The sequence below is a fragment of the Podarcis liolepis genome (genome assembly GCF_965112155.1).
Source record: "Podarcis liolepis genome assembly, chromosome: 5".
In the NCBI taxonomy this organism is placed as follows: domain Eukaryota; kingdom Metazoa; phylum Chordata; class Lepidosauria; order Squamata; family Lacertidae; genus Podarcis; species Podarcis liolepis.
In genome coordinates, this window is record NC_139556.1 from 99915397 (window position 1) to 100025814 (window position 110418).

The 110418-nt window shown below is 46.2% G+C and overlaps 3 protein-coding genes and 1 long non-coding RNA gene across 6 annotated transcripts; 2 read left to right on the forward strand and 2 right to left on the reverse strand.

Annotated features, from left to right (window-relative positions):
- Nucleotides 1–6065: 6065 nt before the first annotated feature.
- Nucleotides 6066–96177, reverse strand: PSMD1 (proteasome 26S subunit, non-ATPase 1). 3 transcript variants are annotated; one of them, XR_014526366.1, is made up of 25 exons: nucleotides 95690–96177; nucleotides 92680–92723; nucleotides 91424–91497; nucleotides 91006–91175; nucleotides 90077–90282; nucleotides 88976–89119; nucleotides 87398–87624; nucleotides 86199–86262; nucleotides 83623–83751; nucleotides 81707–81795; nucleotides 80624–80702; nucleotides 79446–79619; nucleotides 78647–78758; nucleotides 78291–78487; nucleotides 77111–77206; nucleotides 76458–76522; nucleotides 40132–40246; nucleotides 36896–37012; nucleotides 23712–23814; nucleotides 19079–19248; nucleotides 14595–14687; nucleotides 11999–12091; nucleotides 9315–9461; nucleotides 7682–8196; nucleotides 6066–7430 (listed from the first exon to the last, which is right to left on the reverse strand). XR_014526366.1 is itself a non-coding variant. In XM_083504006.1 (25 exons), exons 1-24 carry the CDS (start codon nucleotides 95703–95705, stop codon nucleotides 8050–8052), a joined length of 2871 nt encoding a protein of 956 aa, XP_083360132.1. In that variant the 5' UTR covers nucleotides 95706–96177; the 3' UTR covers nucleotides 6066–6289; nucleotides 8041–8049. The 3 variants fall into 3 exon arrangements, 1 of the variants encoding a protein (XP_083360132.1); XM_083504006.1 differs by having other exon boundaries at nucleotides 6066–6289; nucleotides 8041–8196; XR_014526367.1 differs by lacking the exons at nucleotides 6066–7430; nucleotides 7682–8196; nucleotides 9315–9461; nucleotides 11999–12091; nucleotides 14595–14687 and adding an exon at nucleotides 18204–18636 and having other exon boundaries at nucleotides 18882–19248; nucleotides 95690–95875.
- HTR2B (5-hydroxytryptamine receptor 2B) lies at nucleotides 44272–58663 on the forward strand. The gene is made up of 4 exons (XM_083504385.1): nucleotides 44272–45428; nucleotides 46179–46814; nucleotides 53210–53410; nucleotides 56929–58663. Exons 2-4 carry the CDS (start codon nucleotides 46517–46519, stop codon nucleotides 57816–57818), a joined length of 1389 nt encoding a protein of 462 aa, XP_083360511.1. The 5' UTR covers nucleotides 44272–45428; nucleotides 46179–46516; the 3' UTR covers nucleotides 57819–58663.
- LOC310707560 lies at nucleotides 87641–88611 on the forward strand. Its single transcript, XR_014526580.1, has 2 exons — nucleotides 87641–88012; nucleotides 88372–88611. It is a non-coding gene; the product is annotated as an uncharacterized lncRNA (long non-coding RNA).
- A 2096-nt stretch (nucleotides 96178–98273) lies between the features above and the next one.
- On the reverse strand, nucleotides 98274–109659 carry LOC310707950 (uncharacterized protein C2orf72). Its single transcript, XM_083505518.1, has 4 exons — nucleotides 108957–109659; nucleotides 104268–104384; nucleotides 100684–102914; nucleotides 98274–100613 (listed from the first exon to the last, which is right to left on the reverse strand). Exons 1-3 carry the CDS (start codon nucleotides 109573–109575, stop codon nucleotides 102823–102825), a joined length of 828 nt encoding a protein of 275 aa, XP_083361644.1. The 5' UTR covers nucleotides 109576–109659; the 3' UTR covers nucleotides 98274–100613; nucleotides 100684–102822.
- Nucleotides 109660–110418: the final 759 nt, after the last annotated feature.

Here is a 110418-nt window from a genome sequence, read left to right on the forward strand (position 1 = left end):
ATTTTATAAAGACACAACACACACAAATAGACAAAGACAAAAACATGCATAATTTCAAAAATCTTACTTTCATAAACTTGTTCTTTGACTTCCCCCCACCCCCCTTCAAGCATCCCAATTTCCATAATTATGTCAGCAAGTTATTGTTTCTCCTCTTCAGCATCTTAATATATTCTTATAAAAAATTTAGATTCTTTCCTAAATTGGACTCAGGTTCCCTTCCATCGATTTCCCAGTTTATATTAGATAAGATACGTATTAATTAAACCGAAAAGTCATGAGTGTTGTTAAAATTCTATTTTTCCCCCCTCTCCCATCCCCGGTTTGCGTCCCTTCCCAAATACATGTCCATAATAACAGTTCTTAGCCTGGGTTCCTCACGTCCGAGGCCTTCAAATCTCTTTCAGTCCCTCTCCGCCGGTCTTGTTGGTAGTCTTTTATGTTGGTCCGTAAATCTCGAAGGAGTTCTGTCTCTTTCAAACCAAATCTTCTTTCCACAAGAGAGCTTAAAAACCATTGCTGCAAAAGATCCACAAACCCTTCATCTTTAAAATGGAGGGCCCAAGCCAGCTTCAGATTTCTGAAGGGCTGTCACATGGAAGAAGGAGCAATCTCGTTCATATGTGGTGGGATTGTAAAGTAATTTTAAAAATTTGGGAAATGATACACAACGAATTGAAGAAAATGTTCCATTTAACATTTGTTTAAAAGCCCGAGGCATTTTTGTTGGGGATTGTAGGGAAAGACCTGCCAAAAAAGCTGAAAAACATCTTCATGTATGTGACAATGGCTGCGAGAGTTCTGGTAGCACAAGGCTGGAAGACTGAAGAAACCCCAACTAAAGAATCAGGGCAAGAAAAATTGATGGATTATGCAGAACTGGTAAAATTGACATACAAGCTATGGGACAAGGATAACGGTGACTTTAAAGACGAATGGGAACCCTTTACAAAGTATCTGAAGAGGCAACAAAGCAAACTGGACTCCTTGGCAGGTTTTGAATAAACATTCACAAACTTTTTATTGATAATAATCAGCTAAATAGTTTGAGGATCTATACAACTTTGTAACATGCAGAAAACAGCATTTTTAGAGAAATCAAAGACTGGAACTGAGGGAAGTCGGGGGTGGGGGTGGGAGGGTTCTGTGGGGGGGGGAGGAAAAATGGGCGGGGGACAAGGATGATATGTTTTTAGATAATATGTCTTGTTATAATTTTGAATAAAAAAAAACACAACAAAAACACAACAAAACCCCCCAACAATCTCGTTTTGTGCTACTCCAGAGGCTAGGACCCACGAATCTTCATTAAGCGGAGAATTAATGGCCAAGGAAATTGGCCAGGCTATAAAAGGTTTTGAGGATTAGCCTTCTGGTTAGGGGTTCAAGTGGTCAGAGATCTGGAATCTGTAAGCGCAGAAGGAGGACCAGTTTTGCAACCTTCGCCTTTTCTCAGCGTTGGGGGGGGGGGGAGTGCCTGCTTTTCCACCAGTATTTTTTTAGGAAGATTCAGCGCTCCCTCCAAACAGGCGCCGAGTCTTGCCAAGAAGCCTGGTGCCCGAGAACAGTCAGGTTTGTTTTGCTGAAATGTAACTTCATCGACAATAAATCAAAAAGTTGGAAAAACATTTAGCAAAGGAAAACTGGGCGGCAGCAGTTTTGGGGGGGGGGGAACGATTGCCAGTGCCCTAAAGCAAAGAGCAGGCGGTTATCCGAGCAGCAAGATGGATGGGGAGGCCCCCGGGCAGAATGGAAGAAAAAGTTTTTTGCCGTTCTGGCGAAAAGGTGGTTATTGGAAGAAGGCCTGGGTCACAAAACGCCAGTGAGATGGTGAACCTGTCTGGGCTAGGCCACTTCAGGTTGCAGGAGGTGTTTCACACAATTCAGTTCATCCCCATTCTTATTTTTAAAGATCCCTGCACATAGAAAAGTAGCTCAACAACATGAAGGCTAGATAGAAACCTTCTCCCTTATTTTTAATTTTTTTGAACAGAGGCCCACCTGGCCTCAACCAGGTGGTGTGCATTTAATGTAATTTTTTTTAAATAAGATGTTTATTAAAAATTTTCAAAATATTTCAAAAGAAAAATAGAAAAAAGAAAAATACAAAATAAAAATAATTAAAAACAACCCAGTCTTTCCATTACTTATTTTTCATTAGCTTGTTTTCCGGACCTCCTCACGCCTCCCTTTTTTGTATTCCAATTCAGTTTGTTGGTTCAGCAAATCCTTCCCCTCTTTGTTTATCCTAATCTTTAAAATATTGTACCATTAAATCTTTACCTATTCGTAATCCATTTTTCATATTCCCTTATAGTATTGCAGCTAAAAACCACTTAGTTTCTATCCAACATCATTCTAACATTCATTAATTTTACAATATTTCTGTAAATAGTCTTTAAATTTCTTCCAATCTTCTTCCACCGACTCTTCTCCCTGGTCTCGGATTCTGCCAGCATTTAATGTAATTTTAATCTGCTTTAGTATTTTAACTTCTATGTGTTTTAAATTATTGCTGTATTTTTCTTGATTTACCTTTCTGTAAACTGCTGGGGTCTTTTTAACAAAAAACAATCAAGCAGCGTTTACATTTTATGAAATGAAAAGAAATAATTTACGTGAAGCTTCTTGATCTCGTAAGCCAGTGTGGCCTAGTGGTTAGAGGAAGGGTAGCCAACGAAGCACACTCCGAATTTGCTGTTAGCCTCCAGCTTCTAGGTTATTAAGAGCAGGACGTGCGAGTCCCGAGTTCAAATTCTCCCTCAGCAGCAAAATTCACTGGATGTCCTGGGGCCAAACCACTATTTCTCAGCCTAACCTACTTTCCTGGGGTGCTTGGAATGAAGGGCAGGATACAAACCAAGAAGGGAAGAATTATTAATGGGTTGCGTGGCAAAGAGCCCCAGAGTTACATATTTCCCAGATCCTGGAATTACACTAATTGAGGGTTTAAATTAACTCGTTTTTGTGCAAGAGCACCCTTTCAGGAAAGGCTTTACTCAGAAGAGCCTTCAAAATAAAAACTAGTATAATAATAATAATAATAATAATAATAATAATAATAATAATAATTTTTATTTATACCCCGCCCTCCCCAGCCAAGGCCGGGCTCAGAGCGGCTTACAAGCAATAATAAAAACAAGTTAAATGATTACAAAATTAAAAATACAACATTAAAATATTGAAACATTAAAATATTAAAATGTAGCCTCATCGCAGGAGGAGAAGGAAAAGAAAAAAGAAAGAGGGGGAGGGAATCAAATTGGCTCCAAGCCAAAGGCCAGGCGGAACAACTCTGTCTTACAGGCCCTGTGGAAAGAAATCAGATCCTGCAGGGCCCTGGTCTCATGAGGCAGAGCGTTCCACCAGGCTGGGGCCATCACTGAGAAGGCCCTGGCTCTGGTTGAAGCCAATCTAATTTCCTTAGGGCCCGGGACCTCTAGGGTGTTGCTATTTATGGACCTTGAGGCTCTCCGTGGGGCATACCAGGAGAGGCGGTCCCGTAGGTACGAAGGTCCTAGGCCGTGTAGGGCTTTAAAGGTCAAAACCAGCACCTTAAATCTGACCCTGTACTCCACCAGGAGCCAGTGCAGCTTGAAAAGCACTGGGTGAATATGCTTCCATGGCAGAGACCCCGTGAGGAGCCTCGCTGCAGCATTCTGCACCCGCTGGAGTTTCTGGGACAGCTTCAAGGGCAGCCCCGCGTAGAGTGAATTACAGTAGTCAAGCCTGGAGATGACCGTCGCATGGATCACTGTGGCCAGGTCGGGGCGGGAAAGGTAGTACGTATATGAAAGGTAATGTAGTATGCGATAACCAAACTTTGCACCCTGGTGCTGGATCAGGCACAATAATAGTGCAATTCTACATGTGTCTATGCAGAAATGAGGCCCATTGAGTTCAATGGGGATTACTCTTGAGTAGGTACAGGACTGCTCCTTTCATCTCGCCTTCAAGTCAGTGAGTTATCTCAGACTGGCAAGCTCTCCTGTTCAGTGTTAACGGTTGCCAGAGTGAACTGTGAGGCAGGACTGAGACGAGTTCAAATCTCACCTCGGCCACAAAACATTCAAGGCAACTAAAGCTTCCTGCAAACCTTGTGACGGGGCAAGGGAGATAATTTTGGTTTAGATTACATGGCAGTGAAGGATTACGAGAAAACCTCACTGAGAAGTTGAGATGCTCCAACAGGAACACTGAATATTAGTTTTCCAAGTAGAGCTCCTGCGCCTTGGAACAGCTGCACAACAGGCAAAAATCCAACAGGTGAAGCAATCTCTTGCCCCACTTCATGCAGGAAATGTGCTGGGTTTCTGTCTGTGTTTAAAGGCCCAGGGATCCCCCTGGATATTCTCAGTAATTTCCTCTCTCAGGGAGTGGCCTTCTTTACCTCCCTGCAGCATCGCTTGCAAAAGTTCACCACTGTCTCGCTGCTTCCCCAGAAAGCCACCTCTAATCAACACCTCTCATGTCCCAATGACACACACCCTCGGGAGAGGGGAAAGGGAGCAGGAAGGGGTTTCCCCCTTCAAATATTCATGCCATTTCCATTACACGTTGGAAGTAACGATAACGCACTGAAAACCTCGTCCCTTTATCTGGAATCTCCTGGAAAACAAGACACGGAAAAGAAAACCCAGCTCCATCTCTGCTGTCAACTTCAGACCATGACTCTATTTTTTAGGCATCTCTAGGGTTGCTGTTGCTGGGACAACGGGACATTCCAGGAGACAACCGCAGTCTGAAGGGAAAGATGTGAAGAACTCTCTACAAAGCAGAATGACCACATCTGGAGAGCAAACCTATTCCAAGAAGATAAGAGGGGGAAAGAATGCAGTTTATCCTTCCTCCACCACCCAGACACCCTCTACATGCGGGCGGCAGTTTTCACACAGGATTCTCTTAATGCTGCCAAGACATCACTGTTATTAAAATGGCAGTTGCACACAGCAGCTTTATAGCACTGCATGACCCAGTTGTGCCCTTCCTATGGCTTGGATTCTCCTTGTTTATTTTTTAATTAATTGCATTTATATGCCATCTTTTCCTTCAGGGAGCTCAAGGTGGTGGACAGGGTTCTTCTCCCCACTCTTCCTTTAATCCCCACAACCACCCTGTGAGGTAGGCTAGGATGAGAAGCAGTGACTGGTCTCCAGTGTCACCCAGCGAACTTCCTGGCTGAGTGGGGATTTGAACCACAGAGTACCAGGTCCCAGTGTGGTACTCTAACCATTACGACACACCGGCTCTTACTAGCTGGTCCAATATAAGGCCCTTTCCAATGCTAAAGGCCTCTGAGCAGCTGCCCAAGATGAAGATATTTCACCAAAGGGCTTCCTGGAGACACACATATACCTGTTAGAATTCCTGCTCCATGATTGCAGTCATGGGATTTTTGTCTATCACATTACGGTGTATGTTTTGACTCCACAGAGTGGGAAGTGACGGAGACAGGATGTTTGTGTTCCTGTGTTCCGTGAAGTGGGACTGTTGTCCTTTGTTCTTTTTCTCTTTGCTGTCTGATGCTGGAGAGAGAGGGAGCCATGTGGCAGTGCTCCGTGTGTGTTGATATGTAAATAAAGTAGATTAGCCAAAATGCTGAGTTGCTGAGGTCTGTCACACAAGGTGCGCAAACTCTGCGGATCCCTAAGTGTGCTGAATGATCGACCAGGAGGGAGGGAACATGTCAGTCGGGCATGTGTCTCTGCCAGGGTCCTACTCAAGTGTAGGCTGAACTCCTGACAATACCATGTGCTTGAGCATTTACCCCGAGACCTCAGGCTGCATGGGCTGCCTTTCCACAGCCCAGACCCAGAGGACATCGGGTATGAAAGTATGTTTGAGGGAGTGTGTCAGAACCCAGCAAAGGATGTTGCAGCAGCCAAAGTTACCCAGGGCAGGACGGAGAGTCTGTATCAACACATTGACAAAATGTATTCTTCAAGGCCAAATGTTTTCCCGGTGTAAAAAACACTATGGGGGTACAAAGGCAGGTGAGGCTGTGAAACTCATCTCACATCTTCCTGAAGTTGCAGGCGAGGAATAACGAAGAACAAAGCCACCGCTTGGGTTTTTTATTTTATTTATTTTGAAAACTGGTTTCTCGTGAAAGAGTACACTAAAGAGAGCATAGGTTTTTCCTTTTGTCACCCATAAAATGTGGACTGCCTGCTGCCGGTCAGCACAGAAGCGACAGAGCATGCACTGAGCTGCAGGCTGCAGCAAGAGCCGCCTCCGGGCCGTTTCCTCAATTTCAGACGTAATGCGCACCAAGCTTCCTTTAAGGGCCCTAGGAGGGGGAGAAAAATAAAGGACAGGGGAGACAAAAAAAGAAAAGAAAAGAAAAGAAAAAGGCAAGGAGTTAGTGGCAACCACAGCTCTACCACCACACGGTGCCTTCCTCCGATTCTGGGCCCAGCCTCGCTCAGCTGCAGAGGCGAAACGGTGGTGGTCTCAGCCACTCTTCACGGCTATTCTCTGAAATGTTTTACTGGGCAACCTATCCCAGCCGCCCCCCAAGCTGGCGCCCTAAATGTTTTTGGACTGCAGTCCAGAACACCTGGGAGGCGCCAGAGGTTGAGGAAGGCCCAAGGAGCCGGCCGGCCCAAGGAGCTTTCTGGAGCAAGCATCTTCTAAGCAACCCATTCCGGTTCTTCAGATTAGCTTGCAACGCATGCACATCATTTCAGCGGTTCAGGAAAAACAACACTTCCAGAACATGGCTTGCTTTTTAGGAGGGGAAGACGAACCGTCCGATTTCTTCAGCCACGAACTTGCCTGCCATGTCATCATTTGTGATTAAGGTGCTGTGACCAGCTGGAGATGTGGCAAACGGGCTTCTAACTCCCCTGCTCCAAAGACTGCAGCTGATTAACAGCCGGCTCTACAAGGTGAGGCTTGGGTTTTAGCAGGCCCAGTCAAAGCAGAAATCGAAGCTGACCCTCTGAGCCATCCAGCCTGGCAAGAGCCCTTAACACCAGTCCAGGAATCCAGAGCTGACGTCCAGGACCTGCCACGCTGCAGAAGAGGCACAGCCCTGGCCAAGGCACAAGGCTGCCTGTGGGAATGAAACGGCACAGGGAACGATGGAGCCGAATGGTACAGGCAGAGCCGAGAATTCTGCACTCTGCCCAGCCTGGTTCGGTTCTCAGCAGCTACTGAATTATTTGCCAGTTTTGTGTGCAGTTCTCTGCGCAGAAACCAGTTCAATCTACAGTCATACCTCGGGTTGCGAACGTGATCCATGTGGGAGGCTCGTTCGCAACCCGCAGCGATGCATCTGCACATGAAGCGATTCGGCGCTTCTGCGCAAAGCACAATTAATGCTTCTGTGCCGAAACCTGGAAGTAACCTGTCCCGGTACCTCCGGGGTCGGTGCAGTCCGTAACCCAAAAACCCACAACCCGCAGCATTCGCAACCCGAGGTATGACTGTACAGTGGTGCCTCTTGTTGCGAACGCGACCTGTTCCAGAGGCCCATTCGCAACCTGAAAAGAACGCAAACCGCATATGCGCATCTGCGCACACGTGGGTTGCGATTCATCGCTTCTGCACATGACGTCATTTTGCGCGTCTCCGCATGTGGCGAAACTCGAAAGTAACCCATTCCAGTACTTCCGGGTTGCCACGGGGCGCAACCTGAAAACGCTGAACCTGAAGCAAACGTAACATGAGGTATGACTGTACTGGATTTTAGAAAGCTAGTGAATGTCGCACTGCTCCTGTTGTTTTGAGAGCAGGTTCCGAGTGAATAAGAGCAAAGCCTGACTTTCCTCAACATGGGACTAACCGCGGTGCTTGTTGCCACATAATGTTGGGGCCGGCCCTGCCATTGGGCGACTCTGTCAACTGGCTTCTTGATGGCTATTGATCCTGAATGACAGTAATGGAGCTTCCACATCCAAAGGCAGCATACCTCTGAATATCAGAATATGGCAAGGCCCATCGTCCCCTGCACACGTGATTTCCTCAGGGGCACCTGGGAGGGGCGCTGTCCTGGGTTAGGTTCAGCCCAGGCAGGGACGTCTCCCTCTTACGTACCCCCATGTCTTAGTCATCAATGTATTCAAAAGGCTCCGGCGCCTCCGGTTCCTGCTCCTCTTCCTCAATCTTCGGCCCATGCGCAGCCACGGGCTCCACCAGCTCCTCTGTGTCCTCGCTGGTGTCTCTCAAGACAATGATGCCCCCAATGGAAAGCTGGAGAAAGAGGAGCACCAAGTGAGTTCAAGGTTCCCCGAGGCTGCTGGGTCAGGGGCCAGAGAGTCAGGGTCATGCGGAAGCTGCATCACAAGCCAGCCAATCCAGAGCAGGGGGAGGGGGCAAGAGCTGGCCCCACCCCCTTGTTTAATTGCAGCTGCAGCTAAATTGAGCCGCCTGACAATCACTGCCCCCATTCTGGCACCCTGCCCAGCAAAGGGACATCTGCATGACACAGGAGGGGACAAAGAAGCCCAGCCTCTCCAAGGTAATCCTGACTGGAAACGACCCTCTGGCCCTCACCTAGCAGAGAGAGGAGAATCTACCAGGAAGGTCTCTTGCACAAGCCATAATGCAATGAAGAGGAGACAGAGGTGGCCTAAGGCAGTGCTTCTCAAACATTAAAGCACCACACTTTCAGAATTTAATTTATTATTATTATTACCACCCTACCCATCTGGCTGGGTTTCCCCAGCCACTCTGGACGGCTTACAGCATATATAAAAAATTGTAAAACATCACACATTAAAAATTTCGATACAGGGCTGCCTGCAGATGTCTCCTAAAAGTCAGTTAGTTGTTTCATTTCCTTGGCAGCTTGTGCCACACCATTTTTAAATTTTTTTGCCTGGCACCTAAAAGTGTATAATGAAGGCATCAGGCACACCTCCCTGGGGAGCACATTCCACAAACGAGGAGCCACTGCAGAAAAGGCCCTGTTCTCGTGTTGCCACCCTCTGGACCTCTTGTGGAGGAGGCACATGAAGAAGGGCCTCTCATGATGACCGCAGGGTCTGGGGAGAGCAGGCATTGATAGCCCTCTCCTTCATGAACCTGACTATTCTTGTTTCAAAGCCTTCTAGTGAAGGGTCCTATAGTTAAATATGATTTAACCTGCTCAAAGCCAATGACATGGTGAGTGGGAGGAATCTGTCGCCTTCCCCCTCCCCCAGATGCTGCTGGACTACAAATCCCACCGTCCCCCTGCCCAGGAGCCATGCTGGGTGGGGCTAATGGGTTGTCAAGTCCAATAACACTCAGCAAGTGCCACAGCCCCCCCACCCCCTGCTTTATGGTGTGAAGAGGGTCGTCAGTGGAGAGATACGCGCTGGACTCACGGTCTTGAAAGGCTGGTATCGGCAGCTTTCTGGCATGGTGAGGACCTTGAGCTGGGCGGGCATCACCCGGGCCGGATTGTCAAGGAGCTGGAAGGACGGCTCAGGCTCTTTTTTCTTCTCCTTCTCATCCTTCTTCTCGGTTTCGTCCTGTTTGGGGACGGGAGGAAGGAGGCGTTAAAACACACACACAGCCAAATACATACGAGAGGACAGGACTTGGAGCCACAGCAGAACCTGCCCATCGTCCAGCCTTCGTACCAGCACAGACGTGCCCCACGTCAATGAATAATAAAGCAAGACGAAGCCAAAATCCAGGCACGCCAGGCAGCCTTAATGGGTTGGCTGCAAATTTTAAAAAGAAGCAGAACTTTATCCTGTCCCGTCCGAAGCTCAACGATGGGTGTTTTTCTGAGCCATAAAGCTGTCTCCAAAGATGGCAGCAGGGAGAAATCGGCCGGGATTGATAGCTCTCTGGAGGCTACTTCAGGCACACTTTGCTCCCCTCGTGGGCTGACGGAAGGAAGGCTTTCCTTCAGCCTTGTTAAAATGCCTCTGGGCCTGTGTCATGTTTTCCCCCCTTACAGGTACGGCCGCATGTTTGGACAACACAGGAAGAGGGCTTTCAGTTCCCAGGGAGTTGGGAAGAAAAGTTGCCCGGACAATAGAAGACACCCCAGAGCCAAAAGGACACAAAGATGAAGGCGGCCGGAGCGGAAGACAGAGGAGAGTGGCAAGAGCCAGACAGGCTTCAGCTTCAGTTTCTTGACTCGGCTATGAACTCAATGGGTGGTCTTGGGGAAACCACTGTCCCCCTCGCTCAGCAATGTGGGGGTACTAATGAAGAATGTCCTGTCCTTCAGATGGAAGGATAGCTGCACATGAAAGCTCCTTCAAGTGGTCTATCAGCCTCCCTGGATGTTCAGGACTACAACTGGAGGGTGATGGCCGCACTTGCGGGGAATGATGGGAGTTGTAGTCCAAAACAACTAGGGAGGGCTGCAGTACATAAATGCCCAAACCAACTTCTCCAGTGCCTGCTTCCATTTTTTAGTTCTCCCCGCTGCTCCTACTGCCTCCTTGACTGCTGGGCCTTCACCTCTGGACCCAGTTCAGGCCACCTCCACCCCCCAAAAGCAAAAGACAAACCAGGGTGGGAGGGAACACAGCCTGCTGCTCACCCACCCTGGGCAGAAGAACAGGGAGGGACAGCAAGGAGCAGTGGGGCCAGGGGTTTCTGCTGGCGTGTGGGTCAGTCTCTCAACACTGGCCCTGCACCAACCAGAAAGAGAAAGGGGGTGGGAGGAAGAAACATGGGAGCACCACCCCAAGGCAGCTTCTGAGCAAATGACTCGAGCAAGTGATCCAGGCCACAGGCTACAAAGGAAGGTGGAGACCCCAGGAGGCTCCTGGGGTGGTGGCAACTGCAAGATTCTTCTCTGATCCCAAACATTAAAGGTAAAGGTCAAGGGACCCCTGACCATTAGGTCCAGTCATGACCGACTCTGGGGTTGCGGCGCTCATCTCACTTTATTGGCCAAGGGAGCCGGCATACAGCTTCCGGGTCATGTGGCCAGCAGGACTAAGCCGCTTCTGGCGAACCAGAGCAGCGCACAGAAACGCCGTTTACCTTCCCGCCGGAGCGGTACCTATTTATCTACTTGCACTTTGACGAGCTTTCGAACTGCTAGGTTGGCAGGAGCAGGGACTGAGCGACGGGAGCTCACCGCCGACCTTCTGATCAGCAAGTCCTAGGCTCTGTGGTTTAACCCACAGTGCCACCCGCATCCCCTATCCCAAACATTAGGAGCAATAAAAAGGGAGCCTCCTCTGGCAACATCTCAGCCTCTTTGGGAGAAATGAGTGCCCCGGGACAATCCAACAATCCACTGAAAAATGGGAATATTTGATGTAGCTCAGCACGCAGTTTTGCATTTCCCCATGTCTGTTCTCCTCTCCTGAAGAACTCACTCCAAGTTAGCTTGGCCAGACTGGAAGCAAGGCTGCCCTCCTCAGAAGCAGCCTCCTCATCCACTTCCGAAACTGGTCGGCTTGGATAAGACTGCCTCTGTCCTGCTTGCTGCAATCACGTCTTTGCCCCTCTTCGGCCTGCCTCCCGTTCCTTTGGGGCTTTCTCTGGGGCCCAACTGAAGGCCAGAGAGTGAGATGAGCAAATAAGGGCCAGGCAGAGGGAGCAGGGTCCCTCCCTGCCCCACGGCCCATAGCCAGGCCTCTGTCTCCCTCTCCATGCTTGACCAGCTCCAGACACCACAGTCTCTGCAAGCCAGAGAGCTTCCTGAAGGTTCGGCAAAACATGGTGGTTTCTCCAAATAAACTTGTTCAATTCAGGTACCACCGTGAGGTAACTGCAAACGCCACTTAACTATGGGATGAAACCACATTGACTGAATTCATTCAGGGTTTGCTAGATTTAGGGTTTAGCTAAGATCTTACTAGTGCTTTGCAGCACAGGGATGTTAGACTAAGGTCATTGCTTCTCTCTCTTCCAACTGCAGTGTCAATTTAATGTTGCCTCCCTATTGGATCCTTACTGACGCCTTAGGAACCCACTGACAGAGGAGAGTTTGACCACCATGAAGTGGCTCCAGAGGCCATGCTTCCTAGATCAATGCCCCAGAACAGCATTCCTGGACGATGATTCGGAGGATGGGAGATTATAGACTCACCACTTCCATTTTCTCCTCTTCCTTCTTCTCTTTCTCCTTCTCTTTCTCCTTCTTCTTGGCCTTTGCCGTGATGGACAGCACAGCGGTAGAAACCTGAGCGTGAGGACAACAAAAGGCTTTCAGGAGAACAAGCCAATAATGGTGCTCTGAGGGTCAGGCGCAGATATGGCAGGGGGGCAGGAGGCCCCAACTGGAGTGGGGGGAGAGTGTGTGTGTGTGTGTGTGTGTAGAGAGGGGTGGAAGAAGGAGGGTCAGCTGTATGGCCCACGAAGCCCCCAAGATTAGAGGGCCCCAAAGTTGGAGGCCCAGCTCACTCTTGCTTCTCAAAAGGTTTGTTTTCAGAGGCTGAGCATGCAGGAGCTCTTAATCTCCTGAGGAGCCTTCCAATAATAATAATAATAATAATAATAATAATAATAATAATAATAATAATAATAATAAATTTTATTTATATCCCGCCCTCCCCAGCCGAAGCCGGGCTCAGGGCGGCTAACAACACTAAAATAGTGCAACATTATAAAAACATCAAAGAATTAATTAAAATCAAAATTGATGGCAACCATAAACTAAAGTATTGTAAAGATTGCCAAAGGAGGGAGTCAGGCTGCGCCCTGACCAAAGGCCTGGTGGAACAGCTCTGTCTTGCAGGCCCTGCGGAAAGATGTCAAGTCCTGGAGGGCCCTTGTCTCTTGTGACAGAGCGTTCCACCAGGTTGGAGCCGCAGCCAAAAAAGCCTTGGCTCTAGTTGAGGCCAGCCTACCCTCTCTGAGGCCTGGGACCTTCAAGATGTTTTTATTTGAAGACCGTAAGTTCCTCTGTGGGGCATACCAGGAGAGGCGGTCCCGTAGATACGAGGGTCCTAGGCCGTATAGGGCTTTGAAGGTTAAAACCAGCACCTTAAACCTGATCCTGTACTCCACCGGGAGCCAGTGCAGCTGGTATAGCACCGGATGAATGTGATCCCGCAGCGAAGACCCCGTAAGGAGTCTCGCTGCGGCATTCTGCACCCGCTGGAGTTTCTGGGTCAGTCTCAAGGGCAGCCCCACGTAGAGCGAGTTACAATAATCCAGTCTGGAGGTGACCGTCGCGTGGATCACAGTGGCTAGGTCAGGGCGAGAGAGGTAAGGAGCCAACTGCTTAGCTTGGCGGAGATGAAAAAATGCCGCCTTTGTTATAGCTGCAATCTGCGCCTCCATGGAGAGGGAGGTATCGAAGATTACACCCAAACTCTTAACGGACGGTGCTGGCACTAATTGCACCCCCGCAAGAGATGGGAGTTGCCCCCTCAATCCCATATCGTCCCGTCCCAGCCAGAGGACCTCTGTCTTCGAAGGATTTAACTTCAACCGGCTCCCACGTAACTATCCAGCCACAGCTTCCAAGCATCTGATCAGTGTGTCTGGGGCCGAGTCAGGATGGCCATCCATCAGCAGATAGAGTTGGGTGTCATCAGCATACTGATGGCAGCCCAGCCCAAAACTCCGGACAAGCTGGGCGAAGGGGCGCATAAAGATGTTAAAAAGCATCGGGGAGAGTATCGCACCCTGGGGCACTCCACACACCAAGGAGTGGCGGGATGACAGTTCCCCCCCAAGCGCCACCCTCTGTCCCCGACCAGAGAGAAATGAGCGCAGCCATTGAAGGACTGTGCCCTGGATCCCCACGTCGGCAAGGCGGTGGTCCAGGAGTTCGTGATCGACCATGTTGAAGGCTGCTGACAGGTCTAGAAGAATCAGCAGCCCCGACCCGCCTCGATCCAGCTGCCTGCGGAGATCATCTGTTAGGGCGACCAGAGCCGTCTCGGTCCCATGACCAGCGCGGAAGCCAGACTGGAATGGATCCAGAGCCGATGTTTCATCCAGAAACCTACCAAGCTGTTCAGCAACCGCTCTCTCAATCACCTTACCCAGGAATGGAAGATTCGAAACTGGGCGGTAATTGGATAGATCTAAGGGATCTTATGATGTTTTCTTTAAGAGCGGACGCACCACTGCCTCCTTCAGTTCCCCTGGGAATGTCCCGGTGCCAAGGGACAGATTGATGATATCCCCCAGGATAGAGTCCCTGGAGCAGGGAGAGCCTCCCAGTTGGCCTCATACCCTTTCTGAGCACGCAGAGGCAGCATCCTTTGAGGGCTGCTTTTGGGGTTAATTCACACATTACATTTTGACAGATCCGTGTACACTCATTAATACTAATAGTGTACATCTGAAAATGCTGGGCCTTTAGTGGAAGCTAGCGCAAGAGGGCTTTCCCCAAGAACACTGGGGGAGGAGAGGGAAGGCCATCCTACTATAATCCACCTATAATCTATGACCAATAAAAACATATGTTTGAAATGAGGGAGGGAAGCACCAGGGATTCAGGACTGCCCCCTGCTCCCCGCCAGGCCCACCGTTTCAGGGCAAACTTAAGGTTTTCTACCACACATTGTGTGAAATAGCGCAGAGGGGCAATTTCGACTTTGATCTCAGGGGCAGAGAAGCCTCGAGACACATGAAGGGGTCCCAATGTAGCAGCAGCAGGGGCAACTGTTTGTTCTGTCTGCGCAAAAAGCCAAGCAACCCACATGGACACAGGAGGGCCGTTCACCCACCTTTTCTTTCTCCTTCTCTTTCGGCACCTCCAGCGGGGCTGGGTAGGCAAACGTGGAGGGCTTGACGTTGGATCTGTACTGCACTTTTGGCATCTGCAGAAGGAAGAGAGAGAGAGAGCGTTTGGAGGGCAAAGTTGGACAGGCATGGCGGAAGGCCGGAGAGCAAAGCGTAGCCTCGTGCGGTGCCCTCGTTGGGAGACGCACACAAGCCAGGTGAAGCACAAATGCTGCCTCTGCCACTCGCCGGAAGCTTCTGAGCCATCAGGGGACTGAAACATCATTATTCTATTACGAGGCAATTTAGTCCCGGTGAGGCAGTTGTGCCCTCGCTGGCTCCCACACGGTACAGAGCACTGTTTGTGCTCTTGCTTTCTCTCCCGGCTTTTCACATTTCGGCCATGACTGGAAAAGGGATGTTGAAGGCAGGGCCGGGCAAACAGAAAGTGTGGGGGAAGTAATAGTGCCACTGTATTCTGCTCTGGTCAGACCTCACCTGGAGTACTGTGTCCGGTTCTAGGCACCACAATTCAAGAAGGACACTGACAAACTGGAACGTGTCCAGAGGAGGGCAACCAAAATGGTCAAAGGCCTGGAAACGATGCCTTATGAGGAACGGCTAAGGGAGCTGGGCATGTTTAGCCTGGAGATGAGGAGGTTAAGGGGTGATATGATAGCCATGTTCAAATATATAAAAGGATGTCACATAGAGGAGGGAGAAAGGTTGTTTTCTGCTGCTCCAGAGAAGCGGACACGGAGCAATGGATCCAAACTACAAGAAAGAAGATTCCACCTAAACATTAGGAAGAACTTCCTGACAGTAAGAGCTGTTTGACAGTGGAATTTGCTGCCAAGGAGTGTGGTGGAGTCTCCTTCTTTGGAGGTCTTTAAGCAGAGGCTGGACAACCATATGTCAGGAGTGCTCTGATGGTGTTTCCTGCTTGGCAGGGGGTTGGACTCGATGGCCCTTGTGCTCTCTTCCAACTCTATGATTCTATGATTCTATGGTTTGGTGGCAGGTTCAGAACTCATCATCTTGAGAATCTCACATTCACACATGCCCCAAGTTTCTAGCCCTTATGAGGCTAGAGGAAAGACGGAAGGAGCATCTTGCAAAGGCTGCAGTGAAATAAAAAGGTCAGGGAGGATGGGGGGAGTGAAAAGACACACTCTTTATTCGACATAAGTCTTCTGAGGGATTTCACATGCAATTTCCTTCCCTGCTGTGACGCCTGTCCAAATCCTACAAACTTCATTGTGTGGATCCTGAATTAGGATCAAGCACAAGTACCTAAAGTAACACCGGCTTTGGTAAGTGTGGCCACTGGCTGCTGACTTTCATGGCCAAATTATAACCGAGAGCAGATGAGCCTGTTTGTGGACTGTACCACATGGGGCCTTTGTGATTGGGTCCCCTCCGCCCTCAAAGGGTCTTAACGCAACCATCTCTCACATAAGCTAGTCCCCTATGCGCAGGGACATTTTTTTTTTACATATCATGGAGAGTTCAATCTTGTACTTCACAGACTGAGACGAAACTGCAGAAATCGTTCAGCTCAAGGTGATCTTGCCGGATTTGCAGGGAAAAAGGGTAGCCTGAAGTATGCGAAATTCAGGCAGAGAGGTGGCATGTGCCCAGCCTGCAAAACACATTGCTGAATTCGGCTTGCTGTCGTTGCAGAATCCGAGTTACTTCTGAGACGGCATTTCCCTCAGGTTTGATTTCCCCAGGACACAACTGCTCTGAATCATGGCCATGGACACAGATGCAGTTGTGCAGACCCAAGAACAAGCAGCTTTGGGCAGCAAGCAGAGAGAAGTCGAGAAGAGGCTTCTCGTCTCACTGGGTATTTTCACATGGCAATTCTCTCTGCACCTCCCTCTTCGGGAAAGCTTGGAAAGCGCATACCCCACAGCCTGGCCTGCCTGGGAATGTCTACAGTCCTTCACACCACAGATTCAATGGACTTAGTTGGGGGAGAGGGCCTTAGGTCCATGGCAGAGCACCTGACTTGCTTGCAGGAGGTCATCAATTCAATCCCTGGGATTACTAGTTAAAAATTCTGGGAAACCTTCCATCAAGCGCCTTGAAGGGATGCTGGCAGTCAAAGTAGGCGATATTGGGTTTCACTCCCCAGCATCTCCTGATACAGGAAGCAAGGCTTGGGAATGGTCTCTCTTCCAGAGACTGCAGAAAGCCGCTGCCAGTCAGAGTAGACAATACTGGACTAGAAGGACCAATAGTCTAACTCAGTAAAAAACAGCTCCATACATTCACATGATAAAGTAATGCAATTGCTTTTCTGAGTCCTTCACCACCCTGGTGCCCTCCAGGGGTTTGGGACTAGAGCTCTTATTAGCACCACCCTGCGCGGCTGAGTTTAAAACATCTGGAAGGCAAGAAGCTGGAGAAGGATGAAGAAAAGCAACCTGAAATCCGTACTGTAAATATAATGTGTTCTCCTCCCACTGGCAGAAGCCCCCAGGTTCCGACCAGGCACTTCTTGCACATTCTGAAACTTCTACTTGCAGCCTAGAAATGTCTTTTAAAAAATTATTCTCAGGATGCTGAAGGTGAGGGAGCTGCAAGTACAAGGACTGCCCAGAGCCCTGGTTCTGCCTGTTAAAAGGATAAAAGCAAAGACTGCATTTTGAGGATGGCGTTAAGAGGGCTGTGCAAATCGGCCGCGGCAGCAGAGTCCGAAATAAAATCATCTCTACTTTCCAAGTTGGCAAGTCGTTTTTCCTAAGCCACCCCTGAGATAAAAGTCTCCAGCAGTGTTCAGGAAGTGGCAGAGGAGGAATGAGGCGGCTTCAGTTTGCTCTGCATTTTCCCTGCCCCCCCTTAACCAGAGGGACGCCAACTTCAAAACCTGCCCTCCACCCTGAATCTTAAGCTACCTACCACGACCCTGGCGATTTACAATCACTTTCCTTAACGTTGCCAGGAAACAGCTTCCTTCTTCTCCTGGCTGATGCAGATTCTCATCATGCTTTCCATAGCTGGGGGCACAATATGCTCTCAGAGGGGGAAGCTTGAAAGATTAACCTTTGAGAGCGCCGATGTGATGCTGTGCTCACTGCTGGCTCCCCTTTTCGCCCACAGGAATCAAACGGCGCCCGAACTTAACGAAAGGGAATATAATTGCATCCCACAAATCTATTTGAAAGGGTGATGCTGAAGAGGAGAGAGATCAGCAGTTCCGGCAGAAGGAGAAGCCGGAAACTGGGAATCTGAAGGCGGTTCCCCTGAAACTGTTAGAGGACCAAACCATCGCCTTGGTTTTGGGGACAGACTTGCGATGAGGTCAGACCACTGATCCACCTGGCCTAGGATAGGCTTCTCCAGGTAGCTGCTGCTCCCTAAAGTCCCAAGAGGGCATTTTCCCAGCCCTGCCACCCAGGGTCCCTTTCACAGGAGGCGCTGGGGACTGAACCAGGTTACCTTCTGCAGGCAAAACACCAGCTTGTCCGTTATAAGGGAGCTGCTATGCAAGGAGTAGGATTATTGGTCCTTCCAGGCTGGTGTTTCCTGCTCTGACTAGCAGTTCCTCTCCAGGGTCTCAGGCAAGAGGGGAAAAGGCTTTTCAAATCACCCATTAATTAATTCCCTTTTTAAAGGAGATGATAAAATATTAGATCCAAGACCTTTGGCTCTACAGGCCGGCATGTGTATTACGGTGCTCAGCTTGGAAATCATAATGCTCAACAGCTGAAAGCAGAAACCCCAGGGGCAAGACAAAGCCAAACCTATTTACACAGCCAACAACAACAACAATTTGTTATTTATACCCCGCCCATCTGGCAGGGTTTCCCCAGCCACCCTGGGCAGCTCCCAACAGAATATTAAAAACATGACAAAACACCAAACATTAAAAACTTCCCTAAACAGGGAATGTCTTCTAAAAGTCAGATATTTGTTTATTTCCTTTCCACAGGGCTGGTGCCACCACTGAGAAGGCCCTCCGCCTGGTTCCCTATAACCTCACTTCTTGTAGTGAGGGAACCACCAGAAGGCCCTCGGAGCTGGACCTCAGTGTCTGGGCTGAACAATAGGGGTGGAAATAAAAAAATTCCTTCCAGTAGCACCTTAAAGACCAACTAAGTTAGTTCTTGGTATGAGCTTTCGTGTGCATGCACACTTCTTCAGATACACACTTCTTCAGTGTGTATCTGAAGAAGTGTGCATGCACACGAAAGCTCATACCAAGAACTAACTTATAGTTGGTCTTTAAGGTGCTACTGGAAGGAATTTTTTTTATTTTGACTATGGCAGACCAACACGGCTACCTATCTGTAATAGGGGTGGAGACGCTCCTTCAGGAATACCGGGCAGAGGCCATTTAGGGCCTTATAGGTCAGCACCAAACTCTTCTATAACTCTTCTTCACTGGGTTCGGCAGGTAAGAGGCAACTCTGGAGCACGCAGAATGCCACCAGGCTATTCTGACCGACGCAACGCCATTTCGGCCCCCAGAAGGACGTACCTTGAGGTCCTTGTTAAGGCCGATGACGCAGGTCGGAGTGAAGGCCAGCGACAGGAAGTGAGAGAGAGGAAACCAGAACCAGAACTGGGTGAAGACCAGAACGCCGACCACCGAAGGCATGTGTGTGTGTCCAGTCCTCGACTGCAGAGAAATAGTCACGTTGTGGCCGCCTGGGGAGTTAGGACAAAAGAGACACGGGAGGTGAGGGTTGCTTGGATTTACAAAGGGCCCAGAAGAGCCACTGCAGTTCCACAAGGTTCAGGCGGATCTCTTCATCAATAAGTGACTTGCGATTAAATGGTATACCAAACATTGAAATAAAACAATGGGTAAAAGGAAATCAAACTGGGAGGAACAAGACACTAGAAAGAGTTCACCCTCCTCACTCCCACCCGTGTCAAGTCAACTGGGTATAAACCAGGCTTTCCCAATCTGGTGCCCAGCAGATGTTTTGGGCTACAATTCCGTGTCCCTGCAAGGTTGCTGAAGGCTGACGCAGGGCTAACAAGCCAACCGCTTTTTGTTCACCTACTTAGAACAATTCTTGCAAATCCTCATTCAGAGTGAGCGGTAGCCATCATTTGCCTGTTGTGGCTGGTCATTCTTAGAAACACTGGGATAACTCAGGGGGCAGAGCATGGGGCTGTTAAACTCAAGGTCGTGGGTTCGAGCCCCTCAAAGGATTCCTGCATTGCAGGGGGTTGGACTAGATGACCCCCGTGGTCCCTTCCAACTCTACAATTCTATGATCCCTCTCTAGGAACCGACCACAGTGAGCACTTGGAAAGCGGCTAAGAATGCAAAAGAAGCTCTGCAGGATCAAAGAATCCGTTGCTCTAGCTTAGTGACGGGCTTTGCAAGCAGTGGTCAGCCAGATGTTTCTCGGAACTTAAGAATAACATGTCTCCTTTATTATTTCCCCTCCAACACCAGGAATTCTGAGGTAACTTGCTTGGAATACAGAGATTTGACTCAGCTGTCATGAAGGTATGTGGCAGAATGTCTGATATACTAGTCAGAGGTATAATCCAGATATGTAGGCTTTGCTGATTTCATCTTTGTATTGTTGCTAATTAATTTATAAACTGTACACCACTTAAGAGACTTTTTCTAAGAGGTTTATATTTTTTTTCTAAATGAAAATAATAAATACAAATAAATGAGTATCTCTCTGCTCCATTCTCTCTCCTTCTCCCTTATTTCCACTTGCCTGGAAGCAAAATTACTTCTCCATCCTTTCCCCCCCATCCAGAAACCTCCGATCTTCCTGTGCCTAATAACTAAACTAGGAAGAAGGGGAAAGTCTGCAAGAGATTACATTCCCCCTCTCGACCAGAAGCAGCTTCAGATTCTACTTCCTTCTTCCTACGGGTTATAAATCTCAGCAGCAGAATTAATCCTGCCAGATAACCAAACCCCTTAATTTCATCCTTGCAAAGCAGAGATCAGAGAGCTCATCAGGTTGATGCAAGGCAGAAGCTCCCAGCCAAAGCCAAAGAGAAAGGTTAGGCCCACAGAGGGAGTGGGAAGGTGTTAATCGGATTTTCAGGGCTTCCAACCAGTTAGGCAGATGGGAGCTGAAGAAGGCCACCGGCATATTTATTGCTGCTGATGAGGCAGAGGGCAGTGGGACTAATCTATTTAAGATGCAATCAAACTTCAAGCCCTTTTACATTGGGGGGGGGGGAGAGACTATGGAGGTCCTCCCAAGCCATCAGACCTGTAGCAGACCTGCCTGGGAGTGCAGTTGCAAGGCTGGTAATGGTCCAGATTTGGCCAGAAAGTAAACACCACAACCAGAGCGACCGGAAAGTTCTGAATTTGTAAGGTGTATTCTGAAAAGGGTGCAGTATAGTTGAGTTCTGCAGGATCACTCTGGATTGCTTAAGTTGGGAAGGGGCTCCCTGCTAATGAGTAGTGAGATCTCTCTTCCTCTCTCTCTCTCTCTCTCTCTCTCTCACACACACACACACACACACACACACACACACACAGAGTTGCTTCAGGCTGTGTCCACGGGCCAAGCACACCCTGCTGAAACCCATCATGACTTCGGTTTAAACAACTTTGGAATTTTATTTTTCAACATTTAGCCTCTTGACTTCGCCTGCCTAAAATCTTGTCGTTTCTGGAGAAGGTGACCTCAGCCCTCAAGCATTGCATTCACACTCTCACGGTTTCTGTTCTCTTTGCATGACACCCAAACGTTCTCTTGGCTCCCTGTCCTCAGGGCCTGTCTGGGAGCAGGAAAGCTATGCAATCTTGCTCTGCTGCTCATCTCAGAAGCATCACCAGGGGTTGAAGGGACAAGGGTTGACACAGGGCTTAGAAGCAATTCAGAAAACAGGATTGCTAGGAATTCTTCCAACTCAAGATCAATTTGTGCCGAGCTGGTAAAGAGTGATTTTTCTGTAGCCACATTCTGCCACTTTCAAAGCCAATTTTTCAGCATATTATTAAACTTGTGAAGAATGTGGGGTTGAACTACTTGTTCACATAACTCGTACAGCACTCTGCTCAGAAGCAGGAAACTGGTTTATTTGCTGTCTTTCCTTTGCTCTGCACATTCATTCTCAACTCTGGACAATTTTGAAAATGAAACAAAACTGCCACCCTGCATTTTCCTCCCCATGACTGGTTCACACACTGGTAGCATCCCAACTTATCCTTTCTGGCTTGCCCACCTTTCTCACCTTTAACCAAGGCTTAGCTGCCAAAATCGTGCTGGCTGGGACTGATGGGAATTGCAGTTCAAAACATTTGGAGGGCAGAAGCTTGGAGAAGGCTGAGTTACAGCCAGAGAGATTTATAGATGCCTTTCTCCCAGAAAGATCTGGAGTTCTGGAGATCAAGTCACATGGAACTCTGTGGCCTGGGAATGCTCTACGGCAGCTGAGAAATAAGGTCCCCAACCCCCGAGATGTCATCACTCCATCCCTCAAACAGAGAACCACGTCTTCCCATCAGCAGGCAGCTGTAAATCTTCTGTGACAATGTAGGGACAACCTGAGATATGCATTTCTGAGAAGAAAGGTCAGCCCTGTTTGTCCAGACAACCAACAACCCGAGGCAGGTCCAATTTCAGGACGTGTCAGCCAAGTGATTCACGCAAGCAATAAAATCCAAAAGACAGAATCTCATTTGGCTCTTCGTGTTGCTGATGTGCTATTGGTGCTTTAACAACTCGGGGGACTAATGAGTTGCTTACGAATGCGATGAAGACATCCAAAGCAGGGTGGACAGCGACTGCAGACTGGGTGCAGGAGCTTAATGCAAGATAGAAACCGAGGAGCCTTAAGGACTGCTGCTGCCCCTTGCAGATGCATTTGACCGCTCAAAGCTGCCATGAATTCTGTGGGGAGGCCTCAGGCAAGCCAGCATCTCTCAGCTTCTGCAAAATGAGGGTGAACATCGTCTGGGGTGGCCACCAACCAGGGCAGCTTTAAAAGGAGCTTGGACCAATCCATGCAAGGTATGGCCATCCACAGCTACCAGCCACAAAGACTATGCCCTGGTCCCCCAGTCGGAAGCAGCATGGCTCTGAGCACCAGTTGCTGGGGAGTGCGCTGTTGCACTCAGGTCCTGCCTGTGGGCTTCCCAGAGGGATGTAGTTCAGGGGTCTGCAACCTTTAAGACAAAAAGAGCCACTTGGACCCGTTTCCGAAGAAAAAACAACAACTGGGAGCCGCAAAACCATTGCGACATTTAAAACAAATATATCTCCGGAGCCACGATCTGACAGCGGGCAGGAAAGTGACGTCAGGACGGTGCGTGACTAACGCACGCACTGCCCCCATGTGATGTCACAGCCAGTACAGCGCCCGCCACAGTGAGGAGTGTCGGGGCGCACAATGCGCCTCCTCCCCTCGCTAGTATCCGCCCCGGAGCCGCAGGAAAGATGTAAAAGAGCCACATGCGGCTCCGGAGCCGCGGGTTGCAGACCCCTGATCTAGTTGGTCACTGTGAGAACAGGAAGCTGCAATAGAGGCTCCTTTGGTGTGATCCAGAAGGATATTATCTTGCTTTTCAACAGTGCCCCCCTTTGGGTCTGATCCAGCTACAGGACTCAGCCTCTACCTTGCAGGGCTGTTGTAACGATTACTGAGATAATACACATGAAGCACAATCCACGCTTCGCAAATTCTAAATATTAGGTATTAACAAATCTGCCAGCTTTTAGTCTCCACGCCAGGAGCATCCCTATGCACATCAAAGGTCAGGATCCTTAAAAGAAACAAAAAGCTGTCCTGTGAAACCTGGAAATGACACACGTCCATAATGCTCACAGATGCTTCAAGACAGAGTCTTGACTATCCAAGGACACAATGCCTCACTTTGCTTTGCTACGGAACACAAGATGGGCAATCTGTAAAGCCCTGTGCATACTGATAGGACTATACAAATAGACCCATTACCATAATTTCATAATCATTCAAAGTACTTAAAGGAAAACAAGGACGGCGGCAAGGTACACATTCTGTGGGGGAAGTGGAGAGATCAGCGTGGCTAGGGAAAACCTTACACTGGGCTTCGTGCAAGTCTGCATGTTCCAACCGATTTGTTCAGCAAATTGAACAATAAAATGAAAAGGAATTGACTGAACCCAACACCTCCTTGCAGCAGCAGAAATCACCTGCGTCCAATATGCCCTGAGCCAGGATTGCTCCAAACTTGGCCATCACATCGTCGTGTTTATCGTTGATGACTTTGGAATAGAGCTGCCTGAACTGGCTGACCTGCAAGAGAGAAGAGAAGGGCAAGGTTTGAAACACAACTGTAAAACAAAACTGCAGAAGGGAAACCCATCAAGGTGCAGGGAATTCCAAACACAATTCTGTGATCCTTTAGACAAATTGGTTTATTCATTCACCGTTCCATTTATATCCCACCTTTCCTCCAATGAGCTCAAAGTGGCATACATACTTTTCCCTCACTCCATTTCATCCTCACAACAAGCCTGCGAGGGAGGTGAGGCTCAGAGAGGCAGTGACTGGCACCCAGTGGGCTTTCTTGGCTGAGTGGGGATCTGAACCCTGGTGTCCCAGGTCCTCATCTAGGTCTGACACTCCAAGAAGAGGAGTTTGGATTTGATATCCCACTTTATCACTAGCCCAAGGCGTCTCAAAGCGGCTCACATTCTCCTTTCCCTTCCTCCCCCACAACAAACATTCTGTGAGGTGAGTGGGGCTGAGAGACTTCAGAGAAGTGTGACTGGCCCAAGGTCACCCAGCAGCTGCACGTGGAGGAGCGGAGACGCGAACCCGGTTCCCCAGATTACGTGACTACTGCTCTTAACCACTACACCACACTGGTTCTCCAAGCACTAGATCACACTTATCTAGGAAGACTATGTTCAAAAGACACCTGCCATTCTCCTTGCCCTTTAGTAGCAAACTGAATCCTGGGTTTAACCACCTGACCAAGTGCTAATCTGAACCGGATGGCATGAATCAGTAGCAACAACAACAACAACAATAATAATGGCGTAATATCTTCCTAGGCTGCAGGGGCTGTCATTCCTCTCTTGCCTTCCATAAGAAGGAAAATCCTAGCGCTGGAGTCAACAAAGCCAGCCTGTACATTTCTGGACAAGGGCAGAAAGAATGTTCCAAAGGCAGGATGCAATTCCTCCCCGTTACTCAATTTTCTCTAATAAATCAAACCAAATTATGGAAGCCGCTAATATGATTCCTTCCTAAGCCAATTCCTCCGCATGCTTAGAATTGCTTTAGAGTAATGAATGGAGCGGCGTTTCCGTAAAAGCCCACGACGAAAGAAAACAAGGAAACTGCTTTACGTGCATTCGGCATTTATTTCCCTGGATGGGTTTGAAGTCTCTTAACAAATTCCGGTTGGTGGGGGGCGAACTGACTAAAAGACTAACGAGGACTTTAAGTGCTCCCCTCTCCTCCCCCCATGGGCATTTACACAGGGCTTAGCTCCACAAGCTTCCCCGTCTCAGAGAACAAGGGCAGGGACAAGAAGGAATTCACCCCAGAGTTTTCTGCAAAGAGGATACCTTCCTGGGCCTGTGTCACTCTGATTACCGTATTTTTCGCTCTATAAGACGCACCAGACCACAAGACGCACCTAGTTTTTGGAGGAGGAAAACAAGAAAAAAAAATAATTCTGAATCTCAGAAGCCAGAACAGCAAGCGGGATCGCTGCGCAGCGAAAGCAGCAATCCCTCTTGCTGTTCTGGCTTCTGGGATAGCTGCGCAGCCTGCATTCCTTCCATAAGAGGCACACACATTTCCCCTTACTTTTTAGGAGGGAAAAAGTGAGTCTTATAGAGCAAAAAATATGGTAATTGGGCTTTTGTGCCCTCTTAGTTATTCTGAGCTGCTGAGAGTGCCCCTGTTTTCTATTGCTTTGTGTTACTTTATAGTGCTTTCCAGATCTCCTTTAGGAAGGAGTCGGATGTAGTCTGAAATAAATCAAGTACAAAAGAAACAGGGCACCTGTATCATGTCCTGGAGGCAGGGAGGTGGAGTGGCTTGACGCAGAAGCACAGGCTAGCCATCTGCACTCCTGGCACTTCTCTGGGGCTCAACTGCTCCCTCCCACTGTAACTTTGCCTATATAAATTGCCCATCAAGGTCCCATGACAAACATTGGTGTCTGATAGGCAGGTATTTAACAACTATAGGCCTGAGGGTCCCACCCTTGGAGAAGCCAACGCCATTTTTAGAAGGCATCTGCAACACTGACTGTCACTGGCAACAGCAGTGGTGCAGCAATAAAACTGATAGCACATTTGCCAAGCTAAGCAGGGTCCAGTATGGTTTCAAATTGGATGGGGGACGGCGTGTTGAGATTCCTGCATTGCAGGGGACTAGATGGCCCAAGGGGTCCCTTTCCAACTGTACAGTTCTATGATTCTATATGAATCACAAGTAAATTTATCTAAAGTTATCTCTCCCCATTCTTAAAGAAATCAGCCCTGAGTGCTCACTGGAAGGACAGATCCTGAAGATGAGGCTCCAATACTTTGGCCACCTCATGAGAAGAGAAGACTCCCTGGAAAAGACCCTGAAGTTGGGAAAGATGGAGGGCACAAGGAGAAGGGGATGACAGAGGACGAGATGGCTGGACAGAGTTCTCAAAGCTACCAGCATGAGTTTGACCAAACTGCAGGAGGCAGGGGAAGACAGGAGTGCCTGGCGTGCTCTGGTCCAGGGGGTCACGAAGAGTCGGACACGACTAAACGACTAAACAACAACAACATCTCTCCCACCACCACATCTTCTTCTTCTTCTTCTATCACTCGCAGCCGAGTAAGATTGTCTTCCATAAACACGGTTTTAACAATGAGTCCGTAAGTGACTGTGGACGCCAATTGTGGATCCACATGTCCTTCCACAGTGTGGACATTGGTTTCCGGGTGAGAGTTCATCACAGTGTGGATTTGCCAAGCGTGCCTTCCTCTTAGCACGTTTCTCCCACCATATACCACACACACATGACAACTTTTTTTGTGGTTTAAAATTTACACAGTTCCAATTCCTCCTGGGATAGCTCAGTCAGCAGAGCACAAGACTCTTGATCTCAGAGGTGTGGGTTCGAGCTCCATATTGAGCAAAAGATTCCTTCGTTGAGGGGTTGGACTAGATGACCGGTGTGGTCCCTTCCAACTCCATGATTCTTTTTTCCATTCCTTCCCGGCGGCTCAGAATGGGCAAACGGTTCATTTTTAAAAAGACACACATAGTAAGACCACCACACCAGTGAAATTAAAGTTACCCTCCTGCACACATGCCAGCTTAATCCAGATGTTGAATGCCAGCCCAACAAGGGAAAGTTTTACAGCTCTTCCCAACAACTGATGTTCTCAGGGTGCCAAATTCTTCCCCTGGTACAAGATTCTGCTTATGAGGGAGGGAACACATAAAAGCCTAAAATATTCCAGCAGAGCAGGGGATGTTGTGCTTGAGCTTCTTTCAACACTTTGTGCTGGGGGGGGTGGGGGGTCAGCGGAGAGAGACAGAAACCAAAAGGCATTGCAGCACGTGGAAGACAGATTAAAACCAGGTTGCTTTTTGCCCAGGGTGCTGCCTCTTCATTCCTGTGGCTTCCAGAACATGTGGGCTCATGTTGTTTATAAGACCTTGACAGTTGCTATAAACTCTGAAAATTAAAAAAAAAGATAGAGAAAAAAGTTGCTAGCCACATGGGCCATGATCTAGAATCCACACCGTAATCAAATCTTCAGAGAAACAGATCACGGCCGGAGCTGGGAGACATTCCGCAGATCTACTAATGTTCACACTGGCGTCTGTAGTCTGACAGCAAAGGCTCTGCATACGATGGGAGGGCTGGCTGGACCCCTGCGACACGGCACTTGGGTATGGAAGCTATTCAGCGCCACCAGCGATGCTCTAGGATGCAGTCCAGGGACTGGCAAGCCACATCCGACTGGGAGGTGATTGATGACAATGCCAGAGTCGGTTCTGAGAGCTTAAGCATGCCGGTCATCTGAACACAGAAGAATCACGCACCACAGAGGAACCCATATCTCCCACCCCCTTTTTGTTGCCCAAGTCCCTGATCTAAAGGGCCTACCAGAACAGCCACTCACACAGAGATGCAGCAGGCAACCCCCTCTCAGGTGTTAGGCAGTTCTGCTTGCTTTCCTGCACCCAATCACATTCACTGCGCACGTGTGTCAGATTTCTACCTCTGTACCTGCAAGGGGAGACTGACTGAAAAGGGGAATGGCTAGAGCTGTGATGAATCATACATATACCCAGCAAGCAGCCTGTTTGGAGGCCTTGGGATTCATCATCGCAGCGTTTATTCAATTTCTTGCTGCATGCAAACATCACCGTGGCACACAATTGGGGAATTACTGACCTGAGTAAACTAGAGGCACGACTCATTTTTAACAATGAGGGCCCTACTAAATGTTCCACAGGATTACATTGATTTGTGCTTTTGCATTTCTGGGTGTATGTGCATTTTAAGTGAGAAATTCATAGAGTATGATGTGGGCCTGATGCTGTCTAGATGTCCCTGGACTACAAATTCCATCATCCCTGACCAATGGCCACACTGGCTCGGGCTGATGGGAAGTGGAGTCTAACCATTATCCTGAGGCCCCCAGGTTCCCCACCACTATCCTAACCCTCTCCACAGAAAGAGGCTTTTCCTACATTAAAAATGGCCTGCCTGATTTCGGCCTGGAAATCAAACCAAAAAAGAGGGAGAGAGGGGAATTTTTGCAAACTACCTTCGGCTGCTATACATGTTGCAAGTTCTACAAAGAACAAAAGCCAAAAAGGTGTGTGGCGGAAACTCAAAGATGGTACTTTGGTGGCCTGTTGACATGTAAAGCAGCCAGAGACTGCAAAAGAACCTTTGCTGTTGTCTCTGCATTCTTTGGCATATTTCAGACCCAGCCTATTGATAGAATTGCTCCAGCAAACAGTTGTGCAGCCCCTGAAGGAAACTCCACATTAAACCCACAAATTCCAGGGGCGCACAGAAAACCCACAGAATACTGGACGCAGAATGTACCTTCCCAAAAAACTCAGGCTTCACATTTAACACTCCCCCCCATCAGCATGTTTCAAGTCCTCATGGGACAGCACAAGATGTGCTTGGAAACTTATGGGGCAATGTCTGCTAAGACTCCGCAGAAGCCAGAGGTGGCTTGGGCAAAACTCCTCCCCCTTCCCCTTTGACTAATAAAGCAAGACATATGCAAAATAGTAAAAACTGGAGAATAAATTCTGCCAAGTGAAATGATTTATACCTGTTGCAGAACCCAGTGTCTCCTGGTGCTGAATTTCAAGTGCAGAATTTCAACTCCCTGCCACGCCAAGGGCATAATGCACACAGCCGTGTTCATAAAGCCTACATTTGCTAGCTTGTGAATCCTACAGTATAACCCTGGATGGGGTGGGTGCCCAAAGAGAAAAATCTAATTGATTTAGTATCCCCTCTTCCTCTAATTAACAACAGGGATTGCAGCCCACCGGGATGGTGGCTTGCAGACTGAAGTTCTCAGCCCCCCCGAAATGAATGGGGGGTGCACAAGAGCACTTCCCTTCACAGCAAGACTACCTCCAAATCCCTCCTTCCATCCACATCTATTCTAGACACCCTACCATTGTGGTTAACTGTCAGCTCTTTAGGTCTGCCAGGCCAGAAGACCAGAACTGGGAAGGCTGTGCCACACGGCGATATTTTTAGAGCAAGGTACGAAACCTGTCTGTGGTTTGAGTGGCCTCCACCCTCTCGACAGAACTCCATGGCTCTTTGAAGTTTTACGGCCTTAGAAAAAGGCCTGCTGGGGTACATTTGGGTGGCGTCCAGGGCAACGGTGGAAGACAGGCAGCAATTCACTCCACTTCATTTGCGGCAGGCCATTCACCATCTCAAATGGCTGACGAAAGCCAGAACAGCTCAGCTCCTGCGTTTTAAAAAGGCTACCAACTGTGGTGTTAAAGCAAACCGCCAGGGCTATCTTGTTCACGGCACTGCAGAGCAAATGCCACAATCTCTTCCTCTAGAGTCCACCAGGCGCAAGGATGATCTACAGCAAGCCTTCAAGTCACCTGGCTTGAGAGCAGTACATGTGAAAAGGATCTAGGAGTCTTGGTTGACCACAAACTTGACATGAGCCAACAGTGTGACGCGGCAGCTAAAAAAGCCAAAGCAATTCTGGGCTGCATCAATAGAAGTATAGCATCTAGATCAAGGGAAGTAATAGTGCCACTGTATTCTGCTCTGGTCAGACCTCACCTGGAGTACTGTGTCCAGTTCTGGGCACCACAGTTCAAGAAGGACACTGACAAACTGGAACGTGTCCAGAGGAGGGCAACCAAAATGGCCAAAGGCCTGGAAACGATGCCTTATGAGGAACGGCTAAGGGAGCTGGGCATGTTTAGCCTGGAGAAGAGGAGGTTAAGGGGTGATATGATAGCCATGTTCAAATATATAAAAGGATGTCACATAGAGGAGGGAGAAAGGTTGTTTTCTGCTGCTCCAGAGAAGCGGACACGGAGCAATGGATCCAAACTGCAGGAAAGAAGATTCCACCTAAACATTAGGAAGAACTTCCTGACAGTAAGAGCTGTTTGACAGTGGAATTTGCTGCCAAGGAGTGTGGTGGAGTCTCCTACTTTGGAGGTCTTTAAGCAGAGGCTTGACAACCATATGTCAGGAGTGCTCTGATGGTGTTTCCTGCTTGGCAGGGGGTTGGACTCGATGGCCCTTGTGGTCTCTTCCAACTCTATGATTCTAGGATTCTAAGTCAAAAGGAATTCCACTAGCCAGGCTTTACTGCTGAGGGGTCAAAATTAAACAGGCTGGTTGAGACCTGAACAGCAGCCCACTCAACGCCTTAGAGAAAGTAACCAAGCTAATTGCAAACTGTCCAATCCCAGAAAACCCTTCAAAAATCAAAATTGTGTTCTGTTCTGTGGCACTACCTATAAGTACGCACTGACATATTAAAAGCAGGGTCCTACTGAACACACATAAACCAGCGTTGCTTATGTCAAAATCCCAAGCCGGTTTTGTGCCGCAAACCCTGGTTTTATGCCTCCGCAACACAGACATACTTGGGAGAGAGGGCCTAACGAACACCTGAAGCCCAGTGTTGTCCTATCTCCTCCCAACTGCTGGTGAAGTTCTGAGCTGGCTTTGTGGTACAAACTCCGGGAGCCCTCATGTCTGAAAGCACAGGAGGCCGCAACCTTGTTGAAGCTAAGCAGGTCTAGTTCTGGTCAGTGCCTAGATGTGTGGACGGCCTGGGAACCCTTGGCTTCTGGGATGTAAGGAAGGTGAGATATAAATGCAGAAAATAAATACCCTCCTGGTTGACCACTGCTGCTTTAGGTAAAGGTACCCCTGACAGTTAAGTCCAGTTGCGAATGACTCTGGGGTTGCAGCGCTCATCTCACTCTACAGGCCAAGGGAGCTGGCATTTGTACGCTTCCGCAGATAGTTTTTCCGGGTCATGTGGCCAGCATGACTCAGCCGCTTCTGGCGAAGCCAGAGCAGAGCATGGAAATGCCATTTACCTTCCCGCCAGAGCGGTACCTATTTATCTACTTGCACTGCATGCTTTTGAACTGCTAGGTTGGCAGGAGCTGGGACCGAACAACGGGAGCTCACCCTGTCATGGGGCCTTGAACCGCCAACCTTCCGATCGCCAAGCCCAAGGCTCAGTGGTTTACACCACAGCGCCACCCGTGTCCCCCACTACTGCTTTAAGCTACCACAATAAGCAGCTGCAAGGGAGAAACCAGGGCACTATTTTCCCCAACACCACCAGCCATCGTGGGGATTGGCTCCAGGCCCGGTTGAGATGCACTGCAGGTCAAAGGAGGTCTTCCCAGGTGCTGCCTGAAAATGTCTTTAAAAGCCCCTGCTCTTGCTGGACTGACACATGGTGGAGCGTCCATCAGCGCCACTTTTCAAAAGGAAGCTCATAAGAGGAAGCCAGAGGATGTGATCAATAGCTGCCCACTGAATCTGCCGCTCAGGTTATACTCAGCTAACTTGCAGTGGAGCCAGCGATGAAATACAGCCCCAGAAGGCTGCTCCCCAAACACGGCAGCTCAGTTTATAGCTCCAACTGTCAGGACGGCTCATTCTCGACAGCTTATAGCGGCTCCTGGAAATGAAGCACTTTTGCCATTCCATTGTGCAACTGACAGGCTTTATGGACGATGTGATGTTGCTCAGAAGCATCGGCTCCTGCATTTTCTGCATTCCGGCTGCCGAAGTCCGCGTCAATCCCTTTGGCGAGGAACGCTGTGCTACCTGCCACAGGAGCGCAGGGATTCCAGGGAATGTCTGAGGGTGCATCAGCCAGACTTGCTTGCCCTCCCCATTGCCCTGAGTGAAGCGAGGGCAAGCCCCCCAACACCAGCCAACGCAACAGCAACCGCCAACACTGTGGCCACTCACTGCAGGGAAGGTTAATAACAAACTTATAGCCTGCCCTTTTATTAAAAGTAATCAAAGTGGTACACAACAAAACCATGAAAGCACAGTATAGTAATACCACCAGCATGTCCTATCAGTGTAAGGATTTTGGCTTGCACAATGGAAGTGCCCCCCCCAATGCCTGATTGCCCCTTAAATCTGTTTTTGGGGTTCCCCCAAACCCCTGAAGCAGATTTGGGGAAGGGTGCAGGGTGTGGGGGCCAGGAGAGGAAAGTTTAATTGAGCAAGCATTGATCCTTATGCTGACAGGACACACTCGTTGGATACCACAGAATATTGGATATATTACTAATATAATATGATCAGTAAAATGGAAATGCAACTAAAAACTTGAAAACAAAACAAAAACACAAGCCTGGCAGCTGCAAGAGTCGGTTATGTTCTACATTAAAATTAGCAAGAATACGACTTGGCTAGTTTCTCACAAAGAAACCCCCCCTTGAAGTAAAGGTGTGTTCTGTTTCTGGTAGATGCCACATGAAGAGGGAGCTGGGTCAATTCCAACTGGGAGGGCAATGCAGGGGTCATGTTCACTTGCTGAGTCTCCTGAGATGGCGCTGAGAGCAAGGGCTTCTGGCACTGATCTCAATTCCCAGGCAGCCCTACATGGGAGCAGGTAACTGGTCCCCTGAAGGCTAGAACCAGCGCCATGAAAGGGGCTCCAAAGCAAAAAAGAAGCCAAAGGAACAGCAGTTGTGGGAAGCCAGGCAGAGAGTGTTTGCTTGAGCTCTGCATACTATAAAAGCTTTGTGTTATCTCTTACATCTTGGGGTCCAGGTAGGTTTGCCCAGGCCAATTCACAGTGAGCTTCATGCACGTGTAGGGACCTGGAGCCAGGTCTCCCCAGTTCAGATCCAACACCCAATCCACTTCATCATAATGGCTCTCAACTTACACAGCCAATTGCAAAATAATGTGACTTGTGTGGCTAGATGCAGGTCTTTTAGTAATGCTATGCAGAGCAAAAGCAGCTTGGGTTTGAACCCCCCACGGCAGGCTGCATTTACCGCAGTGCCACAACCCTACCCCCCACAACATTTAATCGGGGCCGGCCCACCCATGAGGCAAAGCGTGGCAACTGCCTCAGGCGGCAGAATCCACTGGACCAGCAGATCTTGCTGTTGATTTGCTTCCTCCCTTGTTCCCGATCATAGATGTGGATCCTCTCTTACCCTTTCTTCCCTGGCGGGCAGGGGGGAGCCATTTTGGGGTCCGCCTCAAGTGCTGAAATGTCTTGGGCTGGCCCTGCATTTAATTGTGTTTTTCCACCACCCCAAGGGAAAATTCATCATTCCTATTTTATGGATGGGGGACTGGTGCCAAGAATGTCTGGATCTGCCAGGGCTCAGAAATGAGTCCAGCTTCACAGGTCTTCCACGTCCAAGTCCAACATTATGCTCCACTGCACTAAGACTAACTCTCCACTCGATCTAGTTCATCTTTTGAAAATCAAAGATGCTAATTGCTCCCATGTCTTCCGAGCTGTACAGATACCTGCTTTGGATCAACCAATACCCACCCTCTTTCCTTCTTCTGTGGCAAGCCAGTAAGACAACAGCATCCAGCAGGAGGGCTTATTATCCTGCAGTTGACTCTACTTGCTCTCTAGTGTAATCCATGAGCTCATCCAGATCAGGTTCCACTTTCCCCATCCTCAGCTGTATTCATAGACGATTAGGTAAAGCATTCACACCCTACTCCACTGCTGAAAAGGATCCCAAAGCGGCTTGCATAAAACCATTAGCAAACAAGACAGGCCTTGCTCTTCCGAGCTGATCATATTCAGTGAGCTTTCTTCACCTGATAAGAACTCTGCATTGCTTTACAAACCAAGTGCCAGAAAGCGATAGTGCCTCATGAGCCTCTCCTTTTGTTCAGAAATAGATAGGAATGATGCACACTGTGTTTGGCTGTGGTGCCCATTGATATGGTCGACCAAGGATAATAATTTTTCCTGGTTCTTTGTACAGGTTGGCTTAAAAATCCAAAAATATTTTCAACGAGGCTTCACCCCTATTGCATCCAGTAAAACAAGTGGCAGGGCCAATCCTGCGGGTAAGCTTAAGGAACAAACACCAATATTGTCTGTATGACATGTGCACTTTAAAATATTGCATACTGGTTTAGAGACTACACTGCACTTACAACTGCCTTGCTTTCAATCCTGACCGCACTTGTTCAGTGTTTTATTGGTCAATGAAATCTGAAGATGCTTTCTATCTCTGCCTAGGGTTTCAAAACGCAGCATTTTACTTAATCGAGAACATATGTTGCTCCAACTTCACAGGAACCAAGGAAAGCTGAAGCATTAAAATGTTATACCTGGTTCAGCTTTCTGAGAATCTCTTGCTCCCCTCTTTTTAAAAAAATTATCAAGTTTTTAGTCCTTAAGGGTTTTTGTGGCAGGCTCGACACAGTGCGGGCAATGTCCCAGGTGCCAGAAAAGATGCAGGATAAAACTGCCCATGTTCAGAGTGCAGAGCTTCAGCTCCTTGCCACTGCCCCTGCCCGGGAAAAATCTGTGGTGGGTCAGAATAATGTAAAATAGGCAAAATCATGTAACTCGTCTTGATTTAAATGATTTATACAGTTTACACATTTATTTTTTAAAAGTCTGGACTACAGACAGCCCTAGAATCATAGAATTGGAAGGGACCCGATGGATGATCTGGTCCAACCCCCAGCAGTGCAGGAATCCTGCCCACAGCTGCCCCTGGCTGGACTCAAACCACCAACCTTCTGGTTAACAGCCAGACGCACTACCCCAATGATCAAGGTAGCCTCAGCCTTTCCTGAACCACAGAAGCTCTTCGGCTATTCCCCCATATCTTAGCCCCAGTAATGATTACAAAGTACAGATCTCCAATGCCCAGCACCTTTCTTGCCCATCTTCTGTAGACTGCAGGAACTCTGGACAGGCAGCTTCTCCCTTCTGCGTCTTGCATATCACATAGCGCACCACTGGCACAATATGTGGGGAGCGCAGTAGCAGCAGGAAAGGGAGAGAGCTGTGCTCACGTTCAGTAGATGCCTCCCAATTTCCCAAGTCTAACATGCAAAGGAACAGGATGAGGCCTTTACATCGGATCTATTAACTAATGACATTACATGCATCAGAGAGTTGGAACAACCAGGTAGGAAGCTTGCCAAGGCCTCTTGCTTAGCACTTTTGTACAAACAGGGAGGCTTTTAGATGTGGATGTTCTCAGATGTCTTATGCTACAGGTGGGTTGTTTTAAACTGAATCCACCCCAACCTACACTGAGAAAGAATATTACTTTTTAAACTGCCGTTTCGAGAAGGCATTTTACTTTTTTACATTGCTGCAACAACTTAAATCCAGGACGCCTTTCCCAGAAAGCCAAACATGTCGTTTCCCAGGACAAGGTGCTATTTTTAAAGAAGAGAGTTACACTTCAAAAATTTGCACAACAATTTAGAATGGTGGCCTGTTCCAGGAAATCCAGTATGGCTAAGTTACAAAACCTTCGTACCAGACACAAGATATGCTCACACATGCTATTTATTAGTATGGACCATGGGCCCACGTACAGCCCTGCTATACAGAAGTGAAAGAAACCTCCAAATTCAGTAAAAAAATGCAGGGCAATATCCCAGAGAGCAGCGCTTCCAAGGAAGTTTGAGAAAGCGACGTCCTGAAAAATGAGTCACCAACACAATGCTCCGTCACGGCCTTCTCAGGCTGCGTGGTATGAACCAAAGCTCCATTTAGCCTGGGAAGGACTGTGGGCGGCCATCCCACGATCGAGACTGGGAGAGAAATGTGCTCCCGAGCCAAAATCAGAGGCCCAAGAGGCTGCCTGTTTGCCACTGGAGACTAGAAATGAACTTCAGCACATTCCTCTGCATGGAGGACCCACTAAGAAGTAAACATTCCTTGGATATGCTGATTGTCCCCATCAAATCAACGCAATTCGCACCCAAGGCCTCCAGAGCTCTGCTGTTTTCATAACTGGGCAATGGATCCACCCAGTTGGTCATCTACCTGTGCTGGGCCTGTGGCTTCGGTCTCTGAAGAGTTTTTACGCCCCTGTTTAGCTTTTCCTTGCACTGAAGGCCCAGCCATAAACCAGGGAAAGGTGTAAAATCAAACATGCTACTGAATGCAAACTGAAAGACCAATAACAGATAGGTAGCCGTGTTGGTCTGCCATAGTCAAAATAAAAAAATTCCTTCCAGTAGCACCTTAAAGACCAACTAAGTTAGTTCTTGGTATGAGCTTTCGTGTGCATGCACACTTCTTCAGATACACTGAAACAGAAGTTGCCAGATCCTTCTATATAGTGAGAAGGTGGGGAGGGGTATTACTCAGAAGGGTGGTGGGAATGGGAGATTGGCAGATAGCTGAGATGAGCCTGTTGACGACTCTTAACGACTGCAATAGGTCTTACAGGAAAAGGCAAGGGGTGAGAAGGTGAAAAATGGCTTAGTCATGTATAATGAAATTCCAGTAGGTGCTACTGGAAGGAATTTTTTTATTTTGAAAGACCAATAGTCCACTCAAACAGGCGGTAAAATGAAAACTGCTCCAAGTTTAAAACAGCGACCTCAGCGGTTTGCCTGGGGAAAGAGGAGCGTTTCTGTGAGGTTTCTGTCCCCTGGACAGCAACAACGGTAGCTCCTTGGAGATGGGACACTTTGATATAATGATACTCACGCCCAAGCATCTCTTGCAATTTACTGAACTCAAATATCATTACAAGAATGAAGTTTTGTTCCTTGAAGAATGCCACCTGCTAAAGCAACTGGTATTGCAGGGCTGCAGAAGCTTCTGTCTCCTTCAGCCAAGGGCTTTTCTCTCTTGCATACCTCCCTGGCTGAAGATCCATTACTCACCTTTGGGCAGAGGATCTCTGTCTGCTGGATCATGATAAGGGCAGACGCAATCAAAGCGCCTTGACGCACATAGTTCACAGGATCATTTGTCATCGGCTCGAGCAAATTAATTGCTTCCTATTCGGAGAAAAAAAGAAGAGCACACATAATATTAACTGTATTACTTTTTAAACACCAGGCTTTCATCAGGATTATCAGATTAGGATCTTCAAGAAGGCCACGGAATAGAGCTTTGCTTATTTTTATTGAGATTGATATATTTGCCCACCACACGGATAACAGGGCAAAGGGTGTGAAAACAGTGATTACTGTTTTCTAAAAAGCATTTCCTCAATTGAAGCTCAAAAACAGAAGGGAGATTTAACACTTTCCCTGAAGGAAATCTGTTTGTTAGAAGCTTAGGTGTGACAGGTAAGCAATTTATCTGATGCTATAAATGATGCCTATTTTAGGCAACGGGGAGTTTTGTTTTGTCTCGCCACTACCAGGCTTGATGAGCTCCTTGAACATCAATGCACTTTAGTTGACTCATTGATGTGCCTCAGGGCTCACACTGAGAAAATCCTATTCCCCAATCACACTTTCACCTCTCTCAAAGGACCCGTCTCTGAATTGGACCTCTAAAAACTTAAGAACCTGGGTTGTGGAAAAGCATGTGAGGAAAGGGAGGGAATATCTAAAATGTATGGAAATACTTTATAGGCCAAAACACATGGATGACTTCCTCAGTTATGGGGGTATCAGAATTGTGTACCTCCATGTGACTAAAAGCTGAAATGTGGTATTATGTAATTCAAACACACTCAGATTGTTAGAAAAATTGGGTATTTGCACATTCCCCCCCCAAAAAAAAAACACACCACCTCACAGAAACTTGGAATTTGGTGCAAACCTAGTTGAAGGCCTGGAAAAGTATTTTTTCTACATCTGATGATCAAAACCCAGGACATGTGCATCAGAGGGCAATACTCTTAGCACAGAATGGGCTGTAGGAACCTCAGCCTCTTACACACCTGAATCAGCACTGTGGGGATTCCCAGTAGCAGCTGACTATGCATACATTCCATGCCAAATTTACTCGCGAACCCACTTTAGAGCTGGAAAATGGATCTGATGACCCACTTAGAATCAGAGAGGTGGAAGAGACCTCAAAGGGCGTGCAGTCCACTGCCCCCCACCCGCCAGGCTGACACAGGAAATCCAACTACTATAGCATCCTTGATAGAATCAGATTTAAAAATCACCTGAAGAAGCCATGTCTTAAATAAAAGACAGGCTGACGAAGTACAGGTTTAGGGTACAAGGGGTTATTATTCTGAACTTTTTGTTTCTTTCACAGCACAAGCTTTCCAAAACCCTTTGCTCTAATTATATGGCCTTTTACAAGGCCGAGTTGTATTTTTGTGCATTTATTGGCCCAGGCCTAATCTGTGACACTGCGTGAGTTCATGCCTATTTATAGCGGATGCGTGAGGGAAGTGCCTCTTTGGCCTATCTAGAAGCTTAACTCCGTTTCCAATCTCCCCAGTTCTAAAATATTAACTTGGCCTTTAAAATAGGTTGATGCAGGCCCTGGAAGACACACTGATATAAACAGATGCTCAAGATCCTTTATTTTAGAAATAAACAATAAAAAAGTACAGAGCCGCAGCCAAGCAGGTTCTATTATCCTGCCCATTCAAATTGAGAAATAAAACAGACTCAGACTGTGAATACCAAACGGCTGACCATTTTTGTCCACTACAGGCAGATGCTCGCACTACAAAGAGGGGGTAAAACTGGGGCTTACTCCACCCTTCCTGCAACATAGGTGCTTAGTCCACATCACTGTCTGGTGGAGAGAGGAAGACCCAGATCTTTAAAAGGAAATGCCTCTTCAAGAGATGGGCCAAGGAGTCTGAACAAGGGGGCATAATGGATTTGTGGGTTGGAGAAGCGAAGTGAAATACCAGGGGCACTTCCCAGTCAAGAGAGTGAACTTGCTATTGTCAAAGAGCACTTACAGTTGCTCCTGCAGCTCTGGAGACCTATAAACACCAACCTAGCATTGAGGCAGCTATTCCCAGGTCCATCAACAACAGGGGACCATTCCATTCTCTCTCCACCAGTTTATGTACCTTCCCGTGCACATCGCATGAGACTACGCCTGCGTGAAAAGTGACTCTGCTCTTCCCTCTTCAGTTCTCTCCTGGTTCTGGGAGACAGTGGTGCAAGTGAGGGTGAGGAAGCCCCTGGCCCTTCACTTGCCTGGCCCGCCTCTTCCTCCGGCTCTGACGCTTGTCCTGCCTCCGATTCTTGCCTCCTGGCTGGTACAGGTCCCCACAGACCGCTGCCCCCCTCTCCCGAGTCAAGACTCCAGCCCCCCTTCGCCTGGTGCACACATGTCAGCGTGCTGCCAGTCGCTGACAGTAAATCAATTCCGGAAAGTTAATCCGGGTATATCAGGCTTCTGCAGAGCATGTGAGAGTGTGGCAAGGCGGAGGAGATCCTCAGAAGGTGAAGTAAAGCAGGAATATGAAAGGACAAAAAAGCACAGAGCAGAGTCCGTGAGCTGAATGTAGCAGATGCTCTGTTATATGGGAGCCTGCAAACAGGAAGGGGTAGCTTACACAGAGACAGGAAAAGCCAGTAATTGATCATGGTGGAAAGGCACAGAGAGATGAAGAGCTGGTCTGCAGGAGGCCTAACAGCAAAGCAGTGGCCCATGAAGGCCCTCGGTTCAAGTCCATTTGAGATTATTGGCCTGGGAATAGCTGCCTAGACACTCAACTGGTGTCTGTCAGGATCCAGAGTTGTAGAAGTGACTGTAAGTGTTACCTTTGACAATAAAGAGTTGCCTATCTGCTGTGTGCATTCCTTTGGCTGAGAAATGCCCCTGACACGTACTTAGGAAAACTCCAGAGAGCATGCACCTTTTTAGGAACCATTCCCTTTTATCTCCTAGGAAGGAAAAACTGGTCAGAAGGTGTCTGTATCACCTAAAAACAAAGATAGGATGTATTTTTCTTCAAAAATTATACATTAAATTGACTTTAAACCAGATGATAGATCCATTTTTCTATTTTGAAGTCTTATGCTGCAATCCTAACACAAGGAATCATGGTTACGTGCAGCACACTGTATGGTGGACTTAATGGGCAGCGTGGGCTTTCTGGAGTTCCTTCCAACCATGAATTCTTCAGGTATAGGTATCAGCCTTGATGGAAGAGGAAGGACAGCAAGCCTGTTGGCCTTACCTTGTTCCCAGTGCCAGCACAGCAGATTCCTAGGGCCATGGCTGCTCCGTAGCGGACATGTGGGTTGTAACTTTCTGACAACAAGGAAACTACACTTGGACACTGTTCAGGAGTCCTGAAGGAGGAAGAAAAGAGAAAAGCAAAGAGAGAAATTACATTCCACTGAAGTGTAAAGAGCACCACACCTTTAGAGCTGCAAAGTACGGAGCAAAGTCTTGCAACCAAAGGGAAAGGAAGCAACACTTATTTCTGCTAAACATAGCTTGGATTCTGCTGCCGCCTGCAAGAGGCAACTTTGACTAGTAATGTAAATAAGGAGGTGATGGGAACGGAGGTTCAGGGTGAAGGCAAGCTGTACCAGGCAATTCTTTCTAAAGCTAGAACAGGCCTGAGGACGATAAACTGCCTCACACATAAAGCTATTTGTCACTTTGTTCTCAAACAACAGCTCAAAGCTGGCATCAAACAAGCTGCTCTGAAGATAGGGAGTGACAAGGCTTTGAATAAATGAACCTAAACATTCACAGTAAAGGTTTTTAGGGCCCGGACACAAACTACATTTGCCTTTCGATTACTTCAGCAATTATTCGATCCAGTTCAACACACATAAAGAGATCAGAATTTATTATTTATTATAACTATTTGTAGACCACTTGTCATTAGAAACGTATTTCCGTGGTTTACAGCAGTAAAAAGAATATAATGTACAAAAACAAAATGCACACAGTACGGCATACACAGCAGCCCAAAAACTGAAAATTGTAATAGCTGAAGTCATGAGCCATCGAACACCAAAGCAAACAAGGTTTTCAGCAAGTGCCTAAACTGCAGCAGAATCCATGCTTTATACAGTATCTGGGAGTCGGCTATTCCAGTGTATGAGCAGCAGCACCCTAGAATCAGAATCTGCTTGCATTAAACACACACACACACACACACACACACACACCAGTCAGGTCCTTTAATGAATGGGAGTCTTCAAGTAAAACCTCTTACAGGAGGGGGGGAAATGGAATATAATTTGGCATTATGAAAACAAACAAAAGGAGAACAATTAAGGCTACTACAATGAAGAAACATTAAAATCAGGAACTCTGTAAGCCGCGCTGCTTTGCAAAGTATAACATCCCCTCAACCACACTTTCCCAGTACTGTACACTAGCCATGAAATCAGCCATGCTAAGGTGTCAAACGAAGATCATGGCCACTGGTCCCCTCACCTCCTGGCAAATAGAAGGGGAAGAAATGGAGGCAGTGAGAGATTTTACTTTCTTGGGCTCCATGATCACTGCAGATGGTGACAGCAGTCACAAAATTAAAAGACGCCTGCTCCTTGGGAGAAAAGCAATGACAAACCTAGACACCATATTAAAAAGCAGAGACATCACCTTGCCAACAAAGGTCCGTATAGTTAAAGCCATGGTTTTCCCAGTAGTGATGTATGGAAGTGAGAGCTGGACCATAAAGAAGGCCGATCGCCGAAGAATTGATGCTTTTGAATTCTGGTGCTGGAGGAGACTCTTGAGAGTCCCATGGACCGCAAGAAGATCAAACACATCCATTCTGAAGGAAATCAGCCCTGAGTGCTCACTGGAAGGACAGATCCTGAAGCTGAGGCTCCAATACTTTGGCCACCTCATGAGAAGAGAAGACTGCCTGGAAAAGACCCTGATGTTGGGAAAGATGGAGGGCACAAGGAGAAGGGGATGACAGAGGGCAAGATGGTTGGACAGTGTTCTTGAAGCTACCAGCATGAGTTTGACCAAACTGCGGGAGGCAGTGGAAGACAGGAGTGCCTGGCGTGCTCTGGTCCAGGGGGTCACGAAGAGTCGGACACGACTAAACAACAACAACAACAAGGTGTCAAAAGGGTTCTCAAAGGTCTTCTAGTTCAACCCCATGCGATGAAGAAGACTGGCTCTCCGACAGCATCCTTGAGAGGTGGCGACTTGACCTCTTTCTGAGGCAGCCTGATCCCTCCCATCAATTTCATCTACACTGATTTCCTTGAAATTTGAACCCACAGGTCTGGGCCCTACCTTCCTTTTGGAGCAAATTATTGATCCATCATTTAAATCCAAACCTGAAGATTGCCACTGTATTATTTCATAGAATCATGGAATCACAGAGCTGGCAGGGATCTTGAGGGTCATCTAGTCCGACCCCCTGTGATGTAGGAATATGCAGCTGTCCCATATGGCAACTGAACCTGCAACCTTGGCGTTATCAACACCAGGCTCTAACCAACAGAAGCAGTCTCTTCTCCAAACCAAAGGCTTTCCATTCTTTCCTTACAAGGATTTGAGTCTCCAGGGACCTTACCATTTTTGTCACTCTTCTTTATCAATAAATGTGCCCATTCCTCTTAAACCATAATTGCTCAGAAGTGGGAAACAGCAATTCGAGTCCTGCCCTTTATAAATGAACGTCCTTCCCCACCCTCTGAGCTAACCATAACCCTGCTTCATCATGAAACCGTTTGCGCATGACGTTTGTCGTTTTCCGGAGAATTATACTTTAATTCAAAGGAACACTTGTTCTTGGAAAGTTGAGTGAACATCCCCGTTCCAGAATGGAGTGATATTTCAAACACGTCCCGTGGGACTTCTCAAATCAAATCCTGTCACTTGCTACTCAGTCCCCCAGAACCCAGAGTCTTACAGCATTCAGCTAAGGCAACCTTTCTCCACCTGTGGGTCCCCAGATGTTGTTGAACTACAACTCCCATCACCCCTAGCTAGCAAGGCCAGAGCTCAGGGATGATGGGAGTTGTAGTCCAACAACATCTGGGGACCCACAGGTTGAGAACCGCTGAGCTAAGGCATTTATTATGGCATAAGCTTCTATGGACTCATTTGCCTTCTGAAAATATTGAAGGCACAAAGCTTTTCCTCTGTGAAAGAGTTAACACTTCGACAGGGGGCAGCAACAGCACATCCGCACGCATCACAGTGGCAAAAAGCCGACCCCAACATGTAAGAGGCAACCGCAGACTTTCAAGCACGGTGCAAACATTTAATTTTCACTCCAGCCAGAAATCTAGCCCCCTGCACACGCTAAAAATAGCTATTCTTCAGACGCACAGGACCGATAATGGAAATTTCCAAAACAAATGTACTTATTGAAAGCCACCTGCAGAATACCAAACTCCTCACAGGAGGAAGGGTGAATTTCCTGTTGCCACAATTAGAAATGGAGGGAGGCGAACCTATTTTGCAGTAGCCTCACGGCGTCTTAATGGCCGCTGTCTTAACAGGATCTTTACAAGGATGTCAGATGAAAAGGACAGCTTTAGCCCATAACACTCCAAATGTACAAAAGTAGTGTTATCTGTCAAGGACGCCATTATCGTTAAGTGTATCTGCTTCCAAGGCAGCTATTCTACATTCAGTGTAAGAGACCATCCGTTCCTCAGGGACCCTTTCTACCTTCCTTTTTGTTGTATGCTGATGAACTCCTGTGCACCTGACAATTCCTGGCTTTTAGAGAAATAACCGGCAGCAGGTGATGGGGAAGACCCTGGAGAGTCCCTGTCAGTCTGAGGAGTCGTATCTGAACTAGATGGGCAGATGGCACGGCTGGGAACGAGGTTCCTTTAAATGCTCCTGACGAGCAACCTGTCTGTGCCCCAGAGGATTCTGGAAGTATGTTCCAGGTGTAACTCAGACAAAAGTGGTTTTCTTAAACAAGAAATGGCTACACGCTACCATTTTCTAGGCCAAGCAACAGGCCGTATGCAAAACATCCCCAAACTGGTTACCTTCCTAAGTTTTGTACTATAACCCCCACCAGCCCCAGCCATCTGGAGGGCACCAGGCTGCAAGAAGGCTGTTCTATGTGATTTAGAAATGTCAGTTTGCTGGTTGTTGTTCAGGAAGCACTAGACTGAAGTAATGGGCAGCTCTTCAGAGACAAAATGGCACACCAAGAATGTAATCCCATCTGGAAGGCAGCTAAGTCAGTAACCAACCACCACATTTTGTTGCAGTGAGTTCCTTAAATTAAGCATTATGTGAAGGAGCATACTATTGCTTTAATCCATTACAATGTACTAGGTCCCTCCCCAATGTATTTCCATATGCACTGTGCCAAATACGCACGACTTGTAGAGTAGCTACCCCGAACCAAAGTTTTTGTGACTCACAAAATTACAGCAATAATTTGAGAATCTACTTGGTACTCCATTCTCTGGAGAAAAAAAATCCGCAACAACTGCACATGCACACCAAACTAAATCCTAGTTGGTTGAGCCAGAATGCTTGACATATTACCCACAACTTTATCTTTAATACACAACATCTGTTGGGAAACAAAGTTTTACACCTTCAAAAACACTGATTGGTTCACCTACTTCCAGGTAATGCACGTAAGATTCATTTGCAAGCAATAGTACACAGGAAAGCCATAAACTCACCCAAGATTTTAGGCACCTCCTGGCCTCAGTTCCCTATTCGTAAAATTGAAGCCCAACTGACAGGGCTGCTGGGAAGATTATTAAAGCACGGCCTGTGATCGACTTGTGCACTTGAAGCACTATGTAGATTACAGATAAATTGTCGCACAGTGTTGTTTCCCCTGTATTTATGAAAGACGTAAAAAGCTCCTACTACCAGGGAGCACCTTTTGAGTGCCGTGAGAAAGGGAACAGTGTATTTTTACATGCTCAAGTGAAAAGGACCGGCGTTGATTGGATCAACCCATTCAGAGTTGGGGATGAGAGTTGTGCGCTTCAGGTTTGGAAAGCTGGATGGTGGGGGGTGGGAGGAAATAACCTTGCGTGGCTCTTCTCCAGATGCAAAAGAAAAGAGGGAGGGGAGAGGATATCTGCTCATTTGTTGCTTTGCGTTTTAAGCACTTGGAGCTGGGTGCACTGGAATGAGTCAATCAACAGATGATAGCAGCAGAGCATACGCGTTCAGAGGCAGCCGCACAGAAGGCGAGAGGCAGAGAGGAAGGGCTGGTCAGTGCTCAAGGGACATATTAAGTATGTAAAAATTGCCAAAAGAAAACGGCAGCATGACAGAGGAGGGAGGGAGCCATTGACTCGAGCCATTCTCCTCCTCCTCTGGGCTTGACAAGAGAAAGAAATCAGCGGCGTAATCGCAAAGTGAACCCGACTGCGGTGGGAAATTCAATCGCAAGTGTGCGTGGCTGGCTTGGAAGAAAGCGATGCAATTAGAGGGAGACATTCGAAGCATCCAGTGTGCGGCAAATAAGGAACACACGTCCTCTGAAGAAACGGATCCAGCTCAAGGACTAGGGAAATTCCGCTAAAATCCAGGGAGTGGATAAATAAGGTAAGGCATCAGTCGTTTTAAAACTGTTAAAAGGCAAGAATGGTAATGTGCCCTTTGTATATCGAGAAACGCCATAGAAAAAAATTGAATGCAAATACAGAAATCCAAGGGGGCCACTTTTGTGTGCTTGTTTATTAGAGAGAAGGAATTGGTAAAAGTTCCTCTCAAAAGGGATTTAGAAGTCAAGTCTGTCTGGTCAAATAGTTCACGAACTGTAACTCTGGTAAGATTATTATTTGCTGTCTTCCCATTGAACAAGTAACCCCCCCTATAGTTCTAGCCTGCAATCACCTGCAATAAGTACCATTAACTCAATGCGAGTTTCTTCTGAGTAAAAATGAATAGGATTGCACTATTAGCTTAAAAATAAATAAATCCTAAATTGATTTTATCTGCCCTTCCACCTGATGAACAAGCGGGCAGGCACATAGTAAAGAAGCCTCCATCAGTTTACAAGCTGTAGTTTTCTAGGGAAATGGAATTTACGGAGAGAAAGAACTGGGAATTATTCTCATAGCTCAACTACTGAGAAGGGGAGCAAAGCTGTACCCAAACAGTATAAATAGTTATCTCCGGAGCTGTTTCCCCCCCAATTTCGAGTTTTTTGCAACATCGCAACCTTTAAAACTCAAAACTCGGATGGTATAAATTTTCAGCATATGCCACCTTGATACACCTCTAAGTTTGGTGTAACAATTCTAGCCCATCAACAAAAATAAAAACATGACATGTGTATGTTCTATTATGTAGGGCGAGCTCTTCAGCACAGGAGGTGAGGCACTGCGCAAGGACACAAGGATCTAATTCATTACCCAACTCTTCAACATTCATTTTTGAAGCTTTTCGCTTTAGGGAACAGTCTGACCATTGGGACCTATAATAAAGAGATGGATCCAAGCCAGCGTACTCATTTTTAAATACTCTTTGCGTGCATCCAAGGAAGGACCACGATATAAAATTGCACAAGAGAGAGAAGACCCTCATGTGGCAGCAGATGAGTAGTTTACGATGCTGGTCTTTCATCAGGACCGCACTGGGCCGGAGAGGAAGACCAAGCTCCTAGAAGTTACAGTATGTCCCAGTAACACATGCTCTCCGAACAAATCCTACCGGGTGCTGAAATGGCCTTGCCTGTGAACATGTCTGGATCCGGCAATGGATCTGCACAGCCAATCACAGCGGAGGGGACCATGTTGCGCTGGGCAGCTCTGCTCATTCTGATGGTCATCATCCCCACCATTGGGGGGAATATTCTCGTCATCCTGGCCGTATCCTTGGAGAAAAAGTTGCAATATGCCACCAACTACTTCCTCATGTCTCTGGCAGTGGCCGATTTGCTGGTTGGTTTGTTTGTGATGCCCATAGCCCTTCTTACCATCATGTTTGGTAAGTACTGGCCTCTGAAGTTATGTGTTCTCTCTCTCTCTCTCTCTATATATATATATATGTATGTATGCATGCATTTTAAAGCACTGACCAAATTAAGAGCTTTCTGGTGCCTTAAGCCCCTTTGCAAAATGCAGCAAATTACTCTACCTCTTTCATTCTTCCAGACCAATGCTCAGGGAAAATCAGAACTACTGAACACCACTCTGAAATAGCTTTTCTGCCAAGTGGGCAGCTATGTTATAACACACAGCAGCGATAGTGTCATAGTTTAAATGAAAATATACACAGTTCCTATAAAATTAGAATAAGTTTTTTTTAAAAAAAATTTTTTTACATAAACTAGAAACATTCACCATGATCGCCACCAATGGGCATCGTTCCATCCATTTCAAGAAAGCCCCTTTTCTGCCTCTGTACACAATGATTCATAACACAGACCATATGTGTGATATAAGATACTGACATCATTTAATCTCCAGCTTCAGTGAAATAAAAGTTCATTTGAGTGCAATCAGTTTGCCTTTTTTTGCTTTCTATAGTTAAGACAGACTAAGTCAGTATTCTAGTGATTTATGTGAAATTCATTTAAACAGTTCAATGGGGAATTTTCAGTAACGTCTTCCTTAACCTCATATTCTGCTAGATTTCCAAAAATATTTTTTTCTGCGTCTCCTAAAAACAAAATATGGATCTACAAATGAAAGTCGGGGAAATGTTCAGTGGAATGGTTCAAAGCCGGTTGAGATGAGGTTGTGAAACCATGATCATTCTTTGATGGTAGTTAGTCAGAATTCTCTGATATGCCACAGCTAAGGGGTGAAGTGGAAGGCCTTCGCCTCCTTGCCACGACATGGGATGTGGTCTGATTTCAACTCCTGGTCTTGGTGAATCAGCTCCCATGCAAGGTGTCTTCTTGTACATACTCTCGTGGTAGATAGGACTACTCAGTCACCTGCACAGCAGTTAAATCTCCTTAGTTCCAGTCCTCGTTTCACAGCCCATCACAAACAGAATTTGAAATTCTATTAGCAGCTTGGAATAATTGACAAGAGTCCATTTAACGCAGGGAACTGGTCGAATTATCTAATGTACAATTACAAGTGTGCATTGGTATGGTACCCACCCCACTCGTCCAGTGGAAATGCCCCTACATTCAATAGTCTTAACTGTACCCATGTACTACTGATTCGTAGCAAGAGTCAGCAGGAAGACTAGAATGCAATGCTACATCAGTAAACAGTGCCAGGGGACAGGATACAGAAAGCTCAAATTGCGGAAAGCATGTATTGTCTCATTAGTTCAATTTTCTCTCCACATACGCACAAAAAGGCCCTATGACAATTTGGCCTCTATGAATTATTATCCAGCAAAGAAAAGCGATAAAATCTACTGAGTGGATACAAAACCCACAAAACTATGGTTCAAAGGAAATGAACCAAGTGACATATTATGGCCGCAGTTTTCAAGCTGGAAATAAAAAATAAAGACAAAAACAGTCCTTATGCTTGGAAGGAAAAGCACGAATGTCCCTCCAGGTACAAGGAAGATAAAACCAAGATGGGTTAGTTGATTCTTACCCCATGTCCTTGTGGAGATCAACTGAATTTATAAATGTAGTGTTCAAATAACACTTTATACTGTTCAAAGCCCTTCACATATAATACCTTGTCATGATCCTTACAAATGACAAAGGCAGCCCAGTATTATTATCCCCTTATCAGTGGGGTGGGGTGGGGAGGTTCTGGGTGAAGTCGGTTAATGACTTCATGGCAGAAGGCAAGAATTAAATCGGGAACTTTTCTGTAACAGTCTCTTAAACTACTATACCACCCAAGGGAGTAATTGTGAGTGCAAATCATGAGGAGGAACCTTTGAAGAAGCAACGCAAATAAATCCTACATTAAATAGGAAGCTACTGCCGTATTTTCTACTGCTATCCAGCGCACTTAAATTACACTGGCTAAGGTCATAGCAAATACATCACTCAAACTAAATATGCACAGAGGCAGGACTAACTCAGACAAGCAAGTCTTGGCCCTGGAGTCATTATAAATCAAGGTTTCCCAGACTTGGGTCTCCAGCTGTTTTTGTACTACAATTCCCATCGTCCCTAGCTATCAGGACCAGTGGTCAGGGATGATGGGAACTTCCAGCTCCACCGCCTTCAAGACTGCTTTCTTCTAATCGAGATGCAAGCGTGATAACATTTTATTTTGTAGTGGTGATCCTTGAGAAGATGTGAGCATTCTGAGAGGTTCACTACGATCAGGTCTCTTGAGCTACAGAGATCTTCATAGCTTGCAGGATTTGCCACACTGCTGTGAAGCTGATCAACGTTAAATGTAAGCACTAAGAGTTAGAAGAAGTAAAAGAGCAAGTGATTAGCGACCAGCAAAAAACTGCAAAAGGATTACAAACTCTCTCCTCTCAAGTTTACTCAGGGCCAAACGACACAAGATGCCAGTCCTGCGAGTGGCTAACTTGGCCTTAAGCTTCCTAACAATTTTGCTTTTCTGCTCTCGTCTTCTTTTATTATTGAAATTTAATCTTCCATTAATCCTGAGTGAAAACTACTAAAACCGAAGTTTAAAAAATGCAAGGAATCTTAATTTAGAAGCCAACAAAAAGGAAGCTCATGTTGCAGGCTGCTTCAAAGGGAGGGAAGTTAGGGATCGTAATTAAATAGGTGTGGCGACATTATTTGCAGGCACTCTGAAAACACAACTGACCCTAAGCTGAATTCACACCCATAAGATGTCTACTTAGCCGCAAAAGTTGTGTATTTCTGCTTCCTCAGCAACTGCTAGAAGAGAAAATTCACACCAGAAGCAAAAAAAGGCCCTGGACTGGGTGGACTGAAGCAAGAACACAGCTGAGTCTCCTAGAAGGCTAGTAATCCCTTAAAAATCCATTAGCCAGATAACTGTTTAAACAGTGTCAGCTGTGGCCAAGTCGGCCAATAAGGCCCACCCCTCCCTGCTTTTAAGACTTCTGTGCTTCCACAACTGTACAGAATCTCAACACATCACACAAACACAATTCCTTTCATTTCTGACAGTTGATACGGAAGATCTAAGAGAGGAAATGTGCGTGCCTCTTGACTCTATTCACTCTTCTAAGCCAGTGGGCTTTAAGTGCATTCCAGGAAACTTTGGGGTTCTTTATAAACTTATCAAGAGTTCCTAAATGAGACTAGTAAATGGTAGGCAGGAGTCCTTGAAAGACAGTCTACCATCATTTCAATGAAGAGTGACAGTCCTTCTATCTGATTGGAAAATGTAGAATCATAGAATCATAGAGTTGGAAGAGACCACAAGGGCCATCGAGTCCAACCCCCTGCCAAGCAGGAAACACCATCAGAGCACTCCTGACATATGTAGGTGACGCAATTTGTAACGCACATGATCAACAAAGAGTATTCGGATTTGCAGGCTGACATCTATAGTGCCAAGGAGTTTGGCTTGCCTGGGCCAGAGAATAAGACATTCCCCTACTTAGCAGATGTCACTGGGGCAGTATAATCACTTAGCATTGATATAGTGCTTTAAAATGTTCAAAACCCATCATGTAAATTGTTGCAACCATCCTGTAAGGTAGATCAGTGTTAGCATATCACAAGGAGAGGTGCTGAAAGTAAAAGAATGCAGTTTGTCAAAGGCTGCCTACTGAATTCATGGCCAAGGTGAAATTTGCACCAGGGACTTCCCAGTTCACAGCTCAGAGGTTACACCGCTACCACTGCCTCCTGTAACTCCTCCTCTTCATTATTCTCATTTTACAGAGAGGAAAGAGTTAATATTACACATGGCCAAGAAGATCACTCAACAGCCATGATGTGATCTGGGCCGAAGGCAGTCCAATGCCTTATTCACTGGGCCACCAAACACGGAAACACCCACACTCAAATTGCAGCCAGCACTCTCAATACCAAGCATTTAAAGTCACTTTTCTTAAACACACAACACACGCACACCACCTCTCTCAAAACTGAGCACAAAAGGAAGAAAAAGCAGAAGTTTAGCGGGAGAAAAATCCACATTCTCTGATGTAAGAGGGCGAGAGAGGCTATTTTGCTACAGCGCAAAAATTCTCTCCCTGCAGGAATGAGAAGAAAGGAGGTAACGTCTAAGCAGCACAGCACAAAGGAGAGAAAACATTGAAATCATTCATTGGAAATCTAGCGAGCCAGGAGCCATCATCCTCTTCACATGTAAAGCGAACACCTGCACACAAAAAGGCCATACATTACTTGGTCTCAACAACATTAGTTCAAGGCGCAGGAAAACGCTTGCCTTGCGAGATAGAATCTCGGGATTTCAAGCACGCAAATTTAATTGGTTACTTGAAGCTTTTATTTCTTCTGGCACGACTGTGCTCTGGGAACGAGAGATTTTTTTAAAAAAAGCTAATAAAAACTCAAAGGAAATCTTTAAAAAGGTTTGCTCAACATTTCACGGTCTATTCAACAAGGCATCGGCTTTCTACTTCATTTTAAATGTTATCAATTCTCTTTTTAAACAAAACCCAAAAAAAAGCGCTGCAGGGTTTTTCCCTCTGCTATTACTATTAATACCCCACAAACCACAGAGCGGGCTTCTTTAAAAATAAGACTGCGGAGGGCTGGCTGCTGCAGGAAGAACCAGCTGCCACGTGGTTTGGACTCCACAGCATCCCACCATATTCCAATAAAGAAACAGCCATTTAACACAGGTGCAGAGCCACTCACACAATGCTCCCCACAATGTCGGGACTGTATGGTTTCTGTGTAGGAATTGGATGGCTTGTGCAGGGAAGCTATAGACACACCGGAAGCCTCCCCCAGGCTACCTGGGGAAAGGGGGAGGTGGGACAGGAGTTGTTGCTTATGGAGCTGAAATGAAAAGGCAGCCGGGAAGGTGGGGAGAATCGCATTCAGATCTGGTTTTGCTGTATTCTGCTTAACAAAGCCGTAGGCAGCTTAACTAGGTTTGACCCAGTAGTAGTTGATTCATTATCCTTGTCAACCTTAGTATCTGAAGGAGCGTCTCCATCCCCATCGTTCTCCCCGGACACTGAGGTCCAGCTCCGAGGGCCTTCTGGCGGTTCCCTCGCTGCGAGAAGCCAAGTGACAGGGAACCAGGCAGAGGGCCTTTTCGGTGGTGGCGCCTTCCCTGTGGAACGCCCTCCCACCAGATGTCAAAGAGAACAACAACTACCAGACTTTTAGAAGACATCTGAAGGCAGCCCTGTTCAGGGAAGCTTTTAATGTTTGATGTATTACTGTATTTTAATATTTGATTGGAAGCCACCCAGAGTGGCTGGAGAAGCCCAGCCAGATGGGCGGGGTATAAATAATAAATTATTACTATTACTATTATTATTATTAGTAGCAGTAGTAGTAGTAGTAGTAGTAAAGCTGAGAATCCTGGCAACTAGTGTTGGCCCCACAGATTAAGAAAAGAGGGCACACACAATCAGCAAGGTTCAAAATCTCAAGATTATGCCCAGAGTAAAAAAAAACAACACTTTATTTTTACCTTTGAACAGTTATGCCCCCCCAAATGTATTCGTTTTTATTGCAATTGATCCAAGAGATGTCATTACGCAATCCCCAAGAAGGACACAGCTAATTCATAGCAAGGGCCTCTACAAAGAAATCTGGCTTAGAAACCAAACCTTGCACCATTAAGTAAGGAACAGGAGCAGGCTACTACAGGAATAGTGATGCTGATGGATTTGAATATGACAAAATGAAAGGGGGACAATTTATTATTAGCAGGTGCACAGGGCTGAAGAAGCCCTATTTAGAAATCAGGATTCCGAATTATGAAAAGGAAAACCATGTGTTGCAACAAGATGCGGTATTTTCACCTGATTGCCGCCACCACAGCGAAGAAAAAGTCACCTAATTGTAAAGCAGCATATATACCAGAATTGTTGTGCCCCAAAAACAGAACACTACACCTCTAACGCTTAACAGATCACCAGTTGCTGCTGCCCTTTTTTGCTTAATTAGCCCACAATCCACTGATTTTTAGGCCACTACCTCAAAGGCATTGAAGATAGGGCAATTGCCCTGTTCAAGAAGCCTTGATTAATCAATAGATTAAATGTGCTTACATTTGCAATTGAGAAAGGGTTCTACAGAATAGATCCCACCCCACATCTACCGATGCAAACACTCATCTTAAAAGTAGCTCCTCCAGTGCAGGAGAGGTGGAAGAAGGCCTCTTCCGAGATATCACCTGCGGTTTTAAAAATTACTTGTACTAAAAATAACTTTTTTAAAACTCCTGCCTGATTAACTGGAGGGGGTTATAGTGTCGCGAATTCATTTACTGAATGTTGCACCCTCTTCAACAGGGTACACCCCCCCCAAAGAACAATCCTAACCCTTTTCTACTCTTTTTCAGAGATTGCATGGCCTCTTCCGCGGGAGCTGTGCCCTGTCTGGCTGTTTCTGGACGTCCTCTTTTCCACAGCCTCCATCATGCATCTGTGCGCCATCTCACTGGACCGCTACATTGCCATTAAAAAGCCAATCCAAGCGAGTCAGTACAACTCACGGGCCACAACACTCATCAAAATCACAGTGGTCTGGCTGATCTCAATAGGTATGTGGCAAGCATCAAAGGGAGAGTGTGCTTTTCATTTGCTAACGGCTGGTGTGAATGCATGGGTGCCAGAAAAGTGGCGCTGCGTGAATGGTGAGCAGCCTCCGATGAGGACATCAGCTAGCCTTGGTTCTCTTCCTCGAATGAAATCTCTAAAACTGAAGTGCAGCTGGGGTCTAAAGCAAAACAGGCATAATCATAGAGTTGGAAGAGAACCTGAGCATCATCTCATCCGACACCCTGCAAGGCAGGAATATGCAGCAATCCCTTATGGGGATCGAACCTGCAACCATGGCATTATCAGCACCATTCTCTAACCGAAAGCCGCATTCCCAGTGCCTGGCCAGAAATTTCATACTATCTACCTATCTCGAGGGTGAGTGTTCCTTCTGTACCAAAAGAAGGCTCAAAGCCCTAACACGCCATTCAGATAGCATCTCTGAACTCAAACTCTTATAAGTTAGGGATCAAAATACACAATACAGTGGTGCCCCGCAAGACGAATGCCTCGCAAGACGGAAAACCCGCTAGACGAAAGGGTTTTCCGTTTTGGAGGTGTTTCGCAAAACGAATTTCCTATGGGCTTGCTTCGCAAGACGACAATGCCTTGCGAGTTCATGCGGGTTTTTTTCCTCCCCCCCTTTTTCTAAGCCGCTAAGCCGCTTATCAGCTGATCCGATCAGCAGATAAGCCGCTAATAGCGCTAATCCGCCAATGGGCTTGCTTTGCAAGACGAAAAAACTGCTAGATGAAGAGAATCACAGAACGGATTCTTTTCGTCTTGCGAGGCACCACTGTACCTTACTGTCCAACAGAGCAAAGCGTGGAAATAAATAATAATAATAATAATAATAATAATAATAATAATAATAATAATAATAATAATTTGTATACTGCCTTGATCTGAAGATCACAGGGCAGTTCACGACATAAAAATAAGAACACAAAGTACATACAAAAAGAACCCAAACCAAGAATACCTCCCCTCCAACAAACACATTACCATTATTAGTTTGTTGGGAAATTGCTTAACACATTTCAGTTGCAAAAGTTGGATTAAAGGTAAAGGTAAAGGGACCCCTTAACATTAGGTCCAGTCGTGACCGACTCTGGGGTTGCGGCGCTCATCTCGCTTTATTGGCCGAGGGAGCCGGCGTACAGCTTCCGGGTCATGTGGCCAGCATGACTAAGCCGCTTCTGGCAAACCAGAGCAGCGCACAGAAGTGCCGTTTACCTTCCTGCCGGAGCGGTACCTATTTATCTACTTGCACTTTGACGTGCTTTCGAACTGCTAGGTTGGCAGGAGCAGGGACCGAGAAATGGGAGCTCACCCCGTCGCGGGGGTTTGAACCGCCGACCATCTGATTGGCAAGTCCTAGGCTCTGTGGTTTAACCCACAGCGCCACCAGCGTCCCACAAAAGTTGGATTGCTACAACAGAAATCACAATGCCCCAGGCATAGAGAAGCTTGAATTCAGTCACTACCACTAGCCCCAGTGAGGAGCAGTTCCTTGTGGGTGGGAAACTGACACCACCTCCAATTCTTTTGGATCTAAAAGAGAAGTGAACTAGCCGGGTCAAATGCCCACCGACAGACACACTAAACAAAAAAAGATAAGGACAGAGGAACAGGAGGGTGGGGTGCAATTGGGAACTTAACTGTTCAGAGGTAAAGGAAGAGAGGAAACTATGACTGTGTTGTCAAAAGTACGCAAAGCAGAAAATAATAAATGAGGTGCAAATGAATAGTTTATATTATGCTTCTCCGTGTATTCTGAACTCTCTGAAGGCACACAGCCTGTTGTTAATTTCTCGTTGGTTTGTACACAAAATGTCAACTCCAGATGTAAGACAAATGAGGAGCAGGGGGGAAGTGAATCAATGACTCCAAACTACTGGCAAGCAATGGCTCCAAAGCACAGGAAGCAGACATCCTAGATTAACCGTAAAACAAGTGATGCAAAATATGCCCAAAGGAGTGTTAAGAATAAGAATGATTTTAAAATCAGTTATGTTGCAAACAATTGAGAGGTGAAAAAAGACACCACCCACTTAATCAATGACTACACCCGTGGCGGTTTTTTTCAAAAAGCACCACTTCCTACATTAGTAAATTTAAGAGCTTCCCGCAATCAAAGGAAACAATAGGCAACTTTTGAAGTCAAAAAAAGGAAATGGCTAATGAGGCAAAACTATTTGAACATTACCTTTTAATGCCAGGTTTTAGCAGCATCAATCATATGCAGCACTTATCCCATGTCTTATTACTCATTAAATGTACTCAGTCTCTGAACCGCATCTTCTCAATAATTTAAGGGGAGCTTAAAAACCGATTAGCAGATGTCTAGCTATGGACTCTCCAAATTCAGAGGCAATAGGCTTCGTTGGGCTTCTTCAAGGCATCTAGATGCTCACTGCAGCAACCAAGATGTTGGACTGGATGGGGCCCACTGTCTATTGCTTTGGTTTGTTCTTGTTTTTATTATGTATTTTGTGTTTTTATCTTGCCTTTTTATGCTGTGAACCACCCTGAGATCCTCAGCTGAAGGGTGGCATATAAATTAAATAAGTAAACAATCCAGCAGGACTCTTTTCATTGCAATGCCTCTGCACTGCTATTAAACAAGAGAACAAAAGGAACTTAAGGATGCTTGTCATTTCTACAGCACATAAGACATGAAGTGATAGCCTAAGGTACAGCAAATCCCTAAACTTTATAAAGCCGTGGCGGCAGCACTAAAAAGTGAAAGCTTCATCGCTGACCCGATTACTTGAGTGCTGCAGGGCTGAAGGCACCAAGTTTTGCTTGGTAGCTAAGTCAGCTCTTAAGAAACCACAAATATGTTCAACAGCAGCCGTTGTTAGAAGGCAGGAAGATTCGCTAGGCCAGAGAACTCAAAGCATCCTGTGCTTGCAACTTGCAGAAGGTCAGGGAAGGAGAACGGAAAAATTAAAACCAATTGCCAGCATTTCCCATCCTTCCCGCCATCTTGAGACAATTGCTATCAGCTGCATGTAGCTCCCGTCCTCCCTCCTGTGGAAAGAAGGCTTGTGGGAAGTGGGTCACCACTGCAAACGCAACACGCGCTTTATGTCAAACACAAGTGATCCTAGAAAAATTTGCTCTATTTGTTGCCCAAGAAAGGAGATGGGGCACAAAACAGCCAGTGTTGCTCCAAACATGGGCTAGAAGGAGTCAAGAGGCAGAATTAATCTCATAGGAGTCACCTTCCTCAGCCTGATGCTTTCCTATTTTGAGGTACTATCTAGCTACTTGATCTGTTGTGCTTTGGAGACCTCTCCAGTTCAGCTGCTTTGAGGGCTTCTGTTCAATCAAGAGGCATATAAATGTTATTAAATAAAGAGGTTCTCTCTAACGGTGGGCTTGCAAAGCTCCTGTAATTTCATTTGCTCCAATGTTCGGAAGCCAGTCTCAGAACATGCTCCTTATTATGCACTGTGGTGCTTTCGGTTCCACTTCCAGGTTGAAGCTTACTAGATTTCTGCTTCCCCTACAGGCATTGCGATCCCGATCCCGATCCGCGGCATAGAAGAAGGCGTTGAAAACTTCCCAAACTTCACCTGTGTGCTGACACCGGAGCGTTTTGGAGACTTCATGCTCTACGGTTCGGTGGCTGCCTTCTTCGTCCCGCTGGCCATCATGGTGGTCACTTACTTCCTGACCATCAGAGTTTTGCGCAAGAAAGCCTACTTGATCAACAAACTGCCCCAGCGCTTTACCTGGAGCACGGTGTCCACGGTATTCCAGCGGGATATGACGCCCGGATCATCACCGGAAAAAGTGGCCATGTTGGACAACTCCAAGAAGGACAGGCCTTTGCCTAACGGGAATGAAGAACTGCTAATGCGCAGGATGTCTACAGTCGGGAAAAAGTCGGAACAGACTATTACCAATGAACAGCGGGCCTCCAAGGTCTTGGGTATTGTATTCTTCCTCTTTTTGTTGATGTGGTGCCCGTTCTTCATAACCAACATCACTTCCGTTCTGTGTACGTCCTGCCGCAAAGAGTTTATCCAAACACTTATGGAGATATTTGTCTGGATAGGGTATGTTTCGTCAGGCGTGAACCCACTGGTCTATACCCTCTTCAACAGGACATTCAGGGAGGCATTTGGCAGATATATCACTTGCAATTACCAGACCTCAACGCCTGGATCCACCATTCGGAAGTGCTCCAGCAGGCTCTCGTTCAGAAATTCCGTGGCAGAGAACTCAAAACTTTTCATGATGCACCACGGAATGCGGAATGGGATTAATCCAGTCATGTACCAAAGCCACCGGCTTCGCACCTCGCCCATCCAGTCTCCGTCGGCCATACTGCTGGATACACTGCTACTCACAGAGAATGAAGTTGGTAAAACAGAAGAACAAGTCAGCTATGTATAGCTGAAGAGAAAAGGCCATGCCATACCCTAAACTCACTGATAAATGCCCAGTATGTATATGTGGTTCCCATCTGTTATTTATACAAGCCCAAATTATAGTTTTATCAACTGCTCTCCTCTAAGAGTAGAGGCTTCTCTCACTCAAAGGGCCACCTTCATTTATTCTTATTTATCAGCAATTTATCCTGCTACCAAAAAAAAAAAAAGGTATTTGAGCACAGTGGTTTACAAAACAGAGGTGTTCAAATAAATACAACTATGGCAACTATCATGTCTCAGACATTGGATTACCCATCCCGTCTCTTCAAAAGGCACATTACTGCTAGGATGTCACTATATAAGGATTATATAGGACCGTCCTATAGAGCGACATTTTACATTAAGAGGAAAAGGCCTGCACTTTCAAACTCAAGTTATGTACTTCCATGAAAGGGTGATTAAGCTTGGAAAGGAAGTACACATCTCAAGACCATTTAGGAATCCTCCCCACCCAACTGAATACAGCTGTTTACATGGGAGCTAGTTAGAAAGGAGATGATCATAACCTTCTCTGCTATTATTGTCCCACTCCCACACAAAAAGAATCCTATCCAATAAAGCTCAATGGTGCAATTTGAATAACATCAATGCATGGAACTGCCTTCCAGTCGAGCTCAGAGAGGTGCCCTCCCTACTGAAAACTTCTTTTTTAATCCCGCCGGCATTTCCATTGGAGTTTGATTTTATAGTTTTAACCATTTTTTTGTATTGTATCTTTGCAAACTGCTTAGAGACTATTGCAGTTAACTGGTATATAAATTGTTTAAATAATAATAATTATTAATATTAATAAATTAAGAAAACGCACATATTTGTTTAATTTTCATAATTCATTCTGCCTCCTTGTTCCCAATGACTCATTTCCAGCTAATAGCACTAAGAAATTTCACCCTGATTCCACGACTTCCACAATCAGTTATCACGTGACAGTAACACCTTGATCAGTCTAAAGAAAAGGCCCATCTAGATTGTTCTGTTTCAAAGAGCACCCAGTCGAAAAAGTCACATCAAAGGGCCTTACATAAAGAGTCCAGTAGAAAAGGGTTCTGCTTTGCACTGCAGGGATTAGACTAGATGACCTTTGGGTCACCCCCAGCTCTACGATTTTATGAAATAATAGCGACCAAGGGAGGCCAATAGTGAAATTCAAGGGCTGGGATTGAAAGAGTTGCTCAGACTCACACAAGAGGTTAATACTTCTTTGACACCTATAGCACAACCTGCTTTTGAAACTTTCCTCAATTTCAAAAGCAGTTTGTCGTGCAGTCCCTCTTTTGGAGGCGGGAAAGCTAAATGAGGAAAAACAAATCTGAATTCTCTCTCTCACACATCCACCCACCCACCCACTTTGGCTCACTGAATTGAGCTTTTGTGGTTCTTCGAATCCTGCCTGTTGACTTATTGCAACAGGAGCAAAAAGAGCCAAAAAGCATCGTGACTCAGTCACTAGTTGTGGAAAATGGTTATAATATTTGCACATGTTAACTGAAACGCTGCCATATACACCAACAGAGGGTGGTGTGCCACCTAAGAAATTATTAGCATTGGTGTTCTGTGAGTTTTCAAAGGACAAGTCAAGCGTAGTCCTTCCCCAGAAACCACTCCACGGCCGGTGGGCTGCTGCAGCCGCTTCTCTAGGGCGGCTCTTCCTGATGAATTGAGGTGAAGGCCAAGCTACGGGGAGAGTTTGTTCCTGGAGGGCTGTGCTTCCCCCCATGCTCTCATCGTGTGAGCTATGTGTGGAATGCTGCAAAATAAGGCAGCCTAACATATTTAAACCCATATTTTATTTCTCGTATAAATGTTTACTTCTCAGCATGGCCTTAAAACAAACAAAACCGGGATCTAGTAGGGGCTCAATCATGTTCCCTGGCTCCTGATGACTTCGGTGCAGGATTCCCTTGGTTGGTGAGTCTGTATCAATGGTTCTCAAACTTCTTTCTCCCACGGTTCACTTTGATACTTCGAGACTATGTAGGAAACTATTTGTTCTACATTTTAGAACACACACACGCTTCCGTTTATGGATTAAACATCATGGGCATGGGTGGGTACCAGCATCACTGTCAAAACCAGGGGACTTACTTGGAAAATCACAGTCTCACCCTCCATTGTAATGAGAGAATCAATAATGTGTCAGTTCAAGTACAGATATTCAAGACTTTCCACAAACCATCTGAATGGAGCCACAGGACCACCATGGTCCACAAACCAGAGTTTGAAAACCTCTGTGTTCTACATGAAAAACGCCACGAAAAAAGCATTCACACAAATGACACACAGAGGTTATTAAGAAATGTCCTGTTTACTAATCTGAAAAGTGTTATACCCCACCCTTAAGAAGCACTCAGTAGTGTTCATCCCTTCTTAAACTCCACCTTCAGTGAGTTGTTAAAAAGGGAGGCTGTCAACAGTGTGCAGTCTAGATTCTGAAACTTAGATCTGGGCCTCCATGAGAGATGTGTGGGTTCTAGACCGCCCCCGACTTGAGCTCTGGGCACAGACCCTGCAAAAGAAGCCGTTTCATTCATGTCCTTCAGAAGAAATGTCTGCCACTCAGCTGAGCATAAGAGGGCACAAGTAGTGCAGGAAAAAGGGAAGAGTCAACGCTGAAGTTATATTTAATACCCAACTACCCCAACCCACAGATGGCCATATGCAGCTGCAGGGAGTACCGCAGGAATCTCCACTCTTACCCTACAATAGAGACTATTATTGAAGGGTTTGCAAGGTCCTTGGACGTTCAATGAATTCAGAATGGGAACTAAAGTTCAAGGCATTTGAGAAATATTGGTTCAAGACTCTGTATGAGCCACATAAGGGGCTGATTACTCTCTTAAGGTGGGTCATACTAATGGTCCATGCAGCCCAGCAGTCTCCTCTGACTAGCAGTGGCCCTCCAAGATATCAGACTGGGGTCTCTCTCAACCTTGCCGCTACCTAACCCTTCTAAGTGGAGATTCCAGGGCTTGATCCAGGGATCCTCTGGTTGCACAGCGCATACACACACACACACACACACACAACCACTGAGCTATGGGACCTGACTGGATTACAAAATCTTTCTGCCATCTTGAAGAAGGGTTCTCAAAGTTGAAAAAAAGTTGAAACCACTTGAATAACCTGATTGGCAGACCTGCAAACTTCAGAACAAATAAAAGTGTTTATTTATTTATTTATTTACACTATGTTGTAAATATGATTGCCACTGCAGACTTGTCAACCCTGTCTCGGTTGCTGTTTCCTGTACAGAATGACAAAAGTGTCCATTAGGGAGAATAATGACGGCCCCAGAGCATTAAAAAAATGGTTCGAAATTAGTGTGACATCCATCAGAACACTTAGCCTTTAAATGCCTTCATTATTTATGGAAGAGAACTGTAATAGCTTGAACACAATGCCTTTTAGACAAGGTTGGTTAAAACTTCACAAGAGGTTACATCATCCATATGTTAAGGGCGGGCAGCAGAGAGGTTGGAAGTATCAAAGAAAACTATTTATCCAGCAGCAGAGCTGGCTGGTCCAGGGCAAAGGGGAAAGAGAAAAGAAGCTTGGAATGGTGCTCATGTCTCCAGAGAACTTGGCTTTACTGAATAAATGCCTAACCAGGGAACAGGGGGCTGAAATGGAGAGAGAACACTTGCGAAGTCATTCATGCTTTTATGAAATTTTATTTTCAAATTTTCATGAGCCAAAAATGAATTCTGAATCCCAGCTATCTCGGCACACCCACGGTAACAACAGATCCATCTATTTATTTATTAATCTATCTACAGTATGATTGCTTGTCTGAACAAATGGTTCTTAACCATTACAGGAAGGATGAGAATCAGCATGTTAAAATCAGGAGTTTGGTAATCAAGTCATATAATCTGTCTTGTGAAGTTAAAATATTCTATTCACTATTAAAAGCAAACACACATTTAAAAAACAACAAAATAATAATACCAAACTACCCCTGGCATCACCCATTTCATCTGATTTCCAGGAGTGTTTTTGCAATTCTCATCGCCTGGCTGCTAAAGTTACCGACATAAACCAAGAGGGAATTTACAAAGGTTAACACTGTGATCATTCATGAGTGTTAACACTAACCCTTTTTTGGCCTCTGATGAATACCATAGAGAAGAGGACAATAAAAAGCGCACCCAAGTTTTAAAAGAGACCAAAATTCAGCAATAGAAAGTAACAGGAGGGAATGATGCCCTTATTTTAATCAATTCTGCACGTGCCTTTTTGACACAGGAGCTTCCTTTCTCCTACTGAAAGGGAGAGAGACAGGAAGCACATGCGCCTGCCTCCCTCTCACGCCTTATACCAGACCTCTGGCTTTTGCACTTCTTTTCCCCATCCGCACCCAAAGAGGTGTGGACCGTGACATCATGCAAAAATCATGATGGCCCGCTTGAGTGTGTTAAGAGGCAAGGAGGAGAAGGTGTCTTCTCCTTCCCGCTGCACAACATAGAATTGCCTTGCATCAAGCCAGGACCAACGGCTTGCATTGCAAAAGTAACTCGCCCTAAGATGAAAACTGTATGCTATATCGCAAGGGTAGCTAAATTCTTTTGTGTGTGTGTGCACCATATTCACCCTCCAACAGCGATATATTAGTAGTGCATGTGGCCGACCTACTTTTTCTTAAACAAAAATATTTCCAAATGTATAAGAAAATTGTCCAGTAGCACCTTACAGACCAACTAAGTTTGTCCTGGGTATAAGCTTTCGTGTATCTGAAGAAGTGTACATGCACATGAAAACTTATACCGAGAACAAACTTAGCAGTCTCTAAGGTGCTACTGGACATTTTTTTTGTTTTTTTAATATATTTCGACTGCGTCAGACCAACACGGCTACCTACCTGAATCTAAAAATATTTCCAGTCTCTGAAGGAGTAGACACAGAAGAACCAGGAGGCTGTTGTCTCATACTTGATGCCCATGTTGGATTGCCAACACTTGAGGTCCAGTGTCTCCTGGTGATGCCCACTGCTGCATGTTACAGCAAGCCTACCCTAAAAGCACCCCCCCAAGCGCTAAGCAAGGAGTTATCAGAGTTGCTCCTACTACTCGACTTTTCTCCAAAACCCTGTGTCCCTGGCACCCATGGCAAAACAAGGCACCCCCTTCTCCAACAATTCACCACCAGGTTCTCAACTGCTCACACAACTCAGCCCCTCTGCCTGCTGAAAGCAACACGGTTTTTAGCATTTAGAACACTCAGTTTAGTTAACTGTGCATACCTTGTAAATGGGTTCTTCAAATTTACACGAAGAGCCATTTTATTCTACATGAAGCACTTTGTGATGGAATAAATTATTCCAGAACACTTATTTCAGAGGGACTGCAATCAGAGCTAGTATGAAGTTCCTCAAACACATATGCGAAGGGAAACTTGCATTGAGCAAAATACCATAAACTCCCCAAGTGTCCAACTCCCACAAAAGTATGTTAATTAAGTTTTCAACTCAATTACGTTTTATGACTCAAGTAGCTCACTGTTTTCCAGCTTCGCTATGGAATCTCAGTTGCCAAACACATTCTGAAATGCTCCACAGGAGAAAAAAAATTAAACTAGTAAGAGTCTGCTTTGTCCCAATACAATGCAGGCAGATCTATTTTTACTTTGGGAGGCAATCAAAATAAGGTGCTGCTGCACTACACACTTAAGATTCTATTGGTTAAAATTCTGCATCTTATTTTAACTTTAAGAAAGCATCATAAACTTTAAAAGCACAACTGCTATAAGGAGGGCTGTGTTAGTCGTGATTAAAAAATCTGAATTAGTAGACCAGCACTTTTAAGACTGAGAAGATGCTATGGGAAAAGCCTGCGCACCCTCCTTCACTGGGGGCTAGAATGGCCTGCCAGAAAGAGCACTGGGCCAGTGGAACATTTGCAGCCCAGCTTCCTCAGCCTTCAAAGAGGAATCTGCCCTGGAAAATCCACAGTACAAACCCCAGAGTTATCAAGCAGAGTCCTTTAAGCAGTACGTACTTGGCTGCAATTTACAAATGAGCTAAGCCACATTAATCGGCTTCCAGACTCATTTATTTCGAAGATCTATATCTCATTTTCCAGTATGTGTGCAATGTGGCTTGCAACAATAAACAATTAAACTAGAGAATCAACAGCTTTAATCATAAAAGAAAATGCCGGCCACTTAAGACGAATCAGTGTCGGGGGGGGGGAAGCAAATGCCCCTAACGAAAAAGGTTTTGTACTCCTGGGAACAAGCAAAATGATTCTTCAGTTTAAGTGAGGTTGTTCCATAGTCTTCAGTGTCATGTGCAAAAATCTGCTCCAGTTCCAGTACTCCAGCTAGAACACTTCCTGTATTCTGGAATTTCATATCCATCTTCACAATAAATCTTGCAAAGGCTTGGGCTTTCCAGGCCACGCCATCATTTGTTCCTGGATATATATTAGAAAAAAACATCTGGGCAGTAATCATAGTGACACTATAATTTTGTTAACTAGATCCTGAAAATGTGATTTCCCTTTCCTGGAAGATCATCAGTGTTTAATCCTTATGTAAATACTCGCTGTTTAGCGGGGACTTCCGAAGAGCCAAGGAAAAAAGCTTCATCCACTGAGGTGGTTGATATAACTTCACCTTGACAGAAATTTCCCCCCTTGGTAGCAAGCAGGAGGAGTTCGTTCCGAAGCTGTTGTTCACTAGCCATCTCACAGACATAACTCAGAAACACCATCTCTGCCAAACCGTATAAAACAAACAACTTTCCCGTGATTCCTAAGGTTCGGTGTCATATTCCATAATGACTGTTCTAGGTGCCACAGAACTTTGCTGCGTTTGGTGCTATGGGCGAAGGAATGTATTATGAGAGGTGCTATCATAGGCAAGATTCAATGTCAACAGATGCCCAAGAAGATGCCAGGTTATCATCTATACAGAATTGGAGAAGCAACCAGAATGTTACTTAAGTACGTGTTTTTATGTTCCAGAAGTAAAGGAAAAGGGACCCCTGACCATTAGGTTCAGACACGGACGACTCTGGGGTTGCGGCACTGATCTCGATTTATTGGCCAAGGGAGACGGTGTACAGCTTCTGGGTCATGTGGCCAGCATGACTAAGCCGCTTCTGGCGAACCAGAGCAGCACATGGAAATGCCATTTACCTTCCTGTCGGAGTGGTACCTATTTATCTACTTGCACTTTGACGTGCTTTCAAACTGCTAGGTTGGCAGGAGCTGGGACCAAGAAACAGAAGCTCACCCCGTCGCGGGGATTCGACCGCCAACCTTCTGATCGGCAAGTCCTAGGCTCTGTGGTTTAACCCACAGCGCCACCCGTGTCCCAGAAGTAATGATGTGTAATTCTCTCTTTTAATGTTTGCTTCGTTTTAGCCTTGGCTATCCAAGACTCTTGCCGCCTTCAGTCTGGAGGTAAGCTGGAAGCTTACACAGAATGTCCAATTGGTAACCAATATGTTGCTCAGGCCCAAAGAGAGGCAGGATATGTGGCAGCAGCTTCCTAGCACAAAGTGGAACCCAACTAATAACCCCTTGGGTCACCTGATCCTTGCCAAGTTGGCAGCTGTAAAAGCACATCATGGCCACCTTTTGTGGTTGCAGCAGAGAGCCAGCCAGCCACTCCCTCATCTGGCCAGCTGTCAAGAGAGCTGGAGAGGGTGGGGTTTTTTTTTTTGAGGGGTAAGGTAAAGGTAAAGGGACCCCTGACCATTAGGTCCAGTCGTGGCCGACTCTGGGGTTGCGGCACTCATCTCGCTTTATTGGCCAAGGGAGCCGGAGTACAGCTTCCGGGTCATGTGGCCAGCAGGACTAAGCCATTTCTGGCAAACCAGAGCAGCGCACGGAAATGCTGTTTACCTTCCCGCCGGAGCAGTACCTATTTATCTACTTGCACCTTGATGTGCTTTCGAACTGCTAGGTTGGCAGGAGCAGGAACCAAGCAACGGGAGCTCACCCCATCGCGGGGATTCGAACCGCCGACCTGATCGGCAACCCCTAGGCTCTGTGGTTTAATCCACAGGAGTAGCTACACATAAAAAGACTGGCCTTGTTCCTCAACAATTTAGAAGTCATAAAAATATGAGAGCGCTAAAATGTGTTCATTCATGAAAAACAAATACACACAAACCTATTGAATCTGGAAATTAATATTGTTAAGATTAATGTTTTCCCTAATGTATAATATAGCTTGCTTAGGAAATTAGTACCTTGTAAGCCTTATTTGTGCCCATGCCCAGAAAGAATGTAGTATTTTATGAACCTCCCTTGACACTGGGAATTAAGTAGGCAGCCTGTCCCCTGTTGTTCTTCCATATTTGTGCATTTAATTCTTGAAAGCAGGCATTTTACTGATTTATTTATTTATCTATTTCAGTTGCTATGATTGCCTTCCGGCAAATAAGAATTAGGTATTGTAATCTTAAAAACAACTGATTTAATTCTGTTACGCTGTATTTTACCTGGCTGGTAGTTACACAACTAATCTGTGTGTCTAAAAGGACTTAGGGCCCACTTTTGAAACCGAGTTACAAAGAAAACAAATATGTGCTTGCACGTTTTTTCACCATATTCTTCTGTATGTGGCCCCAAAAGGCTGCTGAAAGTCAGAGTCAGCAGCTGTGGTCTAGGATGACAGAATATTCTTATCTGGTGCAAAGCAGCTTCTGACATTACGGTATTTTGGATCCAAAATGACTGAATGTGGAGTTCTATTTGTACCATTTCCTGGCTGTCCTTTCCCTCCAAAAGTCACTCCTGAAGGTCAGGGGATGCCCTCCCAAATTGCAAGTGATACAGCACAACTATATGGGAATATTGGGTTGTATCCCCCACCCCTACCCCTTAAAGGCAGAAATTCCTTCTGCTCACCAAGGGCACTATTTAAACCCAAGGCAATGGCACTTTTAAATACAATTTGCTTCAATAACAGTGCACTGTGCACTCACATCTTAATATCTACAGCTATGGATGCATTTTCTCGTTTCTTAATGAAGGCTGAGATTCTTCAATTACCAAACAGACGCCTACAGAATACACATAAACGCTTTGGGGGCGAAGGATCTGCACTTTCCCATTTTTGCTTTGTATTCACATTGCAAATAATTTTTCTCTTCTGAATAATAATGTAAAAAGCCCACTGAAATGTTTGCCAAACATTAGAAGAAGGACGACCAAGCTGAGCTTCCTGAAGCAGAAACGCTAAACTGAAGACAGCAAATGAAAGAGACCTTTTGCTTTGAAACCTGACAACAAAGACTCCGGAAAGATAAAGACTCTTTCGGGCACAGTCTTTCCTTCCCCTGCAACTGACGTTTTAAAATTCAAAACACCAAGAATTCTCAAGTCACTTAAATGGTGTTTTTCAAACAACTGAGATAAATATTGTATAAACTGCGCCAACGGGGTAGAAGAGAATTGCATAAACGTCGGCAGCCGAGCAAGATTTGTAGTCCACAGCTGTGAGCAGGAAAGGTGGCAGAAGGGAAAAGATGCAGAGAGCCGCTAAAAAATAAACACGGGACTCAAGATGCTCCCCACACGCCACATTGGCTCTTCCACTCTGTCTCTCTCAGTTCCCAGAACTTATGCAACTAGATGTATTCAGACTTTATAAACCTTATTTTCCTCTGCAACCAGGGATGAAGGGGGCTGCAAGCTCAATTCTCCATGTATCACTCATATCATCTAGGATTGGGGTGTCGTAACTTGGACTGGTCCACAGACATGACATGACAAGGCAGAAGTACTATTTTGGGGGGACAGGGGGCAGACAGGAGTGGAGGACTCCCTGGTCCTGGTAACTGCGCCCCTGAAGGGCAAGGTGCGCAGCCTGGGAGTCATTTTGGACTCACAGCTGTCCATGGAGGCACAGGTCAATTCTGTGTCCAGGGCAGCTGTCTACCAGCTACATCTGGTACGCAGGCTGAGACCCCCCCTGCCTGCGGGCTGTCTCACCAGAGTGGTGCATGCTCTGGTTATCTCCCACTTGGACTACTGCCATGCACTCTACGTGGGGCTACCTTTGAAGGTGATCCAGAAACTACAACTAATCCAGAATGCGGCAGCTAGACTGGTGACTGGGAGTGGCCGTCGAGACCATATAACACCAGTCTGAAAGACCTACAGTGGCCGTCGAGACCATATAACACCAGTCTGAAAGACCTACATTGGCTCCCAGTACGTTTCTGAGCACAATTCAAAGTGCTGGTGTTGACCTTTAAAGTCCTAAATGGCCTTGGCCCAGTAGACCTGAAGGAGCGTCTCCCCGCCCCCCCATTGTGCAGCCCGGACACTGAGGTTACAGGGAACCCGGCAGAGGGCCTTCTCGGTAGTGGCACCCACCCTGTGCAACGCCCTCCCATCAGATGTCAAGGAAATAAGCAACTCTCTTACTTTTAGAAGACATCTGAAGGCAAGCCTGTTTAGGGAAGTTTTCAATGTTTTATGTTTTATCATGTTTTTAATATTCTGTTGGGAGCCACCCAGAGTGGCAGGGGAAACCCAGCCAGATGGGTGGGGTATAAATATATTGCTGTTTTGTTTTGTGGTGGTGGTGTATGGAACGCTTTAGTGTGTCTCCCTACAAAGATCTGTTGGATCATTTGTGGACAAGTCCTGAAAGGCTTCTCTGTCTGAAAGCAGTTTTTACCTGAAAGCAGAGGAAACTGAGCTGGAGGCGACTTACCCGCCAGATCCAACTCTGTGCTAAGAGCCTATATCATGAAGGATAAAGTGGAGTAAACAGCTTTAAAAACTACTGTAGCCAAAAGCCCAGTCTGCAACACCTGACTTTTCTAGTCTCCCATGCCTTCAAAGGATGCCTCCAATTTGAACTTATTTCATTTTAAGATGTCTCTCGCATGCACCAGTTTTCCCCCTAGACAAAATCGCAATGCCTGCCAAAGTACTGTTTACACAACACAAGCTTATTTACCCTTTTCTAAAAAGAGTGCTAGAAAGAATTCCTACAATTCACATGGTCCTGTTACATTTCCTCTTTTAACTCTTTTCCAGCTTCTTGTCCCAGATTCAAAAGGGCTTATTAACCTGGATCCATAAAAATAAAGTTAACATCGGGGACAAAAGAGAACGGTTATCATCTTCTCATGCCTCGCTGGCCAGTTTTCAGAGGCATCTAACTTGCCATCAGAACAGATGTGGTCCATGGTCTGATTCTGCAGTGATGGTCTTACTGAGTACAGGTGAGGAAGCCAGGATGGAGCAACACACCTGAGAGACAGCTCAGCACATTAATTAGCAAAGAATGTCCATGGTGCGCCAAAAGCCCCCTGCTTCAACTCTCATTATTACTATTCATTAAATTCATATTCCGCCCTTCATCTGAAGATCTCAGGGAGGTTCACAAGATAAAAAACAGGATAAAAGCATGAATAAATAGTTAAAACTGAAACAAAACAATAATGCCCCCCTCCTACAAACACATTTAAAAGTCTGTGGAATATTAATCAGCCCAAGGCCTGCTTGAAGAGGAAAGTTTTCGCCTGGTGCCTAAAGATGTATCATGAAGGCGCCAACTTGACCTGGGGAGAGCACTGCACAAACAGGGAGCCACTGCAGAAAAGGCTCGTTCTTGTGTTGCCACCCTCCAGACCTCTCGTGATGATCACAGAGTCTGGTCAGTTTATCTGGGCAGAGATAGCCCTTAAGGTATTGCAGTCCTGAGCCCAAATTTACCAGTTCCCCATTTTGGATACAGGATATATGGATCACAGCCGAGTGGAAAAGCGCATGGCCTGCCTACAGAATGTCCTGGATTCAAGGTCTGTCATCTCCAGTTAATCAGGATCACAGAGCAGATGATGGGAAAGAGACGTCTGCTTGAGGACCACTGCCTGTCGCCATAAGGAACTCTGAGCTAGCTAGATGGATAAATACAACCTTATCCAAGGCATCTCCCTTTGTTCCCAGCTAATACTACCTACTTTACAGGGCATCTTGCAGGGAGCATTAAGATAACGAGCGATAAATGAGCAAAGTGACTGAAATATTTGGAAAGTGCTATATAAATGTCAAGCATTATCACCTTCTCCTGCAGCAAGTTTTAGAATGCAAAACAGCACAGATATGTTAGCAAGGACGTCGGCATGAGAATAAAGTTAGCCCATGCTTATTCTTGAATGAAAAAGGTAGAACTCATTGCAACAGCACACCTGGTGCAACTTCAATAGGCTGCTGGGGGAAACCCCCAACCCAAAACTCTTGCCCTTTAAAAAAGAAAGAAAGATTAAAACCAGTACTGGCACCAAGACCTTGAGATCAGTTTTCTAAGATTCGCTATGTTTACAGAGTTCTGTGGACAATCCAGCTTTTCTGACCAACGCCCACAGTGAAATTGCAACAGATTATTTTAAAGGAAATGTGTTGAGGAATTCACACAACAAAGCTTAGGAAAGTCAACAAATAGATGGAACGCAACAGTCAGAGGAGAAGGCATTGGCACAATCCTCTTGTGGGTTTCATTAAAACTTTTATTTACTCCAACGTTACTTGCCACGCAATCTCCTCTGAAGTGAGAGCTCAGAATCTGAACAGGAGACCTGCAGGGCAGACAGACACACATTCTCAAGAATTTTTAGCCGTCAACAGAACGCAGGAGAGTTTGTTTGCAGAGATTTGCCGGCAGCCCCCCCACCTACCCACCCAAAGGAAGATATCTAGATTTCATCACCCGATGAGAACATGTGTGTGCAAATGCTGGCTTTTAAACCAGTATATTGATTGCCTATGGGGAGAGAGAAATGTAAGCTCCCAGCTTATCACCACGGCTTTGAATCATTTCCAGGGAAGATTTTCTCCACATGGAAGCACTGAACAAAGGCCAGCACTTAAGATGGAGCATACTTCAACTGCCTGTGAGAAACGGGATGCCTCATCAGGGAGAGAAGTCTCGGCCTGTGAAAGCATTTCCAGAGCAAGGGCCCAGATGTGAAAAATACGTAGCAATAGTCACCTTGTCTCTGAGCAATGGCAGAGTGCATTGCACTTGCCAATAAGTAACAAAAGCCCAGCTCCTTATGACTGCTATAAGGCAGCAATGGTGGGGCATAGAGAGACAGATAGCCCTACAATGCAGCATGTATAATTACTATTAATAATAATAAAAAAATTATTTATTTTATTATTATTTTAATTATCAATAATAAGCAAATATATGTATCACCCTTTACCCAAGGATCACAGGGTGATTTACAGCATACAAACACCAAAGTACATAGCATAGGTAACGTCAAAGGGACCCCTGACCATCAGGTCCAGACGTGACCGACTCTGGGGTTGCGGCGCTCATCTCGTTTTATTGGCAGAGGGAGCTTGTGTACAGCTTCCGGGTCATGTGGCCAGCATGACTAAGCCGCCTCTGGTGAACCAGAGCAGCGCACGGAAACGCCGTTTACCTTCCCGCTGGAGCGGTACCTATTTATCTAATTGCACTTTGACGTGCTTTTGAACTGCTAGGTTGGCAGGAGCAGGGACCGAGAAACGGGAGCTCACCCTGTCACGGGGATTCGAACTGCCGACCTTCTGAACGGCAAGTCTAGGCTCTGTGGTTTAACCCCCAGCGCCACCCACGTCCCTAGTACATAGCATAACAACAAACAAAATAACAACACCCTGCCCACCCACAGCTTAAAAGGCTAAAAATTGTTTAATAAGCCAAAGGCCTGGGAGAAGAGGAATGTTTTCACCTGGTGCCTAAAGTTATGTAATGGCTTGCATATATACAACGACATAAACAACTATCCGACTTTTAGAAGACTTTTAATACTTTCCCCATTTTTCTTCCCAATTTATGTATTTTATTTTGGTTTTGCTGTTATTTATTGTATTTATTAGCAACCCTTCATCAACAAAGATCCCAGGACGGCATCATGTAGTAACTGAAAAGACACCATGGTCATATAGTACAAAACACAATCTATTAAAATAAGTAAATTAGAATCATGTTGAAACTTTGGATACAGATAGGTAGCCGTGTTGGTCTGCCATAGTCAAAATAAAAAAAATTAAAAAATTGAGACCTGGTCTGAACAAAGACATTGGATTCTTATCTCATTATACATGACTAAGCCATTTCTCACCTTCTCACCCCTTGCCTTTTCCTGTAAGACCTATTACAGTCGTTAAGAGTCGTCAACAGGCTCATCTCAGCTATCTGCCAATCTCCCATTCCCACCACCCTTCTGAGTAATACCCCTCCCCACCTTCTCACTATATAGAAGGATCTGGCAACTTCTGTTTCAGTGTATCTGAAGAAGTGTGCATGCACACGAAAGCTCATACCAAGAACTAACTTAGTTGGTCTTTAAGGTGCTACTGGAAGGGATTTTTTTATATTGAAACTTTGCTATAAATTGCTATTATTTAGGAGGTTGTGCACAAGCAAATGCAGCAGGGACAAGTTATCGACAAACTGTCCCTGCTTTGTCCCTCACTTTTCTACCTCCACACAGATCTCTCAGCCTGAGCTTCAAATCTGCAATATAGGGGCAATACCACCAGCCCGCATCACAAGGGTGTTGAAGATTGCGTTAAAATTAGGAATGCTTGGGGAATTCAGTCTTTGCAAATGCCAATAAGAAATGACCTGATCGCAGATCAGAAATAGCTATTGCCTGATTTTGTACTTTCCTGAATTTTGCAACATAAGCTCTTGGCAATTAAATACGTTATGCTGGGGTTGTTAAATGTATACAGTATATACTCAGATAAAAGTAGGAATGGAACGGAAGTATGTAAAAATGATACAGATCAGAATAACACAGACTGGGCCATCTCTAGCTAATTCAGACGACACACTCTGGATAGCGGTGTTTCTCAGCACCACTGCAAGATTTAGTGGATGAATGGCACTCATCAGCTCCAGCACTCATGCCATGCCCAGAGAAGGCACAACCGAATGGATAAACTCAGAAAAAAAGATAAGAGTACCATTTGGCAGGAAGCTCTCAATTCCAGATTATGTTTTATACTTGGCCAGGGGGAGGGGGGAAGCTACAGTAAGATCAGAGAGCTAAAACTCTTTTATTAGAACCAGTTTGGAGCAGGGGAGGGAAATCACTGAAAAGTATGGAAGGAGTGTGTGGAATTTGCCTTCTGTATAAGCACACACACACACAGAGGTCAACTGAAGAGTACCAGTTCCCTTCCGGCAAAGGCCGTTCCACACTTGGCTTGGTGGGGAGGGCAGACGTGCCGCTGTGCCACACATTTAGCACAACGACTCCACAGAGACACCTGCTGCCCACGCAGAGGAAGGGGAGGAGTGGCATGCAAAATTATACGTGGCACTTTCTGGGGAAAAAGGGGGAAAGGGGTGGGCAAGACACATTTATGGCTACAGGATGACACACAGCTACAAATGATGGCCCCGTCTCTCAGAACCGGCCAGATGACAGATTTGTTTAGGACTGCCCTTATCTTGGCCCTCCTCTTCCTTTCCAAAGGAAATCCAGAAGGGGTTATCAATAAAACACACAAAGGAAAAAATGAAGCCATACTGTTAAACCTCAATATTTCAAAAGAAGAACAGGGATCTGGTGGCCTTCTTCAGAGAGATCGTTCCTCAACTGGGGTGCTACTTCCAAGGCAGCCCTATCGCAGACACCAAAAAACTTTAGATCTTAGGTAAGTGGAATGGGGAGCAGGACTTCTCCCATTAAAGCGGGGTTTGGTGGAGTCTAAGTTGCAGAAAAACTATAAGGAATGTGAGCTCCCCTTTTCAGCAGGAACTGGGACTCATTCTCCAAAGCTGTGTGAGCTGCAGCCCATGAAGGAATACAGTGAAAACATCAGCTTTTAGGGTTGTCAGGTAGTATAAATTCTAGGGGGCAGCTGCTTGCAGCCTCTGCTTGCTGAACTTACTTTTAAACCTTCTGCACAGATTCTGGATTCAATGCAAACGGAAGACAGAATTGGCCGTCCTTGTTAGCAGTGCAGATGAACATTACCCAGGGCCTTGTCTAACGCAGCTGTTCTCAAACTTTTTTCTTGGGGCCACACTCTCAGAATAAAAATTTGCTCGTGCCACACCAGTTTTTTTTATTGATTTCTAACTTAGAGCTCAACTATTTCATAATATGATCAAGAGACATCCAGAAAATATAAAACGTAAGAACAGGAAGCATTACCAAAATACAATATTGATTGTCCTTGAATCTTCCTGCTGTACTTGCCATCGCCTCCTGCTACGTCAGTGTGACATGACGTACTCTTTGAGAACCGCTGGCCTAACCTGAAAGAGCTGTGGATTGGACTCTGAAAATTCCTACTGTCCAGTTTTATAATCTACCATTAGTACAAAAGAGGGGCGGGGGAGTTAAAATTTGTGAACTAATAAAAGCATTAAAACCGAATTCCATCTTCTGAACCCAAGAATCAATCAATTTATGCTAGGCCAGTATTTCCTACTCCGACTGGGAGCTGCTTCCCAGAGTCTTAGACAGAGGGCCTTCCCATCATCTGAGACTTGGTCCTTTTTTCAATCCTAGGGGCTGAAACTCGGGTCTTTATTTTATTTATTAAAGTATTTATATGCCACCATCTCATGAAATATCAGGGTGGTGCACAGCAATGCGTATACAATAAAAATTAAGATCTTCTGCACACAAATATATGTACTCTGCAACTAAACTAAGTTTCCTTCTTGATCCTACAAAGAATTGTTTAAACGCTGTTAGCCACCCCAGGTTAGTGTGAGTTATATAAATTCAAATTAAATAAAATGTACATTGCAGTTTAATTCAACAATATTTGGAAACACTTCTCTCTCTTAAAACACTGAGTCATTGTACAAGAGTTACTTAGTAAGCTGACATCCACGTCCTCAAGAATGACTGCAATTTATTCTTCTTAAACGTTAACTAACATTCCTGGCTTGAATATTATCCATCCTTGATCTGATACTTCCCAGACACTTCATTGATATTATGTCCTCTTAACAGGACTTCATGCACTTAATTCCACTTTTGGCAACTCCTAGTGGAAAGTTTCAACAAGAGTTATACTGAAAGTGCAGAGACAAGTCTCATATGCCTCTCAGAAAAGCACCTCCATTCAACCCTCTCCAGCGCCACTAAACAAAGGCTGAACTTAATATATTCATTCGTCTCTTCCGAGAGCTTCACACTTATCCATATGCCTTCTTTATTGGTCTGAAGGCAATCTGCTCTCGAAGCCCCAAGATATTTAATAAATTTCATTTGTTTATTCATTTAAAAGATTTTTAAAGCTCATCTCTCACAACACACTGCCCTCACAAGGTGACCTACAAGGCTCAAGCAAGGGAAAATACTACTACAAAACACACACGGCCAGTTGCACAATTCAGACAAACGCAGACTTGAATAAATTTGCCGTCAGAATTTTTGTTTAATAAAACCCAGCAGGGATGAGGGCATACATGTCTCCCTGGGAAGCGATTCCAAAGGTGTGGGACGACCACTGAGGAACTGCCAGCCTAAAAGCGTTCAGTGGCAAGGGCACTTATCTCAATGCTTAGACAGGATCAGGCAAGTGTAGGTGGTCCCAACCCATTTAGGACTTTAAAGACCCAAGTTGGCACCTTGAATTGGGCTCAGAAATGAACATGCAGCCAAATGAAAGTGACACAGTGTACATGAAATGACCTGAGCACCAGCTCTCACAAGCAATTGTGTTCTGTACCAGTTGCTGTTCCTGAACAGCCTTTAAGGGTGACCCCATGGAGAGCACACTGAAATAATCTAACCTGGACAAAACCATGTCATGCACCACTGTGCCAGAGTCTTCCTTCTCTAGTTAGGGTCCCAGCTGTCAAACTGGTCCTCCTGGTAATGTCATCTGTGCCTCCACAGGCAGGAGAGAACCCAGAAGTATCTGGCCTTTCAGGGGAAGAGTGATCGCATCCAGACAGATCTAAACCTCCTTCCAGATTAGCAGGCCTTCCAAATGGAGTACAGTGGTGCCTCGCAAGACGAAAAGAATCCGTTCTGTGATTCTCTTCGTCTAGCGGTTTTTTCGTCTTGCGAAGCAAGCCCATTGACGGATTAGCGGCTTTTAAGCTTATCGGATCAGCTGATAAGCGGCTTAGCGGCTTAGAAAAAGGGGGGGAAGGGGGAAAAACCCGCAGGAACTCGAAAGACATTGTCGTCTTGTGAAGCAAGCCCATAGGAGATTCGTTTTGCGAAGCACCTCCAAAACGGAAAACTCTTTTGTCTAGCGAGTTTTCCGTCTTGCGAGGCATTCGTCTTGCGGGGCACCACTGTACAGTACTTCTGTTTTATCCAGATTAAGTTTCAGCTTGTTAGCCCTCAACTAGCAACTACCTTGATTTTTATTGAGGAGCAGCACTTTCTGCCACATGCATCCAGCAAACAAAGCCACCATCCACACCCTACGTTCTATGGCAGCTTCAAAGCCTCAGCCCATTAAGGAGATTCCCAGGTTGCTTCTTTATCTCTCATTCTAACACAGCATTAAGCATTCCACAAATTGCTATTCTGCAAGCGCTCAGCTGAGACCAAGTTAGTGCGCAATAAGTGGAGTATAAGGGAATTCCTAGAACTTCAGATAAATCTTACTGCAGACCGCAGAACGGATGGAAACAGAAACTGTACCTGAACAAAATGAAACCCAGTGATTCAACAGCTGCACGTCTCACATCATCATTGACATCACTCACCTAATAAAAAGGGGGAAAACAGCAAAAAGTCAGGGCAAAATACCTAAAGTGTACAGAAATATCTAGAAAGTACTAATGCATTTTTTTCCAGAGATGTGCAGATGGATTTAAAATGGACCACAGCCATCAAATGACTGGTATCATTAGACCATGACACTCTTCTGCTGGAATAGGTAAAAGATAAAAAGGTAAAGGACGCCTGGACAGTTACGTCCAGTCAAAGGCGACTATGGGGTTGCAGCGCTCATCTCGCTTTCAGGACGAGGGAGACGGTATTTGTCTAGACAGCTTTCTGGGTCACGTAGCCAGCATGACTAAACTGCTTCTGGCGCAACGGAACACCGTGACGGAAGCCAGAGTGCACGGAAACGCTGTTTACCTTCCCACCACAGCTGTACCTATTTATCTACTTGCACTGGCATGCTTTCGAACTGCTAGGTTGGCAGGAGCTGGGACAGAGCGATGGGAGCTCACCCTGTCACAAGGATTCGAACTGCCGACCTTCTGATCGGCAAGCCCAAGAGGCTCAGTTATTCTCAAAGTAGACCCATTCAAAGTACAGTCTGCTCCAGAGCCAGCTATACTTACAGCAACATGCAACAGACGTCTGATTGCCTTGTTGTTTCCTGAGCCACAGTAAGCCATTGCAACAGTATACATCCCTGAACGGCGGAGGATCGGATCCTGGAAGAGGTAGAGCACTTTAACATTTAAACTGTTACATACCGGGGGGGGGGGGGTGGAATCAAAGGAGAAAGACTCTGAATTCCTGAGCTAGATGAACCACCGGAGTGACAGCTTCCTATGAGCTCACTTTCCAACTCTATTTTTAAAAAGTTGTGGTGTGATCCATTACTGAGTTGCAAAGTGGCTTCTTTTAAAAATACCAGCACTGATTTTCCATTAAAACTGCTACCTAGGACTTACAGGAAAAACCTAAAATCCAGCTGAAATATGATGCATGACCAGCAAATCTTAAATTTATCAAAAGCTGACCAAACTACTACTAGAAAACCAATCAGCTGAAGACTCCAGTCAGTATTCAGATTCTTGAGCAAACCAGCCTCCCCCGTCATTGAAGTCTTTTTATTTGCTTTTGGGTACTGAGCATCTAGAACACACTTACGCTAAATAAATACTCAAGAAAAATAGTATGAAAAGCTTATGGCTTTTATGCCAATCAAAGCTAAAAACTGCATATTGTCTGTACTGCTCTGTGTGATGCTGCTTTAGATCACAGGCAGGCAGAAGACAGGTGTCTGAGTAATTTAAAGTAGATCAGCAAGGATTTCTGACTCAGGTTTCTAGTAAAATCAAAGTAGACTTCACAAATCTCACGTTTGCCCACCTCAGCTTAGAAGGCTGAAGAACACTACGTGCTTTATGTCTCAATCAACAGCCAAAAGATCTTCCGTTCCATATTTAGCAGCTTTTTTCGTTTAATTGTTCATAGAGTGGGCCAGAAAGCTTGCTGGTGGCTAATTAAGTCAGTCGATAAATTTTGGCAAGACACTATACTTCAACCTTAATCAAGCATCCTATAATAACATGGGGCTTTGAAGAACCTCTGCTATAAAAAAAGGCATTTACTCTAGTCCATTATGTATTAATTTTTACCCGATTCCTGTCTTGGGAGGCAGGTTGTGGGTTAGAAGGTGGACTATTTTACACAGACACCCTAAAGTGCTAAAAGGCAAGTATTATTAAGATACCCTGAAGAAAAAGGCTGAAGCGGAATAGGTGGTTTTGCAGGAAGAGCTACACTCACCTTATCTCTGCAGAGGCTCTCGATGAGGGCATCTGCCTCCTCCATTCTGCCATACATCACCAAGGCAATGCCAACTGCCAGGCCCCGCAAGATCTTCTCATGCTGGGTTTCTTGGGCATATCCCACCATGTCCTCAATCGCCTGCGCATTTTTAGACCCAAGCATCACCAGCCCAAGAGCCAGCCCAGCCGCTTCACCTTTAAGGGGGAAAAGGAAGAAACTAAAGACAGGAGCACAACAGGACTTCACCACTGCTTCCGCCTGCCGTCCTGAATAGAGTACACAGGGTGATGGCTTGGCCTGCGGTGGGGGGAGTAGGTTTAAGACACACACTTGTGTCCACGGCAGTGGCTTACCTGTCACAGCATCATCTTGGTACAGGTTAGTTTTGAGAAGGTCGTAGACATCCTGGCGGGCAGTCCCCATGGCAGCCAAACCAAGTCCCAGGCTGCCCCCATGTCGGACAATCTGCAATAAAAGTAAGAGAGATGTTTCCTTTCTCTCCGTGACTCTACTTATCAGGAGGGCTACAAAGATCAGAACACACTCTTGGAGTGAGACGGAGAACCCATGAACTCATTCCACATTCAACTCTTGGTAGTCATTTTTCTAGTCATTCTGCATTGCAGGGGATTTGACTCAATGACCCGTGGGTCCCTTCCAACACTACAATTCTACACAAAATTACATTTCCATTACAGTGGATGCTCAGGTTGCGAACATGATCCGTGCGGGATGCATGTTCGCAACCCACAGCGTTCGCAACCCACGTCTGCACGTGTTGCAATTCGGCGCTTCTGCGCATGTGCGACACCAAAACCCAGAAGTAACCCGTTCCCGTACTTCCGGGTTTTGGTGGTCCAAAAAACCCCAGCCTGAAGCATCTGTAACCCGAGGTGTGACTGTATCTTCCTTCCTTCACTGTGATGTAATTTTCAGCATTTGAAAAAGAAACACATTATTGATTCTTCATGAGAGCCAACCCCATTTTGCTTGCACCTTTTTTATTTATGGCCTTTATATCGTACACTTCAATAATACTTCTGGGGCAGCGAACGTAATCGTCAGCTAAGTGTTGAGAAGTCCAGCGACCCACATGCTATCCCTAAGGCACTCAATCACTTATGCAGGTGATTCGCAGGAGACAATACTTACATCATTGCTGGCATTCTTCAGCTGGTTCAGCAAATAGTCTATGATGTCACCACCATGATTGGCATGGATGAGTCCCAGGGCATAAAGCCCACCACCTTCCTGATAGGCAGACCCTGGGGACGTGTCTTTCGGCAGATACGTTGCCATTAACTGAAGAGCTTCCTTCTCATGACCCTGTAAATTCACAAGGAATAAAGAGAGAACTATGAAGAGCTTTGATGCGTCAGCCCATCTTCTGCAGCCATTTTCTCCCAATGGGAACTAAGCTGAACTAATTTAGTATGGATTTGATACTGTGAACTTAGCAGGCACATGCATCTTGCATGCACCCTGTGATGGACAAGCAGTTTGCATCTCTTTTTGAACGCACATTGAAATGAAGGCACAAGACTGGGGGTTGATCATCAGGTGAGCTGCGCACAGGTGAGCTGCATGCAAGCTGCCGACCAGCCCTGTGGAGCCTCCTTTTATTGAGACAAATATGCAAACCAGGCAGATACATCTTGGCCTGTGACCTTTACACATCTTCGGTCCCGAGATCGTGGGGTGGTACAATGTTATTTTGGCACCTGTTTCCACCGCGTCATTTTCCCCTTGCACAGTGTATGACGAAGGAGACAAACGGTCTCAGGGACAAAGGTTACAGACAGGACACCGCAGACTACTGAGACCGCAAAAGGTCAGACAGAGAGAACGATGTTCAGACAGCTGTGGCTTGTCTGTGAGGGGGAGTATGCTACGCACCCCAGGGTCACGCGTGCAGGCAGACTGTGACTGCCTGCTGGTGGGGAGTGTGCTCCCTCCGGACCCCACTGCCCACTCCGCGATATCCCTACACACATGTAGTACACGTACACACACACACACACACACACACACACACTGTAAGGAACATGCACTGAGTCTATTTTGTGTCCACAGTAAAATATAGGCCAGTAAGAGAAGACAGAAATACTGTAGCTCAATGAAAGTGAAGTTAAAATTCTTATGTCTAAGAGTTTAATGTTACTGATAGTTGTGTAACATAAACCGGCAACAGGAGGACACATGCCAGCTCTGTCTAAAAGCTGGGTCAGAACCTGCAATGTAAACAGGAGGGCCTCAATATATCCTGAAGATGACAAGCCCACCAACACCTCAGATGTTATCAAAAACACTGTGATACATCTTAGTATTACCTTATGTATGACACCGAGGCTGGCTGTAGCAGTAAACTTTGCCCAGTTGGTAGCCCTGGCAAGCCACTCCAAATTATCTCTGCAGAGAGAAATATTGGGAATTGGTCTTAGTCTCAGAAGTGTTCAAACTTTCACATCACAGGAATAGAGTGTTTAGAAGTTGACTGCTTGTTTTACTTTGTTTGCCCTGGTCTAGTTCGACTCAAAGCTAGCAATATCTGCAGCCAGAAATCTTTGTACAGTATTCCAAGACCAAAACTTTCATCATAAAGGAAACAAAATTGCTGGACACGAAGTAAATTGCACAGTTCGGAATATTATTCCAAGGTGCTCATTTTCAACCATTTGGTCAATCTGCAGAAGACAGGAGAACTGTATTTCTTTCTATTGTTTTCCGGCCCTCAACAAAGCATCAGAGTTACACTGCTTTTAAAACAAACATGTGAGGTTGGAACAGCTCTAAGAGGGATCTCTGGCTAGGGCAAAGGATCCTTCCTAGCTCAATAAGGATCCATCTCTGACTCTCCAGTGGCTAAATCAATGCACCCTGGAAGAGATCATTATATGAGAGAATGACAATAAGCAGAACACCATACCAAAGTTCTCAGTCCTAAATATTAGGGCCCTTTGATGGCGTTATTTGAACATTCTCAAACCTAGAAAATCTGAATGAATAAATAAATAAATCCCAGACTTTCAGAAATGGCACCTTATCTTGCATTTGTGAAATTGCACACAAACGTCCCTGAACAAAACCTAAATGGTGGGACAATAGAAGTAGTTACAAAATTCTTGCTGATGGCTCAGTGCACCAATATATGAACCCAAGAAATGGCCTTAGGTCAAGTCAGACCACTCTTCCAAGCTGCTGGAAAAGCCTGATCGACTTGACTTGCTACAGGCCTGTAAAAAACCGTCTGTCCCAGGCCTTCCAGCCAAGATCCTCCCACATGCAAAAGCACACTCTCAACAGTATCATATGCCATTTGTAGAAAAGGATAGAGAAAGACTGCTCTCCTGCAGCCATAGCAGATTAATTTATGCCCCCAAGAGGTGATATGGTGCTCCGCTAAAGGCTTTTACCTAAGGAACTGGTCACTGGTTGTTCCACAATGCATAAAGGAGTTTGCTATGACTGTTGCTGTGTGACAGACAGAGTTCCGCACGGCGTCCTGGAGAGGCAAAATAGAAAGGTCACACCAAGCAAAGAGGAACATGAGCATACTGTATAGAGAAACCTCATGCGTAGCCGTGCGCTCAGGTCCTAACATGGTAACTTTCCTTTTGCTGTTTCTGTTTCTGACTGTTCAGATCACAAAATCCATGTTGTAAAGCAAATATGATCTGTATTTCTTACAGTATGCTGCCAGAAATTTGTTGACTTGTCTGAAAACTTCTAAACTAAGCTTTTTAAAAAACAACAACAACACAAATATCACGAGGAAAGGCTGAAGGATATACATGCAGAGACAGATTAAAGGATAATAAGCGCAGTCTGAAGGGTATAAAACAGTAACCCCTCTACTGATGGACAATAGGCCACTGCCTAAAACTTCAGGGAGGTTGATTCAAGGCTGAAAATAATCTGCTAATGTCCACTGTTAAAAAATGCTGAACTTGGTTCCTTTGTTAACTGTCACATACTAGCCAAGCAGGAATAGTATAAAGGGAGAGAATTCGTGTAAGAACTTAAAGATGTTATCCAACAAAGTACTGTATTTACGTTCGCAGAAGGACTTCGGGCTGCGCAGTGGAACTAGACATTCTGCTCCACATGCCCCCCACCCAAAAAATTAAAAATATGTTATGGGTTTCCTCCAACCTTTTAGAGCAGAGTTGGGGAAGGTCTAAGAGGAGTGCGTAGGGACAGGGGAGGAAACAGAGACCCTTGCACTAAGGGAGCGACCTCAGTTCCCCCACTAGAACCCCCCTTTGCTCTTGGATCAAGAACCCTACTTGCTGCTATTGCATTTTAGCATCTTCTCTTCTCTGCTGGGACAGCTCTTTTGGGGTAGAACTTTTTAAAGAAATCTCCTTTTGCATATTACAATTTCCTCTTTTGTGTACTATGCTCTCATACCACATTTTGCTAATATGCAAATATTCTTTGAAATTTTGAAATAAATTCGTTTTTAATTATTATTATTAATAAAATAATAATAATAATAATAATAATAATAATAATAATAATAATAATAATAATAATAATAAAAATATTTATATCCCGCCCTCCCCAGCCGAAGCCGGGCTCAGAGTGGCTAACAACAGTAAAAGTAACACAGTTTACATAAAACCACAATCAATTAATTGAAATACATTCTAAAATCAGTTCATTCAAAAATCAATTCTGAATCAAATGGCAACCGTTGGGCTACAGATCTATGAGGATTACAGAAGGAGAGAGGGGGGCAGGATGTGCCTTGGCCAAAGGCCTGGTGGAACAGCTCTGTCTTGCAGGCCCTGCGGAAAGATGTCAAGTCCCGCAGGGCCCTAGTCTCTTGGAACAGAGCGTTCCACCAGATCGGGGCCACGGCCGAAAAAGCCCTGGCTCTGGTTGAGGCCAGCTTAACCTCCCTGTGGCCCAGGACCTCCAAGATGTTTTTATTTGAAGACCGTAAGGTCCTCCGTGGGACATACCAGGAGAGGCGGCAAAAGGCCTTTTGCTCAAGTCTTTATTAATTTAAATATTCTCAGTATCATTCTGCTCAGAGCCCACAGTGCAGAACACAGTGGCACACTTCCTTCATGAGTTGTATTCCTTTACATTTTACTCAGAGTACACCTTTTGGAATTAACAGACCTAACTTGGCCACGTTCAGAATTTCATTGGGTCTACTCTAAGTAACACTGAGCTAGACACCACTCCTTATAGTGTATTAAATAGCTAGCTGGTAAAGTAATGCTATCTAAATGTCAAGATGCGTTATTCAGCCTCAAATCCAAAATTATCTCCCAGCGCTCGAAGAAGCAAGCCCACACAAATCATATATAGGCCTTACCTTTGTGTTTTTTAGAATCATGAGGTCTGTGTTGTTGTTTCGTATTAAGAACTGCAGATGTAATTCAATGGCCATTTCACCACTTAATATTTTAATCATTTTGGGGATCTGATCTTTCGACTCTGGGTTCTTCGTATAGGCACATGCAGAAAAAGACAAAAAAGATTACTTTTCAAAATCCCAACAAGTATCTCAAAACACCAGTAAAACCTTATCAGCCATGGTCACTTTGGCAAGTTTACATATACCAAGTACAGCTAGATTTATTTTGCCATCTCCATCAACATTGATGAGATACAGGTGTGACCAGGCAGTTCAGTACCTTCAATGTTTCATCCTCTATATTCATTTATTGTAAGTAAATAAATAAATAAATGTATATTTAAGTACAGTGGTACCTCTGGTTGCGAACGGGATCCGTTCTGGAGCCTCGTTCGCAACCTGAAAGGAACGCAACCCGTGTCTGTGCACGCGCACGATTCGCCGCTTCTGCGCATGCACGTGACGTCATTTTGCACGTCTGCACATGCGCGAGCGGCGAAACCCAGAAGTAACCTTTTCCGGTACTTCTGGGTCGCTGTGGAACGCAACCTGAAAAAATGTAACCTGAAGCAAATGTAACAAGAGGTATGACTGTATATTTCTGTAGGAAACATTCCACTGAAGAGACTCATAAACTACAGCCATAACTAGGGGTGGGAAGACTTTGGGCTTGTCAGATCTACAGTACTGTGTTTTTCACTAGAACCCCAAGACAGCGCTAGGTGCAAAACAGATACAGGTAGAATTAAGAGAATAGGATATCTCTTGTGTGTGTTCTCAGGCGAAGAGTTTGCTTTCACTAACAAGACTGAACTAAGCTCACAGTACTTGCATTCAGAATTCCATTCCTGTTAGCTTTTTTCATTTCACCAGCCAAATTTAGGTAGGAAAAGTAGTTTTGTTACTTCCATTGCTGAACAACCAGGAACAAGAAAACCTTCACCACCTACTGCAAATCCTGCAGGGGTCTACTAGTAGATCCCAATCTACTTTCCGACCAACCCTACCTTAAGCTAATCCCTCTCAATTCTGTCTTTTCAAAGTGCATTCCAGCATTAAGTTGAGGAATACCTCTGGGATAATTTCTGCATGCGTTCACCTTGGCAGCGCTTATTTTTCACATAGGAAACAATTCGAGACACGCTTCTTCCCAAATGCTCACTCAAACAGCATGGAATCTCCACCAATGCATGGGATCTCTACTTCTTCACTCAAGTCTAGCCTTTTTTTCTTTTTAAACGTTTGTATCTGCTTGAAGGTCATTTAATTTTCTTGCAACATCCACACAAGTGTCAGGACTGGTCGTTGTCCTCTTCAGATCACCACACAAATGCTTCTTGTTCTTTTATAAAACTTTTTATTGCGTATTAACAAAACATTCTTATAAACAGTTCTTAACTATTATTCCTCAGAGTCACTTCTTTCAGATACCTTCTGAGCTCTGCTTCTCCATGACCAGCCACTCTCAAAATGGCGAAGGCGCCTTTCCCTTCGCTTTCCCGCTCTTTTTCCTACCCTCCTGGCTAGAGCTGGCCTGTATCTCCCCTCCTCCGAATCTGAGCTAGAACTGAACCCTTGCCTTTCCTGTGAACAACCGGTCCCTCCCTGTTGTTCCTCTTGCTCCCTTCTATTAGATTCACTGCTCTCCTCCCCCCCTTGGGGAATGCTTTCTCCCTCTGATAAACTGAAAACCTCTAATTCTTCCCTGACAACAAGCAACACAGAAAAACCTCCACAATTTGGAGGCAATTTGCACTGTGCCCAGAAAATGGCCTGGGAGCACCACGGCTGTAGGAATTACAAACTTGATGGAGAGCCCCATATAAGACTGACTCTTGTAAGAGGAAGGCAGCATAAAAAGCCCTACATTTAGGGCAATTTTTTCCCCTTTCTTACCCTACTGTATTTGGTGCTTTCGCCTCCAAGCGTCACAAGCAGCTGCAAAGTGCGACTTTTTCAACTTAAATATTTACAACTGCAATCAATGACCAAATAAGGCATTATTTTGTTTCCTACTTTCAAGGGCAAACCTTTATAACACACACTAATGCACCGAACAGTAAAACAGCAATAAATCTTTACGTGGGCTTCACAGGGCAGCTCTGATCTTTTATTGTTGGAAAAACACGCTGCATTAAGCAAGCATTCCGTCCCCGAAAGATATGGAATTAGTAACTCTCTCATCTCTAGAAGTCACGGTTATCTGAGGGTGATCTGTTGTATAGGTTCTGAAAGTAGTAAAATCACTGCAGCCAAAGTCAAGTTGATCTAGGACTATAACCCTGTGATTGTGTGCTTTGGGGAAGAGAATATGCACCGTGCTCCACAGCCTTTCAAGGCTGCAGTGAGACAACTGTGCAATGTCTCTTGCTTGCTTTATAGTTGGGTCTGTTTTATAGCAAGATATGCAAGGATGTTGTGATTTTAATAATATTGTGCATTACCCTGAAGCCCACAGGATAAAATGCAGTCAAGAAATCTTATGAAATAAACAAACTATGCATCAAGGATGCTCTACACACAGCAACACTTACGGTTTGGACAGCCTTCACTGCAGCAACAGGACTATTTGTTTTTTCTTCTGTCTCCATGGTATCACTATAAGAAAAGAGAGAGAAAAACAGTCTAACTTGCACTGTAACCTATGCCAAAACTACTGAGAAGGGCACAGGAATCAATAAGGTAATGAACATTTCATTTCACAGTCCTAACGCTTCTACAAGTCTCCACACCTCTTAAAGCAAGAGAGAAAAGGCAACTGTTTTTCTCATTTTCACGACTGAGGCCAGTCAATACAGTCAGCAGAATCAAATGCTGAAGCTTTTTCTGCACTTGACCACTGAAGATTGCAGTTGTGGGAATACTTATTTGAATCCCCACCCCAATAGCAGGAGCATGCCTTTCCCTTTACGTACAACTTTGCAAGGCTGAATCCATCTCCCTTCTGTGCTCTTTTTTTCTATAGGGAGCCTTAAAAAAAAAGAGGTATATATAAACACCAACAAATGGGAAACACTGGCCTGTGAGCGCTCTGGAAGTTTATTTCTAAGAGACACATAAACCACAGTCATAACTAGGGGCGGGGAGACTTTGGGCTTGTCAGATCTACAGTACACTGGTAACTTGGGTTAAGTACTTAATTCGTTCTGGAGGTCTGTTCTTAACCTGAAGCACCACTTTAGCTAATGGGGCCTCCTGCTGCTGCCGTGCCACCGGAGCACGATTTCTGTTCTCATCCTGAAGCAAAGTTCTTAACCTGAAGCACTAGTTCTGGGTTAGCAGAGTCTGTAACCTGAAGCGTATGTAACCTGAAGCGTATGTAACCCGAGGTACAACTGTACTTTGCTTTTCAATAGAACTGTAGGAGGAATCTATGGCTATCGGGAGGGGCTCAGTATCTTAAACCAAACTACAAGTTCCAAGACTATTGCTGGAGAGGTGGCACAATTTTGTTGTGTAGATACGACTGAAGTGTGTACGGTATTTACATACACTCAATGGAGAAGGAAAGAGCACAGGGTACAACTGCTTGGTCCTCTTCTCTTTAGTTCAAGAAGCAGATTCCCTGACATCTAACCCAAACCCACCCTGTGATCCGGTTAAATCCCTAGGGTAGCTCTGCATACACCACATTGGAGGGCAATTCACCTTGCAGCTCAGCACCTGGCAGTATTTGTATTTTCAAGCCGCACACCATCCATTTGGATGCTTCCATTCGCACAAGCTCCCTTACCCTTCCTTCTCTGACCCTGGGACAGTCCCTGTGTTGGTTGACCCAGGCACAGAATGAATAGGGGTGCCAACAGTGCGGAGGTTCTGGATGACGGAAGAGAGGAACTGCTGGCTGGCACTTTCGTACAAGTCAAAGCAGATCTGGTAAGCCATGAGAAGGTTGTCCTCCTTGACCAGCTTCTCCAAGATATCGCTCACGGCCTGCGGGTCGTCCAAGAAGATGAGGCACTGCGGGAGAGAGAAGAGAAGAGAAGTCAGAGGATGTCTCAGCACGGAAGTAGGAGTTTCATAAGGCCAATGATTTCTTACCCATTCATTATGTAAAATTTACTAGAAACATGTGTCTGAACCCCATTCCCAATGAGCTCATGTTAATGTTTGGAGCGGGGGGTGTTCCCCAGTTCTATGCTTTTATAGGCATTATTATAGTGGTTCCTGCATGCCCTTGAAACCACTATAATATATCAAACAAGTCTCTGAAATGTCACCTGAAATAAATCTTCCTCCCTTCCTCTTTTTACCTTTGTACACCTTCACAACAACTCTGAGGTAGGCTACACAGAGATAATAGCTTTGTTCCACCCTCTCAGCTTTGTGGCTGAGCAAAAATGTAATAGTAATAATAATAATAATAATAATAATAAATTTATTTATATCCCGCCCTCCCCAGCCAAAGCCGGGCTCAGGGCGTCTAACAACAATCAAATAATCAAACAATCAAATAATCCAACATTCTAAAAACATTTCATTAGAAAAATTAATTAAAATCAAATTGATGGCAACCGTTAAGCAAAATTCTGTGCAGGTTGCCAGAGGAGGGAGTCAGGCTGCGCCCTGACCAACGGCCTGGTGGAACAGCTCTGTCTTGCAGGCCCTGTGGAAAGATGTCAGGTCCCGCAGGGCCCTAGTCTCTTGTGACAGAGCGTTCCACCAGATCGGAGCCACAGCCGAGAAAGCCCTGGCTCTAGTTGAGAGTCCAAGGGTTGAAAATATTCCTACCATGTAACAGAACTCCCCTGAGATTCTCTTCTTCCATATCTTCCCTGAACCCTCCCAAATCTGCTCTGACAGTTCCCCCAATCATCCAGCATCGTGGCAGAAGCGGAAGCCATTCCACTCATGCAGTGACTTCACTAATTCCGCCCCAACCCTTTTCACTATCCCACTCCGGCTTCTTTCAAGCACTCATTCATTAAGAGTATTAACAACCAAAAGGGGGGGGGGGGAGTTTCACAACCAAAACAAGTTGTCAAAACACATCAAAGCAGCTGATGTGTTTCTAAAGCATTCAACAGTGTGAGTGCTTCAGCTCAGCCAAGCTACATCGGTTGTTGTGAGTTTCTCTTGAACCACGAATTTTAGCAAGCAGGTCCCAGTATGTATCTCAGTTAATTTGAGTTAGCAACCACAATTTTCTTGGATGATGTGCATCTTACATTCCCCCCCCCCTTCCTCCAAAGGGTGAAGTACGCATGCCACCATCTGGCAGATACTATTACTCAGATACCCTCCTCTTCCCCTACTCCCAAGGCAAACTAGCATGTGGTCTGTAGCCATATGTACACACATAGCACATTACCTGGCACACATTGATGAAGTCAGGTTTTTCTAGGTTCATGTAGATTTTAACCAGAACTCTCAGTACCTGGTTGCGGAATTGCTTATTCTGCATCAAAGACATGCAGAGTTTTAAGCTGTATGCCAGCATTCCAGGAACATCATTCTGCCATGAAAGAAAATATTGCTGTAAAATTATTTTTCACAATTGAAATTTATTTTTTACTCATGGCTAACAGGCCTACCTCTTATCTTCTTGGAGGGTCATGAGGCGGAGAGAGACAACAAATAAGGCAAATGTGACAAAAACTAATCTGGCTAATCAACCCAAGCAAGTCTCACCAAAGTGGCTTCAGTAATACTGAATGCAAAACACGAACACAATCCAAATTACTGGAAAGTGTACCTCATTCTATATCTCACTGCTGAAATGCCTACATACAGATAGGCAACATTTTGAGAACTGGCGCAGCATAGTGCCCAAGACCATGAGCCAAGAAGTCTCATTTCAGCTAAAAGGCTGCTAGGTGACCTTAGATAGTCCACTCCTAACTTCTAATTGGCACAATGCATTTGCCACTGTTGCCATGGCGAGTGTTTCTCCAAACTTTGGTGACACTGACAGGAAGAGCACCACCTTTTGCTCTAGCTTGGAGTTGAAGAGACAAGAATTGTGCAGCACAGTTGTTTTTGAGCTTTGAAGGACACAACACAACTATGGAAAAACTCTCTGACTTGTTTGTCAGCTTCAATCTAGAGATGAAGTCTGAGGTTAGGACCTCTTGCACCATCAAGTGCTAAAGCAAGCCTCAGTCTGTTCTCTAGGAGTCAAAGGGGAAAGCTGGAGATGACCACCTCAGCAATGGGTGGCCTTTTGAGTCCCAGGTGCAAAAGCATCCTGTGACATCCAGCACCAAGCCTGGAACTGCAGAAGCTAGGCAAGGGGTGCAGAAACCTTGTGTGGAACTACAAGGCCAATATGAGGAAGGAGATGAACAGCCCAGCCCTCTGTATGTCTGTTGAGGAGCAATTCTCACTGAAAACTATTCTCAGGTAAGCATGCACAGGACTTCTGTTTTAGGGTGTGCCTGTGTCAAACATAACGCCCTGTGCTTTCACCCACCGATTCCAAAATGGTTTTCTCAAAGACATCCAGCCTGCGCGTCTCCAAAGCTATCCCAATGGCTTGCTTGTATTTGTGATCATCTAAACAGCGCTGGAACATCTTGTTGACAATCCCTTCCAGACGCGGATCCACTGCCTTCTTTGCTCCCTCGGCCAGGTCGGCATTTTCCACACATTGTTTGGTGTAATGGTCAATGCACTTTGCTGGGAAAAGAAACAGACATGCTCCGTGTTAAGCTTCTCCAACTGGCCCAATATATTCTCTGTCAATATAACCTCAGGATGAATAATAATAATAAGGATGAAGTACTAACATCTGTCAAGTTACAGCTGCAATTCAAAGCAAAAAAACTTTCATCACAAAATCATTTATTAACTCAACAGCACTGTAGGACTAAGACATTTATCGTCCTCTGATTTGAAGAAAAAAACCCCAATAATCCTGTGCTAAGCATTCATGGTTTCATCCCATGCAAGATTCTGCATGTGCTTCTTTGTACTGGGTCCAAATGTTGTATTCTGTGCAATCTCAGGTTTAATTATTAAAAACAAAATTTCTCATCTTGCAAGATTTGTAGGATAAAGTGCCACTGCTGTTTCCTCCATAGCTACCTTTGAACATCTCATGCTCTTCAGAACAATCTTCTGCTATATGCAGACATTCCTTCCACTCTTCATGCAGAGTCCATTACTCTGCCCCTTGAACCAACTGACATAAACCAACTGACATAAAATCTAAAACTGGATTCCAAGTAAAAACCGCAAGTTTGTTTCACCACATTAAGCAAATTTACATTTAAATAAAGCAAACACTTCTCTTTCAAATCCTGGAAATCAGAACTTTGCCAAATCTGTATACTCCGTTTAGCCCATTGCTAAACCAGGGTAGTCAGCTAGAACGTTTTCCGATTCAGAGCCCAGACTTACCAATGATCGTCTCCACATATTCTGAATTGTCATTGACATTGAAGAGGTTGCCTGCTCCCAGGGCATAGTTCAGTGATTCTTCAAAGGCTCCCAGGTGATAAAACACCTTTGAAGCCACCAAAGCAGCAAATTCACGACTCCGGAAGCCAACATCTTCATACAGGATTTCACTATAGCAAAAGCAAGGGAGAAACCATCAGCTGCCATGACTGACTCCTTTAAACAAAAACCAAATTTCACATTTCAATTAACGTCCTGTGGATGATGGATATGCAATTCCTAAACCAAGAAATCCATCTTATGGAATGTAGAATCTAATTCCCCCCCCCCCATTAACCAAGAGATAAGACAGGTGCATTTCATCCTTGTGCTCTGAACAGAAAAGCCACCCTAATGCCAGAAATAATTTTTTTCTTACATTTTGTCCACTGACTCAGAGATCTCTGCCCAGAAGTCATTGACAACAGCATTCAGTTTCTGAAGAGCAAATTCCTGTGAAAACCGAGAATTAAATTATTAGAGCTCTGCCCCCAGAATCCCACAAGTGCAGAGTTGTGTAGCATAGATAGGTCTTAAAAGTATAGCCATCTCTACCAAGTAGTTTGCCAAAATAACTCTTAATTTACCAGCTTACTCTGTAATATCTGTCTAGAAGGATGCAGAAACTAACTTCTGTGCACAGTGATAAGTTGGCCTCACTAAAGGAATGCAGGCAGATGGCAGAGATTTATTTGACTACTTCCAGGCCACTTTTGCATGTCTTCGTCTGACTTAAAAGGCAGAGTGCCAAGCTACCTTTTCCCAAATAGTGAACTCAGTGTGGCTGAGTAAGTAGAGAGTATAAAGCTATGACTACTTTCCTTTTACTTAGGCCCGCTTGCTCACCATGGACCGGGGTCAGCCCTGCTTTCTTCTCAGACTAGGGTTTTACTTAAAGCTTAAAAATACCCAATGCAGGCCAATCCTCACTGGAATCCACCAACATCTGTTTCTTCTTGAGTGAGGGTTGTCTTTCCTGACATCATTATGTTTTGGCTAACCATGTTATAAGCTGCATGCTGTAAGAATGGCTGAGCTGTCAACTAAATCATTGCAATGTTTAACAGAATGGCAGTGTACTGCATAAAATCTAAATTAACAGTGCTGCTTGGAACCTGACAATGAGGATACTAATGGCTGCTTCAGATGTTAACTTTAAAAACACAGAATTTTAAGAACTATGTCAACGTTAATGACCAGCTATGCATCAATTATATGCCAAGTTTCAACTACAGTCGTACCTTGGAAGTCGAATGGAATCCATTCCAGAAGTCCATTCAACTTCCAAAACGTCCGAAAACCAAATTGCAGCTTCTGATTGGCTGCAGGAAGCTCCTGCAGCCAATCATAAGCCGCGGAAGCCCTGTTGGACATTCGCAAAGCGAACACTCACTTCCGGGTTTGCGGTGTTCAGGAGCCAAAACGTCTGAGTACCAAGACGTTTGGGATCCAAGGTATGACTGTATGTGCTTCTCCCGTTCTCTGTTTTACCATCTCCAGAATGGAACGGATGCAAAAATGGCTCTTACCTAACACTTTCTCAATTGCTTTTCCTGAAAAACAGGATAAAAGGATAATCCTTGACCCAGATACCTGTATGAACAAGTGTGTAAAAACAAAACCTTACACACTTACCTTAAGTTCTGGCTCTTCCTCATCAAGCAGTGAAATAATTCCAGCTACAAAAGAAAGGTCATGTTAGTCATCACAGAAATCAATGCAGATTCTATATCATACAACCCATTTTGGTAAACACAAACACCTTTAAATAATTAAGGGCATTTGTGTCTTAAAAACTACTCCTGCATAAAGCACACTGGACTTAAGACTGCCATCCTATGCACATTTAAATAAGAGTAAGCCACACTGAACCTAGTTTTAGGGTGTCAAAGAGGACATGTCAACGGCACTTGCATAAGAGGCAATCTGGCGGGGGGGGCTGTATTTCCACTTCTATTTATTGCCATCTAACCACATGTCTTGCAACAATAATTTCCCAATGTGGAAAGTAAGCAAGAGCCTTGAGGCTGCTATGTGGGGCTGCTTCTCATGGGCAACACGAATGACTAAAGACATTTCAACCATTGGCAAAGTGTTGTCAATAGCTCCTCCCTGTGGCAAGAAAGAATTGCAACCAAGCAAAACAGCAGTACAAAACTTGCATGTTTTGCGTTTTCCTTCCTACACAAGCAGCTAGTCAGGGCATATGAACAAGAGGGCTGGTAAGTTCTATGGGTGAAGTCTGAAAACCTGTTTGGCAGTCATTCACTGTATGGCTCCAAATAAATACAGTAAAATCAATAACAGGAGAGGGAAGCAAATACGGTTAAATGCAAACCCCTCTTCCTTTTCCCCCCAGAGCCTTACTGCATATTCCACAATGCACATCAAAAATATAGTCCCAGATAAGCTGAGTTTTGACCACTTAGAATTCTAAGTGTTCCCTCAGAGAGCAACAGAGAAAAATTGGATAGTAGGATATGAAAATGCATGGCAAAAGCAGAAATTGATGGCCACCTCTCCCCATCCACTGTTCCTCTGTGATTCGTCATCTATAGATATTTTCTTAAAAAACAAACAAAATTCCCCTTTAGCAATTAATTACCCCTTTCCCCCAATCTCGAGACAATTAAAAAAAAAGGGTAAGATTCAAAGCAAGAGGGCCAGTGTCTCTACATTCCACTACCCATCTTCAGGGGCTCTTTCTGAACACAATCAGTGCCTGGCAGACACTACTCCAGTCATGGCTCACATTAAGCAAGTGTGAGAGAAGCCGCCTCATGTTGCCTTCTACACTTCTTTTTCAGAAATGTCTCTTTCCCCACACCCCTCTCCATATAAAATCATTCCTTAGAACTTTTCACAGTTGAAAACAGGCATTTTGACATCTGCAAGACCTGTTTTATGTCCACACGCATGTTTACGTGCACATGCACCGTCAAGACACAACGGTCCTGCACTCACCTACCCACAACTACAGCACACATACCAACTCTTGTATTTGGACCCTCACTCACCTCTGGAAATTTACAGTGTGGAAATTAAGCACCTCACCCATTTTATCCTCACAACCACCCTATGAGGTAGGCTGAGCTGAGTGATAGCAACCAAGCATCACCCAATGCACTTTGTGGCTGAGCATTTTAAACACGGGTCTCCCACAGTCTAGCCTGACACGCCAACCACTGCCCCAGCAGCTGTTTTGCCCAGAGGCAACCATTGGAGTCTTAACTACACATATTACCACCTAGTGCATAGCCTAGAACAGTGCTTTCCAACCTTGGGCCTCCAGCTGTTTTCAAACTACACTTCCCATCATCCCTGACCACTGGTCTTCCTAGCTGAGGATTATGGGAGTTGTAGTCCAAAAACAGCTGCAGGCCCAAGGTCGGGAAATGCTGGCCTCGAACTCAAAGACGTTTTAACTTCCAGGGTCCTGAAGCACCTGAATAAGGCTGCCATGTGTGTCAACATGCCCGATTTCCGTTGTTGCTTAAAAATATACGGTACATTTTGTAAGGCACCCAACATTCACCCCCAATAAAAGAACAAGGGCAGTGACTCTGGCACAACAGATATGCGATATACAATATCTTTATTGTCATTGTCCCATACAGAGCAATGAAATTGAAAATCTACAGAAAACATTCAAAACCCCCTAAAAACTCTGAAACCCCATTTTAAAATACGATATACCATAGAGCCTTCTTATGCTGCGTTTAGAACCAGAATTGCATTTGCGTAGAAACTGTTTCTCAGGCGGCTAGTCCTGGTCTTTATAACCCTGTACCTTCTTCCAGAAGGCAGAAGCTGAAAGAGATCATTTCCGGGGTGCGCACTATCCTGCGCTATCTCTGCACCTGGAAGCATAGATTTGATCTAAGGTCGAAAGAGTGCACCCAATTATTCTCTCTGCAGTCTTTACAACCCTGGACAGCATTGTTTTCTCCCTGGCCTTGCAGCTCCCAAACCACACACAGAGACCATAAGTTGTCCACATAGGAAGAGCCCTGCTGCAGGATCAGGCCCATGGCCCATTCAGTCCAGCATCCCGCTCTCACAGCGGCAGACCAGATGCCCAATGTGGGGAAACCGCCAGCAGGGCCTGAGCAAAAGAGCAACTCTCCTCTCCTGCCGTTTCCACCGTTTCTGCTTTTGTCTGCGGAGGCAGAGCATAGCCACCCGACCCATTCGCCACGGACGGCTCTCTCTCCTCCCCCGAGAATCGCTGGCCGCCGCCGCCTCCTTCCTGTGGCGGTGAGTTCCCCTGGTCGACTACGCGCAGGAACTTCCCTCCGCCCTGAAGCTCCCGACGCTCAGCTTCACGAGAAGCCCGCAAGTCGTGACAGGAAGGGGGCGAGGCAGAGGGGGGCAGGCCGCTCCGAACGGGGACTCCCGCGTGGCAGGGGGTCGGGCTAGATGACCTCTGGGGGTCCCTTCCGAGCCTGCGGTTCTAGGGTTCTAAGGGCAGCGGGCAAGAGGAAGAGGAGCGGGACGAGGAGCCGGGCAGTGGCCCCTCGGGCTGGGCCGGGGCTCCCGGGAAGCGGCTTCGGGCCCTGCCTGACTCAGCTGAAAAGAAGCGGCCGGGCGGGGCGGGGGGGGGTTTCTTGTTTCCTCCCGGCGCCGCGCATGCGCGCTCCCTCACCGGCCGAGGTGATCATGGCGTCGCGTGTCCCCCGCCGGCGTCTCCGCTGAGGGAACCGGGAAACGGCGGGCGAAAGGGGTGAGGGGGAAGACCTTCCGAGACCGGCGCCGCCTGCCCTGCTAGCCCGTGACCAAGCTCCTTCGCCGCTTCCGTCGCGTCCTCGAGCCGCCCCGGAAGTGACGTGATAACAGCGAGCCCGCGGGGCTCTTGCCACGCCCCGCCGGGCTTCGAAGGCCCCGCTCTCCTCGGCAACCCGCGTACGGGGCTGCCCGCGCGGAATGCCTGCTTCGGGAGGAAAAGGCGGCGGCGAGGCCTGTGGAACCGGGGGGGGGGGGAATCTTCCCGAGGGCGATGGGGAAGGAGGGAAAAGGCGACCGCGGGAATCGGGGCGCTGTGGCAGGTCAGGCAGCGGCAGAGACACCTAAGCGCCTCCCCGAGGACCCCTCCTTCCTTGTACAGTACCTGCCTGTTCTGCTGCTCAGAACTGGAAGTCAGAGGGTCGTGGCCACGTGACCCGGTCAGGGCCTTTGGACGCCCCCCCCCCTCGCCTGCCCCTGCCAGGCAGGGAACCTAGAGTATGGCTGGTGGGGCATCCGCCCTGGGGCAGCACCCGAGGGGCTGCAATGTGTTGCAGGGCTTTGTCAGTGGTGGCCCCTCAAGGATGGAACTCGCTTTCTCGGCAGATATTGTGATAGGAATTTTGAGGTCTTAGATATATGTTAAATGTTCATAAATGTACCAACCAAGCACATACCTAGATCAGCACAAAATAAAAAAATTCCTTCCAGTAGCAGCTTAAAGACCAACTAAGTTAGTTCTTGGTGTGCATGCACACTTCTTCAGATACACTTCAGCAGAAGGAATTTTTTTATTTTGACTATGGCAGACCAACACGGCTACCTATCTGTAAATAGAGCAGCACAGGAAGACAGACCTGGAACCATTCTGATTTTCATACTGTCCCAAACTGAGCAAATGCTTTCTCTGCAAGGTCAAAGGAAAATGGAAAAGCCTCCTCATTGTCTTTTCCTTCACAAATCCTGTCTTAAGGGTATGTCTGTGAGCCTGTGACCTGTAATTTATCATTACAAAAGAATGGCCAGGCTACCCAGGAAATCCAATCAAGTAACCTGCCAGACAGGAGATAGGAGAAAACAACATTCAAATGTTCTGTCTTAGACCGCCTTTTCTGTGATATAGGTGTGATGTATCTGAGAGGTGGTCTTGGGTTACACCCCTTCTGTGATGTATGTATGATGTTTCTGGGGGTGGTCTTGATCTACAGGGTGGCAATTTCAAAAGTCTTTATAAGGCCGTGCACACCATTGTTCTGGGTTCCTCCTCCTCTCCTGCGTGTGAGGGGAGCACCCTGTTGCAACAGATCAATAAAGATCAGGCTTACTAGCTGCTTTGCTTCTCAATATTCTCTGGTTGGCCTCTGTTATTCTCTCCTACCAATAGGGAACCTATGTAAGGACTCCATAAGGGAAAAGGGCAATTTTTGTTTACAACAATATGCATTGCAAAATCGTACAAAAATTAAAGGTAAAGAGTCAGGAGTGTGGACAAACAAATAAATCCCTCCTTACTCTGGAGTAGTTGCCTTTAGTGATATATTTTTGTATTGTGATAGGAATTTTATGGTCTTAGATATATAGTAATGTTCATAACTGCACATACATAGATCAACACAGGAAGACCAACCTGGAACCATTTTGATTCCTAAACTGACCAAATCCTTTCTCTGCAAGGTTAAACTGGAAAAGCCTCCCCATTGTCTCTTTCCTCACAAATCCTGTCTCAAAGATATGAATAAGGTGTGAGCCTGTGACCTGGCCCAGGAAATAAGTATTTTACCACTACAAAAGACTGGCCAGGCTCCCCAGGAAATCCAATCAAGCAACTTGCCAGACAGGAGATAAACTGTGACAAGAGAAAAACAACATTTAAATTTCTGTGATGTAGGTGGGATGTATCTGAGGGGTGGTCTTAGGTTACACCCCTTCTGTGATGTATGCATAATGTTTCTGGGGGTGGTCTTGATCTAGAGGATGGGAATTTCAAAAGTCTTTATAAGCCATTGCACAGCATTTTTGTGGGTCCTCTTCCTCTCCTGCGTGTGGTGAGTGAGCACCCTGTTGCAACAGATCAATAAAGATCAAGCTTACTAGCTGCTTTGCTTCTCAATATTCTCTGGTTGGCCTCTGTTATTTTCTCCTACCAATAGGGAACCTATGTAAGGACTCTATATGGGCTCTTGGATACCCCATAAGGGAAAAGGGCATATTTTTATTTACAACAGTATGGCTTTGTAGTGTGCCAGTATATCACTACCCTGTATATTGTTTGTCGATGTGCATGGCATTGTGTTCATATATTGCATTTATGGTGTATCTTTTCCTCCAAGGCGCTCAAGATGGTAAACACCACCTCCCCATTTTATCCTTGCAGCTCTATTAGGATTTGGGGGTGTGTGCATATAACCTTTATTCTTTAAACTGCCTTGTTATACAAAACATGGTCAAGATATGCTTTAATAAATTGAATCAATATCAATGAAATAATGAGCTTCCAGGAGACAGGATTTAAGATATTAAAAAAAAAATTATTACGTCAAATATTCCTGCATATAAAACCCACACACCAAGTTAAATGTTACATAATACTCTGGCTGCAATGACAAACTAAAACAAAACAGAAAAACCTAGTGCCATCATCACATTATTAAAAGGGGGGAGAGGGAGTGGGAGGCAGAACAGTCATATAGCCAACCTGAAGAGCTATGATACTTTAAACAAGCATGACTTGCCTCAAAAAGATCTGGGAGGTGTAGTTTGTTAAACATGCTGAGAGTTGCTAGGAGGCCCCTATTTCCTTCACAGAGCTACAGTTTCAGAAAACAGAGAATTGTAACTTGTGAAGGAAAGATGGACCTCGTAATTCTCAGCACCCTTAACAAACAGCTCCCAAGAATCTTTGGGAGAAGCTACAGAAGTGGTATCGTAGTGCTTTAAATGTATGGTCTGAATGTAGCCTTAGGAGTCCCTGCCTTTCTTCCCTTAATTCTTTTGTCTTATCGTGCAATTCATGCTTTCCCACTCACTGTTCAAAACCCTTTAAAGAACACGGTGCACCTTGCCTAGCCTGAATAAACTAGCATATCAGAATTAAATACTTCTAGCACTCAGATCAATTTAGATTTGGAACATGCAAATTTATTCTGGCATAAACCTGTGTGCGCCAAACCCACTGGGTGAGACACACAAAGTGGAATTCCTCAGCAGGGTCAAGCAGCACAACTGATGGCAGTGAGTGTGTGTGCGCACGCACGCGCGCACCAGGACTTTGTCGATAAGCTCACTCCTGATTTGCAGGGAGTTTGAGTCAGCGTCTCCATATGGATCAACAGCTACAAGAATCTGTAGCAATTGTGAATTTTATTCAACGGATTAATGGCTGGAACAACTTAATTCATGGTTAGTGCAACTAAAACATTAGTTGCTTTCATCTGCTTTGTAATACACTTAAGTTTTGGGGTTTGACAAAAATAAAAATGGCACGACTCTTTTCATACAGGCAGATTAAACCTTTGGAATGGACACTTGAGTTTGATGGCGGTTCAGTTACATTATGAAGCATAGCAGCAGCCCTTTCGAACGAGCTAGTTGTGTGGTTGCCATATTTTTTTGTTGGCAGGGCTCCTGTGCCTTTGACACCTGCAAGGACAGGCAGAAATAAAGCCGGGCTGGTTTTCCCTCACTACAGAAAGCAAGGAGAAGTTTTATCTGGTTGGTTTCTGTGTGTGCACACGCTTCGTGCAACTAGTAAGACAAACAGGAATCCTGTTAGTGGGGAGGTAGCAGGTGGAAGCACTCTCTGCTGGGCATGGCAGCCTTGTTCTAGATCTGTTTGCATGGCAGTTGGAGGCAGGAAGAGTCCTGCCAAATTCAGCCGTGACGCCCAAATCCTTACACATACAGACACACTCAGCATCTGGACCTACTGTATTGAGCTGTGCAGGAACAATGTAAAAAAAAAACCCCTTCTACAAGAGGGGCCACACTGTTCAAATTCAATTCCTCAGGTATGCATTGGAGAGCTTTCTGGACTGGGGTCCTCCTTAACCCACCTTCACCCTTCTACATTCCCTCATTTCAACTTGCACTGTCTTACTTGCGCTACTTACCCTCCTCTTGAGGTAGGTAAATTTTATCCTATTTCAGTACATTCAAGACAACTGAGGTACAGAGGAAACCAAAGGGACAGACCTGCAATTCAGGGGCAGAAGAGGCTGCTCAAAATCCTGACTTTCCTGAGCCATGCTGTTGTTCACTGGAGGACTGGGAGATATTCCAGCCTGGGAACTTCCAGATATTTTGAACTACAACCCCATCAACCACAGCCAACGTGAAGGTAAGTATTCAGGAATATTTGTAGCCACCCTGAGGGTCCTAGGGTTGACAGATAACACAGGGGTTGACAAAGTTTTTGTGGCTTGGGCCACTCCACGGTCCCACAGACGCCGCAGTTAGCCGGAGTGTGCACGCACGCATGCACAAACGCTATTTCCGGCGCTCCTTCTGGCGCGGAGGAGGCGTGCACAGCTTCCTGTAGCTAATGGGAAGCCGGCCAGTGTCACAGAAGGCAGTCCCCGCTCTGCCCCATGCTGGAGCACATGGGAGTCGACCTAGCAGGCAGCGGGGGTCCATGGGCCGGTTAAATGACCCCCATGGACTCCTTGTGGCCCATGGACCTTAGGTTGCCGACCCCTGACATAATACATTGAGACCGAAAATAAACAATTTAAAATGGACAGCCTAAGAACAGCAGACAAAACAAGCAGTTGTAGTCCAAAAAATCTGGAAGGCTGCAGATTGGAGCTGGCTATCCCAAGGCATGCTTTGCAAATAAAAAGACCCAACAGCTATGGACAGCAGCCCATCAGCGTCTCCTAGTCGTCAATGCCTCCATGGAACAGAGGCAGAGGGTACAACAGCCGACTGGAGTTTGGCCTGGCCAACAAGTAGCAGCAACCCTATTGCAAATTTTGTGATGTTTCTCTCCCTCTCAGCAGTCTCCAATGGAGGTGAGAGAAAGAACTCTGTTCTGCTGTCACCATCGGTTTAAAAATGGTTAACATGGGTGATGTTGGCTGCAAAGGAATTTCCGAGGCTTTACTTTTCTGCAGAGTTTTCCCCCTCCCCGTTTTGCGAAGTTCATTAGCAGCAATGAATAGATGCCAGCTGAAAATACATCTAGCATTAGCCAAGCTTGGCGGTTTCAAAGCTTCTAGCTATGTTTACAAAATACAAGGAGACCAAACATGCTAAATTAGGTCACTCTCTAGTCTTGGGCATCGGGGGAAACGTTCCAGTACAAACTGAAAATGTGCCAATGTGTTAAGCCTAAGTTGCACAAGAAAGCTTCCCCTGAAAGTTTTGTCAATTCTAGATTTTCCAGGAAGCCCCCCTTACAGGTTAATTAACATAAATCAATATAATCTCCAGCCCCATCAGAGTTTTATAGAGAACCCAAGGAGACAAAATAGCAACTAAGGCAAAACAGAAACAGAAACATCAGTCAAACTTGATATTTAGGCTGCAATGCACGCTTACTTAAGAGCAGGGACCACTGAACTCTTACAGAGGGTTGCACTGTAAAACTTGCAGAACCCATCAGGTTAAAAGAATCAATTAACTGAGTTCTAATACTGAGGAACACAATCGCTGTGTTCTTTACTGAAAGGTACACATCACATATGATGGGATGCAGCTGTTTGGAATTTTAGTGTGTCTTGCTGCTGTTGCAATTTTACATTATGGACTATTCACAATATTATTTTTTAAAAACCATCCACATTCTATAGTACAAACAGTTCACAGTGAATTTTGAAATGTTAGGCCAGGAGAAGAACTGCCTTTTGGAATAATGGTCTATCCAGGATCCCAAGTAAAGCACGTCAAGCAGCTTCATTGCCAAAAATAATTGATTATTTCCTCTCTCCTTCTGTGCTGTGCTTTCAGCTATGGACCCCCCATGTCGGAAAAGGCACCTGTTACAGGAGCCTGCAGCGACAAGGCCTTCCTAGTCAGTGCTTGCAGTGCAAAAGAAAGTCCAGCAAAGCTTTCTAATGGAACTGTTTTGTGCAGAAGAGGGCGACAATTTTCTTCCAGTAGAAACAAGATTCTCGGGCATTTAATGGGTGACAGGTTTTGGGGGCTCCATCACATTCTTGTGAATATTGGGGGGGGGTTGCCTAACCTCTACTACTGTTTCCTGCCCCTGCAGGCCAGTCCCTAGAACACCATGGTCTGGGAGAATTGTAGGACAATTGCAGGACAAGAGAACAGGAGGACAGATCCCAAAAGGAGCCCTTCTAGGAATGCTCTCCTAGGATGAGAGTAGATGCAAAATATATACGTTGGGCTCCGTTTACTGCAAATGTACTTTGGACTCTAACCGTACTAGATCCAGAATACAATACAACTGTTATCACAACCACAGAGAAGAGGCAAGCAACAGCTGCCCAGATTTCTACATATTCCACTTAGAATCTGGTCAGATCCTCTTTGCGATGGCACGCACAGTTCAAGCTGGAAAACAGGGAGAAGGTTTTGGCTTTTTTTAAAAAAAAGCAGCACCAGAGTCGTTCATCTTTTTCCTCCCAAGCACAATAAATTCTCAGCCCATAAATACTTCCTCACCATACATTTCACATTTGAAGGTAGTTATTTCCCAAATAAGGCAATTAAAACGATTACCCCAAAAATGAGAAGCCACTGTCAGTAATGGCAATATGCTCCCTGACTAGAGGACAATGCCCGCCACTTTGCGTGAAAATGACACAGCCTTTTGAGTGGGGACCTCAAGGATTTGATGTGGTTCCCATGTAATTCTTGAGGCTGAAGAGGTCACCCATCTTCACTTGGCTGAGATTAAGCAGAGCTGCTTCTGGGCTTCTGCTGTGAAGTTTCTTGGAACAAACAAACAAGGGCGGAGTAGCTCCTTTAAAAGAGCTAAAAAATGCTTCCCTCCCCCCCAAAAATATGGGCCCTTGATGCTTTTCCTACAAGGCAAATAAAGGGCAGCTCCTTCAGTCCGATATAGCAGCAAAGAGAAGGTTCCTCCTGGACTTAAGTGGCCGCAACTCCACAGGCCTCTTCACAGTTCCCGTTGGGCTCCATGTTGGTCAAAGATACACCTTCTTCTGGGTCTTGCAAGGCATCTACATGGGGGGGGAAGGAAAACCGATTTAGAGCGTCTCAGTTACAAAGGGAAGACCACCATGGTTTCCAGTCAAAACGAAGCCAAGGAACTGAAAGGGAGAGCATTTTAACGTGGTGCCGAAAATATTTTAGGCTATTTGACAAATGTAGGTTGCAGTTATCTGCACTCTTGACCTTGAAGGGTAATTGAACGCAGAAAGTAGCAAGACGCAGAATTGCACGGTTTCATCGGCAGAATGTCCTCCCTCCGTGCATCTCCTAAATTTGTCTGGCAAGCACAGCCGCCTTTCCCATAGGGCTTAGTGGTGCGCTGCGCCAGGGCGCCGGCCTCTCAGGGGCGCCCTAGCGAGTGGGGGAGCTGCACGGCTTTGCCGGCAGCCTCCCCTTTCCCTGCACACCTGCCAGCTGCGCCCCGCCAACTATATGGCTGGTGGGCATGCAGCTTCCTTCCCAAGCCTCCGCAGGAGGAGAGCGATCCCCGCAGAGGTCATTGTCCTCCTCCTGCTTCCTGGCAAAAGGCAGCACACAGCCTTCCTGGGCTGCCTTCTTGGGCGCCCCGACGGAGCGAATGTCCGCCAGTACGTTTTCCTGCTTCATCGCCATCACCCCGCCGGGGATCGGGGCAGTGGGGGAGGCAGAGGACATTTTCTACCACCCCCTCCCTTGTTTGGGAGTTGCCGGGGGGGGGCACCGGAGGGATCTTTGCACCACAGAGCCGGATATGCTTAAGACGGCCCTGCTGGCAAAATCTCTCCCTCCCCCAAACTCTCTGTACACATTCCTGTTTGCAGATATCCTTCTTAAACCTCAGCAGCAGCACCTAAATTGGCACACAGTCCCAGACACCATGGGGGCTAGGAACCTTAGTAAAGGTAAACTGACCCCTGACCATTAGGTCCAGTCATGACCGACTCTGGGGTTGCAGCGCTCATCTCGCTTTACTGGCCGAGGGAGCCAGCGTACAGCTTCCGGGTCATGTGGCCAGCAGGACTAAGCCACTTCTGGCGAACCAGAGCAGCGCATGAAAACACCGTTTACCTTCCCACTGGAGCGGTACCTATTTATCTACTTGCAATTTGACGTGCTTTCAAACTGCTAGGTTGGCAGGAGCAGGGACCGAGCAACGGGAGCTCACCCCATCGCAGGGATTCGAACCGCCGACCTTCTGATCGGCAAGCCCAAGGCTCTGTGGTTTAACCCACAGCGCCACAGGGTTTCAAACCAAAATCAGGAATCTAATTCTGGACTCCACATGGGATGACACCCGTGTAACAAAAGTTGCGGCGGATCAGCCGTCGGATCCCACGAGCTGCCTCCCCTACTGCACGACAGAGCCCTCAAGCAGACCTGACCTTCGCTGGAGCTGCTGGGTGCTGCGTCCAAACGCCCTTCCTTCTGCCGACTCCTCCGAGCCCAAGGGGTGCACTGCAGGAAGGCAGGGATCCTCTGCTTCTTGGCTTCCGCCCCGTCTTTGGAATGAAGAAGAGAGCAAGAGGTCAGGCCAGATGTACAAAGCGCAAACCTCCCGGCAGACGGGATAATCTGGCTCAGGAAGATCTGCTTTGCCAAATCTGGAGTAACACTCCAAAACCCCCAGGGGCAGTTAAGGTGTCCTGAAGCACAAGAAGAGTCCTGGGGGATGAAGAGAGTGGCTCATCCTGCTCTCAGAGCAGCCAGTCAGATGCCCCCGGGGAGGGTGAAAGCAGGAACTGAGTGCTTTCCTTTAAAGCCCTAAACGGCCTCGGTCCTGTATACCTGCAGGAGTATCTCCACCCCCATCATCCAGCCCAGACACTGAGGTCCAGCTCCGAGGGCCTTCTGGCGATTCCCTCTCTGCTAGAAGTGAGATTGCAGGGAACCAGGCAGAGGGACTTCTTGGTGGTGGCGCCCGCCCTGTAGAATGCCCTCCCAGCAGATGTCAAGGAAATAAACAACTACCTGACTTTTAGAAGACATCTGAAGGCAGCCCTGTTTAGGAAAGTTTTTAATATCTGACACTGTATTGTTTTTAATATTCTGTTGGAAGCCGCCCAGAGTAGCCAGATGGGCAGGGTATAAATAATAAATTATTATTATTATTATTATTATTATTATTATTATTATTATTATTATGCATGAGCACTCAGGCCATTTGTGATTCCAGGGACAGCGCCTCCAACAGTAGAGGGAGAACACAGCCATTGTAGCTGCATGGATTCATGGGAGTAGTTGTTTGGGGGGGGGGGAAGAAGCTCAACAACTTTGGCTCCCTCCCTGCAAAAAAGTCCTGTTGCCTAATCCTTTAAAGCCATCCAGGCTGGTGACTATCTCTCCACAGCCCTAAATCATAGAATCATTGAATTGTAGAGTGGGAAGGGACCCCTCGGGGTCATCTAGTCCAACCCCCTGCACTGCAGGAGTCTCAGCTAAAGCGCCCCTGACAGATCCAACCTCTGATTGAAAACCTCCAAGGAAGGAGAGTCCACAACGTCCATTCCACTTTGAAACAGCTCTCACCGTCAGAATGTTTTTCCTGATGTTTAGTCTGAATCTCCTTTCTTGTGACTCGAAGCCACGGGTTCGAGTCCTACCCGCCAGAGCAGGAGAAAACAAGCTTCCTCCCTCCTCCATGTGACAGCCCTTTAGATATTTGGAGATGGCTATCATATCTCCTATTTCCCAGGCTAAACATACCCAGCTCCTTCAACCGTTCCTCATCAGGCTTGGTTTCCAGACCCCTGATCATCTTGGTCTGCACACCTTCCAGCTTGTCAACATCCTCCTTAAATGCTGTAACCTTTCCCCATAGGGGAGCTGCCCCAGCCTCTTGGATCATTTTGGGTGCCCTCTTCTGGGACCCAAAGCAAACCTGCCCAGAAAAGAGTCTGCCAGCTGTATCTCTGTGTACAATCCCCGAAAGAGGGAAGCAAGACTAGAAACATTGTAAAAAGGTAAAAACCCTACTGGGAAATGATATACAATGAATTGAAGAAAACTTCGAAAATAACTTTTGTAAAAAAACACACCCAGAAGCCTTTTTGTTAGGTATTTTAGGTCAAGACATACCAAAAGAAATGAGGACTTTGTTTATGTATGCCACTACAGCAGCAAGAATGTTGATTGCACAAAATTGGAGGACTAAATACCAACTAAAGAACAACGGCAAGAGAAGTTGATGAACTAGGCAGAACTGGCAAAAATGGCAGAAAGACTAAGAGAAAAAGACAACAGAGGCTTTGAAAAAGATTGGGAACCATTCATATTATATTTGCAGAAACAAAGAAAGTCAATAGACTTGATGGCAGGATTTAAATAAACATTCACATTATCAGCATTAGAAAATGTTTAGAAGATAGAAGATGGTGTATTTTATTTTTATGTTTTAGGCTTAACTTTTTCTGTTGAGAGATAGCAAAGCGGGTGAAAATAAAAACAAACCAGAAACACAAGTTGGGGGAAGTTGTGGAGAGGAGGGAGGGAGGAATATATAGTAAACGTTAAGAATTTGAGATGTATGTAATGAATGAAAAAGAAAAATGACTAAAATTTAAAAAAGACTATAAACAGGCAGGCAGGTGCATGCTTCTGCTTCTCTGAACTCACTGGGAAAGTGAGTAAAGATGCGTGGAATTTGGGCCCAGCGGAAAGAAACAATATACTTTTCCTCTTTGCAGCCGAGGCGGCCGGGAATGGCCCCAGGGTCACCTTTAAGAGCCTGGGAGATTACCAGCCTCCGTCCTGGAGGATTAGAGTAGTTTGGCAGCCAAGGATGTGGCTGGAGGGGCCGGAAGGCAGTTAGCAGAGCAAGGGAACTGCAAACCTGCCCTGAGAAGCGGAATCTCCAGGCCAAGTCCTTCTTCACGCAACACATGATTTATCTATGGAACTCCCTGCCACATGAGGCAGTGATGGCCGAAACCAAGATGGCTTTAAAAGAGGATTAGACAAATGAATGGAGGAGAGGTCGCTTGATGGCTGTGCTCTGCAATCAAGAGGCAGCAACGCTTCTGAATCCCAGTTGCAAGAAAAATCAGTTTGCTAGACTTGATGGGCCAAAGGGATATTCCTGCTAGGTCAAGCCAATGCTCTTATGCTAGACCTCATAGGGTTGTTGTGAGGAATGAATGGGGGGGGGGGAGCAAAACCACGTGGGCCACAGTCATGGCCGGATTTAGGTTTGATGAGGCCCTAAGCTACTGATGGTAACGGGGCCCTTTATACTTCCAGCTGTCCTTTGTCAACAACAAATTGTCACTGTTTTTTGTGCTGAATCTATGCTATACGGTCATTGATGGTCCTAATAGGTATCTCAAGCCATTTGCACATAACAAAATATGTACCTTATCAAAGTAATTGTTTTTTATCTTATATTTTGGGAATGTAAAGTAAAGTGACCCCTGACCATTAGGTCCAGTCGTGGACGACTCTGGGGTTGTGGCGCTCATCTCGCTTTATTGGCCAAGGGAGCCAGAGTACAGCTTCTGGGTCATGTGGCCAGCAGGACTAAGCCGCTTCTGGCAAACCAGAGCAGTGCATGGAAACGAAGTTTACCTTCCTGCCAGAGTGGTACCTATTTATCTACTTGCACTTTGACGTGCTTTTGAACTGCTAGGTTGGCAGTGTTGGCTATTTGCAGTTTAGTAGCACTGCAGAGAGCTTGCTGGGGAGACCATACATTAAAAAGGGACTCAAAAATAACTTAAACAAGGTTTTAATAACAAAAACAAAAACTCCTTATACACTAAATACATCAACAACAAACCAGACCCAACCACCAACCCATCCCCCAGGGTAAGGAGGGAGCTAGGTGCTGCTCCTTATATACTATACCCAATGGCTGACACAGCTTGATTAACACAACTCAGCAGCACCTGCTATGTTTCACAGCTGCAAGACTGGGTCTTGTTATTTGCCCTGGCCCTTAAAGACATACACAACTTGTGAAGCAATAATGAACCTTCACATTTTAAAGTGACCATTCAACAGGCAGGAGCAGGGACTGAGCAACGGGAGCTCACCCCATTGCGGGGATTCGAACTGCCGACCTTCTGATCGGCAAGTCCTAGGCTCTGTGGTTGTTATTATTATTGTTATTATTATTGTCTTGAGAGTCCCATGGACTGCAAGAAGATCAAACAAATCCATTCATATGGAAATCAGCCCTGAGTGCTCACTGGAAGGACAGATCCTGAAGCTGAGGCTCCAAGACTTTGGCCACCTCATGAGAAGAGAAGACTCCCTGGAAAAGACCCTGATGTTGGGAAAGATGGAGGGCACAAGGAGAAGGGGGCGACAGAGGACGAGATGGTGGGACAGTGTTCTTGAAGGTACTTTTGTTGTTGTTGTTGAGTCGTTTAGTCGTGTCCGACTCTCCGTGACCCCCTGGACCAGAGCACACCAGGCACTCCTGTCTTCCACTGCCTCCCGCAGTTTGGTCAAACTCATGCTGGTAGCTTCGAGAACACTGTCCCACCATCTCGTCCTCTGTCATCCCCTTCTCCTTGTGCCCTCCATCTTTCCCAACATCAGGGTCTTTTCCAGGGAGTCTTCTCTTCTCATGAGGTGGCCAAAGTCTTGGGAGTCTAGTTTGACCAAACTGCGGGAGGCAGTGGAAGACAGGAGTGCCTGGCGTGCTCTGTTCCATGGGGTCATGAAGAGTCGGACACAACAACTACAACATTATTGTTGTTGTTGTTTTGTTGTTACAGTGGTACTCAGCTTAAGAACTTAATTCGTTCTGCAGGTCCGTTCTGAACCTGAAACTGTTCTTAACCTGAAGCACCACTTTAGATAATGGGGCCTCCAGCTGCCGCCGCACCGCCGGAGCACGATTTCTGTTCTCATCCTGAAGCAAAGTTCTTAACCCGAAGCACTATTTCTGGGTTAGTGGAGTCTGTAACCTGAAGCGTATGTAACCCGAGGTACTACTGTATTGTTATTGTTTAGCTTATGCGTAAATCCGGCACGTCCACGTGGAGCTACCTGGGCAAAAGAGAGCTGGGTATAAATGCCAAAAATAAATCCATCGGGGCGATGCCTGCCTGCTGCCCCGCTGCGCTCACCTGCTCGGAGCTTCAGGGCGGCTCTCAGCGCCCGGCAGGCGGCGGCGCGGGCTTCGGCGGCGCCCTGCCCGGCTCCGGGGCTGTAGGCGGCGGCTTGCAGGGTGTCCAGCTCCGCCGGGCGCCTCCTCCGGAAGACCTGGCGGAGCAAGGCGTCGAGCTGCAGCCGGGCGCCCTCGGCCTCGCCGCCGCCCAGCACCACCACGCCCACCACCCCGGGGCGCGCCGCCGAGGGCAGCCGGCTGCGCACGTCGCGGAGGATCTCGCGCAGGCGGAGCCGCTCCCGGCGAGCGCGCAAGGGAGGCAGAGGCGCAAGCGACGCCTGGCGGAAGAGCACGAAGAGCAGCGCGCACGAGCAGCGCGCCGCCGAGCCCCGGCCGCCCAGGCGCACGCGGACCTTGCGCGCCCCTCCGGCGGGAGGATCGGGCTGCGCCTCCGGCTCCTTGCGCGGCTCCGGCTCCGGCTCGGCGAAGAGGTCCCGGGCGAAGGTCTCCAGCAGCGCCCGCGGCGCAGGCTCGCCCTCGCGCGCCTCGCCCACCAGCAGCAGCCGCGCGCGCCCGCCCGCGCGATCCACCAGCGTCTGGAACTCGCGCAGATGCGGCGGCGCCGGCGGAGGATCCATGGAGAGAGAGGCCGGCCGAGGAGCAGGCGCCGCCCGCCCGCAAGCTCAGCCCCCGGCCGGGAAGGAGGGTCGCCTGGAGTCGCCGCAGGAACCGCCTCTCGGAGGAGGAGAAAGAGGCAGCTGCCAGCCACGAGGAATTCACCTTTTTTTTTGCTTGCAGATCCTTAATTGGCTGAGGATTTTATATATGTTAAGTGATGAATTGGAAAAAAAAATATAGTACGGCCCCCCACAAGCTCTAAGGGACAGTGGACCGACCCCCTGCTAAAAAAGTTTGCTGACCCCTGATCTATTGTCTCCACTTTCAGTTCATAGTCTTTTTCAGAGTTTACGTTTGGGGAGAGACAGTTTGGTCTGACACAGGGAGGGTGGAGAGATGGCGATACAGTGGTACCTCTGGATGCAAACAGGATCCGTTCCAGAGCCCCGTTCGCATCCAGAAGCGAATGCAACCCCCGTCTGCGCATGCGCGGATCATGATTCGTCGCTTCTGCGCATGCACAATTTCATTTTGATCGTCTGCGCATGCGCGAGTGGTGAAACCCAGAAGAAACACGCTCCGTTACTTCCGGGTCGCGGCAGCGGGCAACCCGAAAATACTTATCCCGAAGCTACTTCAACTGTAGCTCAACTGAGGTATGACTGTACTGTCTCTATTCTTCGTGTAAGGGGATGGGTTCTGTCAGCATCACATTGGTATGTCCTGTGTTTGTGTATTTATTTAATTTTATTGATATTGAGAGCGGTCAAGGGGTTCCCATGCTTGGTTGGTTGTGTTTAGTTGATTGTGGTGTGGTTTATTTTTGTGAGGGAGCTGGGGCTTGGTTGTTGGGTCAGGTGAGC

Coding starts and splice junctions, on each gene's coding strand:
- HTR2B (XM_083504385.1), top strand. CDS start 46,517: ATGCTCTCCGAACAAATCCTACCGGGTGCTGAAATGGCCTTGCCTGTG. Junction 46,815..53,209: donor CCTTCTTACCATCATGTTTG/GTAAGTACTGGC, acceptor ACTCTTTTTCAG/AGATTGCATGGCCTCTTCCG. Junction 53,411..56,928: donor GGTCTGGCTGATCTCAATAG/GTATGTGGCAAG, acceptor CTTCCCCTACAG/GCATTGCGATCCCGATCCCG.
- PSMD1 (XM_083504006.1), bottom strand. Junction 76,523..77,110: donor GACGTCTGTTGCATGTTGCT/GTAAGTATAGCT, acceptor CCTTTTTATTAG/GTGAGTGATGTCAATGATGA. Junction 14,688..19,078: donor GCCTTAACAAGGACCTCAAG/GTACGTCCTTCT, acceptor TTCCTTCTGCAG/ATGCCAAAAGTGCAGTACAG.
- LOC310707950 (XM_083505518.1), bottom strand. CDS start 109,575: ATGGATCCTCCGCCGGCGCCGCCGCATCTGCGCGAGTTCCAGACGCTG. Junction 104,385..108,956: donor CGCCCTGAAGCTCCGAGCAG/GTGAGCGCAGCG, acceptor TTCATTCCAAAG/ACGGGGCGGAAGCCAAGAAG. Junction 102,915..104,267: donor ACCCAGCAGCTCCAGCGAAG/GTCAGGTCTGCT, acceptor CCCCCCATGTAG/ATGCCTTGCAAGACCCAGAA.